Source organism: Pipra filicauda, unplaced genomic scaffold, assembly GCF_003945595.2.
Source record: "Pipra filicauda isolate LSUMZ 115617 unplaced genomic scaffold, ASM394559v2 scaffold186_size1760508_pilon, whole genome shotgun sequence".
In the NCBI taxonomy this organism is placed as follows: Eukaryota; Metazoa; Chordata; class Aves; order Passeriformes; family Pipridae; genus Pipra; species Pipra filicauda.
Window position 1 is genome coordinate 677,524 of NW_024104294.1, and position 123,544 is coordinate 801,067.

The 123,544-nt window shown below is 45.1% G+C and overlaps 4 protein-coding genes and 1 long non-coding RNA gene across 16 annotated transcripts in view; 3 read left to right on the forward strand and 2 right to left on the reverse strand.

The window, feature by feature from the left end:
- The window catches only part of KLHL6 (kelch like family member 6), a 21,674-nt gene extending 11,501 nt beyond the window's left edge, over positions 1-10,173 (reverse strand). For both annotated transcript variants that reach the window (XM_027741219.2, XM_039380139.1), the window contains exons 1-2: positions 9,819-10,173; positions 4,949-5,114 (exon numbers count right to left, since the gene is read on the reverse strand). In XM_027741219.2, the coding sequence (XP_027597020.2) occupies positions 4,949-5,114; positions 9,819-10,078 (426 nt within the window). In that variant the 5' untranslated portion in view covers positions 10,079-10,173. The remainder of the gene's footprint in view (positions 1-4,948; positions 5,115-9,818) is intronic.
- Positions 10,174-27,596: 17,423 nt separating this feature from the next.
- On the forward strand, positions 27,597-49,473 carry KLHL24 (kelch like family member 24). Of its 2 annotated transcripts, XM_027741222.2 has the most exons (8): positions 27,598-27,827; positions 29,676-29,769; positions 33,231-34,218; positions 39,118-39,302; positions 40,279-40,397; positions 41,447-41,635; positions 42,067-42,255; positions 43,396-49,473. In XM_027741222.2, the coding sequence occupies exons 3-8, from the start codon at positions 33,299-33,301 to the stop codon at positions 43,594-43,596; spliced, it is 1,803 nt and encodes a 600-aa protein (XP_027597023.1). In that variant the 5' UTR covers positions 27,598-27,827; positions 29,676-29,769; positions 33,231-33,298; the 3' UTR covers positions 43,597-49,473. The 2 variants fall into 2 exon arrangements, with proteins under 2 accessions (XP_039236074.1, XP_027597023.1); XM_039380140.1 differs by lacking the exon at positions 29,676-29,769 and having other exon boundaries at positions 27,597-27,827.
- A 2,393-nt stretch (positions 49,474-51,866) lies between these two features.
- Positions 51,867-99,954, forward strand: YEATS2 (YEATS domain containing 2). Of its 9 annotated transcripts, none has more exons than XM_039380130.1 (31): positions 51,867-51,957; positions 52,414-52,526; positions 55,523-55,620; positions 55,723-55,815; positions 58,848-59,090; positions 61,252-61,367; positions 62,586-62,747; positions 64,383-64,494; positions 65,956-66,000; positions 67,020-67,206; positions 68,839-69,078; positions 70,904-71,062; positions 73,363-73,466; positions 75,972-76,079; positions 77,279-77,449; positions 78,629-78,887; positions 79,664-79,825; positions 81,042-81,157; positions 81,479-81,634; positions 82,350-82,523; positions 83,301-83,499; positions 86,102-86,233; positions 86,478-86,576; positions 87,585-87,696; positions 88,915-88,988; positions 90,027-90,106; positions 91,009-91,210; positions 92,565-92,791; positions 94,534-94,608; positions 96,010-96,083; positions 97,161-97,421. In XM_039380130.1, exons 2-31 carry the CDS (start codon positions 52,427-52,429, stop codon positions 97,267-97,269), a joined length of 4,188 nt encoding a protein of 1,395 aa, XP_039236064.1. In that variant the 5' UTR covers positions 51,867-51,957; positions 52,414-52,426; the 3' UTR covers positions 97,270-97,421. The 9 variants fall into 9 exon arrangements, with proteins under 9 accessions (XP_039236064.1, XP_039236062.1, XP_027597046.2 ...); XM_027741245.2 differs by lacking the exon at positions 51,867-51,957 and adding an exon at positions 98,351-99,954 and having other exon boundaries at positions 52,237-52,526; positions 97,161-97,298; XM_039380128.1 differs by lacking the exon at positions 51,867-51,957 and having other exon boundaries at positions 52,236-52,526; positions 75,975-76,079.
- Positions 99,955-102,335: 2,381 nt separating this feature from the next.
- LOC120323035 lies at positions 102,336-104,514 on the forward strand. Its single transcript, XR_005563095.1, has 3 exons — positions 102,336-102,443; positions 102,572-102,676; positions 103,353-104,514. It is a non-coding gene; the product is annotated as an uncharacterized LOC120323035 (long non-coding RNA).
- On the reverse strand, positions 104,384-120,853 carry MAP6D1 (MAP6 domain containing 1). 2 transcript variants are annotated; one of them, XM_039380144.1, is made up of 4 exons: positions 119,886-120,853; positions 119,173-119,215; positions 109,160-109,277; positions 106,408-106,494 (listed from the first exon to the last, which is right to left on the reverse strand). In XM_039380144.1, the coding sequence occupies exons 1-3, from the start codon at positions 120,383-120,385 to the stop codon at positions 109,161-109,163; spliced, it is 660 nt and encodes a 219-aa protein (XP_039236078.1). In that variant the 5' UTR covers positions 120,386-120,853; the 3' UTR covers positions 106,408-106,494; position 109,160. The 2 variants fall into 2 exon arrangements, with proteins under 2 accessions (XP_027597050.2, XP_039236078.1); XM_027741249.2 differs by lacking the exon at positions 119,173-119,215 and having other exon boundaries at positions 104,384-106,494; positions 119,886-120,844.
- Positions 120,854-123,544: the final 2,691 nt, after the last annotated feature.

A 123,544-nucleotide genomic window follows, 5' to 3' on the forward strand; every position in this document is an offset into this window, starting at 1 on the left:
GTGTCTTCTTTCCATCCAGTGTCAGCAAGCAAACTATTTTAACTCGTTCTGTCTCACTGGGGAAAATTGCACAACAGTAATTTAGGGGCAAAGAGGAAGCGAAACATTTTTGAACCCTGTAGTATGTAGATTTGTTTCAGTAATTAGAGTAGAATCTTCCAGACCCGTCGGTGTCGTGTTGACACATTTAGACTGTTTATCAGAGCTGAGCGATCGCAGACGCTGTGTACAGACTGCCTGGTTCCTGTTTTACATTTAGATGTGGTCAAGAGTTTAGAGAAATGCAACTGGCTGATGAGCAGGGGTATGTGAGGTCTCAGAATGTGCTGTGATATAAATATGCTGGTGGCACGTGGTGGCACTGCAGTGGAGCCCTCGGAGCCCGCCACGTTCACCTTGCCCGTTCTCTGGGCTAGCACAAGGCAAGCACTTTGAACTCACCAGTGCCCTTCCCTGAGGATCTACCACCAAGTAATCCTCAGGCCTGAGGCAGGTTAAGCATTGGCCTTATTAAACTTATTAGGCATGAAGCATTAGAAGTTGTCAGTAATGAGACACAAAGAAAACAAACGTAGGATTTGCCAAGGTCACTCATCAAGTCATCCACAAGTCTGGGAATAGACCCCAAAACAATGTTCTCACCAGCCTACAGCAAACCACTGTAGAGTGCTCTAATTATTTATACACGGCTTGTTAAGAGCCATACCCAGGAGGTGACACCAGAGGGTTTTCTCCTGGAAGGTGCACACTGGTCCAACAGCCAGCAGGCCCCACTAACCACTCTGGGGAGCTGCTTGTGGCCAGGCAGATGCAGAACTGTGAGGTGTGGGTGTGAGAAACAGCCATGCTGAGGGCTTAACTAGAGAGGCTGGACTGCTTGGGAGCAGGACTTTCCGTGGCTGCTGCTCCTCATCTCTGTGCTGCAGTGTCTCCCCACCACTCCCTTCATTTAGAGACAAAATTCCCCCCAAAACTCCCCCAAAATTTGCTGGGCATACATCAGTCAGTCCCAGGAGAGTAGGTGACTCAAGAGAGCATCAGAAGGAAGACACCTCAGCCTCTGCTTCATCTGCTCTGATTAGTCTGTCAGAGCTCTGAATTTTCTTCTTGCCCTCTGTGAGTACCCCTCCTAATGCCACCCCAGGCACTTGAAAAGCCCTGTTCCCTGGGAACAGTTTCTACAATAAGTGTCTTTCTCCTCATACCCATTTGAATCCAGGTTCTTACTTGCTAGAGACATCCCATATGCTTACTTGGCCTTCCCTCTGAATAATAGAATTTATTCTCCCCATTTAAGTCCTTGCTTGTCCCAGCTTTGATTCAATGGTCTAGTGGAAGCAGTGCCAGCAGCCCTGCCTCCTGCTAGAACCCCTAGAAAGGGAAGGGAACGGTGGCTAAAAGGGCTCTTATTCATAATCCCTCTCTGTATGCAGGACACTTCAGGGTCAGATCCCACCCCCTGCAGCTGTGGGGCCCTGAACACCCTCTCTGCTGTGGCTGCAGGGACAGCACGTCCCGCTCAGCAGTGACACCTGAGCCCCAAGGGAGCCCCACGGCCACTGGAGGGGCACAGCCAGGGTCACAGCCACCCTGGCTGGTGGCTTTCTGAGCCTGAGCCCATCTCCCACCTGGAGCTGCCCCGAAGCCCTTCCTTAGCGAGTCGTGCCCTCTGGTCTGGCAGGGCCAGCACTGCACGGTGGCTGTGCCGCTGCTGGCACTGTCCTGTGACAGCCACCCTGGCTCTTCACTGCTCACTGGCTGCAGGGTGGTTGTCAGATATTGATAAGGTGTTTTTCTTAGAGTGTCTTTTTCATGGAAAGTGGATTAACAGAGGGATGAGAGGTACTTTGGGAGCCAGTAGGGCCATCAGGCACATCGGGCTTCAGCTTCAGCTGTGCCCTGAGGGCAGAGCAGACCTGCTCTGCTTAGAGGAGGGAGTTCCAGGACATCCTCCAGTGTTCCCTCTGCGTATGGCATTTCCACAGCAGTGGGCATCACAGCCCTTGGCAACGATACTGTTTCTTTTTCATCTGCTCAGGAGCTTGCTTCCCTCCCACCATCTCTTTGCTTCCACCACAGCAGCTGACATGGCCCCTCGCCCAAACCCTGCTGAGGGAGTGGGGTAACACAGAGGTTCCTGGAGGGGCAGGAGGGGTGCAGACAGGTCTGAAGATTGATGTTGAGTTATGGTGGGGGAAGCAGAGCTCTCTGCCATGGCCCTGAGAAGCAGCTGAGATCTTGCCCCCACCCAGAGGTGAAAGGACGAGCAGCTCTGCAGGCAGTGTGGGTGGCAGAGGGTGTTGAGGCTGATCCAGGGTGGGCACCAGCCTTGCAAGCACCGTGGCTGGGCAGCCGCCAGCCCACACAGAGGAGGTGACTACTTAACTCGTGTTGCAACTGTGCTTTAGGTGGAAAAAATTTGTCTGGGTCACTTGAGGGTGAGGCTTAGCTGTTCAGTGTCTCCCTGTTCCAAACCCTTCACCGGTTCCCCCAGGAGGAAAGGGCACAGCAGCAGGGATATCTGCTTTATCCAAACAGCCTTCCACCCCTTCCTGCTGTCAGTTCTGGCTGCATTTGGTCAAAACTTATTGAAAGGGGGTAAGGGAAGGCATAATTCCATAAAACTTTTTCAAAAATCGTTTCTAGAGAAAAGAGGATTATCTATATTGGAATATCTATATTGGAATATCTAGAACTGTGCAAGTTATTTCTTCTTTGGTTCATTGTCAAGTCTGTGAAATTAAAAACAGGCACTACCACAAGTTGTTGCTAGTCAGATAAAAGGGTTCTATTTCGAATTTGGATTTTTCACATGTCATTAATTGGAAAGAATTTCCCAAACAAAAACGTGACAATAAATAATCTTCTCAGCTGTCAATAAACTGAAATGAAACATTTGATTCTTTCAACTCACTCTTTGTTCTGCCAGCTTGATTTCAATCATGGCCAGGCTTCGCGAACAAAGATTTGGGAAGGCTCTATCCACATTTGCTACAGACACGCTGGTGGCTTATGAGGCCAATACGTGACAGACATATCCGATTACAAAAGGCACAGCAGAAAGACTCCTTAGACGGTGTATTCTGCAATACACGGTTCTTTCTGCGTTGCCTTTTCTCCTCAAGAGTGATCCTGCATGTGTTCTCAAAGGAGACAGCTGCGTTAGTAGTTACTAAATCTTTTTTACACAAAACACATTTCCAGCCCAAACCCTCACGTTTATAACATGAGGTTTTAAGGCCTTATAAATCTTGATAGTATCCAAGATGATTGCAGTAAGATTTGGGATTGTTGCTTTTAGTTGAACATTCCTGGTTTTCTATTTTTTTCTAGTTTACTCTCCCTACTTATGGCACTCTAATGATTTTATCATTACTCTAACAGGGTTTCATAGTTTTCTTAAAGCACCAGCCTTGGGAATCAAATTTACTCTTAATTTTAATGAAAAATAGGGAAGAGAAATGGAAAAACATAAGTGTATACTTTTGATAGTTTCAGAAGAAAAAACAAAACAAAACAAAAAATTGAGGAACAATCCTGAGGAAAAGGGTCCAGAAGAAAACAAAAAAGGAGACAGAAAAGTGTCCTGAAAATGAACCAAAAGTAACCATTGAATACTACCAGTTGGCAGTGTTGGTCTGCTGAAAATGTCAGTGAGTTACTGCACTGTGGGCCCAGGCGATATTAGAGCTGCACCACCTTTGCCAAGTGACCTTGGGGAGCACTTTGGGATTACTTTCCCTTCTCTCCCCACAGCAAGTACCAGCTCCCATTACCCCAAAGGCCACAGGTTCGTTGCACAGAATCCTAGAACCATTTCAGTTGGAAAAGACCTCCAAGATCATCGAGTCCAACCCCTAACCCAGCTCCACCAAGCCCACCACTAAACCCTGTCCAAAGGTACCACATCCACACGTCTTTTCAATCCCTCCAGGGATAGTGACTCCACCACTGCCCTGGGCAGCCTGTTCCTGTGCTTAAGAACTCTTTCAGCGAAGAATTTCTTCTTAGTATCCAATCTAAACCTCCCCTGGTGCAACTTGAGACAATTTCCTCTTGTCCTATCACTGTTTGCCTGGGAGAAAAGACTGACCCCACCAGGCTACAACCTTCTTTCATAGTTGTAGAGAGCGATAAGGTCCCTCCGAGCCTCCTTCTCTCCAAACTGAAAACCCCCCAGCTCCCTCAGCCACTCCTCATATGACTTGGGCTCTAGAAAGAAGAGTTCCAGAATTCCAGAGTAAAATTCCCATGTCCCTTTCAAGAATCTGAGGTCCATAATGAACCACGATGATTATGGAGTTGGGTGTTTCTTGCCTTCCTTAACGAGAGGACTGGACACACACACACATTGGCACTGGGCAGGTTCTGGTGGTTACAATTTGATGGCAATTTGCAGCTTGGGACCAGGGACTGCAATTTGTTAGACCTCACAGGTGATTTACAGGACACGTGAATACCTCGTGGACCAAGAGCTGAGTAATACTGCTCAAGTCTGGTTTCCCACAAGTCCCAGGTAGTGACTAAAACCCTTTACATCACGAGATCACAAAGGAGGATGCTGACTTTGGCTGGGCAAGCCTCCATCCCCAACGCAGTGGAGAGGGAGAGGCAAAGTTACCTTCCTGCTCTGGCCAGCCATGCCAGCCACTGCCCACTAACTCTTCTGGGCTGGAGGGTGACCTGAACCTTGGGGAGCACGGGAGGCAGCGCATGGGAACAGCTCTTGGAGGCAGAACCTGGCTCTTGGCCAGTTTGTATGGCACCCAGCACAGCAGCATTCCAGTACATGGCTGCCACTGCCTTTTTTTACCACAGTGTGAGTAAATATGAAGCAAAATGCTTCCAGAACCCACGAAATCAGAGAAGTTTGCAGTGTGTTAACCAGGGTAAGACATGGTGTTGCCAGAGCAGCAAGACTGGATCAGTGCATTTGAGTTTTCTGTACCTGAAAGAGGCTGGCGGCTTCCAAGACTTTCTGTACATTTTGCTTTGTGATGAGCATCTTGCTGGTGTAGGTGTAGTCCAAGAGTATGTTCATGGTTTCTGCATCAACTCCTTTAAGTATGATCTTCTCTTCATATTTCTCTCTTAAATCATTGCAGAACATGGCCCTGAAAAGAAAGACATTTATCTTTTACTGCTTCCCAACCAGGATGAGGCATTCTAAAAACACTTGGTTATACAGATTTCAACACAGAATGCTCTGATTGCTTCATACTTTATGCAATTATTGCATAGAAACAAGGAAAATCTTTCTGTTGCTTTCATACCTCTGTACTTGTGAGTTTGATAAGGGTTACACACATGATGGATACGTCCAAGCTGGACTCTCCAGTAGCCCTAGGGTTCCATGGCAGAAAAGGCAGCTGGGACCTTCCTCGTGTCTGGATGCTGTGGAGCAGTTGTGATGTCTCACCTGCTGGCCTCTTGCAAACTCTTTCTGTTTCTAGCACAGGTCCAGCTCATTAAGCCCCTGGCATTTTCCATACTACATTAACACTTGGACTTTTTCCCAGTTAAGAGGCTGACTTTTCCTCTGCTAAATTTTGGAAGCTTCTGGTAGGATTGTAGAGTTGGTACCTCTTGACTAGAGAAGCACTTGAATAATCATGAATTGGAACTGCTGTTAGCCAGAAAGTGCAGTGATTTCATGCATGCTGATGCCACCTCTTCTTTGGTGGATAATACTGCATTTGAAAGGTGACCACCACACACACCTTTGGCTCTAGTCAGACTTCATGTGGGAGTCAGAAATTCTCCAAGAGCTGTTTAAATCCACTTTGCATTGTGACAGCTGCACAGCAAACACACGTGTCTTCCTCTGCATTTTCAGCTCACAGATTTTTGCTTTTACTTAGGATTTTGATCAGCTTGTTCACTGCACTCAGAGAATGAGATGTCACGTCATTTGGAATCTGGCTCAACAGATCAGAATTATGTGAGGCCACTTGTAACTGCGTTGGTGAAAAACATGTGCCGATCTAAAGTGTAATTAGAAATGCTCTTTACCCTGCATACCAAACCCTTCTTTATTAGTCATGTACAATGTTGACAGGACAGTGCAACCTGGAAATGGCTGGAGGTCCCAACTCAGAGGCCATGCTTTTCTTGTAAAAGCAGTGCCAGAATAAAGCTGTCTGATTGACACATCTTACTGGAACTAAGATGTAAACAGGTTTTATTACAAAGCAGTTAGGCATGGTGAATGGCAAATGGATGGAAGATACCAGCTGCTGCTTGCTATAAGAATTACCTGTTCCTTACCTCAGCAGAAATTTTATTGCAAGGTCGTAGTCATCTCAGTGTAAAAACTGCCTTTTGGATAAAGAGACCTAACATTTTAGCAGGAAACTTGGGCAGAGAAGTTACTTGTCAGAAAAGTTGTTCAGCCAAAATTCTCATTTTCCCTCCACCCATCTCAGCTCTTTAGAGATCTTTGGTTGACTGCTCTGCCCCATGGTCAAGGTTCTGCTGCCACTGAAATCAGAGTATTTCTAAGGCATTAAGACAAAATGCTCTTTAACTTCAGTGATCACAAGACTGGGATTCACTTTGCTTCTCTCCCTCTGGCAGTGTGGAATGATGTCTGTGGGAGGCACATGGGCAGGTGGCCATTTGAAAGCAGCAGTCCCCAGTACCCACTTCTCCCTGGGATGGGGGTTTCAGCACCTGGGGGAGGGAGGTGTGCCCATGGCAGCCGTTCAATTGCGCGGGATTGACGGGTGCCGGATGCTTCATCTGAGCGAGAAACAGGCCGGGGTAGGATGCAGGTGTTGTCTGCTCTTCTTCCTTTCATCTCTTAAACTGGTGACTCCAGTCTTGTATTTAACCATCCCTGTCGGGGAGGTGAGAGTCTCACTTCCGTCCCAGCGAGCCGGAGAGTTTGATGGGATCAGTTCGAGATCCCCAGTGCCTGTGCCAGGCTGCTCAGAAACCAGCCTGGGGATTGTGGTGGTGGCTTCCCACAGGGATCTGCTCAAAGTGCTGTCGCCTCTCTGTCTCCTAATCTTTGCAATGGTATTAGAGCTCCCATAAAGCTGGGAGTGTGGACTCATGTAACATGGCTGCAACCTGCAGAAATCACACACCTAAAGCACTGTGCTCTCCCACCAGTGCTCCTCTCTAGAGTGTGGCAGGGCAGAATAGGGCAGTGCTACACAGGGGAGCTGCCTCCTGTGACCTTCCTTCTGCTCAAATGGAGTGATCCTCATTCCTGACCAGAGGAAACACCCAACACCACTCAGGCTGATCAGGCTGAGCTTCTCTCCTAGGGATTAAAATGCTGCTTCTGCACTTTTCTGTATTTACCCTCAGGAGGCTCTAAATCCTTCAGATGTGGCTACTAATTCCATTGTCTGTTTCCCCAGTTCTTGTCCCTGTGTAATTCCAAACTATACCTTTGAATCAACATGTACTCTAAGAAATGCACATGAAGTGAGGGTCCAGCACCAAATTTAGAAGCTAAAAATGGTAAATTTATAAAAAAACAGGGAGAAAGCTCAACAAAATCAATGGAGGATTGCAGTTTGTGAAGTACTTTTCAAGCATCCACCCACACTGGAGTGCTGGTTCTTGGAACTATAAACCTGACTTCAAACAACCATGCTGGAGCTTGAGGATGCTCTGGAAAATATTGCTTCAACCTCTCCCAGCCCCGTTCTCCCATTACCCTGCACAGTGCAGGAGTAAAACAACTACTGCTCCACCTTGGTCAGCTCATATTTCTTTTCTCTGCTTTATTACCATCATCCAGGCAAATGGAGAGTTAATGCTTTTATGTTTTCAGATGCAGGACGTGTCACAGGAACTAGTGTATCTACTCCCAAGCAGTGCTGAAGAAAGGACTAGAAGCTGGTAGCTTGGTTTAACTGTGTTTCAGTCAGCTGCTGGGCATTGCCTGCACTGTGGCACCCAACTCTCAGGAAGGGGGTTGTGTAATTTACTGTTGCAGGGGAATGAAGCCTGTGACTCACTGGGTCCCTTTGCTTTGCTCCTGTGCATGGCTGTTGGAGGCCCTGTAATGGCATGGAAAGTACTCATAGGAATAGTGGGATTTAAGCATTCCTTCCTTCTTTGGGCCCATGCAGCTTCTAGTGAATTACAGCAAGATGAATGAAGCTGCCTTGTGAGTAGCAGAACTGGTGAAGCTCAGTTCCCTGCAGACTTGTGTCATCTTTTCCCTCTTCACAGTAAACTCAGCTTCCCCTTCCTAAGCCCTCCATTCTCCCTGGTTATTCCTCTCTCACACATTTTGTGTCCCTCCCAGGAAGCTCAGCTCTGTGTCTGGCTGGGCAGGGGCAGCAATGCTTTGGCTGGTTCAGGGCACTGTGTGTGTTGGCTGTCCAGGACGCTGCGCTCCTTACCCAGCAGGGCACCGTGGGGCCCCAGTCCCAGCACCTTTCTTCTCCTAGCTGCAGGCTTCTGTCAAACTTGTGTGAACTTCAGTTTTGAGAATTCCATCCTCAGCCAAAGGTGACTGAAACCAACGCAAAGAGTCAGGACAAGAGGCACTGACAGTGATGTAATAAATCTCGACTCCGTGGGAGGCCAGGCCAAACAGAAGCACCCAGGGGGGCAGACCCTACACACGTGTGCAATTGGGATGCCTTGGGATGAGATGACCTCCAGCCAGGTATCCCACTTCTTTCCAAAGGACAGTCTGTAGCTCAGGACTCAATGGAAAACCAGCCAATAACTGTTATCATAAAACTATCTTTTACCCATGAAGTCCTTTTGATTGCAGCACTTTTGCTCATAATGGAATTGTGGGTTTTTTTTCAAAGTATCATTATGATAATTCTGTTTTTAATTTGTGCATCTGCTCTCGTTTCTGCACACAATGCTGGTAAGAAATATTTGGGCATCACTGCTTTTAGCTGTACATTTTCTCATAAGCAATAAATGTAGTCTCTCTGTAGAAATAATACCTGTTTCCAAATATTCACAGACACAATCTCTCTTCTAGATTATAAAAACAGAACTGTTCTTCCAGGCACTACCAGCAAAGCTTACCAGACTCCATTAAAATTAGCTTTCTGCTCATGTCACAAGTGGTCACAGGTTCTTTTTTTCTCGTGTTTCCTCTGTAGCTATTCAGTCATCTGACCACTTTAGCAGTAAAAGAAAGAAAAAAAAAACCCAGCCATGCAAATGTGATTGTTTAAATGATAGTGGAAAATCTGTGTTAAAACCGAGTTCCTCTGTGTGTCTAAAATTTGTCCTTGCTGGCCAGTTGTCTCAGATAGACTGCCTATTGTAGTGAAAGAATGAAAAATTCAAGAGGACCAGAAGGAGAGGATGCAATGGTAAAATTGCTTTCAAGGAGATATTTCCCATTGCAGTTGATTTTCAGTAATGCTAGGACAGACGGAAAATTCCCTCTCCTCCCTAACAATTTTATGCAATATATATTTTTACCCCAGAATGATAATAGAAAAATTAGCAAGTTCCACAAACCCACTCCTAGTTCAATAAAAATGCCCTGTGATCTGAATGGATATTCCTCTTTGCCCAGATCCCAAAAGGACAATACAAGAGGCTAAAGATATTTGGTTAAAGCACCCTTTTCTCATCCACTTGTCTGCCAACATTCTCCATTTTTTTTGCGTGCTGGTATCGGAACTCCAGCAAATCCACAACCTGGCACCTGCCTTATTTGAGTCTCCAACTTTAAAAAATGAGCTGAAAGATGTGAGGAATTAGAGGCTCACTGCAAATTTGCAGAGCTCAGCACTCAGTTTACACTCCTTGGAGATCTACAGTTCAAGTCTAAGAAGCGAAGTAAGTTCACTGGGTATGTTTGTTACAAGCCTTACCTGAAATAATTGCTTGCTGCAGCAAGGACCACTCGGTGACAGGAGAATTCCCTGCTGTCCACACACAGGATGACATCCGTAAGGGAATTTTCAAGCCGAAGGTTCTCCAGGCCGTTTTGGAGCACCAGAGAGAGACCCGTATCATCAAACTTGACCCTTTCGCTGCTCGAGACTTCCACCAGGTCCCCCATTTTCGTCGAGCACTCATTGTCCAAAGAGATCTCGGGCTCCTCAGAGCTCTTCTCCAGCATGTCCCCCATTTTCTGGCCAGCCCCGTCTCATTCTGTTGGTGCTTCAATCTAAAAAGGGCTCCCAAGCTTCAGACGAATCACACTGCAGAAGTTGGGCGGATTTCCTGTCCAGAGGTCTCTGCTTATCTATAGCTGTCACACACACATAACAGGAAGCCTTGCACTTTCTCATCCTGTTAACACAAACAAAGGGTGGCTTTTTTTCATTGATTTTCAGGCAGTATCAACGTGTTTAGAAAGGACTTAAGATGCCTCTGCATGTGAGAAGATTACAAGTGACAGGGAAGGCCCGCTTCCCACCCTCAAGCCAGTCCCTCACTGTTATCTGGGTCTGCTGCTTGTGATGATAGGTGCACCACAGGCCTACCGAGTAACTCCTGGGCTGGGCTGCTGAGGGAAAGGGGGCAATATTTTAAATTTCTTTTTCCAGGTAGGTGATAATTAATCACTGAGCTGGTTTGGGCTTTGTTTTTGTTTTTTTACTAACACGCTCACATATTCAGAAAGCCCTCCAAGTGGCTGTTTCTGTCCCTCATGGCATGTTAGCTGGCAAACATTGGATGGCTTTTCTTTAAGGCTAAATGGGTGTAACTCTCCCCAGGACATGGAGCAGCATCAAAGATCTCACAGCTGATGGTCTTTAGACTACACTGCTGGGCACAGGGATGTGGTCCATGCAGCCAGTGCCATGCCAGCAGCTTTGACTGATAGTGAAATCCTAGCTAGGGAGAGCCTAGGGAGGGATGTACCCACGCTCTTCCCCACCATCCCCACTGCTGCAGGTAGCTTGAGTCACAGCTACTTCTAACTTGCCATCCCCTGGGTGATGGTGGGACCAAGAGCTGTGAACCCAGAGGTGGGGACACTACAGGGGAGCTCTAGGGCTGACCCTCCAGCATGACAGGAGCTCACAGAGCACAGGGCTGAAGGTTTCACTTTCAGCTAAGAATTAATTGTATCTTCTTGACCATCACCTAGATGAGAAGCTGACCCAAGATGAGTTAATAAACCACACAGCCTATTGAAAATAACAGGGTAAATCCCCTGGCTGGCTTAGGAAGCTCACATGCTGGGGAGTAGAAAAGCACATGCCCTCTCTCTCCCCCAAGACGAATGCAGGGCCAACCTCTAACCTTGGCAGTTTGAGTGCTAACCAACCTTGCTTTTGTGATACTTATTCTAGGAATCCTTGTTTGACCAATCCACAAGTTCTTATTTTGTGTTTGGTTTCCTCTTTTGTTTCCAGTTTAATAGCTGAACACACAGTGTCATGGGAAGCTTGGCTTCCTCCTCTTCTAGAGGGAGGTGAAAGCAGCATTCTGAGAGCCAGGTTGGAAGATCAAGAGGAAGAAAAGCAAAAATATCTCCCTCCTGCTTTCCCCTACCTCCTTGTAGTGGGTTTTCTTCATTTTGTGTAGTCTGTGCAGCCCTTTGGCTTTTTCCTTCCCCAGATGATGTAAAAGTGTTCCTGCTGCCTTTTGTGCTAACTTTTGCTAATGAATGCTTCCTTTCTTAAGGCCAGTCCCTTCTTTCCTCCAAGTACTCCTCCAGGAATACAATGAGAAAATGAAGGAAATCCCTCAAAAAGCATACCAGGTGTGCTTTGAAAATCACAATACTTTAGCCCTATCCTGGACTAGGTTCTCTTTGTTTATCATCAGGACTTTTGACCTTCAGGCATTCATCTTATCAGGCTTCTCTCTGATGGTGAGAAGCTTCACATTTTCCTTATCTGTGTAAGCGAATGCTGAGATTCAGCAGCGATCACTTGATTCCAGTTGCTGAAACTTTAAACAAAGCATTAATAGTTGTGAAAGTTGAAGTAAGATTGTATTGGCTGTGAGTGCTGGGAACGGAAACCCCGCAGTACTGGGTTGGTAGCTGTGGTATTGTCCGTGAGCTGTGCAGTAACTCCACCACAGAAAGCACCTCAGTCACTCAAGCAAGTGTTGGCTGTTAGTAGGAGTGATCCCTGTACACAGTCTGTCTCCTTCTGTGCCATTGCCAACCCATGTGATATATTTTTAACCCTTAATTTTTGTTTTTTCCTGCCAAGTACCTCCTCTCTTTTCTTCTTCTGTGGGTCTGTTTTTATGTGTCGTGGTTTAACCCCAGCCAGCAGAGAAGTCCCACTCAGCCACTTGTCCACTGCCCCACCAGCGGGATCAGGGAGAGAATCAGAAGGATAAAAGCTGGAAAACTCATGGGTTGAGATAAAGACAATTTATCTCATGGGTTGAGATAGAGACAGTTTAATAGACAAAGCAAAAGCCATGCATTCAAGCAAAGCAAAACAAGGAATTAATTCACTGTGTCCCAAGAGAAGGCAGGTGTTGAGCCATCTTCAGGACAGCAGGGCCCCATCACACATAACAGTGACTTCGGAAGACAAACACCATCACTCCAAACATCCTCCCCTTCCTCCTTCTTCCCCCCACTTTATATCCTGAGCATGATGCCATGTGGTATGGAATATCCCTTTGGTCAGTTGGGGTCAACTGTCCTGGCTGTGTCTTCTCCCAGATTCCCATGCACCCCCCAACCTTCATACTGGTGGGGCAGTACAGAGAGAAGAAAAGGCCTTGGCTCTGTGTAAGCCCTGCTCAACAATAACAAAAACATCTCTATACTATCAGCATCATGTTCAGCATAAATCCAAAACACAGCCTCACTGTGAAGAAAATCAACCCTACCCCAGCTGAAAACAGCACATTCCACACCTATCTCCATAGCATTTACATCATGCCCAGGTCCCATACTATTCAATACAACCTCATTAGCTACCCCCCCTCCCACCCTTTGATATAATACAGAGAAGTATGGACCACCTCTGCAAAATGTCCATAAAATGTCCACAAATGTCCCCAAAATGTCCTTTGAGTTAATTCCATCTGTTACTTTGGGCTCCATCTGTTCTGGTGGTCACTCAGGACAGGAGAGGTGGTGTGTTGTGTGGAGTTATTGGGCACCAAAGCCAGATCAGGTTGGGTCATTGCTGCACTGCAGCTGCTTCTCCTCCATTGGTTTAGGTGGTTCCTGTTATAGTAATTCCTGTAACATACAACTCAGATCATGGCTGACAACAATTTAAAGGTGTATCCATTACAATCTCCACCCCTGGTCCTTTTGGGCCAGGTTACAGGGTTTAACATTGCAATGAACCTCTCCCCTTGTCCCCAGCCTGGCTGCAGCAAGGGTTTCCTGCTAGAGTCCCCCATTAGTATCGCCCACATCATAGTCCTCCGTGGGCTGCAGGACACAGCTGCTCCACCATGGTCTGCAGCACAGGCTGCAAGGGAATCTTTGCCTCCCCTCCTCCAGCATGGGGTCCCACCCACAGATAGTCCTCCTTGAAGTCCTCTAACCTGGGCTCTTCCCATGGGCTGCAGTTCTTCACAAACTGCTCAAGTGTGGGGCCACAGGTACTGCCAGAAAACCTGCTCCAGCACGGGCTTCTCACAGTGTCACATCCTCCTTCAGGCATCCACCTGCTCTGGCGTGGGGTCCTCCTCAGGCTGCAGGTGGATCCCTGCTCCATCGTGGACTCATCCACAGTCCCTTCGACTTCAGTTAGCACTGGAGTTCCAGCCTGTCCAGTACAGCAGCCCAGAGACAGCAGGGATGCCCTGGCCACCTGCCAGCCCAGGCCCATCACCATGGCTGTCACCAGAGTGTCCCCAGGCACAGCAAAGTGAGGTGATCAGCAGCACAGCCAACGGTGACCACCAGTGAACACCAGAGCCTAACATGCAGTCGGGCACGGGAGCCCCATGGCAGGCACAGGAGGCTGCTCATTGCCAGCCAAACAGCACTAACAGCTATAAAGTCAATCCAGCACATCCCAGTCAAATCTGTTGTTATCTCGAATCTTCTGTGCCCCAAGTTGGGCTGCCTAATATTTACAGAGTCCCTTGCTCAGGGATTAATCTACAAATGTAGTAGCTAGTTTCATTATTTGGACAAGTACCAGGGCAGTGCTGAAGTCAGTGTTGTGTCTTTGCAGGTATGAGGGAACAAGCCCAGCAATCAGGCAGCTGCTTGCCCGAGGTGCTCCATCACCCAGGGCTGCAGCAGTAACGTGTTATTTAATCCTGGGGCAAATCCAGATCATTACCTCATGGTGGCAGCTTCGAAATACATTCTTCTTTTTGGCCTTTCGAGACTTGTTCAGGTTGCACTCTGACTGTTTTCAGTAAAGAATTACCTGCTAGCTAAATGAACCACTGAACCTGGTAAGAGCTGAAGGTTTGTCTGTTCATGACTTGTTTGCCTATTGTCTTTGCCTTACACATACTGAACTGACCTATGTCAGTTCTGTACCAGCTTGAGATAACTGGTTGGAATTACTGAGTAAATGATGTGTATCCACCACTTGTGTCACATAGTAAGTTTACAGACCTCTGTAACATCACAGACTGCTGCTGGTACCTATGAATCTCTGTACAGCACAGTTGGCGAGCTGAGTTCAGAGACTGCTTTGCATCCTGCCCTGACCAGTTCCCCAATGATCATGCTCCCTGCTTAAATGTTGATCTGTAGCCAACACCAGCCCATTTTCAACTGTCTGTTCCTGAATCCAGTATCTCATCACTGTGGCATTTCAGCACTGTAAAGTTTGACCATGCCAGATGAATCTGCCCAGATCGGCCAGGAGTCCTGGTTCCTATCTTGGAGAGTGAAAGATTCAGGCAGTCCCAGGAAAAAAATCATAGTCTTGGGGCCATGACTAAAAGGAGGGAGAGAAGAAATCCCGCCTGCGACACCTACCAACAATGGATCAAGAGCAAGGAGCTGAGGCATTCTTTAAACAAAGGCAGAAAGATAGAAACCTATTTCTGACAGTTCTTGTTACCTGTTACTCATCCACAGTCCTCATACTTTAGCTAACTGAGCCATTATGAACGTAGTGAGTCTGAGAGGGACCAGCTGTGAAACATGGGAGCGTGTGGATGCCTCAAGGAAGAGGCCAGATGAAGACTGGCAGGAGGTTTTCTGACTGAGAAAGAAGATGCTCAGCCATCCTGGTATCACAATGGGATCTGGAAACTTCCTACTCTAAGAAGCGAGCAGGTTGCTGAGCTTGTAGATGGCAACGACTTCATATTTCTGACCTGGAAAAAAACTCTCCCATAAGTGTCCTGTCACTGCAGAGCTCCCACAAAGTGCTCCTTGCTGTTTGTCTTCTTCCTCTTATTCTAGACCATGTCCATTGTGTGACCACTGGGGATAGTCCTAAGTATATGTGATCCATGAGCAAGTGGCTGCTGTTGGCTATTCCATCTTATACTTCTTATACTCCAGATAACTTGCAGAGCTGAAGCCACCCAACAACATGTTGGCAGTTCCATGTTCAGACCTTAACACGCTTCCTGATTGCTGTGGGAGGGAGTGTTCTTTTATCTGAGGGGGTTTGTTTAAAGGTCCTGGCCCCCAACAGGGGAAGGACACAACAGCAGAAGAGTTGCTGTAGTTTTTGACTCCTTCAAGTAGAACAACTCTGCAATCATTACAGAAAAAACCTCACAGCACAGAGGACCCTGCTGTGGAGCACCAAGAGCCATTTCCTTGGTGTGGGAGCAGAGACGGGACTGCAGCTGGGCAGCTGGACACACGTATCGGGGCTCATCTTACCATCAGTTATTTTCTAGCACGCTGCAAAGTAAGATAGCTCAGGCCTGAGATAATCTTGCCAACCCCGGAAAGTTGCTGGATTTTTGTCTGTGTTTTGAGTACATTGGGATAATATTCACTAGCTTAAAATAGCACATGCTTATTTTAACTGTGGGGAACAAATGTGATTTTAGTTTTTGAAAACACATAGAGAACTTATGGATCATATTTTCTATAAACTTCAAACTGGAATCTTTGTTTCATCACAGTTTACTTCCTCTTCTGAACCAGCATCACCTTCCATTTCAAAAACTACTCCTTGAGCTTTCTCATATCCCTCCCCCTGAGTAGCTGCAGTTGTTCACATTCAGCAAACAACAATGATTTTTTGAAATTGGCCTGTCTCATCCCCTCATTCTTGAAAATCACCTCTTATTTTGAGAGTATCACAGTGTTACCCTGCTAATGCTGCATTTATTACCTTCCTACCTTTTGCTCTCAGAGTGGTATTTTAAGTCACTGAGATGTTTCTAGAGAAACTGCTGCTTCCATGTATTGTTTTCTTCAGGATAGTTATGCATTGTGCTAACAATCCAGATGAGTGACTCCAAACTGTGCTTTTACCTTGAATAAAACAGAAGTCCCAGCTGACCAAGCTGTAAATGCCAAATTACTTGGGTTCAGTATTTGAAGTCTGGTTGTTACCATGATCATATTGCTCCCATGTGTGCTACTGGCTATAGAGGTCATCCTGATGTGTGGATGGGCCAGCTGAGCTTGAGAATCTTTGCTCCCCTGCTCCTAAGCTTTTAAGGGAGTGGTGGAGGAAGACTGCTAGTTAAATAAGTGTTTACTCTATTTGAAGAAGCTGAATTGCAGTCTGGGGGTGCAGTGTGGTCACTCCCAAAGCGGCAGGCAGAAGAAGCTGAGACATCACTTAGCACTGTATTTTAAGACTTTATATCCTGGGATGAGATGCGCCCAACAATAAAACTGGAAGGACTGAAGCCTAGGAACGTAGCTGTAGATAAGAGTCTTATGCAGTAGGTGCTGGCCATGGCAATTGAGGATAGCTGTAACAAGCCTTCCCTCTTCAGAACAGGCTTTTCCTTCTCCCTGGAAGAAGGATGCTCTTTTGTCTACACTTTACTACAGGTTTTTCTTGAGAACAAACGAGTGCTTCCCTTTTCTGCCCTCAAGATAATCAGTCTTTGAAACAAAATAGTAGCATTTACTTCCATTTCCTGTCATATGTGAACAGGCAAAGAAATTACATTCTTAAAGTTGGTTTCTAGTAGGAAAGAAGTGCTCCACTTTCTTTTAACTTAGTCTTGAATTGTTCTCTAAAAGATTTTACCAGTGTTACAAAAAAGTTTTGTCAGCAGCATCAGACTCCCTCTTGCTTCAGTTTATGTAAGTAACAAGATGTTCAGGTCACCTGTCATGTTCTGACTGCTGTGCCACCCATTAGAATTTATTAGCATCTTCTCTGTATTATTAGTTAGTGGTTGTTTATGCACAAATAATTCTTCCTCTAAGTAAATTATACCTTTGATCTCCATAAGTGGACAGCAGGAACTAGGTCCATGCTAGAAGAAGTAGAGGCCTGTTGTCGTCAGTGGTATTTTGATCTTGTATTCTCTGTGCACTTCCATGTCCTGCTGCAGGTGTCCATCATGCAAGGTAAAAAACACAACCTTGGCAAGAAGTAACAGCACTATAGCTCAGGCACTTGTTCCACAACTTGACGAAACCTGACCAACAAAGTAGCTCTTGAAATGAAGGAGAGGTGTTCTGCTTGGCAGGAGCTGGGAAATGGAGGAAACTGCCAGTGACAGTGAATTGTGTGGAGGTCTGTGTTTTAGTGCTTGATGTTAATGGGACATTGGTTGAACTGAAAGTTGAGTTCTTGAGTCCATTCACAGAATTTGCTAAGTGGCCCTGCAAAGCACTGGCAGTGTGACCCCAAACCATGGGAAATAAACCCAGTCTCAGATTGGTGTCTAAAGCTATGCTGACTATCATAAGGCTTGTTGATCTCAGCCAGTTCTGTGCACACATACCTAACTGATGAGTTCACACGCAGAGCTGTGACCGAATTTTGCTCCAGTTTTTCAACTGTGTGAAGCTTAGAAATGCTGGTCCCAGAATCAATGTGGTCCTTCTCATCCTTGTGGTGGGCTTTTGCTAGTTTGCAACACAGATTTCCTACTTGGGTTCTAAAGACTCTCAACCTCTCACTTGGGAAGACCATAAGAGGAGAAGCCAGTGTGATGATCTGTTGCCCTGTACCCTCACCACTTGCTGACTATCCTCAGGATGCTTTGTTTTCTTCTGAGAAAACAAAGGACTGAGTCCTTTGCCTAACAGACTAGTCTAACTAGTCTGACTGAGTCTAACAGACTAGAAACCCACATGGACCCAAAGTAAAAGAAAATGCTCAAATTAAGCCCAGTCTAAACATGCTGAAGCCAAATGACATTTTTTTCTGCAGATGGTAACAGGGCAAGGGAGCAGGACTCTTTACAAGAGGGAGCTGACATTCTGTGTGGTGCACACAGTAGCTCAAAGAATCAATCATTTCTTTTGACCACTGTATGATATAGTTTCTGCTGCTGGCTGATGTGGGGTCATTTACTAGCTTGTCTAATTATCAAAAAAATAAGGATATTGCTACTCTTGGAACATGAGTTTATCACTGGAAACCCAAAATTTCTGTAATTAATTCTTATGTCTGCTATTCTGACATAATGAAGGGCAGAATCAGTCAGCTCACTGACAGTTGACTGCTGAAAGTTCAGCCTTGCTTGGTGTGAGGGAAAGAAGCAAATTGGAAAGAAGCAGAAATCTACATGTTTTCAAAAACTAAATAATAACTGCTGTTCAACATGCAAACACCCACACACACGTGCTCTTCTGTATAAAGCCAGTACCTACGTCTGTCTGATTTTCGGTTTACTTTTGTCCTTCACAGCTACTTTGTTTAGCTCACACCTGACCTTTAAACTTGCAGTTTGGTGGTGGGAACAATGGCGAACGCCCGATGAACCTGAACGTTAGTTTAAAAGAAACTGAGTATGGTTCTCAACTAGTTCCGCATCATTACAGCAGCTGAAGCTGCAGCAAGTTTTAAAATGCTGTTCTGGAACTTTTGCAGTTTTTCATCAGGTTGTCTTAATTGTCTCTTTAGCAAGAAATCTAAACTTGTGTGCAACTGGTCTCTAGGCAGCGCAGTTAAACAGCTTGAAAGGCAATTCAACATTAGTTATAGAGGAAAGGTTTTTAATCTTAACTCTGTATGAATCATAGAATCACAGAATGGTTTGGGTCAAGACCATGTTGTTCAAACCCCCCTGCCACGGGCAGGGACACCTTCACTGGAATGGTGTGGTGTGAGCCGGGGAGCTTGGCAATGTGGATAAGCCCTACTTCACAGCTCCCAGCTGCCTGCAGCCTGTGGAGGAATTGAGTTGGCAGACTGTTAGCTAAGTAGCTGAGCAGGTGGGAAAATATTGGTCTGAGCAGAGACTATGCTGTAGAAATGTACATCTTGCTAATAATTACCAGTAGCAAAAATAGTTATTGGCTTTTACGTAACTGGTTTATGAATGACCCAAAGTTAGAATTGTTACGATCTGTATGCAAATTCAGGCATTGCGTGAAGTGCAATGATTTTAAATATAAAAAGAGGAAGTGCTGAAAAAGTTTTAATATTTCCTGTTGAGGAAGGGAATTATCTGAATGTGCTCTATCTGCCTGTGGATCAAATTTGGAGGTGTTACACTGTTAGGAGCCTGCGTGTTAGTTTGTTTTTTAAGCTGATCAGAGTCTTCTTAGCTTAACACAGCCATAGCTGTCTGCCTCTGGACATGGCAGAGTCTGAGCAGCAGTGGCCAGAGAAGCACAGTGCAGCTTTCTAGCCCCAGCCCTGCTCCTCCCGTGCGATGTAGGCCGGGCAGAACACGTGCCGGGCTCTGCTCTCCGCAGGCTCCCGCACAGCCAGGGCTCCATCTCACTGCCCAGGCTGGTCCCTGCTCAGTCTCCAGCACTGGGTGGGCACCCACTGACCACCCTGCGGGTGGGCATCTGAGAGTGGCCCAAAGCTCCTCGTCTGGACACAGCAGGACTCGGGCACACTGTGGTGTCACTCTTCAGCAGGGAGCGAGGGGTCAGTGCCGGCTGTGACACGCTGCCTGCGAGGGGTGGTTTTCGTCGGACAGGAGCGTGCGGGGAAGCTCCGGGAGCACAGGCAAGATGTCCTTACAGGAGCTGTCGGGCTGCAGTCCTCTTGCAGCGCTGACATACCCCGAGAACCTCGAGCGCCGCTGTGCCGGCCTTGGCGGCTGGGCAGGGACGAGGAACCCGGGGAGGTGCCGGGAGAGCTCCTCGGAGCTGTCAGCTCCGGGGCTCTGCAATCCATCAGGGAAGCTGTCTGGAATGTAGGGCATTGGGACAGCTGCAGCAGGCCAGGCGCGGAGCTCGGGAACACCGCAACGCGTCGAGTTCGGAAAGCTCGAGAGATGCCGTGCTGGCAGGGCGGGAGGTGGAGCCCGGCTCGGCGGCTCAGGGAGTGCTGCGAGCGTCGGGACGGAGCCGAGGGCCGGCTGACTACGCGGGACATTTTGGAGGTGTGACACTGGAGAAAGAGCACCAAAATAATCTTAGATTGGAGAAAGCAGGTAACTTTTAAAAGCTTGACCCTTCAAATCATGGAGTTTTAACTTTAGAAATGCTACTTTAATTTTTCTGCCAATCAGTACTAAGAAATATTCAATTTTCCCATTAAAAAGAGAGTGGAGAATTTTAATATTCCAGTGCAATTTCCATAGCATCTGCCCTGGAGAAAGACAGAAGTTCTTCAGAACTTCACACTCTTGTTAGTGTCTATTTCTGAGTTAGAAGAGCATTATTAAGTTTATTTAATCTTAGGGGAAAAATATGATTGATATAAATATAGCACACATCTAAAGAAATGAGACGTATTTGCCTTGTATTGCTTCCTGCCTACACTAATGATCTGTTTCTCTTTTCAGTCTCCTCCTCTTTAAAAATTACAAAGTATTGTCTCCTATACATAAAAATGTTAATAAGAAAGGCCAAGGAAGCCTGTCATACCATACATATTTTACATTGTTCGGTTTTTCCCAAGGTTCAGTACCATATTGATGTATGTCAGGATAGTCTAGTAGCCATCTGTGACACGACAAATCAATCTGTTTATTATCAGATGCTCACTAACAAACAAATCTTAGTTTTACAATCATTTCTGTCTAATGACACTGCTAATGATAGACAGGTAGGGAAGGCTTAGGATCAAAGAATAAACTGCAGATTTCACAATATTTTCTTGGCAAAGCAATGTGTTGATTTAGCTACTGCACTGGAATCTGCAAACCTTCATTACATGTGTTTTTCCTGGGATTACTTTGGCTAACATTTTCTTTCCTGTCTTCGTGTGACAAATCTTTATCCAGGACCAGTGATGTGAAGTTGCTTTAGTCTGGCTGAGCATTTTAATAGAGCTGAGAGCTTCCTTTAGGGAAGCACACAACTCTTTTCCATAGGAGTATTCCATGTCCAGAAACAGTCCCATTTTAGATCTCAGAGCAAGTGCTCAAAAGCTTGTTTACAAAGGAAGGGGTGACCAGGGTGTTGATGTGGGCTGGGATTTTGAGTACTGCTCCAAAGCAGCTGTATTGGCACAGCAGCTGTTCCACATCCCTGCCAGCTGTCCATGCCTAAGGCAGCCACCACTTTCAGACAAGGCAGCAGCATTCAGGATGGTGAGTCCCACCAGTGATTTTTGGATAGTAGGGGGCTTTTTACTGTGCTGATGTGCTGGGTGCAGGAAACCTGGGACTTGAGGACAGACTTGTCAGTTGTCCTTCTGGCATCCGTGATTCCTCCATCCTTTGAGAGCCAAGTCCACTTGGAGAGATATTACTTTGCACCCCTGTGCCAGTAATGGAGCAGCAGCTGAGTGTGTCTTAGAATGCAGGTGCTGAGCCATTCAGCAGCTCTGGCTGCAAGCACAAGAGGAAGAAATCGGAGCTCCCAGTGAACTAACTCTTCCTGAATTACCTTTACCTGATAAAGCTTTATTGATGACCAGCAGGAAGGGGTAGCCAAAATTATAAGATGGCAAAAGTCATCTGGAGATTTGCCCAAGTATCACCCCAAAGGCACAGCAGCACAGACAGTGTGAGAGCCTTGGCACGCAGGATGGCTGGTCCTGCAGCTGGAAACTTGCTGTCCCACTGTCACTATTAGGGATAGCAAGGGTATTAGTCCAAGCTAACCAAATTCTAAACTTAGGATCTATCCCTCAGCCTATTGCCAGAGGGGCACCAGAAGCAGCTGGTGGCAGGGATCTGCAAGTGTGGAAGGTCACTGGTAGCTTTGCAAGTCTGAGATTCCCTGTTCTGGGGGAGTGGTATGCACATGCAAAAAACAGTGTTTATTTGAAACCTGCCTGTTTACTTCACTGTCATACAAAGCTTTTCATGGTCACTTGGATTGGAGAAAGCATTTATTTAACTTGTGAAACGCCTGAAGGTCTCGGAGATGAAGAGCTGCAATGCTGCTGGCTATTAATTGGTCCTGGCATTGGCAAATGGTTTGAGAAGAGAGCTATTAAGTGTAGCTGAGGGGCAGAGCTGGAGTACTGTTGGAGAGTGCTCTGAGGCAGTGTGGTGCAGAGGGAGGCCTGTGGCATAGGGATGTGTGAAAAAGGGCTGTTGTGAGAGAATATTTAATGCAAACGATTGTGGAGCTGTGGTTGGGCTTGAGGTTACAGGGTTAGGTGGGAACATGGTGATAACACCACATCAGCTTGGGGAACTGCTCTTGTAGGTACTTACTGCCCTTTTGCTGGGTTAGTGATTGTGGTGTCTGTCTGCCATTCCGCAAGAATAGCTCCCTTCAAGTTGTCACCTATGTGACCAAGAGCTCAACCAACTTTTATTTCTTTGTCTCTTATTTCTCCCTGAAGAAAAGAACCAGACAAACACCAGCAGACTCTGTCTCCCTGGTTAGGCATTGGTTTCATGGTATCTCGATACTCTGAGTGCTGTACAAAAAGAAATAGTTCAGTGTTTATGGCAGCAGTGATGCAATGTTCATTCTTCCCAGCTTTGCAATTACACTCCCATAGCCATCTCCCAGACTTGGAACATGGGAGATACTGGGTGGAAAAAATTAGACACATAACTTTCTGCACAAGAGGACTGTTGGCATGGGCCTTGTTTTGAGGTGCTTACAGCAGTGAATGGCTACTGGGATGAGTGGGAAGAGAGGGGATTTGCACGGGATAGGAACACGGGTTGACCTAGTGAGGGCCAGGGTGCACAGGGAGATATGCAATATTAGTGGCAGGGCTGAATACGTAAACATGCTACTGATGTTTTACCAGGTGGCTTTTGTGTAGAAGGGAAGTAACACTGTAATCCTAGTGCCTCCCTGGCTGAGCAGGAGTGAGCACTGAGTGTGCAGGTAGGGGGACAACACCAGCCCCGGCCCCAGGGGTGTGAGAACAGCATTTGGCTGTGGAGGACATCCCATTTCACTCCCCTGGCAGGACACTCGTCCTCCTGTCTCACCACGGCAGACAGACACCCAAGCAAGCATTACTGGCCTGAGTGAAGAGTTAGGACACGCAGTGCAAGGGTCCAGAGGAAAGGGGGACCTACAGAGTCAGCCAGGAGGTAATGAAAATGGAAAAGATGAGTAGGTGGTGTCTGGGAGGGAGTACTGGTTTTCCAGGGCCCTTCCTATGCAAGTGCCAGCACAGCAATCTGTGTTGCAGATGATATTTCCTGGTGCAGGTGCCATTTGAAACAGGTGATGAGAAGATGAAAGGTTGAAAGGGACTGGTCCCGGAGAAGTGGCTTCCTGCCTAAATGGGTGTACCTGCTGATTATCCCAGCAGACCAGCTCAAGTCAATGGGACCCACAGGACTTTTGGCAGGATGATGGTGAAAGAGTTCAGAGTCACAGAAGGATTTTAGCAAATTTTGGTGTGTTCTCTGTATTTCTTTAAGAAGTCTTTTATCATAGAATCATGGAATGGTTTGTGTTGGAAGGGACCTTAAAGATGATCTCATTCTAATCCCCATGCCATGGGCAGGGACACCTCCCACTAGACCAGGTTTCTCAGAGCTCCATCCAACCTGGCCTTGAACACTGCCAGGGATGGGGCATCCACAACTTTCCCTGGGAAACCAGTGCTAGTGCCTCTGCACCGTCTCTTCTTCAAACTGAATAGCCCCAAATTTCCAGCCTGTCTTTGTAGGGGAGGTGGTCTAATCCCCTTACCCATTCCATGGCCTCCTCTGGACTTGTTCCAACATTTACAAGCATGTTGGGGGCACCGGAACTGTACATGGTTCTACAGGTGAGGACTCATGAGACCAGAGGGGGAGGATCACCCCTTATGACATAAAGAGACTTTTCTATACTTTCATCCTCTAATCCAGCCTGACATACTCAAAAAGCAAATTCTGCAATAGTTACTGAACTCACTCTTCTGCTTCTCCTCACAAATTTCTATTAACATCACCTTTCCTTTTGCTCAGTACTGACTATTTGTGCTCCTGGTGAACGGCTTCTGTCATTACATTCTGTGCATACTTGCATCAGGCTCTGCAGTGATGTCACTCAACGCCACCTCTTTCTTTTTGAAGCTTTCTGTCCACTAAAACATTTTATAGAAAAGTGCTGAAGGATTTGTTTCATCTCAGCTCCATTTGTTGTACAGCTCTGCATAACATTGCTTCAGTTGCTTTTTAGTTGTCAGTCTGCACTCATCTGTCCTAACTCAAATGTCTAAAACCTCTCTTTTATCCGGTGATACCATCCCTGTGTTGCATTCAGGATTTTTAATGTTGTTCATGGCTTAATGTTGCTCTCTTCTCTCTGAGATCAGGATAAGGGAAGTGGTGCTTGGACTCTCCTCCTCCTTTATATTCTTCTTCATCTTCCTGCTCCCAGTTGTTGCTGCTCACCTTCATCTCTTCCGTCATTCAGCTCCGAGCTCTTCCCCAGACTGGCTGGCGTAAGTGTCCGTGAGCAACAGTCATGGACTTTCTTTGGTTTTGTTTTCTGTGAGTCTGAACTACTTGAAAACCTTCTGGGTTTTCCATAATTTTAGAAAAATATGGTAAGGAGCCACCACGCTCCCCACAGCAGAGGAAAGTTCTCAGGAGCGTACTGGTAACACAACTTCCCAAAATAGTTGATGCTTCTATCTGGAGGAATGCACAGACCTGTTTAGGTGACCCACTGCATCGTTGAAGTGTGTCTGAAAAGTGCCTGGAGGGGGTGGTATTCAAATCCAACACCACCAGAAAAGCACATGAACACTGGTGGACGCAGGCCAAAACCTTCACGCAGGCTTCTAATTTTAGGTTTTAACCTTTCCAGTGCCCTGAAGAAGCCTTCAAAATCTCCAAAATCACTGACCTCTTTGGAAAACATTGGCCTAAATGCTTTACAAGTACTTTACGTTGTTAAAAAAAGTATTAACGAAGCTTTATAGGAATGAGTAATCTTTAATAATCGGTTTCAGCTTCTCAGGCAGCAACTGCTTATTTTGAGAGAAATGCTTGGCGCAGCTTGAGAAAGAACAGGCAATGCTCCTGCTAGCAGAGGAATGAAGAGCAATAGGATGTAGTGGCAACTCAAGTATCCTTAATTTCAGACATCCTCGGTGACGTTGGCTTTCAGAACTGGAAGTGCCTGGATGTGACCACATGCATACATGAGCACATTATGAAATGATTGATTGCTCAATGAGTATTTTTAATTAGTATTTTCTTTTTAAATGCTCCATTTACCCTCTTCACACAAGGTATTTTTGCCACGTGCAGTTTTTATTAGAGTAAACATTGTCCCTTCAAGCCAGTTCAGAGGTATCTTGATCCTGTTTTGATTTTTTCCTTCCTCTGACTCATTCCTTTAATCTTGCTTATGTTTTCTCAAGTGAACTCTGCATACTCATATTGACCCCAAGAGTTACAGACTCAAAGGACTGCGGCAGACGAGAGGATATAGCAGATAAGAGATCTATTTTAAGCAAAACATTTTCCCGAGGTCATATACTTCTTAGATTTAATGTCTTTGTAGCAAGTAAGACTTTAGGTTATTAACTTTTTCTATATTCAGTGAGTGAAATAAGTTAATGCAACACACCTGTACTCTATAAGGTGAATTTGCTGCTGATTTTCTCTTTGCTGTTTATGTTGTTTGGGGTCCTTGTTGCTTTTCCAGCCAGAGGATGAGAAATGGACTGAACATTCTCACTTCTAATGCAGTCTATTAGGCAGTTCTGAGTTCTAGCTTGACAGCAAAATGGTTGAAGGTTTCAATTGTTTAAGATCTTTATGAAAACAATTTACATACCAAAATCAATGGACATTTCCACTCTGTTTTCAGAGCATAGCCTTTTAATTAATAGTTCTAACTGTTTTGCAAAGCTCCAATTTACCTGACCCCAGGGGAAAGCTGAGCCCGTTCAGCCTATGAAAATCTGAGCCTAGTTTGCTCCAGAGGGAGTCGGTCCTGGAGTCCTGAGCACACACTGCTCTTCTTACAGTTTCAGTGACAGAGCACCATCAGCTACTGCCAAGAGCACAAGGCTTTGTACGATCCCCGGGAAGGGCCCAAGGAGAATATCCTGCGGTCAGAGGATTGGAGAGTTTCACCAAAGGTAAAGATATATTATGCCTAGGATTGATATCCAGCATTAAGGAGAGCAAAGTAGGTGGGAGCTAATAAAAGAACTTGTATTTCTCCCTCTCCCTTGGCAGTAGGGGTCAGAGGGGGAGGCCATCCTTCTAGGAAGGAGAACACAGCCAGTTACCTGCCCACGTCAGCTCCACGGCATTGCATAAGGCCTCATTTAGTACCAGGTAATGAACTTAATTTAAGCATGTATGTCCCTGCCCTGGCCTTCCCACTCTGCATTATGGGCTTGCAAGTTTGCTTATGCTAAAGGGCAGAGCAAAAATAAATTCCCATACTCCCAGGCATGTTCCATCGCCTGTATTGGAGCATGGGCCAGTGTCCAAATAGTTTGGATATGAAGTGAATTTGGGCTTCAGGACAGGCTCAGACCTGCTCATGAAATTGCAGGGCGATGACACCAGGGTCCTGCTTTTATATTTGCAGTTGAGTGGCTGCCACTGCTGCGACCCCCAGCTGTGACAGTGGAGCTTAAAGCTGACCTTGGCTTTCTGTGGTTGGCAGGAAACACTCCATGTTGTGTTACTGTTGGAGAGCAACTGGAAATTTGGAATTAGGTGAAGCTGCAGCGCAGGTAGACAAAGATTCTATTTTGGTTTGGGGTTTTTTTTGTTTGTTTTTTTGGTTGTTGGTGGTTTTTTTTTTCATGTAATAGTTTTGGTTTTGGTCTTGTAGTCTGAAGAGCTACCCCAAGCCCCAGTGTTGGTTTTGGTCTGGGAGATGGCTCTTGTTGGGGGGCATTCGGTAGGGCTCCCTGGAGCTGCCACACGGGACTGTCACCCTAGAAGGTGCCATCCCAATGCACCGCTGGTTTCGATGCACCTGCAGCTTCTGCCCGCTCACGGACCGGTCGGGTCGGGCGCACCCCGGGGGTGTGTGCTCCCCCCGGCCCCGGCACATCGCGGGATGTGCTCCCCCAGACACACCGGGGGATGGGCTCCCTCCGGCCCCGGCACATCGCGGGATGTGCTCCCCCAGACACACCGGGGGATGGGCTCCCTCCGGCCCCGGCACATCGGGAGTGCGCTGCCCCCGGTCCCGGCAAAGGGAAGGCAGTGGCAAGAACTCGCAGCGACAGAAGCTGCCGCCGGGGCTCTCCCATCCCCGCCGCCTGTCCCCGGCTCCTCCCGGGACACCGAGCCCCGTTTCCCGGCGCCGTGCCCGGGCGGGGCGGCGGGACTACAGCTCCCAGCGCCGCGCCGCGCGGTGACATCATGTGCGGTGGCTCGGAGGTCACATGCCCCGCCGGCCCCTTTGTTTTGAGCGGCGCTGGCAGCGCGAGCGGCGGCGGAGAGGCCCGAGCGCTGCACCGCTGCGGATCGCACCCTGCGCTCACACCGAGCGGAACCGACCCGACTCCGGCGGCCGCGGCTCCCGCGGGTGCAGCGCGGCGGGGGCGCTCCCGGCTGTGAGTGCGGGGCCGCGACGGGGGCGCGGGGCTCGGGCGGCGGTCCCGGGAGCCCCCGGGGAGGGCGCGGGGGCTGCTGCGGGACAGCCGGGGCGCGGGGCCGGACGGCACCGTTATCGCCGCGGCGGGGGCAGCGCGTCCGCGGCTCTGCGGGCAGCGCGGGGCGGCGGTGGCACGGCGGGGAAGGGATGTTGGCAGCGCGGGTGCGCCGGGACGGCGGCTGTGTGTATGCCCTGTGCGTGTGCTGTGGTTGTTGCCCCGTACGCGCAGCGGGCCCGGCGGGCGGGGCGCTGCGGTGCCGCCCGGCCCGATCCGGTGCCGGCGCTCGGGCGGAGCGGGCGGGGGTCGCCGCTGCCCCCGCGCCGCCCGCGAGGTTTCGTAACGCGGGTCTCCCCGGAGCCCCCCGCGGCCGCCGATTGGCCGGGCGGTTGGGGGGAGGCGGGGCCGCGGCCGCCGATTGGCCGGAGCGCGGGAGGGCGGGGCCGGGCGGCCCGGGGTGAAGGTGAGCTGGAGGGCGGGACGGGAGGAGCCATTTTGTGCCGCCGCCTCCAGCCCCTGGGTCCCTCAGTGGGCTCGGGGCCGCGCTGTTCCCTGCAGGAGCGGCTAGAACGCCCCGGCGCCGAGCTGTGCTCTCGGCAGCTCGCCCGGGCTGTGTGCGGACAGGTCCGTTCTCCAGCGCTCCCTGCTCGCTCCTGGCCCCGTGGATGAGCCGTGCCCGGGCCGCGCTCCTGCCCGGCGGGCACTGCCCAGGGTCGGGTGTGAGGGCATCTGGATGAACCCACCAGCAGGATGGGGCCGTGGCCGGGGCTCGGCTTCTGGTTTAGTTTGTTTTAGCAAAATCGGGAAAGGATTGTGACGTCTCACGGTTTCTTCCCCATACATGAACAATACTACGCAGTGTGCTTTTTTCCCCTCCTTTCTTCCCCCTCCAGTGGGTGTGTGCCTTTCTCAGGGACTTCACTTACTGAAGGGTAGCTGAAGATTTCTGCACAGTTTAAAGGTGTTCCTTTTCGCCACATGTTTTTGTTCTGATTTTACTTAATAATCATGACTCTCATGTCCAAATCAGTTCCTGTTTTTTTTGCTGGGTGACTTTAGAGGGCATTTAAGGCTTGGTTTTGTGTGTCATTAGCTTGGATTACTCTTGAATTTTGACATTCTTTTTTAGAATCAGAATAGTACCTTACATTACAATAAAAAATTTCTACAGTGCAGCTAATCCCTTACCAGTTTGATAACTGTGAATTTTTGTTTGCTAGTTACTCGGTATTCCTGAAGACTTTTTATTTTAGATATGCAAATGCTCAATTTCTCCTGTAAAACAAGAATAATTTTTCTTTTTTAAAAAGTGCTTTAAAACTAACAACTTTGGGGTCTTTTTCTGTATCTCAAAGACAAAAATAAATGTGTTTGTTTTTTGCTGGAGGAAGAGGTTACTCTTTTTTTTTTCTTCTTCTTCTCTTCCTTTAAAAACAAAAAGAGCACGTGTTGTGGTTTAGCCAGTGAGCTGCAGTCGATACACTTGGAGTTTGTTTTCTCTGACTCTTGTGGTAACCAGCCATCTGAGATGAAGCACGCCTGCAGATCGTGTTACCTGAAATCACGAAATAATTAGGATTGGCCAAACCTGAGTTGCAGGTCCCGTGCCTGGGAATGAAAACACCGTTTGTGTTTGCGGATTTGGCTGTGGTAGCTCGGGGGTGCTGTCTCTGGCACAGGGAGCAGCAGACACGGCCTGTCTGGCGGCCCCAGCCGTGCCCTGGAGGGCCGCAGGGCTGCACTGGGGCTGCGCTGGTGGCTCTGCCCTTCCCGGGGCAGTTCCCAGCGCTTCCTTTTCTCCCTCCACAGGCGGTCAGCGGTCCGGCCACGCCAGGGGAGCAGCGGTGGGCACGGGCTGGACGCCACCTCCGCTGGCAGCAGCACAACCCCTGCTCAGCCTCAGGTACTGCCGAAACTACACCCCGAGGGTGAGCTTTGAGGGCAGGGCTCGGGCACAGCTGATGATGAGGTGTTACCAAAGGGCCTCGCCCCAACCGTGTGTTTCCTCTGTTGCTTTCTGTCAGTTCTGCTGGTGGGGCAAAGGAGCTCTGTGACACACAGGGAAGACAGAACCAGCTGCCAGCTGTTGGCAGAGCTGTCAGTGAGGGAGAGGGGTAAAATACATGAGGAGGTTTCGTGGAGGAAGGAGGAGTTTAGTGCATCATGAAAGTAATTTACATAGGAGGATTTACTGCTGGAAGGTGTCAGGGCAAACATGTTATAGACCTCTTTTACCAGCCTCTGAAGGGGCTCTTAGGCTGTTTCTGAGGAACATCTTGTACAGAAAGACCTACAGACAGTATAGGTGAAAGAAATAAAGGAACTTGAACTTCTGGTGAACCCAGCTTAATTCAGAGATATGTGTATGTGCAGGTAGCAACCGTGTTAGAGCCATGGCTGTGTTTGTAAAGCATTTTTAAAACCTCTTGACTGGAAGTGTGATCTGTGTTTTGCTTTCCAGTTTTTTGAATGGGCAGACTCTGATTTAACAGACTTAAGGTCTGTCCTTGCTGACCCTTGTTCAGACAAGCAATCCAATACATTTTGCATTGTTTTTTCTTTTTGATCTAATAATTCCCAGTACTTGCCTTTTGGAAAAATGCATTTGTTTTTTGTTTTGTTTAAACTTGTTAAAGAGATCCAAGTGTTAAATTCTGTAAATCATTGGTGCTTTATAATGCAGTCTGTAGGCAGGTAGGGTACCTCTGTATACAGGGAAGGTGCAGACAAGGATATCTCCCCTCATTTGGCCCTTTGCTCACTAACCAGCTCAACCTCAGGCACAGGTTCCCCTCTGCCTTTCCCAGTTTGGGGCAGGCAGCTGCAAGGTGACACTTTAAAACTGCCAGAGCAAGATTTGCAGGAAGGCCACACATATGTGTGATAGAGCTGAACATGTGACACTGTTGCTGATAGGCCTGTGAAATTGCTTTGCTGAAGCCACCTCAGAAGTGATTAGCTGCACAGAGATTGAAGGATAGTACGTTCAAAGGCAGTAAGTTCTGCAATGGACTGGATTTCTTTTCTAGTGTCTTATTTGTAAATGTACAATATTTACCCCCTTGATTCGTTTATATTCCATGGATTATTTTTTATTCCCCCATTTCTTTAAACCATTGGGACATTAAGAAAAATAAATTGTTTGCTGACCACTAATTCTGTGTTGTTCAAGCATAAAGAAGACATTGGTTCCTTCAATGTGCAGTCCTAACCTAGAGCTCTTGTTTCCCCTTATTAGCCATTGCATAATACAGTGCTGTCTTAAGTCTTAACTTCTCACATAATGCGAAAGATTTAATCTCGAAGGTTTTGTTACTTAGTTGCTGTGTTTTCCCCTTTCATGCAATGGGTCAGGGTCTTGTTTGAGGTTTCAGGCTAACTTGCTTTGGGAAAGCTCCATTTTGTGAAATTCTTCTGATTTAAATCTGTGATGCTGGAATCAAGCCTTTAGGGTTTATATTCATATTTTCATTGTTATATTTCCCTTTTCTGCTGCTGATCCATTGTTTCTGCCAACTGTCTTGTGCTAGTAGTGTGCAGTTAGTTGCAGATGAGATTCAGTGTAAGGGATAGGGGTGTTAGCAACATTGCTGGTGAGGTGCTGCTGGTGGTGGTTGGTTTTGTTTTGTATCCAGCCTGCGTCACTACTGAGTAAAATCATTGTGCAATACATGGGATAGAGTATCAGCTACAGATCAGACTGTCTATTTATGTCTCGTTAAAGTCTCTCTGAAGCAATCAGTTATTAGATAGGCTCATTGCAACAGTGTTTTTCGGGCATCAGAACGACAACTGGCCCTATTTTAAGTCAAATTAAAATTTTGTAGGGTGAATGAGCCATACCAAGAATCTACCTTGTAAATTTGTGTAAAAAATTTTATAGGGAAAATGATAGTTTTTAGAGCCTGTTTTCTCAATGAGTAAAGGTACAGCACACATTCTTTCCTTGCTGTTTGTTCAGATGGTGCTTTTTAAAGGTGCCATGTAAAAAGGCTGTTTAAAAAAAGCACATTCATTGTGTTCTATATTAGGTGATGACGTGGCCAGTCTGGGACTGGGTAATTGCAGCTCTGAGGATGCAAGCACATCAGGAAATGAAATTGCTGTGAGGAGTTGAAGTTTCCTGGCTGTGTATTCAGGGAAACTGAATTTAACCTTTGGGAGACAAAAAGAAGAAAATCCCTTTAAAAAAACTTCTAAAATAATTCAGTGCATGTCCTTGCAGACATATCACAAGCATTCGGAATTGTACCAGTGTGAGGTCTGAGAGGGTGTTTTGCCCTGCCTCTTGCTGCCTCAAATGTGTTTTGGTGGCCATTTATCCAGGTATTTTTTAAGTTCCTCAGAGGCAAAAGGCCCTGTTGCTGCTAGATTGGTTGTTCTCACTGCCTCTAACGTGCACTATCTGCAAAGTCAGCTGCATTTTCTTCACCCAGAAACTTACTGGCATATGCTAACATTTGAGTGTTTGATTTTTGTAACCTCAGTGCTCTGATAATGTGAGTCTGTGTTTGCACATTGGGGGGAACGTTTACACTTGTACTTGAAACTGGAAGGTGTTTCAGCAAAAAGTTTTGCTAGTAGTTATTTTCTAGTAGTACTGTGGAAACAAAATATCCATGTTCTCAGCAAGTTGCCCCTTGGTTCTTATTTCCAGTAGTTTTACATGTAGTTTATTCTTCATTCTGTGTTGTGTTCTAGCAGTTTACGTTCTTTTGCAATTGAATTGTAGATTATCAGTGAACTAATTTTTAGATGTTAGGAATGAACAGGTAAAAACTTATGGCCAAGGTTGTTTGTTGAGATCACAGAATGACATTAAACATGTGTATTATAAGACTTCATTATGATAGACTTTATAATGAAAATGGGGTGATTTCTCAGCTGAACTTTCATTTTTAGAATTTCAGTCTTCCCCCACACACCTTTTTTGGCTAGTGCTGTTAGAGTAGCACTCAGAGGCTCCAGCTGAAATGAGGATTACTCTGAAAAAAGTGAAAAGTCCAGGCTCTGGATTTTTATCCAGGAAATCTTTGGCTTCTGCCTAGTCAGGTGATTTGCTAGAGCTGAGATCTTGAGGGTTTTGTCTTGAACATTAATGCAATGCCAGTGGTGCTGGGACATGCAGAACTTGCCATCTAGGACACTTGTTTTCTGGGTATATTTTGTAATTAAAGTGTGGCAGATAGTGCTGCACTGCCCTGTGCAGGGTGTGTGGTACTTTGCCCTGTAATATTGTGTCACCTCAAGGAAGGGTCAACAATTGCTCCAGTTCTTAGAGTGACCAAACAAGTATCTTGTCTGATTCTTGTGATGAAGCTGAGGTTGTGCCAGACTGAAAACTGAAGTGTTTTAATTTTTCAGACCGTAGCACTGAGAAGGAGAAACTCTGCAAATTTTTCTCAATGACTCTATAGCCAACTGATGTAACAATGGTACTAATATTGGGACGCAGACTGAATAGAGAGGAGAGTGGGATACGAGACTCCCCTGCAACCAAGCGGAAAGTTTTTGAAATGGACCCAAAGTCATTGTCAGGCCCTGAGTTTTTCGACTTCTCCTCGGGATCATCCCACGCGGAAAGCATCCTGCAGATCTTCAATGAGTTCCGGGACAGCCGGCTGTTCACAGACGTGATCATCTGCGTGGAGGGCCGGGAGTTCCCCTGCCACCGCGCCGTGCTCTCGGCCTGCAGCAGCTACTTCAGAGCCATGTTCTGCAACGACCACCGGGAGAGCCGGGAGATGCTGGTGGAGATCAACGGCATCTTCGCCGAGGCCATGGATTGCTTTCTGCAGTACGTGTACACGGGCAAGGTGAAAATCACCACAGAGAACGTGCAGTATCTCTTTGAAACATCGAGTCTCTTTCAGATCAGTGTCTTGCGTGACGCCTGCGCCAAGTTCCTGGAAGAGCAACTGGATCCTTGCAACTGCCTGGGAATCCAGCGCTTCGCAGATACGCACTCGCTCAAGACACTGTTCACCAAGTGCAGGAATTTTGCGCTGCAGACATTTGAGGATGTGTCCCAGCATGAAGAGTTCTTGGAGCTGGGGAAGGATGAGCTCATTGATTACATCTGCAGCGACGAGCTGGTGATCAGCAAGGAGGAGATGGTGTTCGAGGCCGTGATGCGCTGGGTGTACCGCGCCGTGGAGCTGCGCCGGCCGGTGCTCCACGAACTGCTGACACACGTCAGGCTCCCGCTCCTGCACCCCAACTACTTCGTTCAGACTGTGGAGGTGGACCAGCTGATCCAGAATTCCCCAGAGTGCTATCAGCTCCTGCATGAAGCCAGACGATACCATATCCTTGGAAACGAGATGATGTCTCCCAGAACTAGACCACGCAGGTGAGGAATTTTTTTTTTTCTTTTTTTCTGTAGGAGAAGGACATAGTTTGTTGCACAGATGTTTGATATACATATGCCCAGAGAAAAATCTCTTGCAGATTATTTTGCTTTGCATTCTGGAGCTGCTACACTTACTCTTCAGTACTTCCCCACAAGCCATGAAGCTCACAGGTGTCTTGAAAATGTGAGTTAAGTGAGTCTTTCTGCACAGATCACTTTATTGCTATGAAATAAACGACTCTTCAGGTAAGTAAAGTTATATTACCTTGCAAGTAAAACACTTCCTTAAGTTTAATGTTTGCTAGGGGAGACCTTAAAGTATTTCATACAATAGCAGTGTCTTGAAGAGAACTTCATGTGCTGTGGCAAGTACACCATTGCATTTCCCAACCTTTCTTTTTGTAACAAAGTCATGTAAGTGTCCAGCACACCACAAAGGATGTGGATGGGGATATTATGTATTCAGAGCATTTCCTTGCTGCATCACAAATACTTTACAGATGGAGTAGTACATGTATTCGTAATAGACAGCAGAACAGGTTCTTAACTGTAAAGAAACCAAATATTGTAATTTTTAAAGAATTATGAAACAGTTCCTGAAGTATTTTGTGTTTATTCTGTGACATTTTAATAATTCAGAATTGCTACCACTTAATAATGCGTTACACAAATAGGTGACTGAGGTTGCAAAAAGAAATGAGGAAGAATCCATTAGTGGCATTTATGAGCAATGGTGGTTATGATTCTTTTTTTCCTGAAAAATATTCTCCCAGCCTCATGTCAACGATAGTTGACACAATAGTTTATTGTTAACTCCACCTGATTTAAGCTGTATTTATAAAATCATATGTTGCATTAAGGTGATGCAATGACCTGGTCGAGACAGATTGTGTTAGGAGTTACTCCTCTTTGCTTGCTCTTACTCATATGTGGTTGCTTTACAGTGACTGTTCAGGGAACCTTTATTTTTCTGGCAGCAGTTAAAGGCTTCCTTAAGAGGGAAAAAGAATACTTGGCAATGTTTGCCCCATTAGTGGCTTTCCAGTCTTCAGTCCTGCCATGAGAGAAGAAGCTCTTGAACTCCTTGCAGCGAAGCTGCCAGATTTTCTAAGCTGCACGGTGCTGTGGTGGAGGGTCTTTGGAAGTGTTTGGGTCATGGCAGTTTGGAAACTGGTGCAATCGTTGTTTCTGAGTCCAAGCCTGAGGGAGGGACCATGGGAATTCTGACAGTGTGCAGTGTATTTGGTGTGATGTTTATTCTGTGTCTATTACTCAGTTAGCTAAAGAAGGCAAATACACTCAGACCCAGCAGTTTTGCCAGTGCGTGGTGTGTATGTGCTTGAGAATTTGAGCAGCCTCAGTGTTGTGCTCCAGTTTGCACATGAAGTACCCTGCCTAATACAGGTGATTTCTGAAGCCAGGGGGTTTTGTTGGTTTTACTGCTGAGCTTGTTAAACTGCACTGGGAATTCAAGTAGGCAGGAACAAGAGAAGTAATTTACAAAGAGGAAAACTGGCTGGCCTCCCAGCAGGAATTTTTTCCCCTTTTCTATATTACATTCGTGGAATAGTTCTTTGTCATTTGTTTCTGTTGCCTGTTTGTTTCTGTTGCCTATAGCAAAAAGAGATCATATTTTAAAACAGTTGCCAGGTCCCCCTTCTCCTGTGTTTTCACCACACCTTTTCTGGGCATTTCGGCAGGGGGTTGGGAGGAGAGGACAGGTTGCTGGAGAGCTGTTTTCCTTCTTTCTTGCCTTCCTCCAATTTCTTTTCTATATAAACTGTTTCCAAAAGGAGACAGGCTGCAGGACAAGAAATTCCCACACCAGTGTTTTTGTTGAAACTTTGGGAAATAAATAGTGATTGCTTGGATGCACTTATGGGTGAAGTGAGTTCGACTTGTTTTTTTAAACAAGTTGATTTTTTTTTTTTCTTTTTGAAGCCAGTGAAGAGTTACCTGAAGGGAATTGAAGTTAAAGTATGGCATAACCGTTGCTCTTTGCCACTAAGGCATCATTGACAAGTGAGGTCTTTCTGAAAGAGCTTTTCAGTTATGGACTAGTGACATCTTGAGGCTGTCTTTCCTGCTCCTTTGGAGTCTCTCCTGTCCCCTCTGGTTGTGTTGCACAGCAAATCTCCAAGCTGAGACCAGGCAGTGAGCAGTAACACATTTCCATACAAAAGGCAGCATAGGCTCTTCCTACTGTGTGATTTGAGTTGTCTTCAGATTTTCATCTACCTCTGAGTTTTTCCATCAAAGCTTCTTTTAGCCTGCCTAGTTACCATCCCGTGAGTGTTCTCTTTAACTGGAAGTGTTGCGTTTATACATTTTAACACATCCTTTCTGGTTGCCTTTAGAAAGCTTTAATGTAGTCCCTCATTTTCCCCCAAGGAGACGTGGGTTTCTATTTCACTTCACATATTGTCTGCTATTTCATTTACTACCCAAAAGTGATTTAACACCGGGGAAGAAAAAAGTAGTGATTTACCAGACTTTCTGTAATTTGTTTTCCAAACTTCCCATGATTTTGAATGTAATCTCTTTGAACTACGGGAGTTCTGCCCAGCTCTTGCTGTGCGGGTTGGTGTTCTCGCCTTGTGTAACTTGGGACCCCCAGGGAACCTGCTCTTGGGAATGCACGGAATTACATGGCACTGCTGGTCGTATTCCATCCCCCCCTTTTCTGTTTTATGCACCTCTTCCTGGTGGGACAGTGCCTCCTGGAATCTCTACTGCCTGTTTTAACACCTCTGTTATTTTGCTCACACTGTTTCTTCTGAGGGCTACAAGGAGGGCTTCCTGTGCTACTGGTTGAGGTCACAGGTTTTTCTAACCTCCACTCAAATATATCCTTAGTTCTTTTCTGGAATTAGCCTTTGCCTGTATGTTGGTTTTGTGTAATTCCACCACAGTTTTACTTTTTTTTTGTTAAAGTAACGTGCTCTTTGTCATTTGCAAAAGAAATTTTAGGAACTAACCATAAAATATATACAGTGCATGACTCTTCCAAGAAAATGTAATGGAGGAAATGTTTCTTAACTGAAGAAAAAATATGGTCATACAGGTACTAAAATGTTGGGAAATTTTTTTGTTTTCTGTAGGTTTGAAATACTGTGCTAAATGAATATTTTCTTTACAGAGAAAGATTTCATCATAACAATTCATAAAGAGCGCTCTCTGGGCAAAGATTTTTGGTTCATTTATTTTTAAAATACACTAAGCTTTTCAGTATGTGAGTGGAGGCCTTGATTCTAATCTAGAAAGTAATCCTCAGGCAAACCTCTTTGTACCCACAATTAGCTGGTGTATCTGGACTTGCTTCTGTGGCAAACTACGAGTTGAGTGTCTTGCTTTTACGGAAGTTCTTTTCCTCAGTAATGCTTTGCTGGCACAGGAACTTCCCCTCTCTTATCCTTTGAGAGATTCTTTTCAGAGTTGTTCCTCAAAAAAGCAAAAACCGGTAACAGTAAATACATAGAAACCAGGAACGAGCCTGACTTCAAAGCTGAGCAGCTGCCGAGAGTTTCTTCTGCCTGGTTCAGGTGCGTAAGTGCCACTCCTCAGACACATCTCATTTGTACCATCTTGTAGGATGTTACCATTTAGCACTGCCTTTTCCTATGGACGATATTCTCAGTAGAAAGATGTATGGTATAAATTACAGCCTGTGGTGACAAGGAGATAAAAGGGCTAACTAGTTTTGTTTCTGGTGTTTCAAAACGGGGAAAACTTCATCAGGATTTATAGGTGAATATGTTCATAAGTTTATAGTAGGATCTTTAGGGGGATATAATGCAATTTTTACCTCAAAGGCAGTTCTGAGTCTGTTGTTTTTGAGAGAAGACTGCAGTACTCAGCAATGGTATTACTGTCTGTTCTGTGAGATGTCTGTTCACATTGGGATCATTGTACAAAGCTCGACACGACAAAAAGGCTTATCAAAAATAAAATGAATCTTGCATTCAGTTTTACTTAATTGACAGCAGTCCTTGAAATAAATATGTCAGTGCAAAATGCTTTAATCTAAAAATGCCCTGAAAAGAAAGGAGTTTGACAAATGCTGACAAGAAATTAGAAATTTGAGAGGAGGAATAAAAGGTGCTCACGGTTCGATTTGCACATCAAAGATGGTTGAGTCTCTACATTCAAATGTGAATTAATAAATAAGAGGTTTTGTTATTGCTGTGAATGTAGAATATGTATAATACAAAAACATTTGGTTAGTAGAAGGAAAATGAATGTGTGGAATAGAATTTAAAGGCCTACTTGTGTACATTGCAGACTGGCTAATGCTTAATTTTTTTTCACACTGAGTTTTAATTTTTGGTTTAGGCTTGAATTTTTATTTCAGCATTCCTTAATGTTTCCTCCTGTCACTACTCTTGTTTTTTGCTTTACTTTGCATTGGCTTTAAGGCCACTTTCTTTTCTCTTATTTTGGTGACTATATTCCTTCAGCTTTTAAACTTTTTGGATATTTAAGCAAAGTAAAGTAGTATTGATTTTGTAAAACTCGGGGGGAACGTCAGGACTGGTTTCATTGTGAAACAGGTCCTGCTTGAACTTGGTTTCTGATCTCTCTATGTACACAAAGTAAAAATACTATTAAAGTAAGGGCTTTCTGTGTTATTTAATTATTCAGTTTTTACATATAACGTTGTGCAGTGGAACTCCACCACTTACTCTGGGCACCTGTCAGTGACACCTGCTGTGTAACGACACAGCTGGAAACAGTGAAACCTCTGTTTGCTAAATTACTCTTCTTTTTTTCTTTGCTGTAGAAGTTAACACTAAATAGTAAATTTTTTGATTTTCACACAGTTTTGAAGACGATGTTGTTTGGCCTCTATGTGCTAATAAATATCTCCTACATCTTAGTTTTATGTGTTCTCTTTTTTAGATCAACTGGTTATTCTGAGGTGATAGTTGTTGTTGGAGGCTGTGAACGAGTTGGAGGGTTTAATTTGCCGTACACGGAGTGCTATGATCCCGTAACAGGAGAGTGGAAATCACTGGCTAAACTTCCAGAGTTTACCAAGTCCGAGTATGCCGTGTGTGCTCTACGGAATGATATTCTTGTTTCAGGTGAACAATCCTAAAAAGTTTAAGATTTCTTTTTTTTCTTGGTTGATTGTTTTTCATTACTAGATGATCTTTAAGGTCCCTTCCAACCCAAGCCGTTCTATGATTCTATGATTGATTGGGGATTGTTTTCTTGTTTGTTGTTTGGGATTTTTTTAAGTAGTGTGGCAGATCTTTGTACTGTGAACTTCCAGAAGCTCGGCTGAAAGTCATTTTCTGATGTAAATGGTGAAAACCAGCCCCAGCACAATCTTACTGTAAACAAAAGTGTTTTCTGGAGTTTTTGTTTGGCATGACTCTGCAGTTTTTTACAGCTGATTCCAGGACATCAATTGTATCTAAAGAGACCAGCTCATGCAGTACACTGCTTTAAAATACAGCAGCAGACTGTTTGCAGCAACAGCTGGGAAAAATACAAGCAAAAAATCTCAAGCAGGCTTTTCCCAGCAGTCCTTTAGCAAGGGAAAATTCCAGGGTGCAGCTGATGGTTTAGCCACCACGATCTGTGAGTTAGTTCAGGCGAAGAAGTTGTTTCCTCGGGTGTGTAGTACCTGTGTCATTTGAACAGAGTGTAAAACAAAGGAGATGTGCACAGACAGGACAGAGGAACAGCGGGTGTTGGGGATGTGCCATAGGGCACTTCAGGGGATAAGTCTTTGGGTGTCTCATCCAGGCAGTGACACTACAGGAAATCTGAATTCAGAGCATGGGCAAAAGCCATTCACGTGCATTCAAGAAATAATCTAATGTGATCTCAGCATGTCAGTGAGGAAGGCAAACATAAGGAATATAACTCACTGTGTGCTTTTGTGTTTGAAGTCCACTGGAAATTACTTTTTCAGTCTAACTTATAGGTACTGATAGATCCTTATATCACCCAAAAAGTGATACAAAGTTTTCATTGCTCCCTGTAGAGGGGCATGTTAATAGCATTTCCCATACAATAAGTATTCAAATTGGCATATTTCTGTTTTTAAAGGTGGAAGAATCAATAGCCGGGATGTCTGGATTTATAACTCTCAACTTAACATTTGGATCAGAGTTGCTTCCTTAAATAAAGGCAGATGGAGACATAAAATGGCTGTTCTTCTTGGTAAAGTAAGAGAAGTATATTTTAATTGTTTTTATAGTCGGGATGTTTTCATGTAGATAAGAAAGCAGTAGAGAAAACACTTTAGTATTACTTTGTATTTCATATCAAATACTTTAAAAAATACTTTAATATTTCAAACAATTAGACTTTTTATCAGTCAGACACTACCCCTGGACGTGAAAATCATCTTACTGCCCAGTCATTCATTTTTTTTCATCATTGAAGTGTCTTATTCCCAAGAAGCAAATTTTTGGGAAGCAAATAAGCGTCTGAATGATCCTGTGCTTCACAAGTGCTGTCAAAGGTCTAACAGTTTTGCAGTTATTAACAGAAATTGGTGCTGCTCTGAATGTCATGTCTTTTATTTAATGTTTTATGTTGAAATTAACTGAACACATGCAGTGTGGAAACAGGAGGATTTGCTGTATTTTGAAGGTGAATATGCCTGAACATAAAATGGGATCAACTGCCTGTGGGGATTCTGTTAGTGAAACTTAGGAAGGATGTGCATGTGGTATCCCTTGGGCTTCGTGGAGATGAAACTTGCAGCTGAGCAAACAGAAGCAAGTGGACATAAATAATGAGTTCTGCTTCTTAAATATAAGAGAAGGGGCAGGGAAGAGTTTACAAACTGAGATGAGGAAATACTTCTGTAAGTAAGTAGGGAAAAGCAGAACACCGAAAAGCAAAGGTAAACTCAGATGGACTTTTGCTGCTGCTGTTGCTGAATGTCATCTAAAAAAAGAGAAATGCAGAGAAATCCTTTTCTAACAAATGCCATTCAAACAGGAAGTTTCTATCGTAGTATTAATTATACTATGCTTTGGCATGTGTTTGCAGTGTCATTCCACATGTGACTGAATGGAACTCTCCAGGAAGTCTTTACCCTTTGTTTTTAGGCTGCATTCTTCTTCTCCTGTGTATATATTAAAAATCTGAGAAAAGTATCCCTTCGCATACCTAGCAAATTAGCTTTAAATTAATTTAATTTCATATTTAAATGTAACCCTTACTCTACCCAAGAAATAATGGCAGTTTTCACCCCTGTGCACAGGTGTACGTGGTTGGGGGCTATGACGGGCAGAACCGGCTCAGCAGTGTGGAGTGTTACGACTCCTTCTCCAACCGCTGGACAGAGGTGGCTCCCCTGAAAGAGGCCGTGAGCTCCCCGGCTGTGACCAGCTGTGTGGGCAAACTCTTTGTCATCGGGGGTGGGCCTGATGACAACACCTGTTCTGACAAGGTCAGTGAGTTGTGTTGTATTGCATCTTCTGCCCACAGGCAACAGCATTGCTGGGTTAAAACCAGATCCTGCAGAGGTCCGCTTTAACTGTTTTTGCTGAAGGGAGTATGGTGTTATTATAATACAAAAAATACGGAATAGAAAATGTTAATTCAGGGAGATGCTGTTCCTGTGATGTTTCTCATGGATACTGTCACTGGCTTCACAAGTTCTGTGAATTCTTAAACCTGAGTGTTCAGAAAATAATGTCAAATACAAGTGCGTGTTTAGACATTGATATATGGACCTATATTTATATTGACTTCGTTTTCTGGGTGAGGTATTGCCCACCAGGCACTGCTTCTTTGTCTCTCCTTGTATAACCTGTGTGGGCATGCCAGGCTGTTACTTCAGTTAGGCTGTTAATGTGAAAGGCTTGTATTTGTTTTCAGGTTCAGTCTTACGATCCTGACACCAATTCTTGGTTGCTCCGTGCAACGATCCCCATCGCCAAGAGATGTATCACGGCCGTGTCCTTAAACAACCTGATCTACGTTGCTGGTGGGCTCACCAAAGCCATCTACTGCTATGATCCCATTGAGGACTACTGGATGCATGTACAGAACACGTTCAGCAGACAGGTAATTAACAGTAGAAGACCTGCACACAGCTGAAACGTAGTTTTTGAGATTATCATCTTGGCATGAAATGAGTATGCACTTGTTTAACTCTGATACAGTTGCATTTCTGATTCCTTTCTTGCTTTACTTCTTCTGTGTAATTCAAAACCTCACAGAAGAATTTTCTATACCAGTAGCTTTTCAGCTGGTCATCACTATTAGCTAGTCCAAACTTTGGGAGCTGTTACTGTTGGAGAAGAGGGTAACAGTATAATGGATGAATTTTTAGTTGTATAGAAATTAACTCTGTCAGGTTCTGCTGCATGTTTTGATTTAGATTGAAGATAGTAATTTCCTTGTAATTGATTAAAGCCTTTCAGTGTAACTACAAATATTGAAGGCTGTTTTTACAGTGTGAAAAAGCCCCTTTGTATAGCACAGAAAATTTCTGACTTGAGTAGTGAGGGCTCTGTCACTGCCACATAGGGACAAGAATTTAACCTTGTAGCAAAGTATACAGGTATCAGTTACATTTCCTGATGTTATTACTGTGGTATTACCTTAACAGAACTTCATTCTTTTTCCTGGCCTTCCCTCTGTTCCTCTGTTTTGATCTGAGTTCTCTATTTAATTGAATATTTTTTCCATGCCTGCTTTTAAGGAAGAAATAAAATCCTATTGGTGTTTCAAGTAAGACATAGCACAGTCTTCTCTTATGCACTCCTTTTAGTCATGCCTTTTTTTCCTCTCCCCATTTACATCCCTCTTCATTATCTGTTACTCCTCTAAGATGCTTCTCCTTGTTCCCGTTTTTTGCATAAATAGTACCTACTGTGGTCCCTCTTCTGAAAACCTTTGTTCTCTCCTCCTTTCCCTATCTCAGATCTTTAAATGGTAAGTACAGTGTTCAGCTGAATTCCATTGTATCCCTTGTATGAGCTATGTAGTGAAGGCTTAGACCTGAACTAGTCTTTTTTGTAGGATTGTGCTGTTGCTTTCTCTAATTATTGTCCTTTCTGCATTGGCCCTTTCAGGAGGAAATAGTATAAGCCTGTTTACAAACAGGAATCAGTGCTGCCCTCCTGCACTGGAGCAGATATGCATGAATCAAGGTCTTGCTTTTTAGATAATCATGTATTCCTTTGTGTTTCTTTGAAACAGGAGAATTGTGGCATGTCTGTGTGTAATGGAAAAATCTATATCCTTGGTGGAAGACGGGAAAATGGTGAAGCCACAGACACTATTCTTTGTTATGACCCTGCAACGGGCATTATCACAGGAGTAGCAGCCATGCCCAGGCCAGTATCGTATCATGGCTGTGTGACCATTCATAGATATAATGAAAAAGGCTTTAAACTGTAATTTTTTTTTTCCTGAAAAAAGAAGAAAACTGCATGAATGAATCCAGTGGTCTGCTGCAAGACAGGCTTTTTAAAGATTCCTGAAGTGGGAATTCCCTGCCTAAGTGTCGTATGAAAATTATATCCTGTGCCTTTAGAAAAAGGGTTCATTTAACTGACAAAACAAGTCTCCAAACCTACCCAGTAACCAGAGTTCATTTCTATCTGCTGTGGACTCTGATACAAGAGCAGTAACAGTATGTTGTACTAGTGGTCAGCAAATTTGCCCTATGTGTGATTAGTAATTAAAATCTTGGAAGCTTTTTGGGGAAAGTGCCTTCACAAGCTTTTGTGCCTCTGTCCTAAGAAGCAATATCTGCAAGGTGTTTCCAGTTCTGCTAATGGGAAAAATAGATTCTTTGATCCCAAAGAATCATCTAAGATAATTATTTATAATTTAAAAAGTTTAAATAATTGTAGTTCGTAGGCAGCATTCCTGCAGGCAGATTACTTGGCTTAACCGAGCAGATTCAATGTCAGATCATGCATGGTTTGGAATTAAAACCCCAAAAACCGTCAACAAAACAAGCTACATAGGACAAATAGGAGAGTCTTTGAGGAATGCTTTTTTCTGAAGGAGAAACTGGTTGTTTTGTGAGCCACCACAACACACTGCATGACAGGTACCTTAACCCTGTGGACCTTATTCATAGTGTTGATAGATGTCCATCAGAAGTACAAGGCTACATGACATGGAAAACCAGGGGGGTGTAGGCCATGTGTCTGTGAAGCAAATTTTGAGTCCCAGTTTTTACCTTTGTGAGCAGTATGGCTGAAGGCTGAAGGTTACTGGGTTCTCTCTTTGCTCACTGCGAAGTATCTCTATTAAAGAAATAAAAGATGATGGACTCTGGATTCTTCCACTTACCTGAATCACATTATAAATTACCTGAGGATAGAGTTAGGACTTGGGTTGTGCCCTACAGCTTATAAATTGTTTTTTTGGATGTCTCATCTGCAGAGATGGCAGAGTATCCACCAAGTATTTCTTGGCCTTTCTTCAGACAATCACTCAGTACAGTTAAACTACCATATAAACTGTTTCACCACAGATAAAGAAGCTCTGGGAAGGTCCCTACTGTCACCAGAAAAATATCTGTGGACCTGTCCATGTAGCCATATGAGGTGACTCCCATATGACATACTTTGGATAATTTTGAAGCCAAGGAAGCGCCTGTATTTTGACACACACCACCATTTTTTAGGTTTTTTTTCAGTAAAGGTATTTTTTTTTAAGTCTTCTCTAGATTTCTGTTCTAGGTCTCTTTATTTCCAGTGCGCAGTTGTACAGTTGAGGCACAGAGTTCATAAAAACTGAAATAGCACTTAAGAGTTGGAAAATGAATAGGATTGTCTGTACCAATTTCCTGTTAATCACCAAAAACCTCAGGAACTGCCTTTTAAAGGAATTCTGAGGACAGCAGCCAGTAAGGAAGTTGGTCAGTGCCAGGGCAGAAGAAAAACCATAAAATCTCTGCAGAGCCAGCCCTGGCCTCAGGATTCTGGTCTCTGTGATTGCTCGGAGGGTGAAAATAAGCACCATATCTGGAACGTTGTTTGTTCCACTGGACTTTCCTCATGTGTTTTCCCAGAGTATTTCTTCATGAGATGGAAATTCTGACCCTCAGTGAAGCTGTGCCAAACTGGGAGTCACCGTTTTCGGTAACATGGTCATGACTTTTAAAGAGCACTGGGAGCTGCACTTTGGGATGCATTGCCTTGTAACCTCAGGAAAGGACACAAATTTCAGTTTCTGGCTGAAACCAAACACTGCTTTGTATATGCTGAATAAGAATACTGATAGAATACAAATCTCTGCATATCAGTGATTGATCAGGAAGTCAGTTCCTGAGCAGGTACATCCACATTGCCCTAAGAAGAAAGTCCCTCGGTAATGCAAGACAAATGAGTCAGATAAATTAATCCTTTTCTAAATTCCTTCTGTTTCTGCTCACCAAGTTATACTTTGAAAAAGCAATTTCAGTACCTGTGAATAAGGTCTGTTGATTGCGATGGTAATTGCCCAGTAACTCATACTATATACTAACAGTGTATATAGCTTGTGCCATCATTTTAAATGAAAATGTCAAAAATTCTAGGAGCACTTAATTAGAGATGCAATTTGAAAAATACTCTCCTTTGATTTCTTCCTGTTTGTATTCAGACTTGTAATGTTGATTGTCATGCTAAACTGTTTTTTAACAGTCCTTATTCTGTAGGTGTAGAACAGTGTCATTTAATCTGTGTTTATAATACTGCACTACTCTGTAAATAACAAGATACTGCTTTCTATGGTTTTGAAGATGCATTTTATAGTTTAGTTGTCTTTTCTAACAATTTATGTACTGTTACTGTTACCTATTATTTTGAAAATGACAGTGTTTAATGAACAGTAAATGCAGAAATGTAGATGCAGAAGAAAACTTCTGCTTACAATTCCTGACAACCTGTATTCAGTGCTGAGCAGTTACAGATGTGGAGCATTGCTTAATGGCAGTTACTTATGCAATGATTTCCTTACAACAGGCAGTGAGATTTTCTTCTTGCTTGTTAACTCAGTAAATAATTTTCACTTATGGCCTGCTCTGTTACAACAATTATTCTTAGATGTGCTAGAAAAGGAATGATTCAACTTTGGTTTAATGAAAATGAACCATTTTTCTAGAAGGGTGCATTAATTTGGAAGTTGCATTCCTGAGCCACCTGTTCTCCAATGCATTTCACTTAGGTATAAATGAATTCCAAGATTTAAACTGTCACTATTATGCATATTTAGCTGCTTGTAGTTTATGGGCTTGAGCAGGAAGCTGGGAAGGTGGAAGGGGTTTGTCTCAGCTAGGGAAGAAAATTATTAAAGCCATGTACTCTAATCAAAATAATCACCATCATAAATGGTGACAGGTTTGGTAGCTCTAGAGCACCTGCACAAAGATGTAACTTCAGTCCAACCACACATGGGAAGAGGGCCCAAGTATCTCCAAGTAACACCTAAAAAATAATTTTTAAGCATTGTCTTCACTAAACAGGAATGAGTAAATATTTTTCTTCTCCATTTTGATGTCCAGTTCTGTTCTTAGTAATGTGATGTTAATTGAAAAGAAAGTTGATGCTTCCTCACAGCCGGGGTTCTGGAAGGTTCTGAATCACCAATTTCAGTACTGCAGTACAGAGCAGCCTCCAGCCTTCTGCTTTGAGCTGAAGCATTTCCCCCTTTTACAGCCATCAAGCACGGAACAGTTCCTGGGAATCATGTTAGTTGTACTTGTAGGCTCCCTCCTTGATAATGCTTAAGTAGGCATAATTTGTGGAATCTCTTCCATCAGATGAGTCATTTTATACTGTGTGCCTGCATTTTGGGAATTGGGCACTGTGCTTTCCACTCCAGCACCAAGGGGTCCAGATTGAGCACTTTTTAATTTGCACCAATGCAGTTCTCATCAAAGATTGCTTTGTGGTACTCTCTGAAGCAGAGATGTTAATGCAGATCATCTTGATATGGACCCTTATCATAATTTACTGAAGCTTTTTAAATGATATTTTTAATACTGCAAATTTTTGAGAGAGGCTCATGATGTAGGAAGAGGAAATGCTCACTTTGACAGAGGTTTAGAGGAAGCTTGAGAGTAAGGACACCGCTGTCTGTTCCAGCTTCTTCCTCAGAATAGTTGAGTTCACCACATTATCTTAGGGAAATACTCAGTTTATCTTGGTTTTTCTTTACTTGAGCTGTAAGGACAGAAGGAGAAGCAGGAGACCTGCTCACTGCCTGTGACTTCAGGTTCCCCTCCTGCCCGAGGCCGATGGGGCAGAGCCGTGAGCTTTGTCCAGCTCCAAAGAGACGAGACAAGAGGAACTCGCTGGAGCGGAGAGGTGGCAGGAGGGGTTTGTACATGTGGCTGGGCTTGCTGAAACCAAGGTGTTCTGGATGCTCACAAGTTTGCAATTCCAGATGCAGAAACTCAGGTGGTAAAAATATTTTGTGTCTCCATTCAGTGAACTCAGCTGGAGCAATAGATGTGCAGATACGATTATGCTCTGCCAGTGGCAGAGCTCAGAAAAGCCAAAGGATCAGCTTTCTGAATTGCCCAACTAGGCAAGTAGATGTGGGGTTTATTCCTTCCACAGAAGATGGCAAAAACCAATCCAAGAGCATTAAGAAACTCAGAAGACGTGATCACTGTGAGGCACAATGAATATTTTCATCTGGATGTAGTCGCACGCACACAAGAAAGTACAAATGAAAAGGTTTGTTGTGCCTGGCTAAAAAAATCTGAGCAACGTATACTCAGAAAAGGAGTCTAAATGGTAAGATGAGATTTCTAAGCAGAAATTTGCTGTCTGGTTGGGAGCCAAGCAGTGATTTTTAAATTTTTTTTTAGTATGTTTGGCACACAAGTTTCCTCAGTATGGAATTATTTCAGATAGCATTAATAAAAAAGGGATGTGGCTGTCAGTTCATCATGACCATGTCAGTGCTACTGAGCGTTGCCACACAACAGGCTCCTACCACCCCCAGACAGGAAGTGACTCGTGTTCTCTGCACGCTGCCTTTGCTCTCCTCCCTAACTAACGTTACCCAAGTTCATCAAAGTATACAGCCTTGGTAGTGTTACTGTCTGAGAACTGTAAACTATTACAGGAGCATTTCTTTTTTCTACTGTAGGGATCCAGTCTACGCTCACGTTTGTGTGTGAACATCTGCGTGTGAATAATTCTCTGATCATTTTCTGATAGTGCTGTTATAAGTGAGGCACATAAAGCCCCTGTGTACAGCTTGTTAATAATGTAATTATAGCTTACTTTGTATGCTTAGCTTTGAAGAAAAGAATGTATGTTAATTTTGAAAAGACCTGTGCCTTAAATTCACCTATATTTTTATCTATTGTGAAAAAGAGCTTGGATTACTTCTCCCTATTTGTACCTTTATTAGGATTGGTCTTACTGTCTGGACTGTTGATGTCCCTCTAAGAGAAATAAATGTTGCCATTCATTTTAATTAAAATAGTTACACTTCTTGTTTAGGATATGCCTAGAGTGCTTCCATTTATACAGTGCTATGGCAGATATAATCTAGGGAAATCAGTATTTGTTTTTTTCTATTTTTTGTTTCCAGCACACCTCAGTGACAAAGGACTGAGGTTAGTCTTTGACTTCCTGACCTTAATATGTACAGTTTCTTGTTTTAGTCAGTAGCCTCTATGATATTTCTGAACTCTCTGAAGTCATCAACCTCTTGTTCAAGATACAAAATATGAAGCAATAATGTGGTGCAGCATGGCAATAAGCAAATCAAGAGACTTGAATGTAATGTACTATTACTAATTTCATCTATGTAAATGCTGGACCTATGAGTCATTCTCCTTTGGTGCACCTGTAGCAATTTGGAGTCGGATTAATAGGAGCTACTTGGCCATGGAAGGAGAGTTTACCTCCTGAACTGTTACTCATATGATACTGTATCTTCGCCTGAAATCATGTTTTGATTTTCCTTTTTTGCTGAGGAAAACAGCAGTTTGGGTTATTCCTTGCCAGTTCCTTTATTTACTGAAACATAAAAGCCGTAGTTCCACGAAGAGCTGATCTTGTCCTGGAGAACAGCCTGGTGCAGCACAAGTGATTGAACAGGAAAGCTCAGACCACTTACTGTGTGCCAGAGTCAATGTAACGTGTCTTGCATATAACATTGAGGTCTTCAGATTGTGCTGACAGTAGAAAAGTGATTTTGTTATGTAGCACAATTGCAATAACACCTGTTATATTTAAATATATTTCTTGCATAATTCTTTGAAAGTTTTTTAAAGTTCAGTGTACCTAATAAACATTTGCCTTTTGAATAGTTCACTGTGGTTTATTTAGTTTATGAGAAGTTCCAGGGTGGGGCTCGGTGGAGCAAGGAGGAACCTCCCTCCTGTTTTTTCTGGGTCATTTAACTTGTTGGATTCTGCCCCTTGTGCATTATCTATCCACTGATCTTTCTTCTGCCTCCCAGTCTACGTGTTTTCCCTTCTCATCTTTCTGTCCTCACACAGAACTTATTACCAATGGGAATAAAGGCAAGCTGGAGGCTGTGTAGATGAGTAAACTTGAAAGAAAACTGAAAAAACATGGGTGGCATGTGAAATCCTGTTTGTCCTGGGTACTGTGATGAGAAAAGAACGTGAGTGGACTTGGAAGGCAAAACCAGCATGGGAAATCAGGAAGAGGTCACATAACACTAGGAAGGTGACTGGCAATAACACAGGTTGGAAAGAATCATAGAAAGTTTATTTTCCTAAAGTTAGCTACTTGGCCATCTCAAGGTCCTGCTCCCAGATGGCAGAGTAAGCGGGTCAGACTGTGATGGAGAGGTACTATTACACTTGAACTGAGAGGAATCATTTAATACCACATTTTTTACAAATACTAGTGGAATACCAGTTGTACTCCTGGCTTCCTCTTCCATGTAATGTGTATTTTAGATCTGTCTCAGAACTTGCTCTTTGTGCAATCTTAATCTTGCTTACTTCCCTAAAACATTGAAATGTTCTGAAAAGAGGCCTAGTAGTGGTCCTATAATAAGAAAAAAAAAAGGATTTTAAGGGCTAAGCCTTGAACATTCAAGTACTTGCAAATTAGTGGCCTCATAAATAAGTTTGCAAATCCATGAGGACATGGATTTATGCTGGTTCACAGCTCACTGCACGAACCATGAGACTACCAGACAAAAGCATCAATGCCGTTAGCTGCACCTGACAGGTATTGCAGCCTGGCGAAAACCAAACTGTGGCATTAACTGCACTAATTTGGACAATTTTAGCTCTGATTTGAGAGAATATGAAGCATGGTGAGCAGTAAGTATGGTACAAGGTTTTTGTGAAGCCTGTTTAAGGGCAGGTGAGGGCTGCCATCCTGGCTGTGAGGTGGCATGTGCTGTGGGCTGCTGCTATCCTGCACCTCATCAGCCCAGGCGTCCTTTCTTGCTTTTAGTGGTTTGTTTGGGTTTTTTTTCCATTTGCTAATCATATAATCACAGAATCATTTTGGTTGGAAAAGACCTCTGAGATCGTCAAGTCCAACCTGACTGAACACCAGCATGTCAACCAGACCAGAGCACTAAGCGTCACACCCAGTCTTTCATCATCTCTCCGGGCAGCCCGTTCCAATATCGAATCACCCTTTATGTGAAGAATTTCTTCTTGATGTCCAACCTAAACCCCCTCCGCTGCAGCTTGAGACTACGTCCTCTTGTCCTGTCTCATGCTGCCTGGGAGCAGAGCCCGACCCCCACCAGGCTACAGCTTCCTGTCAGGGAGTTGTAAAGAGTGATAAAGTCACCCTTGAGCCTCCTTTTCTCCAGGCTAAACACCCTCAGCTCCCCGGCCGCTCCTCACAGGACTTGTGCTCCAGACCCTTCACCATCTCCGTCGCCTTTGTCTGGACCCGCTCCAGCACCTCAGTGCCCTTCTCATCATCCTTTCGTGGAGTATCTTCCGTGTTAAAATGTCTTCCCCAAATTCTATTACGCGTTAAAACACCGTTGTTCCAGGCAGCAAGTCCGGATCAGGGCACTGCACCCGTTTCTCCACACAGGAACGCGGCCGCGTCGCCCATCTCGGACCCCGAGGTGCCGCGGGCGAGCCTTGCCCTGCCCACAGCCCGCTCCTCGCCCGCGGCGGGACCGGCGCGGCCGGGCCCCCACAGCGCCACGGGCCCGGCTGGACCCTTTCCCTGAGGTAGCTCCGCGCCCCCCGCGCCGCCCTCTGCCCCCGCGGCGGCAGGTGCGGCCCCTCACGGCCCCGCACGGCCCCGCACGGCCCCTCACGGCCCGGCACCGCCCCCCGCGCGCTGCCCGCCTGCGCGGACCCGCCCCGGCGGCGAGGGCGGCGCTCGGCCCTGCGCTCATGGCGGCGGCGGCGGCGGCGGGACGGCCCCGCGGGGGCCGGCGCTGAGCGCCCGGGGCGGCGCGGGCGCGGCGGGCGGGGGCGGCCGGTGCGGGCGGCGGGGCCGGGCAGTGGCGGAGCGCGGGTGAGCGGCGGGGCGGGAGCGGCGCGGGGCGGGAGCGCGGCCGCGGCGGCGGCTTTGTGTGCGCGGCGGGGGAGGGGAGCGGCGCCGCCGCACGTGGGACTGGCCGCGGGCAGCGCTCCGCCCTCCGCGCCCCGCGGCGGCACCGCCACCGCCGTCACCCCGGACACCTCTGATACTCACACCGTGCCCCGCGGCGGCCTCGGCCCGGCTTCGCGGCTGCGGGTCCTGCCCCGCGCCCCTCCCGCCCCGGCGGGACGCGCTGCCCCCTCACGGGAAGGGTCGTGGCCCGCGTTAGGCGGTTCTCGGCGGGGCACGGCCGGTGTGTGACCCCGCGGCGGGGAGCGGGGCAGCCCTGCTGGTGCTGGGGCACCCTGGGCTCTCCCCGTGTGCTTGGGGTGCCCGAGTTCCCCCTTCCAGCGGCGGGGGTGCCTGTGCGGAGCGAGCCCTGGCTCTCCCGGAGTCTCGGGATCCCGAGCAGGGTCTCTTTGCCCCTCATGGGCAGCGGGGCACGGGGGCCCTGTACCGCTGCAGCCCCGCTGAGGATGCGGGCCCCCGGCCTGTCGGGAACCGCAGGGCCGGGAGGCGTTTGAAGCTTCTGGGCTGTACAGAACGTACCAGCTCCCCTGTGCAGCTGTGGGATGATCTCCAGCCCCTGGGGAAGGAGTTGCCCCCCCTCCTGCGGGTGCACCACAGGCCTCCCCGAACGAGGTGAGAGGTTGAAGTTTGCCCAGAAGGTCACTATGGGTAACGCTAATGCTTTTATTTTTCCTGTCAGTGGAGTAGAGAACATGTCTGGGATCAAGAGAGTGATCGCAGAGAAGGACCCCGACTATGAGGAGATCACCATCACACATCCCAACAAGCGGCACAAAGCAGCCGAACAGTCAGGTAGGAGCTGTGGAGTTGGAAACGCTGTGGATGTGCATGCTGTCCACAAACCTTCAGAAAAGGGCTGGGGCAGGAGCTAAGGGGCCAAAGGGCAGACACTGAGCAAGGCAAGTAGTGATACCTCTGTGTAGCCAAATGAAGATGTGCCGTATGTGTAGTCATCCCTACCTGCTATCTGAACCATAAATAAAGTGTGAGGATGCAGTCTTTGGCGTGTGATAGCAGCTGGAGCACGAGCTCTCCAAGGTCCCAGCCATGTACTTTGGTTCCTGCTGTTTGCTGAAGTATTTGACAGTGCACCTTCCCATGCTGAGTTGTGCTGCAGCCTGTATATCTGTTTTGCAGTTGAAGTCTGCTCTTGGAAGGATTGGCAGTTTGTTTATGTTTTGGGGGATGTACAGTTTGCAGTACAGCCTGGGGAGGGGGAAAAAATCCATGACCCTGCAGTACACAGACTGGCTCTTGGAAGATGACAAATGTTTGCAAGAGCAGGCAGATAAAATGGAAAAGAGCAGTGTAGAAGGGATAAGTTAAGGAGAAGGAAGGGGCCTTGAAACATGCAAGAGAGGAGGAAGAGGAACCTGACTAAAGGAGATGGGGACAAAGAAGTGTAGTGGAGAGAGTAGCTGGATGAGTAGGTTTGCATTTGGCACGATTAGATATGCTTTGGAAACCAGCCTGTTGGCAGAGTGCCTGGGACAGGTTGCAGTCCTCTCTGGGCAAATGAGAGTGGAGCTTCTTGCCCCGGGGACAGGGAGTAGGCCAGTGATTTTTGGCATAGCACAGCTAGTGAGAGGATCATGGTGGGAAGAGCTGACGAACAGGGAGGTGAGAAAACCGAGGCTGGCTGTGGGATCTGAAGATGATCCAGGAATAGAGCAGGGTGCCAGAGCTGCCAGTTGGAGAGGGACAGATGATGGCTTCGTGGGTGATGTTTTGGAGGATGGTGTACAGCTGGTCAGGTCTGAGGAGTCTGAAGTGAATGTGTTGCCGGTCAGGTCCTGTCTGCCACGTGGGGCAGGGGCCCTCACAGTGGGGCCCAGTGCAGCTGTGCTGCGTGTGGCCGTGTCACCACTCCCAGCTGCCTGCCCTGTCTGGCTGCCAGAAGTCACCGCCCTCTGTTCTGAAGTGTCCCAGGGACTGCAGATGGGATTTTAAATCTGCTTCTGAAGCAACTTCTTCAGAAAGTCTTGATAACAAGCAGGCAAAGTCTTAGGGCCCTGGAAAACTGTCCTTGCCAAAGTGAACTTTCTGTTCAGGTGATTCCTCCAAATTGGCTTCTTTCTTCCTCTCATGGAAGATCTCCAGCTTTCAATTCCTGAAGTATACAAATTTCACTAACACAGTCTTAATGAGGGACTGTGGTTGACACAAGCTGGGCAAAATACGAAAATAAAGTGTCCTTAAAAGCCTAATATAACCACAAATCCTAAAGTGCTTTAATTGTCATAATGTTGGTGTGGCATGGCATCATGTCTCAGGGAAGAGATGAAGTTGTCCCCATCTGAACCATACATCTCATAACTTCATCTGTTTAGGTTTATTTTAAGTGTAGCCTTACATGTGAATTTCCTAGGCATGGCTGGAGGTAAATTATATCCCTCTGCTTTTTAATTTTGCCTTAGTCATACAGATTCCAGTGTAATTCTGTTTTAATGTGGGCTTGAACTACTGCTGATCCTAGACTATATAAGTGTATATATATAGGTATGTGGAAATAAGTAAAAATATTTAGGATGCCCCTGTTGCATATAGAGGTATCAGTTGCCTCACTTCTGTTGTAGGTACCTTATCAGACAGTACAGTTATGTATGCTGTCTGGAACATACCAGCAAGGTTTTGACTTGCTTTTGATTTCTTTACTCTTTCTTTTGGGATATTAGAAACCTCTTCAAACAGATACATACCTCTTAGGAAAACATGCTTGCTCTGAAGCTCAAGCCAAAGTCTTGGTGCTGTTGCATTCTATTCCATGTAGAAGCAATGTGAAATTTTTCCAGAGAAGCCCAGGCTGTTTCTCTGATCTGCTTTGCAGTGGAGTCACTGTATTTCTGGCACAAGCTGGAGCACCTTTTCCAGGCTTTATTCTAGAAGTGTTAATTCTTGCTTTGCCAGATTCTTACTTAGAGCTTGATAAAAATAGTTCTTGTTTGAACCCCCTTGAGGGGTAACGGAGGTGACAAAGGAAGGGCAATATTAAAAGCTGTGGTATGTGTAGAGCAAAAAGAACAGTTCTTCCTATGTATACATGTCCTAGAAAAATACAATAATGTGCCAATTTCATTCTTAGCCACTAATTTGCTGTTAGGTATTTGCCCAGTTTGAAATCTTAAACTACATACTTTCCACTGAGGTCAGTAAACTCCTGCTGAAAGGCTAAATTTTTTTGACTGCTGTGCTGGAAGGGGATTTTGTAAGAGATAGACCAGCTTTTGATAATATAGTTTCCTTTATGAGTAATAAATGGTTTGTAGGCACTCCAGAGGAGGCTGCACTTCGTGCTAGTGCTGAAGTATGGGTTTGCCTCATTATTGCTGCGTGATGTGGTGTAAATTTCCTGGATGTGAATCTGGCCAAGGAGAGCAGAAAAACCTCCCTGGTGTTCCCACTCGTTCCTGCGCAATCACAGCGGTAACTGCACTTGGCCGTAGCAGTTTGGAGTTTTCCTCTTACTGTTTACAGCTGCACTGAGACAGAAGTAAACAAACTGGTCCTGTTCTTCCCATTTTCTGCTATTTGTCATCTCAGACCTAAAAAGGAAAAAACAGCTCTCTACATAAGCCAGCTTTTAAGGATACATGTGGTTTTTGTTAAGGCAAATAACTTTCTTTCGCAGGAAAATGATCCTTCCCTTTTTCTCTGTGTGTGTTGAACTTATTATCCCTTCACTTCTCACTCCGTAGTGATCTCTGATCTTTCTGTTTTCAAATAGAGCCTCAAAAATAGAAGAGTAAATAATTCATTCTTCTTTATTTTCCATGTGTGGCCTCCTACAGCTCGAGATGTTACCGTGCAGAAGATTGAGACTATTATAAAAGAACAGTTTGCTGTCGAAATGAAGAGTAAAGAACATGAAATCGAAGTTATAGATCAGGTATAAAGGTTTTGTTCCTATCAATACTTAAGATGCTGGTGTATGGGGGTGTGGTGATGGCTGCAGGTTATTTTTACTGTATGTTGCCTCTTCTTTTGGTAGCGCCTGATCGAAGCAAGAAGGATGATGGACAAGCTGCGTGCCTGTATTGTCGCCAACTATTACGCATCTGCCGGTCTCCTTAAAGCTGGAGAGGTAAAAATTACTCTGGGAACAATAAGACTAAGGGGGATTTTTGCAAAGAAAGGTGTAGAGTTCACTGGCTATTTGGCTGATGTTTGTTTTTGAGATGTGATTTAACAAAATGGGGGAATGCAAACTGCAAGTGGGGTGCCAGTGGGAGAGGAGACCTGTGCACCACCAGCTGAGCCTCAGGAACTTGGCAAAGAGGAGCCTTCAGGGAGCAGTTGAGAAGTCATTCAGCATCTCCTGGTTCTGGTTTCTAAAATACTCTGCATTTTTTTTCATCAGTTTTTGCATGACAGCACCTTTCTTGTCAGACACTGCACAGTTTGTCCTTGCAAAGCCCTGAAAAATGGGGAACATGCTTTCCCATTCCACAGGAGGAGAGTGGAAGCAGATGGGTTTTGGCACTTTTCAAGAAAGAAAAAAAAAAAAAAAAAAAAATCAAGATTTCAAGATTTTTAGAGGGTTGGGCAGTGCCATGAAACCATCCTCCCTTTAACCTGGCAGCCAGTCTGTTGAAGGGTTGATGAACAGACTGATGGCAGCAGTAGAGCAGGATATAAATCAGGGAGATATTACAGGGAGATTAAAAATTCACAAGATTAAAAGAACCTCAAACTTTCTTAGTTAAACCCCAGTTCTGAGCACTCTGCCCTTAATGACTGCTAATTGTAGCATGTTCACGACTTGTGCAGGCTCCCAAATGCCATGTAGTTCCTTGCCAGTGTAGGTATTTCATTACTATCTTTTCAATTCAGGGAGTTGATCTGATTTCCAGTAAAGGTCTGAGTTGATTTTTGGAAGTTGCAGATGGGTGCTGCAAACATGAGTTTCACTGTAGTCCCATAAGAATTTCTCTTCCAAGCAGTGGCTCTCAGTGCTGATCGTCGTTTCCCTATTGTGATTTCCACAGGGCTTGGAGTGGGGTAAAAAGAAAAAAAAGTTCAGCTTGTTTTTCTCTCAATGAGCTTGAGTTGAGCAACAGGCATTGGAAAAAGTTGTGGAAGCATTGGGAGGCTTGGAGATCCCTCTGCCCCCCTTGATTTTTGTCTGGGCAGCTGAAGAATGTGAGCTAAGTTCTGATCTTTGAAAGCCTTTATCCAATGCTATCATGTGTCTACAAGAGCTGTACTGTCCCTTGCTCTGCCATGCAGGGTGTTTGTTTTTTTCCCTGCTGAATTTCACACTTGCTAGAAATAACACATTTTGTAATTGTTTTGAAGTATTCACAAAACTTACTGGCACCTCCTAGCTTTATTTAGTTTTCCAAGTAGTATTTATGATATTATGGTTACAATAGCTGTATCTTCAATTGCATTTTTAATTTTTTCTGAAAATCCTGATTTGCATGCAGGCTAAATCACTTCTTTCTCATTTTGAAATTGTTGCTGGTTTCAGTTTTCTTTGTTGTCTGTTTTTAATTTGTGGCTCGTGTATGTTTGACTCGGCAGGGAATGATTGTCTTGTTTCTCCTTCTGGAAGAATGGGAGTCTTTGTACTTTCATTCAGAACTTCTAGGAAGATGATTTGCAAATTCCTGACCTGTTCTCATAAATAAAAACAATTCTGGAACCCAGTGCTGCTGAGTTTTGAGGCTTATGAGGACTCACGATTACAGTTTATTATGTTTTCCCACAAATTACTGAACAAGGTGTTGGTCACTTTACTTGACAAGAGGTAAAGCAAAAGAAGAGGGTCTTGGTAGTGGTTTGGTTTGGGTTTTGGGTTTTTTTTGGGCGTGTGTCCCTACCATTGGATGTACGGATATAACTCTCATAAGCAGGTAACTGAGAGTTGGTAATTGCTTCACTTGTGTGTGTAAGGGACAGTTGGAAAGAATGTTCTCAAATGATCCTTTAAAAGCCAAGATGGGACAGTGTTTAACTCCACTCCTGCTACCACCTCTTGAAGGCAGTTCTGCTGCTCCACAGTGGTGCTGGTGTCTATCCCCATGCAACCCCCTCCATCATGTTGGCAGAATTTTGGATCAGGGAATTCACATGGATGAAAAATAAACCTGCAAAGGAAAAGAAAAAAAAAAGAACAAAACCAATAATAAACAAAGCAACAAATAAATCCCAAGTTAGTTTCTTAATTTGTTTTCCTTTGTGACCTGCCCCCTCCCCATGAATAATTGTGCCAGCTTGGCTGATCCAGATGGTTTGGGCAGGGAAGAAACCTCTTTCAGCTGGTACTGCCTATCAGAAAAGCTGTCAGTGCCACTCTGGTGTGTCTGTGGCTTCAGGAGCTGGAGCAAGGCTGTCTGTCTGACAGAGGGGGGTTTCATCAAACCAAGGTGACAGGGAGGACTGGTGGCTGGGACAAGTGACTGAGGGACGCTTGCTTTGAGTGATGGGTGTTTTCCTTCTACTTCTGAGGTTAAAAGCAAATTCAGGAATTAAGAAAAGGGCCTTTGTCATACTGAGGAAGAAAAATAAAGAGATGTAAACACTTGCCCGCCTTGTCCTCCCCCTTGCAGGTTTAGGAGGATCTAAGATTAGCTCTAAGATGTCCGTTTTGAGGAAAGTTTGCAAGCTTGTCTAAGCACATTATTATTTATCCTCTGTTAAGCCTTGGGAGCAGGCAGGGTGCTAATATGTGTAGTTTACCTCACAGGTTTTGACAAGACGGCCAGTGAGTATCAAAGCTATAGAGCCTGATGCACTTAGTACCCTGATTGCCTGCAAGAGCTGGGCAGCTGTGGCCTTCCTGTGTGTGGTGGGAGAGTGTAGGTGTCTGCATGGGAAGAGATGATGTTACTTACAAAGGGGCATTGTAGGTATTTGAGTAGGCTGCAGTCTTCGTTTCCAAAACCTGATGGGTTTCTGAGATCAAAAGGCCTAAGGGAACAGATTCAATTTGTGGTGCTGTTTGTGTAGAACCATTTTAAGCTTTTATCTTCTGCAACATATGTTTTTCCTACAGGGCAGCTGATTAAATATTTGCTCTTTCTTCAGACATTGACTTTTTCTTTTCTGGTGCAGCTCCTTTTTTATCTGGGCTGCAGGGGTATAGTAACCAGATCTGCCTCCTTCCTGCAGGGCACCAGGTCATGTGATGCAACAATTCTTAATCACCCTTCAATCAAGAAATTCTTGGAATCGCCCTCGAGATCCTCATCTCCAGCTAACCAGGGCTCAGACACTCCCTCTGCCAACCACTCCGAGAGCGACTCGCTCTCTCAGCACAATGACTTTCTCCTGGACAAAGACAATGGCAACTTGGACGCAGAGGAGCGGCTGGCAAACAGCCTGGACCAGAGACAGAGCAGAAATGCTGGCCGGGTAAAGTAAAACTCGAGTGGTGGTCGAGTTGTTGGAGGTGTGTGCTCTGTGGACTCGGTGCTGGCACCAGGAGCTCTTCATGTTTTCACCCACCTTGCTGAAGATCTGTTTCTTGCCCTCTCCAACCGCTTGCTCCCACTCCCTCAGCCTGGCTTTGCTGTAAGGCCACCTGAAGTGTCTGTGACGTGGGTAACTCCTCTTAACTCAGCCCTGCCCAGCAGTGAGCTCAGCAGGCCACAGGGAGAGTGGTGGCAGCACAGCTCTGCTGTTCTCTGGTCGTAGCCTCTGTGCTAGGAGGTGCTTCAGAGCCTGAGCAAAGGGCTTTGCTGTACGGATGGAAGTCAGGTCAGGAGGGCAGAGCCTGGAGAGAAGAGCAAGATGTGTTTTTAGGAAGTAGTGCCTGACCCTGGGTGCCGATGGGGACTGCAAGAGCAGTTGATCCAGTGGAGGGGTTTGGCCTCCTCAGCAACCTGTAGTGAAAACAGTAACACCGGTGGAGTAGCTCACCCTGGGAGTGTGAGCTGGTAGAGCCTGGGTGCACAGTTTGAGTTGGTTTTCTCTTTAGGGTGCTGCTTGCTGTTTTGCATCATAGTATCACTGTTTGCTCAACTGTACCAGACTGACCCAGGTTAAACATACCTTCTGTTGTTTTTCCCTTGTGCTCTTTCCTGGGTTATTTTTGACCTGGATCCGTTCCCTTTGTGGCTCACTGTGCAGCCACACAAATGCTTCACCTGTTGACTGCAGGTAGCTCCACAGAGGAGGCTCACTCACTGTCTGCAGGTGAAATGTGCCTTAGTAGGTGAGGTGAAACTCTTCCGTTTCCTTTCCTCATTTAAGCAGTCAGGCCTGAGACGAGTACAGCCCCTAACCCAAGGGATGGGTATATCTCAGTGAATATGGCTGCATTCTGCAGGTGAGCAAGTTGTAGTAATACATGGCAGAAAGGGCAATGATTCTGCCTCCACTGAACAGTGTGACACCACCGATAACAGGGCTGCAGTTTGCTGAAACCCTGCTTGGGGTCTGTGCCAGAAGGCAGATACACCCTATGGAATGTGGACCCACCTACATCGTAAACCACCAGAGCAACAGAACTTGTTTCTTGCACTGAGGGCATTGATGGAGCAGCTCCATTGCTTGAGTGTAGCATGTTGGTACATCTTCAACCTGCAGCCTGTGGCCCAGAGGTGACTGAGGGAGTGTTAAGGAGCAGGAGCCATCCCAGCCTTTCATGGCTTCTTGCTCCACTTTGGGGCATGACTGACTTGACAGAGGAGAGCTAATGGTTCCTAGTGAATCCACTGCTCCCCATGCTGACCCTCGTCTGGGGAGAGCTCAGTGGAGTGTGCTCCAGGAAGCTGCAGCTCCAGCTCTGTTGGTCACTAGAGGATGGCAGTCCCTTATTCTCCAGACATCTGCTTTATCCGAGAGTTGTAGAAAAGCCTCTTGTTCCCATGCAAACAGCAGTTCCATTTGTGTTGGCAGCGTAGGTGGTCATATCATTGTCATATCAGGGAGTCTTGGCCCCAGTAATAGCTGGGGTTGTGTTACAGGGTTGCTGGTTGTATTGTGCCCCAAGGATTGTGGTGGATTTGCAGGTTCACCTGGATGTCAGTGACATGGTGTGGCTGCTGCTGTCGCTGCTGAGTTGGAGTTGAATTGCTGTCTCAAGCCCAGCCTTGACTCTTCACCATGAAGCAACACCAGAGTCCCTCAAAGCAACAGAGTCTGGGAAGGAGAAAGATTTAGATTTTCAGCACCCACTTGTGGGAGATTTACCTTTTGTTTTCTGATTAGTGACCAACATGATGCCATTCTAGCAGTGCCTGTTTCTTTCAGATAGTGCAGTGGTAGTGCTTTTGAAAGCCAAGCTGAAATCATGACTCAGATCCATGTGATGTCGCACAATGTCCGCTCAGTCAAGCTGTGCCGTGCGCTCCTGGCTAGGTAGGGTAGCACTGTTCCATGCCTGAGTTGCTTAAATGTGTCTGGACAGCAATTCAAATATTTTTAGGGATGATTTGTTGTTGGTCTTTCATTTATGCAGGTCTGTTGTTTTTTTTTTTAACAGCACCTTACATTTCTAGCACCAAACAAAATGATGTTTAAGAGGAATGTTTGGGTTTTTGTTTGCCTTTTTTTCTTCCCCTACCCTCAGGACAGTTCGGGTGTTTCAAGCTCTCAAAAACCAGGACAACGAAATGCCGGACTGTCAAATGATGAAACTTCACGGCTTTATGTGAAGAAAACGATTGTGGTTGGCAACGTTTCCAAGTTAGTATCCAGAGCCTGAGGGACGGTCCTTTGTTTCAGGATTAAATGGAATAGGAGGTTAAAATTAGGAGGCAAATAAAATTGCTAGGCTGTCACAACATAAGGTGTTGCCCTTAAATAATCACTGTAGCCAAGGCAGCTCTCCTCAGGTGTCTGCATGAGGTGTTTGTTTTTTTCTGTGGGAGGATCAGGTGTTTTAGTAATTGTTTCATTTATATATGTATATATAGGGAGGTTTTAAGATCTATTTCTCTCAAGGGAAGTATTTCAGCTTTTTTTGATCGGTTAGAAGTCTGAAGCTTTCCCATGAAACTTTGGAAAAGCAAGTTGTCCTAATTCAGTGTGTTGATTAATTGAATTAGTTGGTTAATTCAGTGTGTCCCTAGGGATAGTGTGGGGGTTTTATTAAACAGAAAAAAAAACCCCAATGCACCAAATGACTAGAATGAGGAAAATTGTGACAGCCCAGAATAATCTGAATAAATTAATTTTTACGGATTTTATTTATATATTTATTAAAATTTCCAGGTAAATATACATAATTTTTGAACTTTGAGGAAATTAGTGAAGAAAGGCATTAATTTTAGGAAACTATGGACAATTCCAGGTTTTAACTCTCCACCCTGGCACTACTCAAGTCAGTCTTTTGCATAGAAAGTATCAGGCATTTGCTGACAAAGCCTAGTCTTAGACTTGCATCTTGAAAATCTATCTAAGGCTGTACCCAGAACTAAGTATTGACACCAAAGTTTCTTAAAAATTCCTGTATTGACTCCGAAGTTTCTTAAAAATTCCTAAGAATAATTGTTTTTATTGTATAAATTGTATTTATGATAGCAGAGTTGTTGATGTGTTCTGGTGTGGCTTTGCTTGTGATATCTCAGGATAGGATGGGAAAAGGAATCTGGCTGTGGTAGAATGTTAAAATTAAGTCCTCCCAATTAAGAGCCAAATGTTTAGATAGGTGAATTTCATACGGCCATTGTGCATTAAAACAGAGTAAATGTGTTAGAAGAGTAGAGTAGATTTTGGGACCTGTATCTGCTCCTGGATGAACTGTCAGAGTAAGGACGAACAAGCGAACTGTACGGGGGCAAGGTTCCCACAGGCATTTTACCATCCCCAGTTTTTTTGCCTAAACTTTCCTGAAATGCTTTTTGCAGTATTTTTCTATTTGGGATTTTTATCTTGTGTTTGTTTTTTTACTTTCTTTGCCAGGTACATTCCCCCTGACAAGAGAGAAGAAAATGATCAGTCAACCCATAAATGGATGGTGTACGTCCGAGGCTCTCGGAGAGAACCCAGCATAAATCATTTTGTCAAGAAAGTTTGGTTCTTCCTCCATCCCAGTTACAAACCTAACGACCTGGTAGAAGTGAGGTAAAAAGGAATTATTCCAGTCACTATTCCAGTCTTTATGCTTGCCAGGCTTACAGTGCCAAGTTTCTTGGAAAGTTAGCAACTTCTTTTCCTGGTTTAGTATTCCATGTCTGTATTTAACCTCTGGCTTGACTTGGCTTACTGCAACATAGTACATTTTATGTAGAAAATGTGCCAAACATGTTCAATATTTTTTGTTTGTTTTGTTTTAATTTCCTTCTGAGAAAAATCATTCAGTTGTTGCATTTCATGTTATTCATGTGAGTTTGTGCATCCTGGCCTGTATCAGGAACAGTGTGGCAGCAGGACCAGGGAAGTGATTGTCCCCCTGGACTCAGCACTGGTGAGGCCATACCTCGAGTGCTGTGTCTAGTTCTGGTCCCCTCAATTCAGGAAGGACATTGAGGGGCTGGGGAAGGGACTGGAGCACAAGTGCTGATGGAGCTGAGGTTGTTTAGCTGGAGAAGAGGAGGCTCAGGGGAGACCTCATCACTCTGTACAACTCCCTGACAGGAGGGGGGAGCCAGGTGGAGGTTGATCTCTTCTCCCAGGCAGCCAGCAGTAGGACAAGAGAGCACGGTCTCAAGCTGTGCCAGGGAAGGTTTAGGTTGGATATTAGGAAGAAATTTTTTACAGAGAGAGTAATGAGACATTGGAATGGGCTGCCCAGAGAGGTGGTGGATTCTCCATCCCTGGAGGTTTTTAAGATGAGACTGGATGTGGCATCAGTGCCATGGTCTGGGAACCACGGCAGGGTTGGATCAAGGGTTGGACTTGATGATCTCTGAGATCTTTTCCAACCCAGCTGATTCTATGATTCTGTGATGGCAGGATGTAGCAAACTTCTTTGTGTTTCCTGTGTAACCAAATTACACTTGACTGCTGTCTTTTTGTGCTTTTTTTCTCAGTTTCCAGTATCTGATGTCAGTGCTGTTTGTCTTCTGGTTTAATCCCATCTGGTTAATTGATTTCTGGTGTCAGAGTCCCAGTCATCTTAGTGAACATTAATGTTCTGGACTAAAAACAGCCTGTAAACCTCTCCCATTTTGTTGCAAAACTACATTTGGGATTTACAATAACAAGCTGAAATACAAAGTAACAGTAAATGTTACAGATAAATACACACCTCTTTTTCAGCTTGGAAAATGACAGTGGTTAATTTTTCCTTGTTGTCTGTATGTTGTTTTCTGGGTGTTATATGAAGCATGTGTCTTCTCTCTGCTCGATAGGGAACAGAAGGAAGTGATTGCAAAATGCTGCACTGAAAGCTCACCTTGCAGCTGTGCTCTAGGGGCTGGTTTGGGGTTTTTTGAAGAGAGTATTTTTCATTTGACATATGACATAACACAGCCTTTTTTTCTTTTCAAAATAAGACACTTGTTTCCTATGCCTCTCATCCAACAGCTTTTTATCATTTTCTCCCCTGTCCCCTTCTGTAAAGTTAAAGTATGTTTTCAGCTAGTTTCCAAAGCCATAAAATTCTCATTGCTGTGAGTGCATTCTCTTCGTGGCGAATAGCAGGCCTGAAGATAGCTGTAGTTGTCTGCAAGAAAATCAGTCTTGGGCTTTCTGAAAAAGAGGGAGATGAAATCTATACCACTTCTGCATCAAAATGTAATCACTATTTGTTTCCAGAGAACCTCCATTTCACCTGACCAGGAGAGGCTGGGGAGAATTTCCAGTGAGAGTACAGATACACTTCAAGGATAGCCAGAACAAGAGGATTGATATCATACACAATTTGAAGGTATTTGAACAAAATACTTTAGAGAAAGGCATTTAAATGAGCTGTCCTGCATAACCTGAAAGAGGCTTCGCTTGTGTGTGTGTTTCTGCCTCTTTCTTTTGTGTGTATGTCCTGCTGATTATTTTCACATGAACAGTTGAGCTGGAGAATCAAAAAAGATCCAGGAAAGCCTCTTACCTTGGCTATATTGGATTCAATGCAGTAGCCAGGGAACCCAGCCTTGCAGCAGCTGGAGTCGATTCTACTCAGAGCAGCAAAGCATTTACCTGCTTTTTTTTCCCTACAGTTTGAGATTTTTATCCTGCTCTCACTGGCTGAAACCTGACAGGGCTGCAGGGCTGTCTTTCTGTTGGTAAAGTGACCGCTGTGTCTGTTCTGTTCCTTCAGCACTTGCACATATCAGCTAGTGATTATCCCTGTTAGAGTGGGCAGGGAGGGCTGAGATTCCCCATTTGGTCTGTGCTCCTTTTGAAAAGAGCTTTCTTTTCCAACCCACTCACTCCTGCAGCACTCAGTAGGATTTATACTATGCAGCAGTCCTGGAAAACTAGGCCATTGCTCTTGTTTTCCTTTTAATTAGTAGTCCCTGGCATTAGCAGACTTAAGTCCTGAGCTGGTTTAGTCTCCTGTTTCTTTGAGCAGCATTAGTTTTATTTAAACTCTGCCTCCATTAATGAATTTCATGCTAATGTAGATACCTCGTTGCAACCCCAAATATAGACAGTAGAGGAGGTTGAAAATATTCCCCTGCAGCTTAAGGACATGTAATGCAGATGATAAGTAAAATATATTTGGGGAGATATAACCTGGGGAGAAATTGGTAACAGTGATGGGCAGTGAAGGAGGCCCAGCCTACAGAAGAAAACTGAGACAGTCCTTGGCACACAAGAGCTCAAATCAGCAAACCTTTGCTGTTCGTGCTGAGCCTGTGGCTGCTGTGAGGGGATATGGATGAGCTGAGCCCTTGTTTATGGCTGGCAGCCTGTCAAACCCAGCTTCTCTCTGTAGGTGTCTTAACAGATGCCTCTGGGATGTTATGCCTCTTTATCAGCTGATACTCAGTGTGAACAGTTATTTAATCAAAAACTATAAACATAGCCTTTGTGCTGGTCAGTTTAAATCTCTGCGTTTTTCTCATTATTATTTCATTATATTGAGATGAGAAATGAAAAAGGGCACTGCTTGAGGACTTCTCTTAGACTGAAATTTCCTCAACAATCTCATTTCCTTCAGCTTTTTTGCTCCTTCCTATTTTAGTGTGGGCTTTGGGTCATGGTTGACTTTTTTTGCAGAAGAGGCACATTTAACACAGCATGCAGATTCCTGACCCTGTGGCCTTAAGAAATTGGATGTGCTGCTGCTCAACTTACACAGTTTGAACTCTTTTCAAACAATTTGTGTTGTAAATTCTACCTAATATATTACTTTGTCCTGGTTAATATATTGTATTGTTTTACCCAGCTGGACAGGACCTACACAGGCCTGCAGACACTTGGCGCAGAAACGGTGAGTCAGAGGGTCGTGGGATGGAGGTTGTGCTTTGAGTGCCTGAAGGATGTTTAGAAAGAAAAGACACGTAGGACTAAGCACAGGAGTCAGACCCATTTGATTTTGCAGTTTCTAGAATGTAGATTTTGCTCTCTCGTTGGATGAAATGACTGTGACACCTTGTCACTACTCATGACAACAATAATTTTTTCCCCTTCCTGGTTCAGGGGAGACTGTTTCAGCTCTTCTTTCAGAAAGAACTTTGTACTGCAGTTTTAATTTTTAATTCTTTTTGAAGCTTTTGGTACTAAATGTTAAATAATTTGGATTCTAATGTGCTGCAGAGCTCGCACATAAAGAGTTTAAGTTAAAGGGATCACTCAGCTATCCTGCTGAAATTTTGCAGTATACTAAGTACTTCTAAGTTTCTCTGTCAGACAGGACTCAGTGCCTTAATGGAAAATGAACTCTTAAAATAAGTAAATGAATTAATAACCTGTAGTTTGCTGTATTCCCAAAGTTGTCTTGATACTGTTCTCCCCTTGTTGTACTGTAGTAAATGGAAACTTTTGTGGTGAAATCGCATTACTTCAGCTTTTCAGTCTGTGGAGAAAACATTAATGTGACATGTCTACTGTGATTAAAGAACACTTTTGAAGAGTAGATCATGTGGTGTGTTTCTCAAGGCCTTATCAAAAAAGCCAGAAAAGGCAAGCTGCAGTTTTGTGCCTGTCCCTACAGGGGTATGCAGCCCTTTCCTTAGTGGGATGCTTGGAGCTGGGCTCTAATCAGTGTTCACTATTCAGATTTCCCCATGGACTGCGAGATGTGCTGTTTTACTCTGAGGATTAAACGTTGCAAGATTTTTGTCTTAGCTCAAGTGCTGCTGGACCTTTGGGAACTGTCCCTGAAATGAATGGAAATGTTATGCAGAGATGGGGGAAAGAAAAAGAGAAATAAAAAGGCATAGTTGTTTTCACTTTTTATATCTTTGCCTAGCCACCAAATACTAATGTCTTTTCTCCTATTTTTGGAAGGTAGTGGATGTGGAGCTACACAGACATTCCCTTGGTGAGGAGTATCTCTTCTCCCAGTCTTCAGAATCTGAACTTTCTGATGTTCCTACATCTTTATCACTACCATTGAGTATTCCAGCACCAGTCAAAGCTTCCTCACCAATTAAACAGCTGCGAGACTCCAGCCCAGATGCTTCTGTGGACAAAGGTAAAGCAAATGGGTGTCAGTGAAGTGTGAGTTCTTGGAACTTCAACTCTTCTGGATCTCTTCTTTATTGCTCTTACGCCTTAAAGCTTGCTGGTGCTACCTGCTCCTTGCTCACCCCAGATGAACATTTCCTCAGTGTGCTCTGAAATATAAATCAGAAATTGTTACAGATTATTTGAGTTTTGGGTTTTGTTGTTTTGGTTTTTTTTAATCTAAGAATTGTTGTGCGGGCTCTGTTTTGCTAAAATTAGTGAATATGGAGCAACAACAGATGCACTTGGAAATAAGGTAGTTGAATAGCACTTTTTTTTCTTGGCAGACTGTTTTCAGAGAGGTTTTTAGATTTCTGAATGTCTTGGAGACATGTAAGGAATTGGTCTAGTAGTGTGTTCAGTTATATGTGTTGGTGAGATTATGGGGGCAACAAAAATCCCTACATAGCTGTAGTTACTGTAGTGTTGAAGAAAGGGAAAAAGAGTGGTGTGTGTTTGGGGGATAATGGCATCTCTGCATGTCAGGATCTCATTCTCACCTTCATATGTAAGATCAGGAAATGCAGTGCCCATTGTGGTGGGGCAGTAACTGATGGCTTAGGATCCTTTGGATTGCCTGAAACAAGCTGGTGCTGGCCCTTCGGGCACACTGCTGTGATTTGTAAGTTGTGTGAAGCAGGAAAAGGTGGACCTCTGTTGAAATTTAGCTTTATTTTCTGAAACACTTGGTGTCAGGGCTTGCGTGACAGACCTTGGTTACCAGGACTGAGAAACGAGAGTATCTGTTACGATTTGCACTCCTTAGTTTGAGAAACTTTATATTTCAAAATACAGGCAGATGCAGCGTGGTCTGATGCTTTTATTGATTTATCCCAACATTCCTGTACTCAAGGAATGGCTGTGAGCTGGTGCCTTGCATGGTGTATTTCCTGGTAGGTACCGTGATGCCACTGGTGGTGTTTGAGTTCAGCAAGAAGAATGTCTGCTGTTTATGTGTTTTTTTTCTTGTGGCCAAAAAAAGGACAAACACGACCAAATTTTAAATGCACAGGGTTTTTATTCAAGCAGGAGGATTTGCAGCGCCTTTAGGTGAGCAGTGCTACAGCCAACACGAAGGAAGGAGACTTGCCTCCTCCTTACACTAACACACAGTGGCTTCTCTCAGCAGCTCCAGGTTAATTGATCTCCTACATCAAATAAGGTGGATTCCTTAACTCATCGCAGAGGGCAGTAAGTGGTCTCCTTGTGCTCTTACTCCAAAATATGCACTGTGAGATTCTCTGTGAGGGAGACCCAGCCTTAGTCCTGTGGAGCCCTAACTGAGGACACTTGAAACTACCAGCAGCTTTTGGTCAGTGGAAGGGTCATTCCAAGAAGATGTATAAGAAGTGGCCACAGCTGAACAGGCTGTGCATGCTGTCATTTTATTCTTCTGTTCCAACAAGTTCAATGGGGTTGCACAGGAGGAATCCCCTTTTCCCACTTTATCCTGGTTCAACACTTCTCACCAGTTCCTTTTCTTTCCTCCCTTCAAGAACATGTTTGTCATACCTGAGTTTTGTTTTTGTAGAGAAGCACAGTTAGGAATTAGATGTGTCAGCCTAAGAACTATTTCTGTTCTTTTCCCTGTTTTAATCAGGATTCTCTGGGAATGCTGAAACCGAAAGACATGCCGCGTTTTATTCCCTGCCATCTTCGATAGAACGGACTCCCACCAAGTTAGCCACACAGAAAGTTGCCTTTGGCTCCCATGGAAATTCAGCCTTTCAACCCATTGCAGCTAGCTGTAAAATAGTGCCTCAAGGTCAGAGTCCAAGCCCTGCAGAGTCACCAGGAAAATCCTTCCAGCCTATCACCATGAGTTGCAAGATTGTATCAGGTGAATGTTAGTTTACTTCCCTGAGTGCTTCCCCCTGGAAAACAAGAGAGGGAACCAGTTGGACTTGTTTTGTGTCCTTCCCCTGATTTCCTGCCAATCTTTGAACATCAGGCAGTAGGAAATGCTAGAATAAGGAGCTAAACATTTCTGAATGCTCAAGGAAAAAATACAAGTGTGAAATGTTTCACAACAGATAAAAAGCAGGATGAGAGCTGTTCTCTCCCTGTTCTCGAGTGCTTCTAAGTATGAAATAGATGGTCTTGAACTGGACTGCTACCCACAGAAAGGCCCAGGCAAGGACACATCTTCCATGTGTAGTATTTTTATGTAGGAAGAAGCCATTCTTCTCCCTCCTGCTTTCAGAAAGCTGGGATGGATTAACAAGAATTTTTTTTTCCTGATTATTGGGCAAATAATTAGTTTCAACCTTGTAGACTCAAATAGCCCTCTTGTGCTTGCCATATCTCCTGAGGTGGAGCAGCTTTGGTCTTCCTTTTCCAGAAGTCCACACTGTGTTGGATTAAATTGCCAGCTGACTGCAGGGAGCAGTGTGACAGCTTCTGAACCAAACATAGTCAAGGTGCTGTTTTGCTCATTTCACCTGTGGTCCCTGCCTGGTCATGACACCATCCACTGGATGATGTTTTACATCAGAAAGTATTAATGTGCAGGTCACCACGGTACTTGCTTTGAAGCTGAAAGATGACCTGTTGCATCTCTTCATTTTCTGATCTGCAGGGTAGAGAAGATGAAGTACCAGTTATCAGCATATGTGATTTCTGATGATCTGCTCCCAGATAATTTTCTTAAAGTTTGTCTGGTTTGTTTGCTTTTTTTTAACTGAATTTCAATATTTTTCCTTGACATCTTAAAACTGTACTCAGGTTGATCTACATTTGAACCGATGCCAAGTGGTGCTTTCTTTCTTTATAAGCTCTTCTCTTGATCCTCTCTTCCCAAGGCTTCCCAGAAAGCAAGAATTGCAGGGGCCATCCTTTCTTTCTTAAAATCCTTGGACTATTGTCTCTTGATCTTTGCTATTTAAATGTTACTCTGCTGAATATTTTTCCGAGGTTCTGCTGTCTGCTGAGAAGTGCTACCCCTTTCAGATTTTAAAACAGTTTAGAAGACATGGGAATTGTATTTGATGAGCATTTATGTTCTGTTTTAATTGTCAATCACTGCCAAGAAAGTAGATTAGGTGGTTGAAGCTTGGTGCTTGCTGCTGTCTCTATTCTCTGATCACTTCCTTGCCTATCCTTTTCTCTGTATTTCTTGTTTACCTCTTCAGCAGCTTTTTTTCTCTCTCCTGGTGCTGTTACCCAGAAGTTGCATGTTTTACAGTTTGATTTCAAAGTTTTCTGCTGTAGTGAGAGCAGTGAAGGGACTAGAGTGCTCATGGCTGCCTGATGAACTGCTCAGTTCCCAAAAGGCTCTGAACGCCACGGGCTGCACAAGGGAAGGAGAGCTCAACTCTCTTCCTTCATCTCCTTGGGTGCACTGGTCTTGGCAGTGAGACTGATGTAGGTAATGTCCCTCGGGATTCAGGAATGGACCAGATGGCTTCTCAAGTTCCCTTGGAACCCTGCTTGTCCTGGTAGACAGATCATAGCCAGGGTAGGTATGAGCCACAGTGCTTTAGATGACTTTTCCCTTCCTTCTGTCTTTTCTTTCCTTCTCCAAGTCCTGTGATCTTGCTCAGGCTGGGAAATGCATCCTCAAAAAATGTTCCTTTTCTAAGCTGTTTTACAAAGTACTACTATTGCCTTGTTTTTATGTCCTTACAACATTTACAAGCCAGAAGCATTGGACTTTTTTTCTTAAGGTTCTCCAATATCGACCCCTAGTCCATCTCCGCTACCTCGTACCCCAACGTCCACTCCGGTGCACATGAAGCAAGGCTCTGCTAGTTCAGTCATTAATAATCCGTATATTATTGTGGACAAGCCTGGACAGATGGTTGGAGCAGCAGCCACAAGCACAGGTGTGTAGTGTGATCATAGAAGGCAGTGGCTCAGTCTTACACACTCAAGTTTATTCTCTCTTTAAAATGATCGGTATAACAGCAGTATTTCAGCTTGTGAAGATGGAAAAGAGGAAAGTGTGGTTGGTTTGCACAGCTGGCCTGTGTGACATGGTTAAGGATATCTCAGACTTGAGCATAACTTCCCTTAGGAAACAGCACAATGTAAGGCCAAATAGAAAATCACAGACATCTCTTCAAAGAGAGCCTGTTCTTCACAGGCAAAAAGGAAAGAGGGGAAAGTGGTGTAGACAGTGGGGCACAGATTTAGACAGAAACAGCACAAAGGTGCTTGGGTGACAGCTGTATCATGGAGGTGGGCAAAAAGCATGGAGAGCTTGCAGTGCCTGGCAGATCAGTCATAGGTCCCAGTGTGGGGTGCAGTGGGTGTGTTGAAGTGCTTAAACCCCACTTACCAGGAGAACACCATGGCTGTTTGTTACTGCTCTCAGCTTTTATCTGGTTCAATTCCAGCCAGTTTGGATTCCTCTAACTGGATTCCCTCAGTGGTGACAAAAACCTGGGGTCAGGGGGAGGACTGAACTGCAGGACACAGGTGATGGGCATCGGAGTCAATGGATAATCTTTGTGTCAGGGCTGGAGGAAAGGTCCCTCTGAAGTCATTTATTTGTTGTGATTTTTGGCCAGGAACTGCTATTTTAAAGCACGCTTGTTTGTGTATATATGTGCTTCCCAGCATCTCAAAAGGATGCCCAGAGCCTTGTGAGGAAGTGCAGCTTCCATGTAACACAAACCGTTTGCTGGGTGGGGTTGGAAAGCGCAAGAATTCTACTTTTTAAAGTTCCACCCTTTATCTGAGGGAACGTAGCTGTCGTGTTCATTTTAACTTCATCACAGAGAAAATTGGTAGGGGGAGCATAGCCATAACTGGATTTTTAAAGTATGTTTTGTGGTGTTCTTGGTAATACTGAAGCTGTTTCACTTATAGGGTTTGATTAATTGGGGTTTTTTGGTTGGCTGGGTGGTTTCTGCCTTTTTTCTTTTCTGTTTCCTTACCTCCAGCCTGACTGTGTACTCTGCCTAAGTGGTTTATCATGGTTTGGGTAACTTCTGAGCTCTTCCAGTAGAGGTTTGTACACGGAGGATAACGTCTGTAGATGCACCAGATGGTTTGGACATACAAGTCTTGGTGCCATTAAAGGTGCAGTTTCCCACCACAGTAGTGTAATGTAAGTACAGACTGGCCTGCCAGTTTTCTTGCCAGAGAGCCGCATCACTAGACCCTGTGTGAGGGAGCAAGAGGATATGTGGAACTGGCTTTTTGGCAGCAGCAGCCAGGCTGGACTGTGTTTTTCTCAGACAAAGTCACTGGGATGTTTCTGGTAAGGCTGCAGATCATATTTAAAAAGAGGGGCGAGATCTTCATGGTCTCTGAAAGCCAGCCTTCCCAAAGCCTGGATTTTCAGAAATGGCTGCTCATTTACTTCTAAACTTAAATGCAGATTGGAGTACAACTGTATGAGAGACTAATAATTGTTTTCTTGAGTGTAATGCATGACTTTGGTGTCTCTCGAACAAACAAAACTAACAACCCAACCCAATAGCAGCAGTAACAAAACTGCTGAGCTGCAGTGTGGTGTACACACTCTGAAAATGCAGGGTAAGTTTACTACTGAACCCCCATGCATCTTGGGAGTCAGGAGACTGCTGTGGCACATGTATCCATCTGTCAGTTTAGCAAGAGCAGTCTTCCACTGAGGACCCTATGCCTTCATTCCTAATTTCTGTTTCTTCCTTTATCCTCTGTCCCTGTACTCACTCTGTCCCTTCTGCTTGTTACTCCTCACATTGTCTCCCTCCTTTTCTGGCCTTCCTTTCCCTTCCCACTCCAAGCCTTCCTCCATGCCAGTGTCTAAGGCTAGTGTAGGTTCAGACGGCTTCTGGGCAGCAGAGGACTTTACATCTGCAGCAGCAAGTTCCAACTGGTGGCTCATTCACTGCCCTAATTTCACATATTTGCACCTGAAGCCAATATCCTCAGCCACCCAGGAAGGGTGCCTGACCTTTTACTTGCATCACACAGAGCTCTGGGTGGAGAGTACCTTCTCTGGGGCATGGATTCTGCAGGTGGAAATGCGGTAGTGGATTTGGTTTGTGCCCGTGCCGGCTGCCACTGATGTACCTCCTGGACAATACAGTCGAAATGCAGTGCTGTGCTTCTTGCTAGAAGAGGTTTCATGTGTGCAGTAGCTCCACTCCCTGGCCCTCACCTGACATCTGCTTTATTTCCTGGTGCACAGGGAGCCCAACCAGCAAACTGAGCAGTGTCTGCCAGGCCTCTCACGGGACTGGATCTCCTGTGTCAAAGACCCATGGGAGCAGTTTTGTTACCTCAGCTGTCAAGGTAATGTTGTCATTAGGTGCATACTTCCCATTTAAAGTCCAGCTTCCTATTAAATAGGGCTTTTTAGCATCAGAAGTTCTGCATTTCAGGAAAGTTCCTTTGATTGTTATTTCATGTGAAGGTCTACTGTGTCTAGCAGATGGAGCCATATGAGAACATGGTGGTTATACAAGATGATAGTGTCACTTCATGCAGCTCTAATTAGACTTGCCTACACATCTGTTAAAGGCACTGCTCTTCTGCTTTTCTACAAAGAAACCCATGGAGGGCATAGCTCCCAAAATGTCTTACCTTTCAAAAAGTCTCTAGCTTACTTTGATCTTCTTCACTCGGTTAGTGACAGAGTGTGATTAAACCAGAGGTGCCTACCTCAAAACCTTCATTCTGTTCATTACTTTCGTTCAGCAGCTGCTCCTAGCAGCCTGAAAATAGCTCATTTAGTGGTTTTACAACTGCCTGCATTCAGAAAAATGTTTGTGTAAACAGTGGAGTAACATTTGGATGTGTAAACAAACAGCGATAAATACAGTTCTTCTGATCTGCAAAGCCCAAAAGGTACAGAGCTGAACTGTCTCACATAAAATCTCTCCCACATCTTGTGCTAGGAATGATATTTCTGGCAGGGAAGTGGCGTCAGCAAGGCTCTGAAAGCAGCTGGTGGGTGTGCTGCTGAAAACAGGAGCATTTCCCTGTCTCCAAGCCACAATATTAATGCAGGATGTGGTGGGGGGAAGGTTTGCCAGTCAGCCTGCAGAGAGCAAATCACTTTCCTTTGGAACTGAGATTCTTCCTGTGTCTGTTAGGGAAAAAGACGATCGTTGTCTGGAGCAGTTTGTTTGCAGTAGCATTTTAAGTGTCAGGTGTGCAGCCAGCTAGTCAGCTTTTAAAAGCCTGTCTGCTCAGATGGATTTCACTTAGCTGTGTTGAAAATCATTCATTGGTCTTTATTTTTCACTGATTTGGGACAGTTCTTTCTGAAAGGTTTTCAGTGAGTCAAAGTAGGCACGTTATTAGTAACACTTGCATTCTGTATTTCCAGGACAATATCAAAACCGTTATTTAATATATTTAAATATTTAAATTAATTACACTATTAATAAATTATATATAGTAAATAAATAATAAAATAAAATTAATATATTTAAATATTAAATATTTTAAAAAATACATTAAAATCATACTTCTGTAAACCAAAATACATTCCTGTTTGTCTTCTGGTCAGTGAAAAGCTGTAATTTTATGGTTTCTTTAAAGGGCTGCATTTCTTCATCCACTCTAAAATGCCCGGTATGCAGGTGCTGTTGGGAGGACTGGTTATGCCTCTAACCTTGTCTTCACACCTCCCTCTGTTTGCTACCAATTGTGCACAACTGGTAGCAAATGGGGATGTGGTGAACCAGAGCAGACAACCAACCAATCTGCTTGAAAACTAATGTGTTTTCAACCACATGTGTCAGTACAAGGAAGATGTCAAGAGTATTTGATTGGAGTCTGAGGGCTTGATTTCTGATCATGGTCCAACCCAAGGATGGGCCAAATGATTGTGAAACCATGGCTTTGGAGTTCACATTGGTTGTAAAAGAGACCAATTATACTGTGACAAACTTCCTCTAAGGCATTTGACTTCTCTACCAGCCTCAGATCCAGAAATGCCACGTGCATGATTTTGCAAGTGTGGAAATGTTTTGGTTTTTTGGGTTTTTTTTTTATTCTATTTAGTTATACAACTTTGTAGTTTCCAGGAAAGACCACGTGCCATTGCATCGTTCCAGTTAGAGGAGAGCATAAATTCATCTGAGAAACTATTTTTCCTCTCCATAACTTGTTTCTTCTTTCACTGTCTTCCTTCTCTGAGATTGTGTATGGAATCACAGAATGACTGAGGTTGGCAGGGAGATCTCTGGAGACCATCCAGTCCAACTCCCCTGCTAAAAGCAGTGTCAAATAGAGCAGGTTGCTTGAGAGCATGTCCAGTTGAGTTTTGAGTATCTCCAGGGCTGGAGAGTCCACAGCCTCTCTGGGCAGCCTGTTACTCTGTTTGATCAGCATCAACAACATTTTTCTTATAATTTCCTGTATTTCAGTTTGTGCCCATTGACTCAGTCCTTTCACAGGATACCACTGAGTGTTGATTGGCTTGACCTTCGTTATACCTTCTCATCTGGTATTTATATGCATTGTAAAGATCCCCCTTAAGCCTACTTTAATTTTACATAAAACATATTAAAAGCTGATCTGAAAACAAGTATATTCCTTTTGCCTGTGTGTGATATGGTAAGAAACAGTTACTGCTGTTGGAGATGTAACTTTCCAAATAAAATTTGCTTTGTAGGTTGTGTTAAGTAAATTAGACTCCTTTTACTTAAGTGTTGACTGATTTTGGAAATATCTGATTTGCACAGGTAATTTGGCCTACCTCTATGGTCCGTGCTGCCCTTTATTAACAGTCAGTTGTTTTATTTCTTGTATTCCACTGATTTTTGCACCATGTCTTCCTATTCACAGCAGGAGGATTCTCTTTTTGCCACGATGCCCCCCCTTTGTCCCATTGGGAGTCATTCCAAGGTGCAAAGCCCCAAATCGGTCACTGGAGGACTTGGAGCTTTTACAAAGGTATTTCTCCTGGCTTTTGTGGTGGGACAAGGAGCCCAATAGTGTCATTTCATGCCTGACTTGTGCCACTGATCATGTAACTCCAGTGCCTGTAGAACTTACTGGAACCAATGTGTCTTGCTGACAAGGGCTCTCTAGCACCTTTCAGAAATGTGTCTTGTATTCTTTTCTTTCCCTGTAACTCTGCTGTACCTGTGATCTTTCCTTTTATTGCCTCTTTCGTCTTGTCTGTTTTTCCTTTGAATTGCTGTTGTATTGAGGCTGATATTTTAAAAGCTATTTTGGTAGGATCTATCACGCCCGGGCTTCGCGAACGAAGATTTGGGAAGGCTCTATCCACATTTGCTGCAGGCACGCTGGTGGCTTATGAGGCCAATACGTGACAGACATGTCCGATTGCAAAAGGCACAGCAGAAAGACTCTTTAGATGGTGTATTCTGCAAGACACGGTTCTTTCTGCGTTGCCTTTTCTAAACTTTAGTAGATCTGTCAGAAGCTTCTTAAAAAATGGTACAGTGATTTCTAAATCTCAGACATTGCCACTTCTGATTATGTTTCCTTAAATGCTACTCTCTAGAATTTAAACTTGTTTCTGGCAATATTAGGTGATCCAAGTAAAAGGTGGAAGAATGTTTCCTACCAGTTACAGTACCTGCAGCGGTCTAACACAAACCTCCCCCCACAAAACATCCTTATTTCAGTTGCTGCCCTTAGAGATTAGATGTAGGGCCTATCCCAGAGAAACCTAAAACACATACACAAGAGAATAACGCCAGCTATAATGATTTACAATACCTGTAGCTATTATATCAGTTGTAATTTTGCAGGATAGAAATAAAAAATTCAGGTTCAGAACATGCTCCGAACAGGAAGTTGCTTATAAATTTGAAACTTTAATATGTTGTTGTTTCATGCTAAGATGCAGGATCTGAAGAAGTCAGATCTGGCCAAGTCCCTTGTCAGTATGACTAGTAGTTGTAATACTACTAGCAATTCCCTGATTTCTATGAGCATGTCTCAAATGTGGGATGCTTTGTAAGTACAGACACCACCCCACACGCTTGTGTGTTGGGAGCAGCCCTGAGTTAGAGTCCGCGTGGTGGTGAGAACCATGACTGTTGCCTGCCCTTCCTTGCCGACAGGCTGTCTCAGATTTAAGGTGTTTGCTTTTCTTACTGCTATTTCTTCCTGTTTACCAGGTGATAATAAAGCAGGAGCCAGGAGAGCTGCCACAGCAGCCGCAGGTCCCGGGGACAGGCGCGGCGCAGCCCTCGGTGCCACAGTACGTCACAGTCAAGGGCAGCCACATGCTGGCCTTGTCTCCACAGAAGCCAGTTGTGAGCACGGGCGAGGGGACAGTACAGTCTAAGGTATGAGGCACTTGGGCATCTCTGGAGTGGTGTGAGCTCTCTGTCTTGTGGTTTTTTTGCAACACTTGGTGCTTCTCCCAGGGGGTTCAGGTTGCTTCTTTTGGCAGCACCATGGTTAACTGGTTTCCCTGTGTGCACAGAGTGGCTGGTGTTGTACTTCCATGTAGTTCTTGGGAAGGGAGCAGGCTGGGCCTGCACTATTGCATTTTGTTGTGTACAGGGACATCTCCCGCTTCTGTCCAACCCACTGCAACAGTGTGGCAGAGGTGCTTTTGAACTGTTAACCCAGAGAGCTGACTACCATCATCAGGTCTTGTTGAAACTCATCCCGTCTTTTTGGAAGGAGAAGGTCAATTCTCTTTCCTAGGAATGCAGGCCTGCAACACAAGAGAACAGGACAAATAGGGAGCAAGGTGGAGACTGAGCCAGAACTAGCATTAGGTGAAATCGGCCCTACTTGAGAGGCAACTCAGGTGTTTTATTGTAGGAGTCGTGCCAGTGCGGTCCTGCTATGTCAGGAGTGACACAGCTTCTGAGAAGGCTCACTGCAGTGACAAGATGACAGATGTGTCAGAAATTGTCTCTATTCTTGCCTGCTTCCATTGTGGATAGAGTCAAATGATGTACCAAGAATGAAAGATTACATACAGAACTTTCACATTTGCATAAGTAAATACTCATTTGCATTTGCAACAGTTCATTGTCCTTTTTACTGCCTAATTTGCCTGTTTGAGCAGGTATGCAAACTCATGTTTCCCTGCAGTTACTGTCAACAGGTAAAATTGAAGCACTTTGTGGATTCTTCTTTGAGGCCTTACTTTTCCCAGGGAATCTGTTCCCATGAACATGTTGAAACTGAACTTCTACATCTCTGTAATTCGCCAAGGCAAGCTTTATCTTCAGCTGGAACTAAGCCATTCCTTATGTATCAGAAAAAAAGGAAGTGCCCTGTAATTTGAATGAACTTAATCTTTTGTGGGTGCTCTGAAATCCTGATTGAGTATAAGAGTTTATCGTTTTACTTGGGATTGGCCTCTTGCCGATTTAATTTTGTTTCTGAATGAAGCGCTTCTGTACTTGACCAGACATGTATGAAGTGTCCTGAAATATCTGGAGACGGAGGTCGTGCACCAGGATTGACATGCCAGCAGCGCATCATCCAACCCTTATTTGTTGCAGGTGGTTGGTGTCCCGGTTGGTTCTGCATTACAGTCGACGGTGAAACAAGCGGTGGCTATAAGTGGTGGCCAGATCCTTGTGGCAAAGTCTGGCTCTTCAGTAGCAAAGGCTGTTGGTTCGAAGCAGGTTGTGACTCAAGGTGTAGCCAAAGCCATCGTGAGTGGAGGTGGAGGGACAATTGTTGCTCAGCCTGTGCAGACTATAACAAAGGCACAGGTTTCTTCCACAGGTGCTCAGAAAAGTACATCTCAAGGCTCAGGTAGAGTAATTTTACTCCTTTTAATAGCTCATGATGGGTAGGCTTTGAGGGTCTGTAATGATTTATTCAGCTGCAACATAACTGTGTGTGGTTGAAAAACTTCAAAATGAGTAGAGAGCTCTGTAGGAAAGTTCAGGCTGACTGAGATTAAAGAAAATGTTAACTTATTATCTGTAATAGGGAAGAGGGAGCACAAGTGCTTTAAAACATGCAGTGCTCTGTGAGTGGAGATCAGATAGATATGCTGGGGAATGTGCTGGAGACCTGGTAGACTTTCATGGAACCAGATCTTAACATTTTTGCCTGGCATTATGGTCCTTAGCTGCTCAAAGGGCTCCCCATAAATCCAACCAACAAGAGCCAGACTGTCCCTATTGCATTTTCACGTCCAGCGCAGTGCTTACAGGTACAGGAGTACGGGCAGAAGCACCTTGCCTGTGTCTGCACACAGCTGGCTCTAGCTGAGCACGCCAGCTGGGGCTCTGAACTGTCAGAGAGGTGTGGTGCCTGGGGCTGGAGGAAGCCTGTAGACCCCATGGCTGTGCTGCTTTGGCCTGCAGCCATAAGTGGCACCGCACGCAGAGAGATTTTTTCCCAGACCTATTAAAAAAGCTCTCTGTGCATCAGTAGTGGAGTTAATCTGAGGTTAGGCCAGCTAAGTAGGGATTATTGAAGGCTAGCTGCATGTCACTCCGAGTACTTTCATCCTGTGCAGATTTCAGTGCTTCCTGCTTTCTGCAAGCAGCAGTTTTATTTCTTTTATTCTTTCTTTCTAGTGATGGCTACGCTGCAGTTACCAGCCACCAACCTGGCCAACTTGGCAAACTTACCACCAGGCACCAAGCTGTATCTCACCACCAACAGCAAGAATCCCTCTGGGAAAGGAAAACTGCTTTTGATACCCCAAGGAGCCATCCTGCGAGCCACAAATAATGCTAGTTAGTCTTGCAGGAAAATTTAATGAGTTAAATAATGTAATCACTGCATAATTAATATGTTTGGCATTTTTGCTATGAAGCATCCTGGTGTTGTGGAAGTCAGTAGTGGGATGGGGTTTCTTTGTGCACGACAACCCCTATGAGGTGCTTTTTAAGGCTGAGATCTCACAAGTGGCTTTAGTTTTCAATGAAACTGCTTTTCATGCTGTGCTCTCAATGCAGAAACATTTCTTTTGTTAATAGGCTTGTGAATCAAACTTTCTGTGAAATATTTGGAGAAAAACATACTAAGATAAGTTCTGAGGGGCAGTGCTTTGTTTATAATGTGCTGTTGCTGTAGGGAAGGAAAGTTTCAGGCTTTGGACTCTGTAGATGAAAAGATTGGTCATGAACCTTCTCCTCAATGCCATTCTTGAGACTTGGTTTGGGATGAGAGATGGATTGGGTGTAAACTTTTGAGCTCCCAGCTCTGATTTGGCCTCCCTGAAGTATTGTTCAGTGTAATATATATCAGCAACCCAGCAATAGAGTACATGTCACTGAAGAAGCAGATACTCTTTCTGAAGGTATTTTTGGGCTTGTGGTGAGAACCTCTTTGGTTGAGATTTAGAGAGGCAACTGGGTCAGTCCAGCTTTGAAAATCTCACAGGCATTGTGGAAGATCAGATACTTGTGATTTTTGTGACAGAGCCATGAGTATTTTTTTACCCTTATTTCTTACTGAGAGACTGAAGAAAAGTCACTGTTCAGCTTGTTCCTTCTGGAGGCAGAGCAATATCAAAGTGCCACTGCAAATTACTGCTTGGTATCCATTATTCTCTTAACAAAATTGCACTGAAACAGCCAATGAAAGTAAAATTAAGAAACCAGTGGGATTCGAAATATTTTTAGGGCTTTTGCTGCAGATTCATAACCTGCAAAAGAGTGATGAAAAGACTGGTTATCTGTTGGACAGCGTTTTCATTTGATAAAGTTTGCTTGCCCACCAGCCCTCCTTACTCCCATCATAGCTCCTTTTGTTCATAGTGTTTGCTGAGCTGTAAGAGAGCACAGCAGCACATCTAAACTGTTCTGTACTGGGTAGTAATGTTCCTTGGCTGCAAAACATGTGGCACCAAATGTCTTGCCAAGTGTTTTCAAGTATTGTGTGTACAGGGATGCTTTAGCAGCTGACTGTCTGATTACCAGAGGGTCAAGCCTTTTCCTCTGGTTACAGGTCTTCAGTCCGGATCTTCTACAAGTAGTGGAGGAGGAGGAGGAACCCAAAGCACAAGCAGTAACCTGTCACAGCACCTCACCTATACATCCTACATCCTGAAGCAGACACCCCAGGTCAGTGCCATAAGCATTTCAGTTAAAGCACATTGACTGCAGTGGTGGATGTCCTGTGGTTCTGTAGTGCACAGAACATTCTTGGACTACGGTACCTAGATCTTTTTACCTCTTCTCCCCATCTGCTTCCATCAGAAAGTGTTCTGTAGCAAGAAGGCTGTGTCCAGCTTGTAGTGCAGAAGCGTCCACTGTATTTAGCAGTACTTTGCTTCAGAAGATGAAATGTTGTTGCATTATATCCACAGGCTTTTATCCTGTGTTTCTGTTGACTCTTAAGTGAGTTTCAAAGTGCTGACCTCCCTAACTTATTTTCTGGATCAGGGCACCTTTCTGGTTGGCCAGCCTTCGCCTCAGAGTTCTGGGAAGCAGCTCACTCCAGCATCAGTTGTTCAGGGCAGTGTAGGAGTTGGAGCATCTTCCACACAAGGACAAGCCCTAAAAGTGATAACTGGACAGAAAACAGCACTGTTTACACAGGTAATGTGCAAATGATGTGGTTCTTTCTTACCAGTTACTGTTTTGTCAGATAAAGTATAGGGACCACAGGCCACACACTGAGAGCTTTTCCTTTCATAATTGCTTGGTTTGATGTGCTTTTTTTGTACAATTATGATGCTGGCTGTCTTATGATGAGGAAACCATATCATACTACAGATTTCCAGCTTGCTTTCTCTTCTCAGAGGAGGTCAGCTTCCAAGCGGTGTAAGCTTAGTTTGTAAATGAGCTCTGGGATTTCTCAGTGAAATAGAATTGGAAAACTGAACAGTGTCAGGTGCAAAAATGTCTAAATATTTGAACCTTACAAATGGGTCACCTGCTAAAGCTGTTAAAAATCTTTGGGTTTAGTATCTCTTTTTAAAAAAAACTATCTTTTCTAAAAACTACCAGGTAGTCCCTATGAAATTCAAACTCCCCAAGAGTACCTATAATTGATTATCCAAAATTCAAGATTGATAGGCATATATTTGCAAAGTCAACAGTTTGATAAAGTTGATTTCTGAGGTGATAATTTTGTTCCAGCTATTATTGCCAGAATTTGATTTTTCCAAAAGTATTTTGAAAATATTTGCTAGTAGTATAAAAAGCGTTTGTCTTTTTCGTTTTGTTGCTTTTACCTTTTGGGTTGGTTTTTAAAGTCATTTAAAACCTGAACAAATAGACTTTTTTCCTTACTTTGCATTCTTTCTCCAAGGCTTCATCCAGTGGACAGACATCACTGGTGAAAATATCAGATGGGTCTATAAAATCAATACCTGCCTCATCCCAGCTCTCCAAACCTGGCACCACCGTGCTGAGAGTATCAGGAGGTGTTATCACCACAACTGCTGCTCCTGCCGTGGCCCTTCCCACAAATGGTGTCACCCAGGTGAGAAACAACCTTGCAGTATTCTGTAATGCAGTGTTTGTACTCCAGCCACTACAGTCCCGGGAAAGGACTTGGACTGCTTTTTTCCACTGTTGGTGTCCTTCCCAGTCAGCTTTCTGGTGGGTCTGCTCCTATTTGTAGTAACCAGACTACAAATACTCCTGAGATCACAGCTCCTCCACAGTGCTGTCACAGGTTTCAGAGGCCAGCAGCAGCCTGAGTTTGTGCTCCCTGGTCCTGGCTGTGTTCAGAGGATGTCACTGCTCTCCACCCCAGGGGAGATGTGGCACTGCAGCCTTGGAAGGAGGTGGTTTGGCATAGAGGGAGGTGGGAAGCAAAACATTGGTATTCCTGGAGTGAATGCTCCTGTATGTGGATGGAGCCACGTATCCAGTTGATGCAGGTTGTCCACCTGGAGTGGAGTTGCAGTTCATGGGGTGGGGAGGAGACAACAAAACAAAGTAATTCCCTCTGATGGTTCCCCAAGCCTACTTCTTTCCATTAGCCCCTAATCTTTGCTTCCCCACTGCTATTACCTGTGGGGAGGCAAAGATTAAACAAGTGGAGATTTGACACCATGCTGTCACAGCCTCCATTCTGTATGTGCCATCATTGTGTGTGGGTTTTTGGACATGAATTTGAGAACTTCTTGCTTCTCAGTGAATGGTAGATGAATACTTGGTTTTGCCACTTCTAGATATTACCTCATTGTGTTTAATTGTTGAATCATCTATGACATGAAAAGGAATTTGTTATCCCTCCTTGCCTGTTATGCAGCAAACAGATAATGCAGGTTCCAGTTCGTCATCTCCTGGAACTCCTGCAACAAAGACATCTGGACAGCCACACCAAATCTGTGTAAGCCAGAGCCAGTCTACTTCATCAGTAGTGAATAAGACTGCGACTTCCACTGTTGTAAGTGTTGCTTCCTTGATGACTACTGCAACGCCTATGACGGGAAAAGCTACAGTATCAGGTACTAAACTTCTTTTCCTAGAGAAAGTTAGGATCCAGGTGTGAGTTCTTTAGATGTCTTCACTATAAGTGGAAGAATATAGTCACCTGCATTTACGACTGTGTAAAAGTAAAGTCATGCTTTCTAAAACATCTTACGAGCATAACTTTTGGCTTAGCCAATGAAATGTCTAATTAATTTGACACCCTTTTGGCACTGACTGTATCTATTACACATAATAGAACAAGTTGCCCTTTGGTATTGGAGAGGGATTTTAGTTTTACTGCCACTAGACGATGCATTGTGCCTGTTCAGGAGTACAATGTGTCACTGAATGTGGAAACTATCAAGGTACCAGCACTACTACAGACTTGATTAGTTTGTGAGAGTGGAACTCCACTGTACTCAGAGAACTTGCAATGAGCAGAATTTGTCTCTGAGGCTTCACATCTGCTCTGTTTGGCTTGGAAAGGAGAGAGACGTTGATTAGAGGGAACTGAAGGCTTTGAAGTCAAAATCCATTAAGTACAGTGAAGTAGGCTGGATCTGGGATGTTTTGAGGTAATAAAGATGGACTTGCCCTTATGTGAAGGGCAGTTCTCCTTATTCAGTTTTATTGTATTCCAGTATCTTTTGTGTGAGGGAGAGTAAATACAGCACGTTTGAGTGTTATGGGTTAAAATTGGAGATTTTCATTCAGATTAATTCACCCGCTGGCATGTTCTGTTCACTTGAAATGGTTTTTTGTAAAGTGAAAGTGGAGTAAAAATACAGAAAAGAGAAAATAAGTGACACTGAGTTCATCTGACAGCGTCTTTTTGAAGCAGCTCTTCTTGTTTCATCTGTACTCAGTCTTCCAAAGTTCTCCTTCTTTATGACTGTGTTTTACGCAAAGCTTGAAAATAAACAGCATAGACTGCTAAGACTGACACAGTCCTGCAAGAAGCAGTTGAGTATTTTTCTCTTTGCAAAGAAAGCCGCAAGGGTGTCTTTTTTTCTTTTTTTTGGTAGGAAATATACCTTAATAAATAGCTTTCAGATTAAAATTCCCATTTAGGTGTGAGAATGCTGTCTAGATTTGGGTTTGGTTTAGGTTTTTTTGTAACCCGAGGCACTGACTTCATCGTGAAAAACTCCTTCAAGAATCGCAGAAGAACCAGTGGCTATAAAACACGTTATTTCAATGTATTAACAAACAAACAAAACCCCCAAACAAAACTGTGTTAAAATTCTGAACGTTGATGTTTTTAAAGGTAACTTTTTGAAAAGAATCTCAAATATTCCCTTGTTTTGCAACAAGCAATGTCTCTCACCCATCAGGCCGATAGTTAGTTCAAAAGGTCTCTTGTCACTGGCTTTGCTGTTGGGTCCCTTGCCGTCTAACCTGACACATCAGTATGTCACACACAAAGGAATGGGTAATACCAGGTGAGTCTTCTTGCCTGGAGGTGAAAGCCTAACTTACCAGTGCTGGGCATCTTTTAAAACCAGGAGACATCTACACCAGACCTTGCATATCTAGTACTTGGAAGGCAGCTATGTTTCTTAAACAATAATAAAAAAAAATAAAGAGAAAGGAACTTTATCTCAAAACGAAACATGAGCATAAAATTGCCATCATGAAGCTAAGGAATCCATTATTGTTGATGTTTTAAAATAAAAAGCTATGAACTTCCACAATCTGAAGAAAAGTTAGCTATAGATTGAATACAATTACATGGAAAATAGCTGGTTTACCACTAAAAAGGATGGGCATAGGCCCAAATCACAGAGTTAATGTTGACTGTAGTGGCTTGGGATGTCATCACAAGGAGATGACACATTGTGGAGGAGAGAGAGCTGACAGGTGTTGGGACTGTGGCACCCATGGAACTGTGGCACCACTTGGAGCTGTGCTGATTTCCACCAACAGTTACAAAGTGCTGCCATTGATAATGCTGTTAATACCTGGATGTTCTACTTGTTCTTTTGGCCTTGACTTAAATCAGGGATTTAGTTCAGTCCCCACTTTAATGTACTTCCTAGCCTGATAAGCCATCCTTGTGGATGTCTTCAGTGCATGTTAGAGAAAGACACAGAACACTCAGTTCAGGTACATCCTTCGTGAGACTTGCTGCACAGCAGCCTTGGGCTTGTCACTTTGTTGGAACACAGTTGATTGTGCCCTGCTGACTGCAGTGGATGCTGCAGCACTGGGACACCTCCATGGGAGTGGCTGTGTGAGTACAACAGAGCTGTAGTTCACTGGCTTACCAGACCCTTGAGCACAAGGTCTGGTTCTGACAAGAGTGTTTTACTCTGTGCTGAGCCTGCTTCAGTGGAAAGGTTTGTGTTACATCAGTTTTGCTTAAGATTCCTTAGGCAATTAGGAGACTTGCTTTACAACTGTCAGAGTGCTGTGCAGCATGTAATACTGTGCACACTGGTGCAGCACTCCAGTGTTTCAGCCATCATTTGTGTCAGTAAAAACTTGTCCTGACAGTTCACAGAACTGTGGCTTGTTAAGAGGATGGCAGTGCTCGCTTACGTGCCATCCTGGCTCAAGCAGAAAGGGAGAGAAGTAGCTGGAGATAAACTAACTGGTGTGTTTTATTTAACATTTTGTCTTCCGTTCTTCTTGCAGGGTTGCTAAAAATCCACTCAAATCAGTCTAGTCCACAGCAGGCTGTTCTGACAGTTCCCAGCCAGCTTAAACAGCTCGGTGTAAACACAGCTTCTGGAGGTGTTCAGACAATACTCATGCCTATGAACAAAGGTAAAGGGCAGAGGAGGATGACAGATGGTGTTTGAAAATCCCCTTTGACACAGAAGAGCACTTGGTCACTGTTGGAACACATGGTCCGAAGTAGAGATAGAAGAAAATGTAGCAAGGAATTCATCCCTAAACTTTGTGCTGCAAAAACATTGTGTTGCTTCTGAACATGGTTATTTGTCAAAGTGTATGAAATTTGATTTTTTTTTCTTCTTTGTTGCCCCCTTGTTTTTCTTTTCATCTCCAGTTTTACAGTCACTTTCTACCAGCAAAGTTTCAGCAGTTTCAGCTGTTACAGCAGCAAGTATGACTGCCCCTAGTCCCTCTACAGTATCCATCACTAAAGGTAACAAGGAATTTCTCAGTAAGATAAGTAGTAGAAGCTGGTGCTGCTTTATGCAAGTGGCCTGACTATGAAAGTAGACTCTGACTGTGGGTTCCTTTATTTCCATTGTTAATAGGGTTTAAATCAAGTTAAAATGGCACCTGGGGACTAGGAAATCACATTGATTTCCCCCTCAACAAATACCAAAGCATAGACAAGTACAGAGAGAAATGGGGATGTCCTAGAAAGCTACCATGAGTACCTTAAACACTTGTAGTTTCAATCCGTATTTGCAGAACTGCATAGAGCAGCAAGCGTTCAGTCACAGTGACTGTTCCTCAGGCAGTGACTGTGGTGGGCAGTGCTGGAGGTTGCTCTCCAGCAGTACTAGATACAGACAGCATGTGTCTGTGTGCACAGAGGGGGAAGATGTACTTTCAGTACCTCCCAGAATAAAGCGTGGGGCAGAGCTGAGACACTTGGAGTCCAGTTCATGCAGAACTGTCCTGTGTCTCTCCATCCCAGGAGCATGACCAGACTGTCTGGATGTTCTGGGTTGGGCACGTCTCTCTCCCTGCTTCTGTCTCACCAGAGTTCTGTCCCAGACGTGAGAAAGTTCAGATGTCAGAATCAGTGATGTCTTCAAAAAAGTTATTGCTTTGAGATGTCACTTCTGGTTAAAACTTAGTACCTTTCTATCCAGCTCTTTGTTTACAAAATGGCCAAGTACATTTGCAGCAGTTCAGTTTAGATCAGGCAGTCATATGCAAAACAGCAGCAATTGGTTATGCAGATTTTCTTAAAAGGATGAGATGTGAGCATGTTGAGATTTGGGGGAGGGGGAGGAACATGTTATGGTGGCTCTCTTTCAGGAGAATTGAAGGTCAAATTTGTTCATGCTTCGCAATCGGGATGCAAACAACAAAGTGATGTTATGTAAGACCCTTAGTCTTCCTGGAGTCTCACAAGACACTGCTTATCAAGCTGGCTGGTACTTTTTGTCTTCAAATGTGTTCTGTTTCTTTGAAGTTAAGATGGAGCCTGATTCAACTGGACAGAACTGCAGTTCTGTGGGTACCCAAGAAAACCAAGCAGCAGTGAAAACAGAAGAGAGCTCTGAACTTGGGAATTACGTTATCAAGTAATTGTTCATTTCTCTATAAGGATTTCTGATCTTTGAAATACCAGGGGAATGGAGATGGTTCTAGGGATGCATACAGTGTGTTACTTTTGACTTAGAAATACGTCATAAAGTCTTCTATCCCATACACTGCTGTAACAGTGCTAATCCTGTTGGGTGGCATTTGTTTCAGACAGTGTTGCAATATTTTCTTTGTAAATGGATTTCTATGTAAGGCTCACGAAAGGGGAAAAATTGAGTATTTGCAGTTGCTTTGGGCTTTGCTAGAATCACAAGCTGCTAAAACCTCTTTATCATCCTCTGGATGATAATTCCCATTGCTATTGTGTGTCCTTAGTAAGGTTGAACTGCCCAGTGACATGCAGGTCAATAAAGGGGCATCTGAAATAAATAGAACTGTCTGTCTTCTGGTCTCTCTGGTCTTGTGAAGGTCATGTACTTCTGTAATTACTTAGCATGAGGGCTGCCTTGCTTCAGAATTGGAATTAAATAATAATGAGTATTTATTCACTGGATGCTGTGAAATCCGGTGCCTTGTTTGTGATGCTCTTGCAAGTGCTTATTAGTGTTTCTTTTGCCAGAACTCAGTCTGCAGAATTTTCTTTGCGTATTTCCTGCAGTGTGTAGGATGTTTCTTCTGCTCTTGATTCCTCCAGTGGCTGACTTTCCTATCTCCGTGTTTTGAAAAGTTTTGTAATCCCAACATATCCCTGCAGACATTACCCTGATGGAGAGTATGTGTAGGAGAGAGGAATAAATCTTAAGTCACTACACACTGGAAATTATCTTAGTTAAAAAATAACTGTTGGAAAATACAGCTCCTGACAGTTAAATAGAGTACGTCTGGTAAAGTAAACTCCTGTAAGTATGAAGTGTCCCATGAAGTATCCTGTGTTCCTACTGGGACAGCCTGCACTGGTAGGTGCATCTTATCCCTTAAAGTAGTGTTGCAGCTTGCATTTGATGCAGGGATTTCTTCCAAGCCTATCTTCAGTTTCTTCAGCTTGAAAATGTAGCTTCAGATGTGGACACTTTTTGGCAAGAGGAGGGGCTGTTTGAAATACCTTCCCTGGATTGGGGCATAACAGTTTACCCTCATACTGCTATTTGTGACGCCTTGGGGCTAAAGACTTTAAACCATGCAGTGATTTTGAAACATTTTGCAGCTGATTCATTGCTTCCAACAGTCTTCATTGTGATTCTTTTTATCCCTTGCAGCATAGAATATTTGGAGAACGTCCAGCAGCTTTTAACAGCAATAGTGAAGAAGGTCCCATTAATTGCTGAAAAAAGTAAGCAGTAAATGAAAAGACTTTGCTTCTTATTTTCAGTGTATCAACAGAATGCCTTGCATACTCTGTAGCCACAGAAGTTATTAAAAGGTGGAATGAAATGAAGCCATCCTCCCAGAGAGCTCTCTCCAGGGGTTGTTCTAAAGATGCTTAGAATTAGGTTCTTCCAGTAAAGCCAAATACGTTGTTATCAGCCGTTAATAACTTGCATCTGGTTTTTGGTTACAAATAGGTTGTATTTCTTCATATAATGGCTGCAAGTAGGTCTTCCTTTCCCTGGTTTGTCCTTAATGGATGTGCTTTTCTCTTCTTCTCTTTTTTCCTTTTTTTTTTTTTTATTTTTTAAATATAATGCCGGGATTTTAGAATGCTTACAAGTACAATAACATAGGTCAACACTGTAATGTGTTTGTTATTGGGGGTTTTGTTTTTTTCTAAACAAAAGGTGGTGATCTGGAGAGAAACATTTTATTTGTATATGGTACTTTATTATTTCACACCTCTTGCTCATGTACTTAGCTGAAAATGTATCAGCTTTCTCTGCTAACTAATGCATTTTGAACACATGGTCCTAGAGGCTGGGTAGGACAGACCCTCTCAAGCACAGGCAGCAGAGTAGGAGTGGGAGGCACAGTAAAGCTTCCATTACATACAGCTCTCATGCTTTTCCCAGAAAACCTTTTCACTCTTGTTTTATTTTTACGTTGTAATTTGTTTGGAGGGGAAAAAAAGTTTTCCAAAGGAAGAGATTTTGATTAGTAAGACAGACTTACAGGTCTACGTCATACAGTTTTTGAGTGAAGAACAGCCCACAGCCACAGGTGTTTCTGTGTATGACCAAGACAGATGCTGGTTTTGCATCCAAACACCACAGTGTCAGTCCCTCTTGGAGAAAGCACAGTATTTGTAAGAATTAGTTAGTCATTGAGCCTGTGAGCATGATACACATTTCCCTTTCCTTTCTGCTAAATAACATCAAACCCAGAATCCATCTTGCTTACTAAAACCTTATTCAGTTTTTGACTTCATGTTTTTTAGGTGAGGATGTAAGCTCTTTCTGTGCCAGTTCAGTGGAACAGTATTACAGCTGGAATATTGGGAAGAGGAGGGCAGCCGAGGTAATCCTCTCTTGTGTTTCATAAGCAATCATTAGGAATACAAGAAAGATTTCTGAATTATGGAACCTGCCTTCTTGTTGGCTGATTTGTTTTCTGAATCAGTCTGTTCTTTTAAATGGCAGCATTCCTTATGGCAAGAGACACTGACTTATGTTCAGGTAGTGATCCTGTTTATTGTTCAGAGGCTTTCTCAAGCAGAAGGGATTCTGAAGGTTATTTTTCGGGTCATTCAAAATCAGATGGTTTTGAAACATTTTAAAACTCAAAATTTTTGCCAATTGTCCTGTTAACACTTTATCCTCATCACTCCTCTGTGGCATATTACAGTCATGGGAATTTTATAAAACTTTGTCTGCCTTTTTATGGGATTGTGTCTGCTTTCTGTAGGAAGAGAATTGAGGGATTTGTAAACAATGCTAGTGCTGAAGTAGATTGTCAGTTCACCAAAGATAAATATTTCAGTTAACCTGGACCTGTTTGTATTGTGGTTATGCTTCTCCCTATTTCTTTATAACTTTATCATCTTGTATGGTTTTACAGGGAAGATGTTAACATTGGTTAGATCTTTTGCTGTTGCCAATGATTGCAGAGTTAAATCAGATTTTAAGAAGCATATTTGCTCTAGTGGATTCTTGCACTATGCCACCTTAGGTGTTACTTGGGAGATGAGACATTTCAAGTCAAGATAAATTTGTCTAGGGCCCTGTAAATGCATGTCCCTTTTCTTGAGACTTACTTTGGATGATAAAGCAAAGTTTAAATGACCTGTCAGAAGTCATTCTGACTTCTGAGAAAATTCATGTTCCTTTTTTCTCCTTGCAACCTGGATTATTGTTCTGGGCTGTAGGCTAACCTTAAATGTTTTAGCCAGTGTGATGAGCTTTCCCTTCGGTTTGTCACAGTGGCAGCGAGCAATGACAGTGAGAAAGATCCTACAGGAAATTGTAGAGAGGCATCCCAGGTTTCACAATATTACCCCTCTGAAAACAAAGCATGTGGTGCACTGGTGTCGATGCCATGGCTACACTCCACCGGACCCTGAGACCTTGCGGAACGACGAGGACTCGATTGAAGACGTGCTGACACAGATAGACAGTGAGCCAGGTGAGTGGGGAGGGACAGGAAGCTCCTTTCTGCCAAAGACACCGTTTATTAAATGCCTTGAGATTGTGTGTATGTGCACACCTGTGCTGCTGCTTTGTTCTGAACTCGGTTCGCTCCGGAATGACCAAAGTTGGAGATTGTAAGGGCAGGCCTACAAGTGAGGCTGTCCCTTGCCCATATTAGTCCTGATGTTTTTCTGGGGCCTCTTGGGTTTTATTGTGCTTTGGGTCCTGTGGAGGCCCAGAGTGGATAAGTCTCATGAAAGATGATTCTTGCTCCACAAATATAATCTTTTATAAATGGATACACAAAGTAAGCATAGGGAGTAATGACATTTCTGCCCTTGGGCAAGCTTTAGCCTCTGTTAAGACTTACTGTGAAAACAGTATGAATGAGTTCAGCTACAAAACAAAAACCCCAAACCTGGCAGTGACAGTGTGGAGCTCAGTGTGGGTTAGTTTACCTCCAAAAGTGAGGTGAATTGGCTTATGTGAAGCATCCCACTTTGTATTACAGCTGCTACGTTATTCCAGTAGACATAGCTCTGGGACTCCACAGTTCATTTTAGTATGTATTAAACGTACATCTTTAATTTCATCCATTCTTCACAGTTAAGCTCTCTCGTTTCACCTTCAGCTAATCCCTCTCCCAAAGCTGAATGTTTTTCTGTTCTGATCATTCAGGGATTTTAGGTATTTCACAGAAGTGTATGGAATGGATTATACTTTGCGAAATCTGGCCCTGCATTGCAGTTGTTGAAGGTGGAAAGGAAGGCTAATATCTACCTTTTAATATTTTTAGCTAAATCACTAGATTTTTCTTTGTCTTTGAAGTTTATTGCATAGTTTTCCACTAAAGGTTTTACTGGCTCATGTTGATCATGAAGAGAAGAGGTTGCCCTTTTGTCATTCCACTGTGAATGTCTTCTGATTTTTTTTCTCAAAAATCATGATAATGCTTGTCAGAATGTGAAAGATGATTTAGTGTTACATGATGCCTGCATAGTAGAAACTTCACCTCTCCAAGCAAATTGAAGAGCATCAGACTGGTTTGCCAGTTGCCAAAAAGCTTCTGTGAGAAAGTCTGGGAGACTGACATTAGCCTGGTTTTGTTTGAAATGCAGCCTTCTTGATTGGTGTAGGAGCACATGAGGGAGAGAGGACCACAAGTGTCATAAAGATATAATTAGAACGCTCTCAGTGACTGTTTGCATTTCTGTGCATCTTTGTGTTTGGTAGGAACTACAAAAATAACTTGCAATTACCTTAATTTCTTATCATGTTTTGAGTGTGCATCTGTTTATAAACAGCTTTTCATAACCTATCATGTGTTTAATTGATTGCTTCTTTTTCAGAATGCCCTTCATCTTACAGCAGTGGTGAGGAGCTGTGCCGAAAAGTAGAGGAACTACAGCAATTTCTGAAACAAGAACCAGAACACGAAGAGGAAGTAGATATTCTCAACTTTAGCGAGCCATTAAAAATAAACATTAAGAAAGAACAGGAGGAGAAACAAGAAGAGATTAAGTTCTACATGGCTTCCTTGCCTGCATCAGAGTTCGTGAGGGACGCTGCTGAGAAGGTAATAAGTGACTCATAAAGCTAATTGGAACTGTTGTTAAGCTAATTGTGGTCTTGCATTTATTTAGTTGCCTTTTTTTCATCTCTGGATTTTTTAATGAAAGTTTTTATAAATGCCCTGGAAAAATTGAACCTTCTGACTCATTACACTCAGCTGCCACTGCTGGCAGGAGAAAGGGAAGTGTACCAGCTGGCTGTATTGCAAGGCGTAGTACAGAAAAAAAATCATCTTGGAAGGCTAAAAGCAAGGATAAATGAGGAATGAGGAGCACTAGCACTGAATTTTTCCTGTGAAAGATTTGGATTTGTTTCTTGGACCAGTGCTGTTTAATAGCAACTCCTGAGAAGGGGTTGTGATAAAGATTAGGCCACAGCAAACTTCTTGAGTGCTTGGATTGCTTCCTCCCATTCAAATCAGGGCAAAAGAAAGGGAGAGGGAGGTGTTCTGTCACCGCAGCAGGGAGGAGAGAGAGAAGACTGGCTTGGCTTGTAGGAAAGAGTGCTCACCATTGTACCAGCGGAGACGGAGCAGCAGGAGCGGCAGTTGTGGGAGAAAGAAAGGATCTCTGTCTCCACCTCACATGCTGACATCAAGGGACAAAGCTTTGGCTCTGCAGTGTATCCAGACTCTTGCTACATAGGTGACCAAGGCACAGACGCAATGAGAGTGGGACTGAGGGATGAAACACTCTTTTGATGTGGAACTTTTGTGCCAGGAGTACTGTTCAAAGTGCTTTCAGTTGCCATAGTTGGGTGCAGGGAAGATGATGAGTAGATGGATTGAATATATGTATAGTTTTAAAATAGAGCTACTGTTCTCAATCCAAATATACCCAACGCAGCCTGGATTTTGTGTGAACTTTCCGAAACAAACATTAAAACCTGCTTTTGTTTCTTCTGACTTTTAGAGACGTTTCTGCAGGCTGTACTAATTTTCCCCAGTTTTTTTTTAAATGAAGCCAACAGTGTGCCCAGGTGGCCAAGAAGGCCAATGGGATCTTGTCCTGTATCAAAAATAGCATGGCCAGCAGGAGCAGGGAAGTGATCCTTCCCCTGTACTCTGCGTTGGTGAGGCCACACCTTGAGTATTGTGTTCAGCTCTGGGCCCCTCAGTTCAGAAAGGATATTGAGGTGCTGGAGCGGGTCCAGAGAAGAGCAACGAGGCTGGTGAAGGGACTGGAGCACAAGTCCTATGGGGAGAGGCTGAGGGAGCTGGGGTTGTTTAGCCTGGAGAAGAGGAGGCTCAGAGGTGACCTCATCGCCGTCTATAACTACCTGAAGGGAAGTTCCAGCCAGGTGGGGGTTGGTCTCTTCTCTCGGGCACTCAGCAATAGGACAAGGGGGCACGGGCTTAAGCTCCGCCAGGGGAAATTTAAGTTGGATATCAGGAGAAAATTCTTTACAGAGAGAGTAATCAGGCATTGGAATGGGCTGCCCGGAGGGGTGGTGGATTCACCATCCCTGGAGATTTTTAAACGCAGATTGGACGTGGCACTGAGTGCCATGATCTAGTAAATGGACTGGATTTGGACCAAGGGTTGGACTCGATGATCTCGGAGGTCTTTTCCAACCCAATCGATTCTATGATTCTATGATTATATTGCTTGGAAGTTCTGCAGTGTCTGCTTCTTTTTTAACTACCCTTTGTAATATTTTTTTCCCTGTTAATCTCATCAAATCTGTAGTACAGCGTGAGTTTTGTTGTTTGATGTACTAATTTTTTTTTCCTCTCATATTTTATAGATAGGGATTTCTTTTCAACCTGCTGAGGTACAAAAGAATGTTTATGCATCAGTAATAGAAGATATGATTTTAAAGGTAAGAAATTATTTCACAATAAGGATTTAAATGTAATTGTATTAACTCAGGAATTAGGAAAAAAATTGAATATCTTTATTTATATGCGTTTATCAAATTAGGAGATCAGGGTCTGATGTCTGTCTTTCTACACATATGGGCAGGTATAAATCTGCCCAAAGAGTCATACACTTTTGTGAGTGTTTCCAGCTTTCTAGCTGATTTGTTGACTTCGACACGGAACTGTGATTTGCAGTTTCTCACTGCCACTAAGATACTGACTCATTCTGTAATTTTGAAAATACCTCTTACTTTGTCCTTCCCTTCATAACTGGGTGTGAATCTGCCAGAATTGTGTAAGATTTGATTATTTTATACAAAGTTAGCTATTTTTCCCTAAATACCTTTCGGGTGCTTTGCTTGTGTTGTCTCTGCTGGGAAACTGCTGAATTCCTGCAGACAGTAACAATTCTGCCTTGTGTGAGAAACCATTCCTCTATCGTAATTGCTTTTGGAAGAACAGAGAAATGGTTTTGTACCAGCTTGGAACAGCATGGAGCTGGAGTTCTTGGGTTTGGACTGAAGGCTAACACAGATTATTTCTAGCAGCACTCTGCTGTATTTCATGCCAAAGATGATTTTGGGGGTTCTTTTTACAGATTGCTGCTTATTAGAAGGTGAGTTTTTAAAAAGCTAATTGGTTCCAGGTGGCACATGCACTCCTGTGCATGCCTGTGCTGTGCTCCCTGTTACTTAGCATAGTTAAATTCTGATAGAGATACATCCATTTGTAGACACAGATTGTAACCATCAGGTTGCTCCATTACAATCGTAGAGTTATGCCAGTTTTCCTGACTGAATATCCCAGAAATCTCTGCTCTGGTCTTGACACAGCACAGAAAGACGAGAGCCTTAATTACTTTTGACTGAACCTTGGTTAAGCCAAGTGTTGGGCATACACCTGCTGGCTTCTTGCTGCCCAGACTAGAAGGTTTCTGAGGCAGTGTCTTGACCACGAGGAGTAGTTGGCAAGCATGTATCAGTTCCCAGGAGAATATCTACAATCTGCCATGTACAAAACCAGCTCTGGTGTGTGAGAGGAAGGGCCCTGAAATGCTCTTTGAAACACAGGCTCTGGAACATTGGATCCACCCTGCTGTGCACTTACTACTCTGCAGGTCCAGAGGGAAACCAGGCTGGGCAGTTACAGTCTAAGCCCTGGGTGTCTGTTGGTCTCTTTCTTTTTGTTAAATATACACATCTTAAGTAATAAAACTCACTTGGGCATTTTGAGCTGCCCTCTGCTGATTGATTGAGGTTTGAAGTAAGCTAAAATTTCTGCTGCTCTGACACTGATACTCGAGCAAATAGCAAGTTTCCTGACTCTGTAATGCTGTCTCCTAATGTTGTCTCCTCTCGCAGGCCACTGAGCAGCTCATGAGTGATATCCTGCGGCAGGCGCTGGCTGTGGCGTATCAGACGGCTCCTCACAACAGGTACAGCAACTTGGTTCTCTGGGACCACTCACACCAGCACTGAGGGCTTGAATGGCTTGAGACATTTAGTCAGTGCGGGGCTCAGACCATGAGAGTGAGGGAATTTGTGGACTATATTCTGGGAAGATCCAAGCCTTATAAGGGGGTTCGTCATCTCCTGGCTCCATAGTGGCAAAGGATGGAAACATAAACAACATCAAAGACTGGGGCAGGATTCTCTGGCGTTGCCACACCCAAAGGCAGATGACCTGTTTCTACAGAGCCATGTTGGAAGGACCTGCTAACTCTTGTCCATCTCAGGCTACTGTGTAGACAACTTAGCCATGGCCTGCCAGAACTTAAACAACCTAAATAATCTCTGTATTTTGCTGATATACACTTCTCTGGCTCAGATATTGAGTGATTTTTATAGAATCATAGAATGGTTTGGGTTGGAAGGGACTTTAAAGACCATTTCGTTCTAACTCCTGCCATGGGTAGGAACACCTCCCACTAGACCGAGTTGCTCAGAACCCCATCCAACCTGGCCTTGAACACTTCCAGGGATGGGGAATCCACAACTTTCTCTGGGCAACCTGTTCCATTGTCTCACCACCCTCACAGTAAAGAATCTTTTCTAATATCTTATGATTAGGCCACATTTTGATTTCTGTTCAGCAGAATGATTTGGGATAGCTTGAAATTGATTAAAAAATAACAGTATGAGAAAATGTTAGCATAAATATTCACTTGTATGCAATGTGTAAATGTTTATACAATATACATAAAACGTATGTGTTATATGTAGAAATACATACACAATTTCTGTGCTATAGAAGGTCAAGAATTAATATTTCAGCACTTGATATTCCTGTCTCGGTACCCAAGAGGTTTCCCTCAGTCTTGAGAGTGGCTTTTTTTGTGCTGTGACATTTTAATGCTTTTCCTGTGTTGCTCTAACACCTGCTCTCATATAATTTTTTTGATTGATATTTTTATTCCCCCCTCCCCCCACATTGGTAAATTTATTGGCTTGCTGCTTTATGGACACGTGCTTTTTTATGTATTATAATAGCATCTCTGATGCATTCCCTGCAGGACTCCAAGAGAGATCACAGTGATGAATATTCACAAAGCCATCTGTAATATTCCCTTTCTTGACTTCCTCACAAACAAACATATGAAGATACTAAATGAGGAACAATGAAATAGAGCAGAGAAGATGCTACAGGAAAGGTGGATTTATGACTGAAGTTGGGTTGACAAATCCAGTATTTCTGTAGAACACTTATATACATTTATAACGTTGGGCTACTAGATTGTTACCTCCAATTAAAGATGCACCTTAATGCAACAAAATGATGCTCTGTTCCAAATCAAGTTGTTAAATGTCAGTGTTTACTTGGTAAGTGTGTGTTCAGTGGCTGAACAAACATTGTCAGTTTGCATCAAGTTGCTAGCTGTGAGAGGCTCCACAGGCCTGGTTCCTCTGAGACAGTTCTATTGATGAGATTGAACTGGGTTTTAAGATAAAAATTATGCTTTTTGATGCAGTCTACATGTGAGTTGGTTTCTCCATGCAGTGGGCAGGGCACTTGCTTTGGCATTCTGAGTGTGAGAAAAGTCTAAGGCAGCTTTTAAAGGTGGGTCATTTGAGTAGATGGATGGGGGTAGGTTTGGATGTCAGGGAGCAGAAAGCTGATCGCTGCAAAAATTCTGCCAGTCCTGCCCGAGCATGATGTGTGTGACTGAGAAACACAGCTGGGTAGGCTGATCAGTAGCTTTCTCAGCTAAGTGTCACCTCACCAAATTCCTTACCACTCTAGAGGATGTGTCAGATGCTGCTTTTCTTAGTCACCTCAGAAAGGGTAGACTGGCACATTCTCAGTCAAGATGAGCAAACCACGGTCAGGCCTGAGAAGATTTGACTGACCACTTGTCCTGCATGGGAGGGGAAGGAGCAAGGACAGCATTCAGTGTTTGTGGGCTTGGACTGGCTGAAACACTTTGCTTGCCCAGCAAGTGCCTCCCCAGGCTGTCAGAAGGTTTGGAGTGTGCTGGAGGGCAGGTGACCAGCTGTGTTGTACAAGTCTTAATGTTTTGGCAGTGTTCATTAATGATCAGCTTAGACCGAAGTGCTGTGGGAGCAGCACTACTTTGGATTAAGTTCTGTTCTACAAGCCTGATAGGATGAAAAAGTCAGAGATTTGCTGCTTGTGGGGAGATCCTCTGATGTCTTGACTGCAGGAAGAAATTCTGCTACTAACCCCAGCACTTACCTGTCTCAGGAACATCACTGGTGAGGGAGACATGTCTGCAGCCTGGCTATCAACACCTCGCTGGAGAAGGCTTCGCTGACAACATCCTGACCACTTCACATCCACCACCCCTTTGTCTTGCCTCATGGGGGCTTGCTGGTAGTGTGAATAAGCCATTGTGAAGCTGGTGGGACTCCTGTGGGACTGTCATGCTTTCAGCGTGCTTGTTTTGTGTGGCAGTGCTGTTGTGTGGGTGGAGCATGGGTCAAACAGCCAGAACCTCCAATGTGCTGATCTCAGCTGGGTCTCTGATCTGCTGCATGGCCTTTGATTTAATCACTCTGTGCCTCAGTTTCCCCATCTCTGATCATGGGGAGCAGGATACCTACCTCATAGGGGTGTACTGAGGCCTCGCTCTTGTTGGTGCCGTGCTTTGACAATACAAAGCCTTTTATAAACATTAAGCTACAGTTATCTTTCCTGGCCTGGGGTAGGAACAGAAATCTTCAAAATGTTATCTTTTGGTGCTTTTTTTGGGTAGAAGACAGATGATGGTAGCTCCAGTAGTGTGCACGAACTGTGAAAAATGGTTCAGTTAAAGCGTGGCTTCAGGGTGGCTTCAGGCTTTGAAGGAGAGTAGCCCAGGTTTAATGCAGTTGTTAAACTGAAGAAAGCACTGTGTACCTCAGAAGGGGTCCTGCCTGTCTTCTCCTTAAATAAAACTAGGGTCTGCAGGAAAGCCCCTCTCAGTTCATCACAGCTAACAGGGAGCTGTAGTTCTCTTCAATGTAAGAGTGGCAAAACCTGACCCTTGAATCCAGGAAATGGGACCAATGGATGAAATCCAAACAGCATTCGGAGAAGGACTTAAATGCCCCCGGGAAGGACGTTACAGATGCTCTGGATTCAAAAGCTAATCCTGGCTTGTTCGGGTGAGCTGAGTGCAGGATTGCCTGCGAAAGGAAAGGGCACAGCTTAGCCCTGACATTAGTTTATCAGCAGAGGTCAGTGTGACGGAGTCAAGCAGTGGTGATTATGTTTCAGCTCAGTGTGGAGTAGAGAGGAATCCCAGTAGCTGGGGAACTGCAGGCCCCATGCTTTGTAGGCTGTAGTGATTTCCAAGCCTGTACTTACAGGCATCCCTGTGTGCTTCTTTTAGTGCATCAAAAGAAAAGAGAAGGGCATTTTCAAGATCTGTCACTGTCAGGACAGCCTGCAGCTTGTGTGGGAACAGCCTTTTGGGCAAACTCAGTTGTGCTATGATCTGCAATGACCTTGAGTAGGGTATGCAGTTTTGGGCAGCACAATATAAAAAAGGCATTAAGCTATGAGAGAGCGTCCAAGGGAAGCCACGAGAATGGTGAAGGGTCTGGAGGAGAAGCCTTATGAGGAGCAGCTGAGGGCACTTGGTTTGTTCAGGCTGAAGGAGACTGAGGGGAAACCTCATTGCAGTTACAACATCCTCATGAGGGGAAGCAAAGGGGCAGGTATTGATGTTTCTTGTGACCAGTGACAGAACTCAAGGAAATGGCACGAAGCTGAGTTGGGGTAAGATTAAGTTGGATCTCAGGAAAAGGTTCTTCACCTGGTGGTTGGGCACTGAACAGACTCCCCAGGGAAGTGGTCGCAGCACCAAGCCTGCCTGAGTTCAAGAAGCAGTTTGAACAGCGCTGTCAGGCACATGGTGTGACTCTTGGGGTGTCCTGCACAGGGCTGGGAGTTGGACTTGATGATCCTGATGGGTCCCTTCCAACTCAGCATATTCTATGATTCTGTGACACACACATTTCCAGCCCCTGTCTCTTCTGGGCTTAGTTTCTGGGATTGTGATATGCCCAGAGCAACTTTTGAGGATGCAGGAGCTTGTCTTTGGGCATCTGTTTGCAAATTGTGGCTTCTTTGCCTGTGTCCTGCTTGTCTGTGAGGAATGGAATTTCAGAATGAGTCCTGCACCTGGCTCTGAAGCAGGCAGGTAATGACTCCTCATTCTTAATGGGGTTCTTGCACAGGAGATCTATTGCTACATTTCTGAGCAACCACAGGTTATTCTCTTAGGAGATGCATATGAATAGTATATAAAGTTTGCTGAAGAAAAATAAATTGTTAAAAGCAGATAGGAAATGACAAATTTGTTTAGTCCTTCACATGTAGGAAACGTTTGCAACAAGTTCTTTGCATTTTGAATAGTGGTGGGAGAAAAATTTGTTGGTGAGAAGTTCCTGTGGGAATTGCTTGGAGATGAGGTAGAGATTGTGGAATTTCACACACCTGTTCAGGTGTTTGTGGAATGCTACATGTGATATGGTGTGTTGAAATGTTATGGTGTATTTCTCTGGCTTTTGAAAGAGTCTGGATACAAGTTAAAGATCCCTTTACAAATATTACCCATGTTTGTAATGCTGAGTGTTTAAATCCTTCATGTTATCTGTATTATACTGTATAATTGTGTAAGATACGTACGTATGTTTACAATAAATTCTTTTATTAGCTGTGCCCTAGCACAATTCTAATTTGTCTTGACTGTCACCTGTCACTCAGCGTTTCTCCAAATTCGCAGATACTTTTGTGCTCTGTGTATTCAGAATGTCCTAGTTAGTTCTGGATAAAAATTGCTAGTTGTGGAACTGATCTGAAGGAAAAGGTAATTTTTCCCTTTCCTAGTTATTTTAAAAAGCTCCTGGTTTAGGAGGCTGGGGGAAGGGAAGCCAGGAGCTGAGCTCCAATCTTTCATCCTCCAGAGCAGCCTGTTTAAACAGCAAGTAATTGGTTTATGTGGAAGATTGAAAAGCAAGGTGGGTTGAGGTTGTCCAGCTGCCAGACGCCCACCCAGCCACTCTCACTCCCCTGCAGCAGATGAAGAAGCTTGTGGGTCAGGATAATTTACCAGAGAATCATTTAGTTTGAACAACACCGCTAAGACCATCGGGTCCTACAGTAAACCCAGCACTGCCACGTTCACCACAAAACCGTGTGCCCAAGTGCCACACCTGCACATCTGGTAAATCCCTCCACCGATGGGGACTCCACCACTGTTCTGCTCAGATCAAGGCAGTCTCTGTAGGTAAAACCAGGGACATCACGTACCAGTTACTGCCGTAGGCAAAACAGACTCGACTTTAAAAATTAGTTGAATGGATTGCCAAAGAGAGCTGGATGGTGAGAAGCAAAGACAAGAAAAAACAACTGAAAAAAGCATCCTGTGTCCCCCCCCAACTCATTTTTCCTCAGATTGACTTCTTCAGTCCTTCACTCCCGACTGCTGCCTCCTCCGTCCCTCAGGCACTGGGCGCAGCCGGCTCCTCAGGGGTTCGGCTCCCTCGGCTGCCCGGGACCCGGCTGTGTCCGGCACAGGGCAGCCCCCTCCCCTCACAGAGACCCCCCACAGCTCTGCCCTCCCCTCACAGAGACCCCATAGCTCTGCCCTCCCCTCACAGACCCCCCACAGCTCTGCCCTCCCCTCACAGACCCCCCACAACTCTGCCCTCCTCTCACAGACACCCCACACAACTCTGCCCTCCTCTCACAGAGACCCCACAGCTCTGCCCTCCTCTCAGACACCCACACAGCTCTGCCCTCCTCTCACAGACCCCCCACAGCTCTGCCCTCCCCTCACAGACACCCCCCACAACTCTGCCCTCCCCTCTCAGACACCTTCCCACAACTCTGCCCTCCCCTCACAGAGACCCCACAGCTCTGCCCTCCTCTCACAGACACCCCCCACAACTTGCCCCTCCCCTCACAGAACACCCCCCCACGCTCTGCCCTCCCCTCAACCGGGACACCCCCCCCACAGCTCTGCCTCCCTCTCAGAGACCCCTCACAAACTTGCCCTCCCCTCTCAGACCACCTCCCACAAGCTCTGCCCTCCTCTCACAGACACCCCCCACAACTCTGCCCTCCCCTCACAGACACCCCACAAGCTCTTCCTTCCTCTCACAGACACCCCCCACAGACTCTGCCCTTCCCTCACAGACACCCCCCCACAGCTCTACCCTCCTCTCACAGACACCCCCCCACAGCTCTGCCCTCCCCTCTCAGAGACCCCTCTCCTCTCACGGAGACTCCCCTCCACCTGCTGCCAGTGCTGGGCACCAACACGTGACACGGACAGGAACAGGAAAAAGTAAGGAAAACAAACTCCTGTGTTCTCCCCCGGCTGTGGGGAGGAGTGGTGGGTGCTTGTGAGCAGACTAATGCACTGTTGTCTTTTGAAAATGCTGCAAAACTCCTTCTTTGTGCTCAATCCCACAGAAGTGCCTCCTGAACTAGCCCAGGGGGCTGAGGAAGGCTGGCTGTGCCCTGTGGGCAGAGCCCTTGGCACTGCCCCCCAGTGCCTCCCTCCCTGCCCTCGCACAGGTGAGCACATCCTGGGATGTGGGGGCAGGTGCAGCGTGCCCAGACGTGCGGGATCATTACTTCAGGAATTAAGCTGTCTGCACACAGAACTGGCACAGGCACACGTGGTGCGTCTGGGTCTCAAGGTGGTCTAGGTGACATCAAAGCCTGTCCCACCAGAAACAAGGGATCTTCCACACCTGTGCCATCTCTGCTCTGGAAACAAACACAGCCTCTCTGGGATGCATGGCACTAGCAATCTGTCTGTGGCAAACCATGTAGATCCTTAGGATCGTACATTACTGCAGTGGCCAGGATAGAGGAAATCGGTATGAGTAAGACAGAGGTCATGGGTTTGCACATCATTGTTCACCCTCAAAGAAATTAGAGCAATGCAGAGAGAAATGTGCTGTTTATGTAAGCTGGCAAAACAGTAGCGTGCTGCTTGTGAACTTTTCAATGAGAACCGTTCCGAACAGTGGAGTATTGCACAGACCTGAGCATGTGGCAGTGCAGATATTCACAGCTGCCTGGCATAAAACTCACCCTCAGCACCCCAACAGGCAAGGTGTCAGGAGGAATAAATGAAACAAGTAGGCTCAGTGACACCCTAGAGGTAGTAAATTATAAAGCTTCAGGTGTAAAACTTTCCTTTTAAAGGACATTTCTTTATGTGTCAAATAACCCTTGTTTGCAGTGTGATTCACAGTTGGAAAGCCTTGAGGGACTTGGACATGGGCCCAAAGCAATTGGGAAGACAAATACTAGCGTAAGAACAGCGTTGGAAGCAGTCCTGGCATAGTGACTCCCTGGAGCCTGCAAAACGTGTGTGGATTTGCCTTCTTCAGAGGAACTTAGTTTGATATCTTTCAATTTGGCTGAGGTGGGCATTTTTCATACAAAATCAGGTGAGCTGCAGACATTGGCAGCCAGTGGCATCACCCTGGACCTTACAGTGGTAAGTACCTCCTCAGTTTACCCCTCATGTAGTTGGAGCCAGGCAGCAGCTCGTGAGCTTTTGGCTTTCTCCTGGAAGTCTTCTGAGGCATAGCTAGAAAAACTGGCCTTCCATTGCCTGGGGAAGGTAGTTGTACTTTCAGCATCTTTACTGACAGAAATGTTATTGGGAGTAATTGTAAAGCGATGGTATCTGTTAAAATTCAATTCCTATGGTCTCTGTGGGATGGCAGAGTGAAACTGAGGTGAAACTGTAAACAGGGAACACTGTGGGCACATCTGAAAGGGATCCTGAGAGCGTGGCACCTGCATCAGAGTTGATCTACCCTCTGTGCATTTCATAGGGAATGTAGCAAATTAGTGTCATTGGTTCATCCCCTTTTCCCCTTCACGGTGATGGACTGCTTGCTGAACAGTTTGCTTTCCCTTTGAAAAGGTCTGGGAAAAGTCCCATAAGCAACTAGGGATTCTGCAGAGCAACAGCTTCCTTTGGAAAGCAGCTGTGCTTTCGGATCAGCAGTGGCTGCAGCTTGAAGTGTGCCTTAGAAGCTGTTCTTGCTGGGGGCTGTGCCTGCAGGCAAGCTCCAGGAGTAAGGAATTGACTGCTGATGGCTCTGAATGCTTCGCCCCAACACCTTGCTTGGTGTCTGCTGTGCTCTGCTGTCCTGCTCGTGCAGGTGTGCAACACAGACGTGCAGTGATAAATTGTCCTGCAAAGTTGACTCATCTGAGGGTTATGCTTTACAACAAAAAAATTTGGGAAAGAACCAATAGACAAAATACATTTTAATTTATTAAATTAAATCCAGTCCATTTGATAAAATACAAGCTTATTATATTACCAGTTTGTTTAAACCTGGGTTGTTTTTGTTTTAAGAAATACAGTGAATTAAGAAGAGAGAATAGACAATTTCTCCTTTTTTTTTTCTTTTTTTTTTTTTCTTGCTGTTAATAAAGTCCAGGATTGAAATGAACTTAAATTATTTGAACAAAACTGTTAAAAACATTATAAAGAGATTAAACAAGCAGATCAAATTCTTAGAAACATCTAACATGCAAAACTTTTAGTACAGTTTGAATGTTTCAAATTAATATCCTGAAAAATTAATCTGAAATATTATTTTGGCAAGCACTGGGATTACTGTAGGTTCCTATGGGTCCAAGGATGAGTGTGGGAAGTGCCATCCTGTGTTTGTTCCCCCCCCAAACACAGCTTACTGCAGGTGTTCCATATTCTGGTGGTTGTGTTCAGTCCTGCTACAGCGAACAGAGATGGCACCATTAAATTCTCACACAATGCAGTGCTGTCTGCATGTATTCCAAGTACAATCCACATGCCAACAGTTCAAGAATTGTTCTTATGGGAGTTATCAGCAATGCATACGTGTTTGCAGAATCCCCAAGTTCATTAAATTTGCCTTAGGCTTCAGCTAGAAGGAAGTTTAAGAAAAAATGCTCCTGTGTTAAAGTCTGTTTCATTACATGTGAATGAATATCTGATCCCTGTTCAAGTCTGAGGATAGTTTCCCTTCGTTCTAGACAACACACGTGTTACAAACACATAAAGTTTTTCAAATTTTTTTCCCAAAATAATTAGTAAAACCATTAAATAAGCAATAGACTAATTATATTGCATAACTTATTAATAGAAATTGTAAAGTCTTGATGAACAAAGGCTAAAAAAATGGTTTCTTAAAACACGTGTACCTCAGCAAAAGTTAAATGCGCAGCAGTCTAAAAAAATCAGCTTCAGAACAATGACACTTGAAATGGCCTATCTCAGAAATGGCAGATGGCTTACATTCTACATTACATTTTTCTTTAAGAAGAGTTTCTAAGTAACATTCGCTTGTGGTTGTTCCTAGCATTAGCATTACCAATATACAGGCAATAATTTAGGAATTTCAAGGCAATATTTTCCACCTTGCATATGCAAAGAGTTAACATTTATTAAAATTGTAAGCATGTCCTTTTCATTAAAGGATCACAAATTGCTTTAGGTAAAATCCATGTACAATATTTACACTCACCCGAACAGCTGTACAAATTACATAAGTATCTTAGATCCTCTGGAGGAGCCTGGTGGGTGCATGGCTGTATCCATGTACTTCTCTACAAACCAGCCTGCTATCAGGGCTGTCTCTTGGAGTTCAGCCCCCTCTTGCTCCTGCATCAGCCCTTCAGTTTTGGAAATATCCAGCCTTCCAGCTGGAAAGCCCCAAAACACTGCCTGTGCCAGATTTATTTTAGAGTTTAATGACATTTGCTTCCTCCAGCTTCTAAAACAACCCTGGAAGTTCAGACCAGCCCCTGTGAAGCTGTGCTTTCTGGTGATGCCATTTGAGGTCCTACTTCCAAAACCCCTCAAGAAAGGGCCAGACTACTCCCTGGTCTTTCTCTGGCCCACTTAGAGGGTGTTGCTAAATAAAACTGGTTTGGGTTTTAATTATCTGTCCCGTTGTGATTGTTTTCCCTCCTACCCTGTGTAGCTATGCGTAGGGACATTGCCTGCAATCCTACCTTTGCTGCCTAAAGTCAATCTCCTAATGTGACGCCAGCTGGCATAGTAATGAACCTGCTCCTGTGAAAAACTAGGTCACTCCTCACAGGGTGTTTTGCCAGTTCTAAACCAAGCGCTTTGCGGTTTGTTGTGTTAACAGAAAGTCTGTGTGCATATCATTAATCACTGGAGCTGCTGTTGATAACACCGGTTCTTTGATCTTAACACTCGTGAAAATTGCATAGTGATACATCTTAACAGAAACGCTGCGTTTAAGCTGCCTGGGTGCGAGAAGGGTCCGGGTTCAAATGTTGAGGATCCGCGATGGCGCTTGGAAAACAGCAGAAGGGTTGGGGGAGAACCTGGTCTTCACCTCTGGGATCTAGTGGGGTGAGGGGAGAGAGAAATGTTAGTGTGACACAGAGTACAACTGTCTAGAGAGTCCAAGAGATCTGGAGTGCTGTGAGGATCTATCTGCTCTCCCTGTAACGTGTAACCTGTAACCCAACAAGTGTTATCTCTTGGCTGGGCATCGGCGAGACTGGCCTTGGCGTGCAGGGTGATTCAAGGGCAGGTGCGAGCTGTGCCAATGAGGAGGGACGTAGTTGTAACCCAGCCCTTGGACCTGGAGGTGTGTGGTGTGATGGGGATAACCATGGCTGGGCAGGCCTTGGCTGGAGCCAGCTTCTGCAAGATGAAGAGCTGCCTCTTCACAAAGCCCTGCTGGCAAATACTCTACAAACATCACAACAAATTCACCGCTGGCCTGGTGCTGGATTTTAAGTGAGAGGAATTACAGTGGTGTGTGTCTCGTCCTTAACCTTTTGGAGAATGCCATCTGGGCTCCATCAAAATGTTCCATTGTAATGCTTTATGGGGCTATGATCTATGTCTGATGTGAACAGACCTGGAGTACCCAAAGGAGAACAGGCCGTGCCAGGCTGTGAAACTTCAAGGACTCAGATAAGGATGTTGAAAGGAAAGGCAGAGATAAGTTGTTGTTCTCTCTGGTGTCTGTGGAGTCATAATTACATGTAATATGTATCTGGTTTGGTTGTACTGAAGCATGAAGGACACCTGGATGCTTCTGTCATCCTTAATGCTGAAAACCCAAAGGTTTTGAAACAGCAGTGGCCATAGATGTGCATCCAGCCCAGGACTCTGGGTGAATCTGGCCATAAAACATGAAAGGGTGGAAAGCTCTGCTGGGTATGCTGATGGGATGGGCACCATCCAAGCAGAGAAAGAAGAGCAAGACCACAGGCAAAGAGAGTATAGGGGGAAAAGGGAAAGCTATTGATCTGGTTGTTATTATTTCATTGTTCTGATTTTTCCGTTCCTCTGGGGATGCATCTGACACACTGAGGAACAAATGATATGTCACAAACAGCCTGTGCACAGCTGGAGAGAGCCATTCCCCTGAGTCCTCTGTGTAGGCTGTCAGGACAGAATGTAAACCTGACTCTCACATGTCTGGCAAAGCCAGGGCTTTCAGGCCAGAGGGAAAGTCCAAATGATCAAGTGTGAACCAGAGACAGTCTGGCTTCTCTTTGAACTGGTGGCTCTTTGGCACCATCTTTGTTCCTAACTACACTTTTCTCATGCTGTCTGTGAGAGAGGCTGTACCCTGGGGCTCCAGGACACAAGACCTTTGCTGCGTGGTCCAGAGTGCAGTGTCCTGGGCAGCAAATGTTTGTGTCTGGGATTCCAGTCTTCCTTTCCTTTCCTTGAGAACTGGGATAGGGACTCCAAGGGGTTCATCTAGGACCCTCTCCTTTGCATCCTATCTGCTAAATAGGAAGACACTGTATTTTGACCCCTCTAGGGTCAAAATGAAAAATTAAATTCACAAGCATTAAAATACAAGGTGTAAGGGTTAAATACCCTCTATCCTCATTGCTGCACCTCGGTAAGCAGCCCAGACTATTTAGAGCAAGGAGGAAATTTTGGTGAGGTTTGCAAATTCTGTTTTGCCTGAGGTCACTGTCCCACTTGCAGCAGAGCTGGATATACCCATCGTGTGCCTTGTCGCAGCAGTGTGCTGGCAATCCTCTGCGGAGGAGGCACTTGACTGTCTGCTGATTAAACACTTCTTCCTTGTCTCCTCCAAGGCAAAGATTTACTTTTTACATGTGGCCCTGGAGTAGCTGCTATTACCTCGAACAGTACAGCACACTGGCTGGGGAGTTCAGCCCCGGCCCCATCTCTGCTTTCTGAATCACTCAGTGCAGCCTCTGAACCAGTTCTGCAGTCGGCTGCGAGGTGCTGCTCTCCTTGGTGGTCTAATGCAAAAAGCAGCTAAACCAGAGCCTTGTCAGTGTGCACTTTCCTTCCTTGTGGGGATGGGGAGTGTGTGGGGCCCTGCTAGGGAAAATGCTGAGTACAGAGAGAACATTTCCTCGGGGGATTTTCAGTAACATGTATTTCATGAACAAGAAAATTATCTTCACTGGTATAGAGGGTTGTAGAAACTCACGGGAAAATCCCAAGGAAGTCTCAGAGGCCCAAGAGCTGTGCAGCTTGGCTGCTCACCACAGCTGTGTCCTCCCTGGTGTTGGTAGTGGGGGCAGCCTCTGCCCCCACCAGCATGGGGGAGTTTTGTCCTGCCTGGGTGTGTGCTGTTCCTCAGGCAGGGATCTGCAAAGGTTCCCATGCAAACACCTGTGCCCGTGGTTGATGTTGGTACCAGAGGCTGAATCTCACACTGCAGCCCTAGTGCTGGTGCACACTGACCACTCCAAGGGTGTGCAGAGGGTGTTGATTGCACCTTACACACAGAGAGGGGATGGCACACACACACCTTGTACATAAGGTATCCACTTGAGGCATTGAATTATGGGTTGAATGATGACCAGTTACAGCATGACATTGTCTAGCACATATCTCTGAAGACAAGGGATGGCCACGTTACCTAATGGGCAGTGATGAAAGAGGGGTCAGTGAGGACATGGCTACACACACCACTGCTAAAAAATGAGTAGTTCCTGATGTGTACACTTTGGGCTTTACTCTCATTGACTTTAGGATTTTTAAAAACTGTTAATTACCTTAAAGTCTGCCTTGTAGCTTGTCTCTTGAACAAAATGGTCTTCTGGCATAATGAAGCCTTGTTTTGTCTTTATAGGCTTGGATGGTTTGGCTCCAGTCCATGGGCGATACTCTTGTCTGAAATGAGATTGTCAAGACAGAAGAACCCATAAAACACAATATATTCATTGGGTGCTTCTGCTCAGAGTTGTTGCAAAGCCAGAAGGCAAGGCTGATTGTAATCAGTTAATAAGATTGAACTTGTCTAAGGCATACTGAGAATAAAAGAAGTACTGAGTGTAGAGGCCTGCCTCTCTCACAAAGCCCATGATGAAAGGTGCAACAGAGCACAGACTGGGCTAACTGGCTGGCCTGACTTAACTCTCCTTTTATTCCTGCAAAATGTGCTCTCTCCTGGCAGTGCTTGGTGCTTCCCTCCTGGATAAGAAAAATTCAAAAAAGACTTTTTGCAAGAAGGCCCATTGACCACTTACAATGTAAAACATGTCTAGCTCACTGGCCACTATGTAAAACCCCTTGGTCTGGTGCCTGGCCCTCCCATGTGGAGAGAGTGTGCTGGTGTTCCCTTCCTTGGCTCTGGCTCTCAACAGGAGCCAGGTTTGCCAATGTGTGCTGTGCTGCACAGCTGTGGCAGCCCAGTCTGAAATGCATCCAAAGGGAGACACCATCTCAGCTGGCAGATGCTTCTGCAGATGATTTTCCTTCGGGGGGAAGTACTTTAAATCTGCATGGTGATGTCTGAGAAGGCATCACTGCTCCGAGGATTAGTCAGCCAAGTGCCATCAGAGAAACGGGTGCAGAGACTGCACTGAGAAAGGGGCAGACCATGTTTCGAGAGCACCAAAGAACAGCACGGCAGGGTCTGGCTCAGCTTGGCTGCCAGGTCCCTTCTGCAGCCTTTTCCCTGCTTCTCTGTACTCCTTGTCACAGACAGGCCTCACTGATGCCTCTCCATTAGGACTCTCTGAATGCTGCAGTAGCAGCCAGCTGAGCTGGCTCATTTCTCTCAGGAGAAGACAGGAGTCTGCTCTGTTTGTGTACGTATCTCTGGCAACCAACAGGCAGTTTCTGTAGCAAAGGGAGAGGTGACTAACTGAGATGTGACAGTTTTATGTTCATACCCTGGCATACTTCAATAATATCTGCATTTTACTATCGGCTTATACACAAGATCAAGGGGTAAGACTGAGTCCTTAGTGCCCAGGCTAAGGAAACAGACTGTGTTTTAATGTGTACAGTTTAGCTTTGATCACAGCCTTTCTGTTTTTCCTTTTTCCCAAGCATACTATTTGCTATTTTGATAGTAGATGCAAATTCCCCTTTTAAAAATCTTATTTTAAGGTGCGTGAGTGTGTAGTATTATTTTAGAATGTGTAGTTTGGACATGATCCTTTCAGTATATCACCAAAGTGATATAACCACTGCCTGGTTTATGTTTTATTTCTAATAACAGACTCAGCCTTAAAATGCTGCCTCATTTCTTTGCTGATTTGTAGATACAGGGTACAACCCTGGACTGTATCTAAGCCAGTGAGAAACCAGCATGCTAACAAAATTAAGTCCAAAAAATTAAATATCTCTTTCTTGACCAAGTTAGCTGCTGACAGCAGCCTCCTGCCAGGATGGATGAGTACAGCTGCAGGCACAAGGAAAGGAGCAGGAACCTGCTGCTGGGGCTGACAACAGTTTGTCAGCTTGAGTGAGAGTGGAGCGAGTTCTTAAATCCACTCAGTCAGCAACGGGTATTGCTCTATGGAAGAGCTGCTGTCGGAAAGCAAAGCCAGGCTTCTGTCAGGGCTCTCTATGTCCATTGCAAATCTTGTTTATAATCAGTTTGCTCTCACTGTCCTGAGCAGCCACCTGCCTTCTCTGCACCTTGCTGCTTGGGCCTGCTCAGGCAGCAGGTGAGTGCCCATGCAGCTCTCCTGGAGCTGGTAGTGGGGTTCCTGCTGCTCTAACACCTCAGGGTCAGGGAGCACCTTTGCAGAAAGGTGATTTTGGCCAAGTGATGCCCCAAGAAGGCAACCTTTCAGCAGGGAATCCCAGATGTGTGTGAATGTTCAGTCTGAGCTCTGCTCTGCTGCACAGCCAGAGGGAGGACACAGAGCTACTGGGCAAAATACCAGCAAAATGGTACAAAACCATCAATTACATCCCAGTAGTTTCTAGGAACTGGAACCTGCCACTCCACATAAAGCCCAATTTCCTCAGGAATGCTGGTGGCATTGATTCCTAACCATTCAACCTCATGCTGGCTGGTCTCCTCGCTGCAATAGTGTGTCCTCAGCTTGCAATGAATGACTGTGCTGCCTGTCTGTACAGCCAGCTCTGTCTCACTGCTTTATAGCAGATCATTTGCTGATTTGGCAGACCCCCAAACACAGCCCTGTTGGATCACAGGATTCTCATTTTGGCTCGAAGCCAAACCATTCTCCTCTCACCCTGAACAGTCAAAACTATTTCTGAGGCACCTACATGCACTGAGGAAATGCTCTGCCTTCAGCCACAGAATCAGAAATGTGAGGGCAGATATAGTCACGGTCCAGACCCACAGCAGCATTTCCAATCTGGGTTTAGGATTTCCCACTGGGTAAACCCAGGACTCTGAGCCACAGAGAAGGGCTGGGCACAACATAGACAATATATCTCCTCTGGGAAATGAGGTACTTAAAACAAGAAATTAATATTGTAACCTTTGATACAGAAAGTGCAGCTAACTAAATCTGCTCTGCCCTTCAGCTTGCAGGATACAGGCTCTCATCTCCAGCTGTAAAGCCAAGAGTTAGAAGGAACATAAGCCAAAATACCAGTTTGGTGACTTGACTAGAAATCGGTCTTGGAATCATGAGTGGAGTTGAAATGCATGAGCTGCTCTAAGCCTGGGGACAAGGAATGACCCGTTTTTAATGTGCTTAGTTTAAGATGTCAAATGTCAAGATTAGTGACTGTCTTCCTTCTCCCTTGTACCCTTGTGTGATGCGACATCCAGCTGCTGCTGGGGATGAACATGCAAGACTGTCTGTTGCTGCTGGACATGGTCATCTTCATCCTTCCTGCTGTACTCCTCCTCCTCTTCCTGTCCCTAGACAGCAGCAGTTGTCAGGTTACTTTGGGTCTGCAAGGACCTGCAGTTGAGGGAAAGTAGCCTCTAGGCCATAACTCAGTGTCCAGGCTCTCTTTAGGTTCTGTTTTGTCCTCCACTACTACAACCTAGAGGTGAGATTTTTGATCTCCATATATAGAAATGATCCAGTGGTACTTCTAAGTACTAAAGCACTGGGGTTGTGAAAGCAAAAGGCCTCCTGAGTAGCATGCAAGATTTAAAACAGTATGGATCAAAAGGGAAGGGCTGCTTTTATTGTAGTGCTGTTTCTGTACCTCCAACTCACTCTAGGAAGAATTAAGAAGCGGCTTTTTGCAGGTGGTTGCCCCTTGTGGAACTGCTTTCATCATATAAATGTCATTTGTTTCTTTGCCCTTTCTCAAAATTGGTTAACAGAGCCCAAAAAAAGGCATGTATTTTGTACTGTGTGGGGATGTGTCTGGAGGGGAAGGTTTGGATCTGTGCAGTGTGGAGAGGGAAGCTAGTGGCCTGCTGGGACAGTTTAACCCCCATGGGAATATAGCTAATGTATAGGCTAGAAACAGAAAAAAAGCACTGGACTATTAAATTACCAGGGGGTTACGATGAAGCCCAGCTTTGACAAGAGCTGGTGGTTGGGTGCCATCTCCCTCCCCTAGTGAGCAAGACCGGCTAACAGCCCAGGCAGGGGGGAAGCCCCACCATGATTTGCCCTGTGGCCTTGCAAACTTCAGGGCATTTTTTGGGAATGATGGATTTGGGATTGGTCCTTCTGTTCCTTCCAGACACGGTGCTGTTGCAGCTCAAGCTGCTGGGTGCTGCGAACCATGTAGTGACTGGGACTAATTGCTGCCTCCAGCTCTTCCCATTTCATGTGCTCCACAAATGTTTTCTGGCCCTGCAGAGAAAGCTGCCTGCAAAATCCTTTCTATTTCACTAACCTAGTGAAAATCTAACCTAGAAATGTTTCTAACTTCACAGAGATGGAGGACTCTTCTGGTGGGCATGGGAAGGCAGAAAATGGAAACACCGACCAGGCTGGAGCTGCTGTTTCCATACAGATTTATCTTCAGCATTGATACTATTCCTTTGCCTGATCATACACCACCAATGCCATCACAGTTGTCATTTTAGTACTTCATCTTTATGTCACAGCTTGCTTTCCATGGCAGTTCTGAGCTGCTGCATTACAATCCCATTTCTTATTTAAGAAATGGAGAAAAAGGCTCATTCTGTATAGCTGACCATAACTCAAAGCTACGCTGCCTGAGCTAGTCTGTGCTCATTCTTTCAGTGTCTTATTCCTTCTCATACCCAATACGCCAGTGAGAATTGAACAGCACAATGAACATTTCTCCAATTTTCCCTTCAGGAGGACAGTTGTGTGCACAGCTTGGGAGTCTCTGTTATTTTCTTCTCAAAGTACACACTACTCTAGATGTCTGTTGGGGAAGCCAGACTGGTGTGCAAGGGGTTTGGGCAGAAGGTGTGGGGTGAAATGTCTCCCTGTTTGTGACACAGCTCCTTGCAGGTTCCTGGCAGGGCCATGGAGCTGGTTTGCCCAGGCAGAGCTGTGTGGCCAGTGGTGCTCTCCCAGAGGACAGGCTGAGTCTGCTTGTTGGCAAAGACCCCCCTAGGCCAGGGAGGATGCTGTGGCATCTCCTGGCAAATGGAGGATTGCAAATGTCACGAGTCATGGTTGCAGTGATGAGAGCTCTGTGTGATGGACAAAGTCAGAAGCCCTCTTGGATAACTGAGCCATTAAACTGCTTCTCCTCTGAGCTGTGGCAGACACTGGTGGGGTGCTGGAGGCCCTTCCAGTCCTTGGACACAGGAGCAGATTGTGCCCATTCTCTTACCCAGCCAAAGAGCCCAGCATGAGGACAGAAGTGGGGGAAAGAAAAGGCGGATGGAGGTTAAAAAAGAGGGGTAGGGAAAAGACATAGCAGAGAGGAAGAGACCAGCACACAGGAATTATAGAGGAAGAAAGCACCTGGATGAATCCTGTCTCAGCTCTCACCTGCAGGAAGGTCAGGTAGCACTTGGAGCTGCTCATAACTCACAGGAAAGAAGCAACAGCAAAAGACTGGACTGAAAGGACCAAACAAAACCTTAAGCCTCAAACTGTTGTCTTAGGGTGAGTTTTAAGAGGTTGCTCTGCTCACAAACAGATGCCTAAGGAAGGAGTATTGACAGTGGTCTGATAGGACGGGCAGCTGCTTCCCTCTTATTGGAGCTGTGTGAATGGGGGTGTGTGGGTAGGTCTGAGGGTCTTGACTTCTGTCATTATCCCACTTTTCATTCTATCCCCTTTTTCTCTAATCTAATGTTGAGGGTACATTGAGGGGAGGAAGTTCCTCCTACTTTATGCAACAGCTTTGAATCTTCCCCATTCCAGTTCTGCAGCATACTTTGCACAACAGATACCCTCTCTTGAGCCTCTATTCCCAGCTCACCTGGCTCTCCCCTCACATGCCTCTGTCCCCCTCCAAGCCCTCCCTTCCCCACCCAGGCTATGCAGTGCACAGTGAGCCCCTCTGGATCCATCCCAATGCCTGCACCAAGTAAGCTTTCTTGTTAAATAGTGTAAAAATCAGGGGCTTCAGTATTAATTTCCCCAAGCAGCAAGACACTTAAGAATGTAAAGATAACTGTAAGCCTTGATTATAAAAGCTTTACTGTTATTATTGAGGATAAGCATGCATTTAAAGATCTTGCTGGATCAAGGATGGAGCTCTTCATACGCAGTACTATTAACCCTGCTGGCTCAGGTGTTTACTTTGATCCCATATTACGGAACACAAGCACAGGTATTTTCTTTGTTTTCTGCACAGCTGAAATAAGATGCTTTTCATTGTGAAGCAGTCACCACAGGTCACCTTGTTTCTCTGCACAAGCATTACTTGAAGGCGAATGAATAGGAGAGGCAGCCAAGTAAGATGTTCTGTGACTGCATCCATAGCTATGGGGAAAAGCGTCATTCCCCTTCGTTCTGCAGTGTCGCTTCTGGTGGGGTGATGTCTGTTCCATGGTCACAGTGAATGGCACATGTTGAGTTCTCATGCAAGAAGGTGGGAATTCAGTTTGCTGGGGCATCTTCCACCCCACTATTCCAAAAAATCATTAGCAATGGCACATCAGACACCTTTCCCCCTAATTACCCCAGCTCTTTATGAGGTTTCTTCTCATCAGAACAAAATTGCTTGATCTCTGGGGCCCAGTTTGGTCTGCTTTACTGCTGTGCCTCCCACCTGTGAACAAGTTGGGTGCTCTTGACTCTCCTGCCTGCTCAGAACACCTGTCCTGTGGAAACCCCAACTGCAGAGATCAGGCTGTGCTCAGGGCTGGAATTGTGCACATGTGCAGAAATTTGCAGTCATCCTCCCAGTTCCCCGAGTGCCAATACAAGCGAAGCCAATGGGTGGGGGAAGAACAGGCAAAACAATCCCTCGCAACTCTGGTGCAACATTTTCCTTTACACATTTGAAGTGCTTTCCAAAAGCTGACAGGTTACTGAAGGGAAAACTGAAGTCTGAAGCGACCTATAGTGTAGCTGAGCATTGAACAGGGTTCTCCTCCCAGCAATACCGGCCCTGGCAGGGAGGTCGTGCTTTATCCCTGTTGCCTTGTAACAAGGTAAGAAAATGACATCCAGAGAACAGAGCCAGCTGCAGATACCTGCTGACAGCACCAGCTTCTCTCATCCTCTATTAAGAGAGCTAAGTAAAGCACTTCTCTATTTCTAGAATGTCTGCTAAATGCAATCAAGACCTAGTACTACAATTAATTGTGTGCAAGCCAAAAGTACACAGCACCTGCAACTTACTGCTGAAGGGAGAAGTCACTTCCATGATGCCAAAGGACAAACACTTGGGAAGATGAAGAGGGGCCACTCAGCACTTTCTTCTGCCTCCTCCAGCGTCAGTAAGGTATAATCTACTGCAACCCTCTGCAGCAGTCCCTGGGATCTTTTCATAGTTGGAGCACATCCCATTTTAGCCTTTCAAGTGCAGCTTGTATCGATCTGCCTCGGCCTGTGTGCCTGAGCACCCACCATGCAGCCCCTTGGGGTTTGACTTCATTCAGCCCCTGCAGAACTCCAGCCAAAATCCAGGGACTGGAGGGATCAGGAAGCTGCCCCAAAGATCTGGGGACATAGGGTAATAGTTTGTAGGCCAAGCAGCTGTGCTGTCCTTCCACCTTTTATTCAGAGTTATTATTTCAAAATCAAAAGTCTTTGCTTCCTCAGCAGTACAGGTATTCTTCCACTACCCCTACCCTTTATCCTGGCCATAGAAAGATGCCCTCGGTCTTGGATATTGATCCCATGGGTTTGTTTTGTGCTGGGAAATGCCAGGTCAGGCTGACTGGCTTAACCATGTACAGACAGTTTTGTACACAGCTGAGTTTCCTTCTGAACTAAAAGCAGCATGCAGAATGAAGTCTCACAGGAGCAGAGCACTTATGCACAAAAGCACATCAAATGGTGCTGCATGTTACAGGGGACTCACCACTACCCTTGGGTGCTTCACAGAAACAAACACAATAGGCCATTGTAGAACCATGCAGTCAAAATTCCTGCATTAAAAAAAAAAAAAAACAAAACAAACAAACCACAGAACCTAAAAAAAGAAAACCCCAACATCTTACAGAGTCAAGCAAGAAAACCACTACTGCCATTAAAAGTGGACCATGTATCAACTCCAACTTTTCTGCATGTCTTGTTCAATGCCCTGCCTTGCCCTCTCTTTTCACACTAAACAAGCCCAGCCAGCTGCTGAGACCTGACACAGTCATACAGTACAGCTGGAGGCTGCTGACCAGCAGTGTCCACACTGCAGGAGCAGATCCTGCCAGGAAGAGCCTCGTGGTGTGTGCCTGACCTGGCTGGGCACAGAGCTGCTGAAGCACCCAGAGCACAAAGGACTCAAATCACCCATTTCTTGTGAGGGTGGACACAGCTCCCCATACAGAGAGCCCAGTCCTCAGGCTGGGCTATAGGGATGGGCTGATACTCCTGCAACAGCAGAAAAGGAGGAATCTCCCCAAGGTTCTCCCTAGCAAGGAAATGAGCGTCTTACCAAAAATGTGTGTTTTCCATACCTTTGCTCCTCTCTAAGCATCTACCTGCAGAGGTCCTTGCCTGCATGTCTCTGCAGGACACTCTCCCTTTTCCCACCCTCCCTAAAGACATAATGTGGCTCACCAACCTTCTCCTCAGGACAAAGCTGCCCCTAGTTAGAGAACCACCCCCTACTCTACCTCTATCACAGGTGATCTGACTTTCCTTCTGCCTTCTCACCTGTGGGTGGGTGCAGCTTAAAAAGACATGGGGCAGGTCCCTGTGGCCAGAGAGTAGTGGAGTTGTGTGTGGCCACCAAGGGACAGTTTAATGAACAAGGAGGGTCCTTCTAGTCTTTGTCAGAGAGGAAGATGAAGAAGATCAATCCTTAATGGTGCTGTTCAGCTACTACCTGAAGATGAGATAAGTGTCTGCAGTTTGCAATGCTGCCTTTGGAAAATAAAATAAGAGGAGAGGAATGAACTATAATGTGTTAGTGGAAATGTCCTTGTGCTCAGCTCACCAAAGGTGGGGGTGCTGTGATCACCCCTTCCTAATTCAGAGTGTAGCACTGCTCCTGGGGCTTTGCCATGACTGAAGCTACCCAATATAAACCAAGTGCCCCAAGTGTAACTGAAAATGAGTAACTCTGCCAAGTACCTGCTTAGTCTTTCTTTAAAAAACAAAAAGAGACAAATATAAATGAAAGTAGAATCTTGCAGCCTGTGAAGCTATTGTGAACTTTTCTCCTGCTGCTTGTTGTGACTCCTGTGTGCTCAATGGTACAGGGACTTCTTAAATGCAACGTTGTACTAGGTGATAATCCAAAGAAACCATGGGAATTACTGGAATAAGGCAAAAGTGGCCTGATTGACATAGTCTGTATCAGTTGTGTACTGTGTATTCAAACAGCTTAAAGGTTTTACATGAGAACTTTGTTCTGGTGTGGCTGCCCTGGCTCATGCCTCCATCCTTGTCCTGCACTCCTCCTTTCAGCAGTGAGGAGTTCCTTAAATAACTTGAAGTCTTACTTTTTGTAAAACTTGTTTTGATTTCCATGTTGGTATGTTGTCCCAGCCAGTAATTTGTCATGTGATCTGTAAACTTCTTGTTCTTTGATAATAGTAGCTGAGAGCCCTGTGTAAGAGCAGAGAAGTCAGAGGGAAGGAAGGTTTGAGAAGTGACTTTGCTGAGCATTCAAACAGCTGTAGGGCAGCTGCAGCTCTAATGCAGGCTAATGCAGCCTTCCTCTGGGGTCAGGCTGAAGAAGCAGGGGGAAGCTTCAACAAAATGGTGGAGATGGATGTGTTTCTGAACCATGCTAGTCTTGTTCTAGGCAGGTTTCTCTGAAGTAATTCCTGTGCTGCTTTCAAATTGAAGTGTGTTTTGGCTTAAGAATAATAATCACTCTGTGATCAGCCGGGGAGATGTGGAAAAGGAGAAAATAGCGCACAATTTCAAGCACTGCAGTTATCCTTCCTAAGTCTGCATGTTCACCACACATGGAGCAGGACAGCTGCCTGTGTGGGGAGGAGTGGTTTAAGCAATATCCCCCAGGGCTCCCAGTTTGTCTTAAAACCACTGTGATACATAATCTAATGAGTTGCAGTGATGAAGAGAAATGTCTCCTAGGTACATAATAGGTAATAAGAGTCTAAATACTTGAGAATCTACTGGAATAAAAATAATTACTCTATTAATATATCTCATCGGTATATTAAAATCTGCCAAACATCATTATGAGGAAGCATGTGGTAACAGCATGAAACTGATACAATATTCAACAGCAGCCTTGTGGGAGCTGAAATCCCCTCTCCTCCCATGGGGAGAGTCAGTAAGAACAAGAGTTGAATTTAGGTGCATCTCACCTGACTGTTTGTTTCAGGAAATAAGCATCTGTAATCAGTCATGCTGTTCAGAGAGAAAGGAAGGCATTGATAACATAAGTCACTTAGTAATTTTTAAAGATTGGGACAGGTGGTTCGTGACAGTTTTCTCCATTACCCATTAGATGACACAGGGGATACATCCCGAAAATGTCTTCTTCTCTGACTGATCTTTTAAGGCTGTAATTTGGCTTGCCATGAATGTCGCATTCCAGGAGTTTTAAAGGGAAAGCGGTGATGGCACCGAGGGATTCGGGGAACGCAGCTCAGTGCGGCTGTTGGGCACGGACGGGTGGCGGGCAGCTCTGGCTGTCGGAGGTGCCGAGTCTCCCGGCAGCGGGTGAGTAGCGCGCTGCTGCGCCAGGGATGCAATCATGGATCCCCCCGGCGTGCTTCCTCCTCTCCCCGAGCGCGGGCCGGGCGGCGGCGCGCCCGGGGACGGTCCCGCTGCCCCGGCACGCACAGGGGCCGCCGGGGCCAGGCACCTGCCCGGGGCACAAGCGACACTTTAAAGGACCGCACTTCCAAAAGCAAAGGCGGCTTCGGCGAGAGGCTGAGCCCGCCGGCGAGGCGGCAGCCCCCGTCCCCCTCCCCTCGGTGGCGGTTCCGCCCGCCGGCATCCCCGCGCTGCGGAGGAGCGTCCCCGCCCGCGGCAGGAGCAGCCCCGGCTCGGGGCGGCCGCCGGGCCCGGTTACCTGTAGGAGGTGGTGTGGCCGCCGTCCGCCTGCGAGCGCGGCCGGAGCTGCTCGGGGCCGTCGATCGCCGTTCTCCCGCCGCCGCCGGGCAAGGCGCAGGCGGCGCGTCCCGGGGCGGGCTGGGGGGCGGCCCCGTCCCTCCCGCCGCCGCCGCCGCTACTGGCGCTGACCCAGGGGAAGGCGTCCCTCCTCGGGAGGGGCCACGCTCTGAAGTCCTGCCGGTACTGGGTCTCGGCCGCGAAGGGCTCTCCGGCGGCGGCCGCCCGGCCCTTCCTGCGGCCGCTCGGCTTCCCGGCGGCGGGATCCCGCGGGCGGCGCGCCGGGGCAGGCGGGCGAGCGCTGCCCCGCGAGGGGGGCCCGCCGCGCTGGGGCGGCCCGTCCTCCTGCTCCTCGATGTCCGAGTAGTTGTGGATGGTGAGCGGCACAGAGAGGTCGGACTTGTCCAGCTGGCTCCAGAAGCGGGCCAGGCAGCACACCCGGCTGATGCAGGGCCAGGCCATGGCCGCGGCCGCAGCCCCCGCCTCGCCCGCAGCGACGCCCGCGGCTCCGGCGCCCGCAGCCGGCCGCGCTCCCGGCTTCAGCCCTCATCGGCGGCAGCCCCTCCTCCCGCCGCCCCCTTCCCCGGTAACGACACCCCCTCGCCGGGATTACGGCCCGCACACGTGACCCGGCTGCCGGTGGGAGCCCCGTGCAGCGGCGGGGGAGGGAACGCGGCCGGGACCGGACCCCGCGCCCCCCGGGGGGACCCGCTCTGCCCGTGCGCCGCCGAGTGCCGCTGTCTGTGCCGCTGCTTCGGGAGCCGCTCTGTGCCCCGGAGCGCCGAAGCGCGCCCAGTCACGGGCACCGGCCAGGCGAGGAGCGCTGCTCCGCTGTCGATGGTTGGTGCTGCTCAGTTATACCCTCGAGGGGTATAATCGTCACCACTCACGATTAGAGAAAACGTTTGTATACGAAACCTGGCGTTTAAAAAATAAGTGATCCTTATGAGAAACAGCAACCTTGCAGTATTAGTTTCCAATAGCTGCGTGCAAAACCCCACCTCTCTTAATCTCCCTCCCTCCATTTACATTAACAGTTTAACCACTTCACTTTTAAAATACCTCCTATTGACCAAAATCCAAGCATCCGCGTATCCTAATATAGGGCCCACCTCCTTTACTGTTTGCCAGAGACTGTAAATTACAGCTTTCCTTTTGTACATTCAGGTTCAAAACCAAACAGTCCTGGCACAAAACAGTGAAACTGACGGAATTACATCGGGGATAAGCCGGGCTTTTGAAATTTTATGTCTTATGTAATAAGTGGCTACGGGCCATAATGCTCCTCCACAATTTCCCATTCAGTGTGTTATTACAGAGGAAGCTGAATCTCCCAGAGGGTCACTAAACTATAAGGCTTTAGAAGTGAAGAATGCAGATAAACTGAGATCCCTCCTGTTAGAAAATCATATACTCTAGTTACGGGTGATTATCTGATAAGATAGGTGTAATGGCTTTAAACTGGAAGATTAGATTAGATATCAGGAAGACATTCTTCCCTGTGAGGGTGGTGAGGCACTGGCAACAGGTTGCCCAGAAGATCTATGGCTGTTCCATCCCTGGAAACATTCAGCATTGGATGGGGCTTTGAGCAACGTGGTCTAGTGGAAGGTTCCCTGCCCATTGTAGGGGGGTTGGAACTAGACTATCTTTAAGGTCTCTTCCAACCCAAACCAAACATTCTATTCTATGAAGCATTATTAAGAAAATAATTATGCAGTGGAACTTGAGAAGGTTAAGATCTACTGCTTTGTTTCAGCTGAGCAGTACTGCTATCTGTAGTGTATTAGCACCTCAGTTCAGATTTGCACTTGCTTCTGGCAGGGAGAAAGGCTAGAAATGTGGGTATGGGCTGGGGCAGAACCTCCCCTTGAGTGTTTGGCCTCTCTCTGAAACATAGTCAACAAAGGAGCAATTCCTTCGCAGATGACCCTGTTGTCTCAAATACCTGTTTTGGCAGTTGTCAATGCTACTAGCAGCTTTGATTTCATCACCACCCCCTCACCCTCACAAATTCATTGGGGCAAGGAGACTTGGAAATTTCAGGTAAAAACATTTTGGTCCCACACAGAACTCTTGTCACAAAACTATTTAGGCTATTGGATGCTGTGTTAAATTTGTTGTCTGAAAAAGCCACAAACATACTTTTAGGAATATGCAGGGAGACATTTCTTAATTTTCTGCTGCTCTTGTTTTTTTAGAACTGCTCTGTTCTACATTGTAATTTTTAAAATAAATCATATCTGGTAAAGAGAAATAGACTTTACAGCCATGGGAGAAAGCAGAACATCTGCTTTATCATGTTATCTGTGGCACAGTACAAATGATGCTCTGATCCTTGTTCCTAGGCCTGACTTAGCAAAATACATGGTAGAATAAATCAGATGTCTCTGCTCATCCTGTGCCTGCCACTTCCTAGTACTGAATTCAGCTCTGGCAACGCATGTCTCAGAGCCCACCTACAGCACCAGGGAGTGCTTGGAGCAGCTGCTCATCACAGCTTGTAGGATGAAATTGGCACAAAGGCTAACACAGACAGGAAAACCAGAAGATGCTGGATGAGATTAAAAAGTTGCCTGCATTTAGAAGATTTGTCATGATTAAAAGCTGGGGGGAAGGGGGGAGGAATACTGCAACAGTAAGACAAAGAAAACCCATCAAATCAGAAAGCAAAACAGCTCTTGCTGCCAGGAATGGGGGCTGAAAACTCTAAGTTAGTTTTAATACTAAAATGAAACTCCAAATAGGGCAGATCACTGAAATAAAATATTCCTTAAACATGGCAAGGCCAAAGCAGACTTTAAAGCCACTGAAAAAAGGTGAAGGATTGTGTCTCTACATGACTAACCATGACTTTATACTTATTGCTGTTTTCCTACACAAACACTAGCTGTTGTCTCTGCCAACTGTCTGCATAATCACCACATTGTATTTTTATTCACAATAATCTCTTTGAAAATTTTTCCATGTGGTTGGTTCTTTTTGTTGGGTTTTTTTCTAGGGTTGGGGTTTTAGTTTGGGTTTTTTTCATTCTTCTAATTTGTCATTCAAATGTGTGACTAAATACTGAGATACTGACATGCTGATGCCAGATTTTGCAAGAAGGGTATTTGCTTGCCAGAAAGGTATCTTATTTAGTCTAGTGAGCTGTCATGATTCCTTGTCTGACTGACTTAAGAGTTGACTTTCCTATTGCAGTTTTAAGGTAATTTTGGACCAGAGAAGACAGTTTGCCTTTGCCAGACAATGCTGCACAAAGGCTCAGGTGCAAACAACTGCACAACCACATGAAGATTTTTGTACAGCCTTACATATGTTACACACCTCTAGGGTTTCTATAACGGAGGAAGATTCATACATTGAACAGGTTGTTGAAGGGTGAATGCTCTTAAACCTAAGGTTAGGGGTTAGGCATGAGACCCTCAAGCCACAGCCACCGGCTGAAAAGCTGGTGACTTCCAAACCTCTGTGGTGGTTCCAGGATGGTTTTTCAGGTGCTTTATGTCCCTTTCTGCAAGGGTGCACACACAAGTCTATCGCTCTCAGTAGCGATAGAGGGGCATGACTTCTCTGAGGTACTGGCTGCTATGTTGAAGAACTTAACAGCAACTTTGGCTTATC

Excerpts from the sequence above, each read along its gene's own strand:
- KLHL24 (XM_039380140.1), top strand. The coding sequence starts at position 33,299 with ATGGTACTAATATTGGGACGCAGACTGAATAGAGAGGAGAGTGGGATA. Across the intron at positions 39,303-40,278 it reads GAATGATATTCTTGTTTCAG|GTGGAAGAATCAATAGCCGG; the intron begins GTGAACAATCCT and ends CTGTTTTTAAAG. Across the intron at positions 42,256-43,395 it reads AGAACACGTTCAGCAGACAG|GAGAATTGTGGCATGTCTGT; the intron begins GTAATTAACAGT and ends TCTTTGAAACAG.
- YEATS2 (XM_027741245.2), top strand. The coding sequence starts at position 52,277 with ATGATCTCCAGCCCCTGGGGAAGGAGTTGCCCCCCCTCCTGCGGGTGC. Across the intron at positions 55,621-55,722 it reads AAATCGAAGTTATAGATCAG|CGCCTGATCGAAGCAAGAAG; the intron begins GTATAAAGGTTT and ends TTCTTTTGGTAG. Across the intron at positions 83,500-86,101 it reads GGGAAAAGCTACAGTATCAG|GGTTGCTAAAAATCCACTCA; the intron begins GTACTAAACTTC and ends TTCTTCTTGCAG.
- MAP6D1 (XM_027741249.2), bottom strand. The coding sequence starts at position 120,385 with ATGGCCTGGCCCTGCATCAGCCGGGTGTGCTGCCTGGCCCGCTTCTGG. Across the intron at positions 109,278-119,885 it reads GGCCACACCACCTCCTACAG|ACAAGAGTATCGCCCATGGA; the intron begins GTAACCGGGCCC and ends ATCTCATTTCAG. Across the intron at positions 106,495-109,159 it reads GCTACAAGGCAGACTTTAAG|ATCCCAGAGGTGAAGACCAG; the intron begins GTAATTAACAGT and ends TCACCCCACTAG.